The following is a 141,773-nucleotide window of genomic DNA, read 5'->3' on the forward strand; positions in this document are numbered from 1 at the left end:
CAAACAAACAAACAAACAAACAAACAAACAAACAAAAACAAACACTCTTTTGATAAGATATTTAATTATGAACTTCCATGATCTAATTTAAGCTAAATTGCATTCATTAATATATTAAGTTACTGTATATTAATTTCAGACAACAATTCTATTCTAAATGGAATATTAATTCTACAGTAATCCTCATACTACTTCTCAATAGTTATAGTAAGTATATCTAAAATGTATCTTATTCCCTCCTCCTAAACACCCAGGAACGTCCCAAAATTGTCTTAAATTTGCTCTCCTAGGTAGTGGATTTCTGTTTCATGGATTTGTATTTTGCTTTTATTCTTTCAGTGTGAAAGTATTGTTATTTTATTAAGAATAAGAACTATAGGCATTTGAGGAAGACCATTCCAGATTAAAAAGTGTATATACAGTGTGTGGGTCTGTTCAATAATAGTGATATGAGTTTAAACAGTTGATTTCTTTGGAGTTTCTTTCCCATCTTTCAAAATTGATAAGACAAATATATGATCAGGTTTTACTCTCAAACTCAACTTTTATCTCAGGGCTCATTTTTACATCAAGGTTGATTGATTTCTTATCTCGAGGTGACACACAGATGAATGTGGCTATAAAGAATGGAATGTTTGTTGGATGATGACTCCTTCACCCATGCAAATCACTATCCGATGTCATTGGCCTTAAATGTGAGTGAACCAGTTTTCAGTATAAAAGAAAATCTGTTTTTCTTCCAGATAGCACAAAACAGATTTCCAAAGTAAGACATTTTTTATACTTAAATGTAATTGTACTGGTCAATTGTTCTGTCCTGTGATATTCAGGGAATTTTGAACTGATAGTTCAGGCTTACAGTGTTGGTTTGGGAAGCCAAAGTATGGAAAATTTATGGTGAATGTCCTATAATTTCTACAGCATATGATTCCCTGTTAAAAGGGTACCATAATGGTAGAAGGATTGCAAAACACTAAACTCTTCTTTCCTCAAGAATAGGAAAAATTGTAAGATTATATATACCTTGGCAGCTGTGAATTGAATTTTTGAAAATCTGATTTTTTCTGGAATCAGTAAATGATCATGTAACCAAAGATATATATCCACAACTGTTATGATTTGCTGTTCATACAAATATTATGTATAGATGTACTGAACTCTAGATTACTGTTTTTACAGCAGCTGAATGAGTACATATTAGAAGTCAAAAAGTGTGAAGCCTGCAATAAAATATTCTACAAAACATTGTGTTACAGAGTGTACATATTCAGGAAGTCAAATAGTTGGAAGTCTGTTCCAAAATAACTTTTCCCAACCTCTTAATTTTCCATCTTCTCATTTCCTAACTAAACAGCATCCATGTTCACTCAGCATATATGCAAGGTCCTTTTTCTCTCTGGATGTGGGTGCTTATCATGTGTTCTTTTGTGTGTGTACATGTGTGTGTCCTTGCATTTCTGAGAAATCTCTGTGTCCTGAGATTTCAAATACATCTACTTTGTGTCGAATGGTATTGGTTTGACTGTATTTAGTATAGTATAAAGCAGTGTTATTCAAATTTGGCAAACTTAAAATGAATGGACATCAACTTCTACAATTCCTCAGCCAGCATGGGTCATTTTGAATTGCTTTAGCAACTATCCTGCCAGTATCTTCAGATTTGCAATTAGAAGATTCTCCTCTCGTGAAGATGTTCTTTCTCATGAACCAGCTACTATCAAACATTTCAAACATTACAGCTTTTGGTTCTTCAACTGCCAATAAATAAGAGGTGTTTCTGCCCAAATGGATAAAGCACTTCCAAAAGCCAATGTCAACAATAAACAAGAAGTCTTGCATCCTTGGATCAGGGCCAAATTGGCTAAAATGCCAATGTAAGAATAAACTAAAGTGGAGCAAGATGCCAGTGCAAACTTTAGACTTCCTTTTATTGTGCATAATAGATTACACAGCCTCCTGATTTCTCTGCACTTAATATGTCATATGAAGATGCACTGGTAAAATCAGATGAAGCAAGAATTAGATTGTCCCAGAACTCTGAAGCCTTCCCACAGCATTCTAGGATGAAGGGCTTTGTGAAAAGAACTCTGGGTTTCTGCTCCAGTAAACAGAAGCACCATGGCCTGCTGGCTGCTAGTAGCACTTGAATGCAAAAGAAAAAAAAATCCTAAATAAAAAATGCTTCATTTACTTTAAAAGTGCTGGCCGCAAAAAGAAAGAATTAGCTTAACCCACAAGGTTCTGTGATGTAGAGACTAACAAAGTCTTATTGGAATGGAACTGGCGTCACTAGTGTAATTATTATTGAATGTGTTACACATACACGTACATATACTGTACATATATCTTCATATAGAGTAAAGGTAAAGGTTCCCCCGCACATGTGTGCTAATAGTATCCAGCTCTAGGGACGGTGCTCATCTCCGTTTCTAAGCCGAGGAGCCAGTGCTGTCCAAAGACATCTCCATGGTCATATGGTCGTCATGACTAAACACTGAAGGTGCATGGAGCGCTGTTACCTTCCCATCAAAGTGGTCCCTATTTTTCTACTTGCATTTTTTACATGCTTTCGAACTGCTAGGTTGGCAGAAGCTGGGACAAGTAGCGGGAGCTCACTCTGTTACGTGGCACTAGGGATTTGAACCGCTGAACTGCCGACCTTCTATCGACAAGTTCAGCGTCTTGGCCACTGAGCCACTGCGTCCCTCATATATACTTCATTTATTTGTTAAATTTATAAATTGTGTTACTCCAGAGGTTTCAGGCAGTATACAAAATCAAACACAATATAAAATTATATATATATATATATATATATATATATATATATATATATATATATATAGTTGTCTATGTAAGTTTTCACGGGTATATATGTGTGTACAGTTAATATTTCGGGTTTCATCCCGTGTAATTGTGAACATATCCCTAAAAGGGTAGAAGTGACGTTTCGACAGAATCTCATCTGCCATCATCAGGCTTATGTGAGGGGTCTTTTAGGGATATGTTCACAATTACACGGGAAGAAACCCGAAATATTAACTGTGTACACACACACACACACACACACATATTTTATATATATATAAAATCTCAAAACACAATATAAAAGATTAGATCGTAAATAGGAAGCATAATGATACAGATCTTCTAACTAGCCACTTAATCATCAAAGCCAGCTATCAACCATATTTCCTTGGAGAGGTACTAGCCCCCAACCTTTCTGGTGCCAGGGACTACTTTCGGAAGAAAAATTGTCTTCCATGGACATGTGGAGGGAAGGGAGATAGTTTCACATGCAACCAGTGGTGGGTTTCAAATTTTTTTACTACCGGTTCTGTGGGTGTGGCTTGGTGAGCATGGCTTGGTAGGTGTGGCAGGGGAAGGATACTGTAAAAATCTCCATTCCCTCCCCAATCCGGGGAAGGTTACTGCAAAATCCCCATTTTTTCCCAATCAGCTGGGACTCTGGAGGCAGAGAATAGATGGGGGCGGGGCCAGTCAGAATTTTTACTACCGGTTCTCTGAACTACTCAAAATTTCCGCTAGCGGTTCTCCAGAACTGGTCAGAACCTGCTGAAACCCACCTCTGCATGCAACCTAGATCCCATGCATGCTAAGGTGAAGCTTCGCTTGCTCATCTGCCACTTGCAAGGCCCAGTACCTAACAGGCTGAGTGGTACCAGTCCGTGGCCCAGGGGTTTGAGGATCCCTACAGCAAGCTGTTCCAAAGAAGGGTAGAAGCCAAGGAAAATATTGTCTCTGTGTCTTGCTTTTTAAAAAGTCAGTAAATTCACCACTGCCACTCTGAAAGTCATGCTCTTGAGCACGTCCAACATCACACACACACACACACACATCCACACACACACACACATACACACACACACACACACACACACACACAAGCTATCACCAGCTGTAGTGCTGCTCCTGCTGCTTTAACTGCTAAACTGATTGGTGCATCAGGATTTCTATGAAGCCTATAATTATTTTTAATTTTTTAATTACAAAACCCTTTCCCATGTACAAGTTATGCAGGCTCAGAGGCTAAACAATCTAACAATACTGCCCTCCAGGTTGCTGAAAATTCTCCAAGTATTCTGGACCCATTAGGTTCCTGGGATGGGCCACCTTAATCAGCCAAGCCTCCCTCGATTTGCAAGGAGTCAATGTATTTAAGACAAATGATTGATGGAAACTTCCACAGAATCAGATCTGGTTCCATTTGTCCAGAGTTAAAAATCAGAACTAATGTGTTGCTGATAATGTGGGTCAGGCTAATAATGATCTAGGATCAACCTAGGGTTGCCATGGTGGCCATCAGATTGTAGGTCATCTCAGTCCCCAGAGAGAGGAGTTTGACATCTCAGAGCAACTAGCCGGGGTAAATTCACCGCCAGAATCACTGTTATTATTCAGCCTGATCTCAGTTCCCTCGGTGTGAATAGAGAATAGTTACAATAGAGAGAAGGAACATGGACATATGCAAAGAAATACCACAATAAAAATAATAAAATAAAATAATAAAATATAAAATAAAATATAAAGCAAAACAAAACAAAACAAAAGCTACAGGAGAGATAAACCTTCAGGAGAAAAATCCAAAACAGGAAAATACGTTTTGCATGTATTTGGTAGCCATAAAATGCTGACCCAAAGCTGATGGGGCGTTAAACAGAAAAGGAGAGGGTGGTAATAGAAAATGTTCAGCGCTACAATGAGCAGGAAAAAAAATATTTAGAAGGTAACAGATGCAAAGAAACAAAGGACCAAACTGTCCAGTGGAAGACGGACACTTATTCTCCACACAGACAAGGAAGACAAGGTTTGTTTATATTCCTCCAAGGTCCCTTCCAACTCTGTTACTGTTACCACTACTTGACCAGACATTGATGCAAAACTGGAGGGGGGGAGTGTAATTGGGAGAAAGAAAGCTAACTCTCTCTCTCTCTCTTCCTCCCTCCCCACCTCTCTCAAAGTGTTGCAATATGGAGATGTTAAAAGTGTGCTTCTCAGCCAAGCGCTAAGGTCAATTCAGAGCCATTGTTTAAATAGCCCACAGCTGAAAACTGTATTACTTTGTCTGTCTGGTGAATGCTTCTCCTTGTCTTCTCTCTGATCCCGCAGTTTCCTCCTCCTCTTCCCCGCCTCCTCTCTTGCTTGGAAAACTGTGCCAATTGCTCAGAGAGGTGAAAGCAAGGAGGAGATGCGGGTGAAAGCTCCTTACTTCAGCAGTTCTTTCTCTTTGGCACGCAGGATCGTTTTACATGAGCACAAGCCAAGTCAGTATTGATCAATGTCACCCCTCCTTTGAGAAAATCTCCAGAGATTGGAAAGAAGATCTTTTGTCCTTCAAAGTGTTCTGTGAAAGAATTGCTGTAGAGTTGAATTCTTGTTAAAAGATGTGCTCCTTAGCCCATTGTAGAGGGCTCCAAGAACACCAACTAAGGAAATTGCATCAGGTCCCATTTCAAGAGTAATGTGTGCGCACTGTAATAGAGCTGTTGGGAAGGTCGAGTATGAGCTGAGAGCAGCTATTAGTGAATGCTAGCCGACATTCATTGCTTCTGAAGGACAAGGCAGATTTATTAAGAAGCACACAGAACTGGAAAACCACACTGCTTGAAGAAGGGAAGGGGAAGGGTGGGAAGGGAAAGGGAGGGGAGGGGAGGGAAGGGAAGAGGAGGGGAGGGAAGGCAAGAGAAGAGAAGGGGAGGGAAGGGAAGGGAAGAGGAGGGGAGGGAAAGGAAGGGAAAGGGAGGGGAGGGAAGGGGTGGGAAGGGAAAGGGAAAGGGAGGGAGGGAGGGGCAAGAAGAGAATGGGAGGGGAGGGAAGGGAAGAGAAGAGAAGAGGAGGGAAGGAAGGGGAGGGGAGGGGAGGGGAAGGGAAGTGGGATTCCTTTTTTGTCTCTTAAAAAGTGAGACTTTTCAAAAGCCACACATGGGGACACTCTATGAAGGCTCTTTCCTTCAAATCTCTCTTTCTGACTCCCCACCCCCTGGCCACGACTGTGATCAAGCCCCATCGTTTTTGTGTGTGCTGCCAAATAGACATTTGTGGGCAGCATCTAGGTTTTTTTTTTTACCTCACCCCTTCTGACAGTTCTGCTTTCTCCATTTGAGGAGGTGCAATCTCTCCAAAGAAGCCCACGTTAGCTAATTATGATGCTTACTCTTTAATCAGGAAGGTAGGACCACTCCTGTAGGATTCATTCTGGATTTGCTACAGACCTGACAAATGCTAGGCAGGCGGATTCATCTGAGAAGAGTAATAAGTTGGTTTTCATAAGCTATGTTTCTTAGGTGGCATATAAAATGATTAAAGGCCTGGAGACTAAAACATATGAAGAATGGTTGGAGGATTTGGGTTTGGCTAGTCTAGAGAAAAGAAGGACTGGGGGGGGGGGAACTGGACGGGACATGATAGCAATGTTCCAATATTTGAGAGGCTGCCACAAAGACGAGGAGGTCAACTTATTTACCAAAGCACCTGGAGGCAGGACAAGAAACAATGGATGGAAACTAATCAAGGAGAGATTTAACATAGAAATAAGGAGAAATTTCCTAACAGTGAGGGCAATTAACCAATGAAGCTTGCCTTCAGACATTGTGGGTACTTCATCAGTAGAGGCTTTTAAAAAGAGACTAGACAGTCACTTGTCTGAAATGGTATAGGGCCACGATGGTGAACCTATGGCACGCGTGCCACCTGTGGCACGCGGAGCCATATTGGTGGGCATGCAAGCTCAGCTCCAGCGCGCATGCACGCGCTGGCCAGCTGATTTTCAGGTCTTTTGGGCCTACTGGAAGTTGGGAAACAGGCTGTTTCTGGCCTCTGTAGGGCCCCCGGGGGGTGGGGAAGGCCGTTTTCACCTTCCACAGGCTCCTAGAAAGCTTCTGGAGCCTGGGGAGGGCAAAAAACAGGCCTACCGGGCCCACCGTGCCATCATGTGCCAAAAGCGGGGGGAGCACGGGGGGGCACACACAGGGGGGGGGCACATAGAATTATGGGTGTGGGCACGCACACACACGACCTCTCCGCACTCCCCCCACTTTTGGCACGTGATGGCAACAAGGTTAGCCATCACTGGTATAGGTTTCCTACTTGAGCAGGAAGCTGAACTTGAAGATCTCCAAAGTCCCTTCCAGTTCTATTCTATGTCTATTTATATGATAAAATTGAAAAAGATCAATACCAACATTAGAATAAGAATGTCATAATGTACATGAAAGCAGTACATTTGGTGATTGCTCGTTAGCCAGATGTTTTTCCATAACTTTAAAAAAAGGTGGCATTAAGAGCAGCCTAATCCATTTTATTTATTGAAAGTGAAATAGAAGCCCATCTGAAGCACTATATGAGCTAAGTCACCAACAAAACAGGGTCCTTCCGTTAAATTTAATTCCTTCAGCTTGGACAAAGGGCAACTTGGTCTGTAATCAACCTTAAAGCTTAAACAAGAATGTCTTTTCCTCTTCTTTCTCAGTATGATTTGACTGTCAGCAGCTCCCATAGTCCTAGATCCGTCATATGTTCTGAATTAAAAAAAAAGTATTGAGAAGATTGGATGCGATTCAAGTCTGTGTTTTGGGTATTCCCAGTTTGTTCCACAAGTGTCTCCATTTTTCTCACTGACAAATGAAGTTATAACACACATAATGCAGTAAATGCAGAAGACAAAATTGCCCCCAAGTAATGTGAGTAGAAGAATTGTACCTATCCATTTTTACTACTGGTATAATCAAATTTAGTGTAAAGAATGCCCATTCTTTTCAGGAGTACAAAAGATCAGATACAATGCACCTTGTCCATTACAAACAATTGTCCACATTTAGAATTGGTCTGCAGCTGCCAGATCAATTAAAACCCCTGTATAAAAACACTGAAGCCATTTGTCATCAACCATACGAAGTACTGGAACAGGGGGATTGCTAACTTTTCATTTGGTCTTATTAGCTATATCTTAAGAATGTTCTAATATACAGCTATTAGCAGATTTTATTTGACACGTTATCTCACCTTTCATTTAGGAGCGCAAAATGACATCTTACAACTGGGTGTTCTCGTCTTGATCCATTCAATTTTATTTATTTTTTTAAAAAACCAAAATAATTTTTAAATGAGGGGTTATATCGCTATACAGTTCAGTATCAGCTTCCAGTGTCATCTTTATTACCAACAATATTTTATGTTGTTGCACAAAGAAAAATTGAGCAAGAAAATATTTGAGAATGTTTTAATGGTATTTTGAGTAATGCTCAGAATAGGGCTTAGCTTGAAACAATAGTATAAAACTCACAAATTAACTATCTTATACGAGAAACAGAATTCTCTTGCAACAAAGAGTTAATTATTTAAAAAATTAGCAATTGTTGCTGAAGGTCTGTCTAATATCATTCTTGGGGATAGGCGTAAAGAGGCACAGAGCAATTAATACTCCATGAACATATACTATTATACCTACAGTAGTGGCCAAACTTGTGGAAACCTTTTGGGAAAAGTGTATTTTTGAAGTTTGATGGCTAATAACACCACTTTTTTTCGGAGTGTCAAGATAATTCGCTGCTGGAATGGCCTGGGAATAGCCCAGATGTTAACCCAATTGAAAATCTATGGAGCTGACAAGGGATGGGTTCTACTTACCTTTACTACCGGTTCACATCGCGCCCGTGCGCTCTTCTGCACGTGCACAGATAACCTACGATAACATCCGGGTCAGTGGGCAGAGCCTCCCACTGGTTTTACTACCGGTTCTTGCGAACTGGTCCGAACCGGGGGCAACCCACCACTGGAGCCGACTAAAGAAACTTGTCAGTCAGAAGAGACCCAGCAATATAACCCAGTTAATAGAAGCAATCATGCAATCTTGGCTTCACATTATAACAGCTGCAGAACTAAAAGACTTGGCTCACTCCATGGGAAGATGTTGTAAGGGCGTAATTCATGCTAAAGGTTACCCAACGAAGCATGATAATTTTTGTATATCTCATTTTTTCTACGTTTTTCACTTTTCTTATTTATACTGTAACTGCTATTCTAATAGCAAATCCATCATAAAAGTTATTGCATTACATTCTTGATTAAATTATTTTTCCATTGATATATGATTTTATGGTACTACTGCAAAAAAAAGTGGTGTTATTAGCTAGTTTTAGAAAATACACCTTTCCCAAAAGGTTTCCAGAATTTTGGCCACTACAGTATAACTATGCCCACAAAAACTGAATAATTAACAATGGAGGAACTCAACTGCAAAATGCAGCAGAAGACTTTAAATGATAGGAAAAACAATAAAAAAGAATATTTTAATAATAAATGTAGATAAATCTTTTCATCACTTTTACATATCTAGTTAAAGAATGTGTCTGAATATTTTGATAGTTACTCCAACAGGTTACCACCAGATATGTTGGACTAGTTTTCATCAATCCAAACCAAAAGAGCCAATAGCAGGATTTGATTGCTGTTAAGTGGGTACATTGCTGTGCCTTGAAGATGTTGACTAGGATTGGGGAGATCCAGTTTCTAATCCGCCTTCACCCACAGAAGCTCACTTTGACCAGTCACTCTACCTAACCTAACCCAGAACTGTTGTGGTGAAAAGCTGGAGAAGAAAATGTCATATATGTTGTCTTGAAATATTGGAAGAAATCAGTGGTTGGATTCAAGTAATTTAACAACCGGTTCTCTGCCCTAATGATTTCTTCCAACAACCAGTTTGCCAAACTACTCAGAAAGTTAACAACCGGTTCTCCCAAAGTGGTGCGAACTGGCTGAATCCCACCACTGGAAGAAATGCTGGATCGCTCCCTCAGCCTCCCTCTCTCACACACACACACACACACATACTTTCCAAGACTCTGATACTGCTGGTATGTTGCCACAAAAGCAATGCAACACTCTTGCAATGCCTTAACAACAAAATACATTTATTATTACAATAGAACAGTTCATTTTATGCATGGAATAGAGCCCTAAGAAAAGAGTATTAAAGTCGGTAGTTTGAGAGAAAGGAAGCAGGGATACATAGAGAAGTCAGACTTAGCTGTTAAATGTCTACTGAAATAGTTAGAGCACCTCCTGGTGGTTAGAAAATGTCTCTGAAAAACACAATACAGAGGCTGTTGAATGCTTCATTGTTCCATTCTAATGAGTGACTAGGCTTTAATACAAAAAGTTCAGGGAAACCAGTGTATATTTGCAGTGCTTTGAAAGATGAATCTTATATTAAGTCTTAGCAAAATATGCCGAGTGAGAGATTTCAAACCTAATGGAAGCTATTTTTGATTTTGCAAATCAAATGGTTTGAAAGCCAAAGTTCACCTACCTCACCTCTCTTTTTCTTAAAAAACTGCAACATGCTTCAGAATCCATTGCATTGGCTTTAGAAATTATATGAAACTGAACTCATCTAAAACCTCACTTTGCTTTCAGTTTTGGACCGAGTAACTGGATATTGCCAATAAAGGCAAATATTTGTTGCTCAGGGTTAAAATGGAGGGTTCTTGGTGCTCTCTGAGTTGGTTGTTTTCTTGCAGACTTTCATTACCTAGGTAACACAATCAGTGCTAGTAAGGAATGGGGTTTGTGCTACATTAAAGTGGATATTATTGAGTTGGCCTAGAGATGGATAAAAAAATAGTCTTGGCAAAGATTGGATGAGTATGATGAACTAACATAATGTGGTTCTGATTCATAAACTGCATCTTTGCTTGTGATCAATTAATCAGCTATTTTATGATAGAAGAACCGCAATCTGTGAAAGTACAGCCAAATGCAGCACCCTTCCGAGTGTATACAACAGTATACGCTCTTTTTTCTACTAGTTGGTAAATCTCCCATCCGCTGTTTTCTACTTTCACTATTTGGTGCATCTCCCATCCACTGTTTCCATGAATCCAAAAATAATTGCGCTGGGTGTTTCTAGGTAACACTAGCCTGATCACAGCACACATCCAGAAGCCGTGGGCAATCAGTTCATAATCACAATGATGCTGAAAGTCAAACCAAGGTAAGTCACGGCATGAATCCTGTCCTCTCTTACTTGCATTGCAAAATTGCACACAAGGACATGGGCAGCGGGTGGGCAGAGTTTGCATCATGTTATTGCAACACACTTGGCCATTTCCTTCCCTTCTCCACAGATACCTAGACTGGAATGTTTGTTTGTTTGTAACATTTGCATAGCTGCCCATCTTAAAGGCAAACACCAGGTGGCTTACAGTTCTCCTATGCAAATGGAGAAGCCACACTTCCAAGACTTGTTCTGACTATTTCTAATTGCAGGTGACTAGTGGGACTGCTCTACACACACTGAGGAAAGATCTGCCTGATGAGAACTTTCTCTCCAATGCAAAGAAAGGATGAGAAGCGTGAGCATGTTTAACCAGTGGTTGAAGAAGTCTATCATAATCTCAAGAGATACAGGACTTGCTGTTAGAAGCTGAATAACGAGGAGAAATCAATATTACGTATTTACTATAGCTTAAATCTCCACTAAAATACACAAATATACGTAAACAAAATTGTAGGACAGAAGAAATCAATAAAGAAAAAAAATGTAAGGACTTCCTTGCATAAATTCCCATAAAGAAAAAGTAGTATCATTTGAAGCAGAATTTCCTTTATTCCCCAAAATAACAGGAAGTTTTCATAATTTATAATGCAGCTACTATTAGTTTCCATTAATGTTGGCTGTAATATTAGTGGATAATGTGTTAGATTTATTATTAATGGCATCAGTGAATTAAATGACGAACATTTAACACCCCAACTTTCATCAATACGTTTTCTCTCGGATACCCAATACCCTTCAACATCACTTGGGAGTTTTGCTTGATGTTTTATTAATTCCCTTAGTACTATAACTTTTCGGGTGACCCTGAAATGTTTTTTTTTTGTGGATGATGTAGTCAAAGACCTTGTGTAGACAAGGAGCTTTAAGAATGAGACCATCACACTGACACCTCAACTTGTGTCTAAATCAGCAAGAGATGGATGAGTCTTCTACATTAAATTTTACAAAACTATATGAAATATCAGGTTAGATCCTAGACAATACAAGGAAAGCAAAAGCAGATATTGTCATGTACAGTAGCCAAAATTGTGGAAATCTTTTGGGAAAAGTGTATTTTTGAGGTTTGATGGCTAATAACACCACTTTTTTTTTTTTTTTTTTTGGAGTTTCAAGATAATCATATTCCGCTGCTGGAATGGCCTGGGAATAGCCCAAACCTTAACCAAATGAAAATCTATGAAGCCAACTAAAGAAACTTGTTAGTCAGAAGCGACCCAGCAATAAAACCCAGTTAATAGAAGCAATCATTCAATCTTGGTTTCACATTATAACAGCTGCAGAACCAAAAGACTTGGCTCACTCCATGGGAAGACTTTGTAAGGCCGTAATTCATGCTAAAGGTTACCCAACGAAGTATTAACTGCCTTAATAATTTTTGTATATCTCATTTTTTCTATGGTGATAATTTTTGTATATCTCATTTTTTCTATGTATTTCACTTTTCTTCTTTATACTGTAACTTAAAAGATATTGCATTACATTCTTGATTAAATTATCTTTCCATTGATGTATAATTTTATGGTACTACTGCAAAAAAAAAAGTGTTGTTATTAGCTAGTTTTAGAAAATACACTTTTCCCAAAAGGTTTCCACAATTTTGGCTACTACTGTATGATGTTCAATATACAATCAAAACATTTATTACAATTAGGGAGGGGACGTCTCAGAGCATTTTATACATCCTCTGTAAAGCAAAGCATGGCACTAAAAATGGACTGAGGACAGGTATTGGTTGACATTTTATTGGGGGAAAGCAGCAATAATCATACATATTAGTTGAAGTAAATTGCCACATTAATCATTTTAATAGCTTACAAATTTTAGCAGCTAAACTATCCTATTGAACGAAGAATCCAAGCTCCTTCCTGAGCCAAATATAATAAATGTTATTGGTTATCTAATTAAAGTCATAGATTAGTACTCATTATGAAATGGAACTAGACAAAAATATGGTAAAGCCAAACAGAAGTTAAAGAAGGGAGGGGGGCTCCTCCCACTTTTCAAGCATTTTGGAGTTCATTTTACTTGAATACAAAATTGTTGAAATCACACATTTCTATAGGGTGTTAAGAAGAAAACTAAAATAATTTTAAAAACTTTAATGTGCGTCTTCAATAGGGATTCTTCATCTCATAATTCACCAAAATATGCTAATTGAATAATATATGGATTTATATTTTAGGGAACCATCCAAATAAAATAGTGTCTCACTCATTGCTTTTCAATCTGTTCAATCTGCAGACTCAACTACCTTAAGGCTGTAGTTTTATACATCTCCTGTCCTGATCATGGGAAAACACTCTAGTCCACATAAACCTTAGCCCCTGAAAAATGTCCTCTGAAAATCTGAAGCTCATTGTTGGAAAGGTCTTAATATCACAGGATATCTGCAGGAAGGAAGACAAGTGACAAGTGCATACTATGACACAAAATGATGCCAAAATGTGACATCGTAACACAATTTGACATGATGTACGTCCTCTATCAAACACATATGCTTAAACAGACATAAAAAGAGAAACATTTCCAATCTACTACCGGATTTCCCAATACTGCAGAGATTTAGACTAACTCTCAATGAAGAGAAAACCCAGAATGAAGATGGTTTGTTTTTCAGGGCTGTTGCCTGCACCTGGTGAGTTGGAGAGTACTAAGTTTATTTCACTTTGAGCACTCCAATCGCATCATTTTTTTTGCAGAAGCATGCTCTTTTTAGAACCCAATTCAATTTTTAAAAAATCTGTTAGGTTGCTTATTATTTGCAGCATTATTCCCACAACAAAAATAAACCAATTATAAAAGTACCACAATGTATTTTTGAGAAGGTAGCAGGCATTGAAGTTTAAGTTTTAGCAAATTTCTGAACCTCTTCATCCCAGTCAAAGTCTAACAGTGCATCGTCCAGATCAGTTACCGAGAACAATGATTTCCCTGGAATTCTGTGAGCGTTTCCTAATTCAAAGCACTTCCGGGTAGGTTCTGCACAATCTTTCTGAGTCTTCAATGGCTGCCTTTCTCTCACTTTTTCATTAGTGGTGATATTCAAGGAAACTGGAGATTCGTCTGATGGTGTAAAGGCAAATTTTGCTAGCTTTGCTAAAGTGCTGGAGCACACTTTTCTTGAATCTTGGCCATCCAAATTTTCTATTCTTGCCCCTGATGTATTTGTGACAGAAATGGCTGTGGCTTTAGCTGGCTTTGGATTGTCTTCCTCTTTCTTGTTTTTACAGGCTTGCTTCTCCTTGGCCGTATTTCCTGTGTTAAGACTGTAGCTTCCCTGATGTTTATCAGGATCTTCTTCCCTCAGATGTTCTCCTTTCGATGTACTTTGGGTAAAAAGGTCAGGGTTGTAAATAGTCTCCTGTAATGTGCGATGTTCCTCATTTTCAGGAGGCAGAGCAAGCTTAGGCTTTCGTTGAAAGGAAAATTTAGCAAACTTAGAAGGGGCAGCTTCTGAGTTCTCAGGGATGTCAGGTTCATTGCAATTTCTTACTTTGTTGGTCTGGTCTCTATTTCGCTTCCGATTTAAAGTTGTTGATGTCAAATGTCTTGAAGGCACATTGTGACACAGAGAAGCCCCAGTATCTTTTTCAGGACAATCTGGGATAATTGCAGGATGAGAAGATACTGAAGGTTGATGATGCTCAGTTTTGGAATCTGCTGTATTTGTACAAAATCTCCGTATGCTTTCAATATTTCTCTTCTGCCACTTCTTAGAGGCCCTTTGAGTAATGACTGAATTAGGTGTGTTAGGTGTAGCATCTGAACTTTTATGGATGGCCCCTGAAGTGGAATTTATAGGTTTTTGTATCCTCTCAAGGGCAAAAATAGTCTGTATACAAGAGTCCCCTTGGTCTTTTTTTGTCAATGATTCCCTCTTCTTGGTTTGTTCAGCTTCTCTTAAACAGTTGGTCTTTTTAGAAGATCTACTATTCATTGCTTCCAAATCCAGATTGTCCTGAGATGTTACTGCAACTGGAAAATTACAAGTGGCCTTCTCACTTTCCATGTTATCTTCTGCTATACTATCAAACCAGTTCAAGGTGTTATCACTGTTGCTCTCGTTAAGACTCTTCAATTTCTCTCTTACTTGGGCATCATTAGATACTTGTCTGGTTGGAAATCCCAGATCCGTATCAGCATCAGAACTTATTTTGGCTGACAAAGGCTGTAACTGAATATTATTTTCTTCTTTTTCTGAATGTTGGGAATGAATCCTCTGCTCTAATTCCCCGAATGTGTCATGACTTAAAGATACTCCTTTGCACTGCAGTGATGGGCTTAAATTTCCATTTTGTAAAAACCTAAGAAAATTAAAAGGAAAATATTTTTTGCCAAAATAAGTTGCATTTTTAGAAGCTTTGAAATATAGAAGTGATGTTTTTTATGGTTGCAAACATTAGTAAATACATGACTTTAGGAATTTGACTTAAAACAGACTAGAAGATTTGCTTTTTGTGAATACAGGTAGTTCTCAATTTACGACTGTAATTGAGCTCAGATCTATGGTCATAAGTCATTGCATAAGTCACATGACCTGACCCAATTTTTTTTTTGACATTTTTTGTAGTGGTTGTTAAGTGACTGCTGTAATCATTAAGCAAATGCTGCAGTTGTTAAATGAATCGATTTTCCTCAATGGGTATTCACATGACTGCAGAATACTGAAAACAGCCATAAAAATAACCTGGTTGCCAAGTGCCCAAAATGCAATCATGTGACTTTGTGGGTTGGAGTGTGGCCATTGTAACTTTAAATATGGGTCATAAGTAGCTGCGGGGAAATCCATCGTAACTTCAAACAGCTGTTAAGGAACCGGTCATAAGTTGATGACTACCTGTGAATAATATTCAAGCAAACCATTCTTCTTCAGTAGAATTCTGTGTTTATTTACTCAGGAATAAATGGAGTTTTTTCTGTCATATGTTTAGGACTGCAATCCTAGGTAGGTATTGATATTAGTTTTGCATATAAATAAACAAATAACAGAACGATTCTCTCTTATACTGTTAATTATTTTCATCCATATGCCTTCAAGACCCTGGCTTACAAGAAAATATTAATATTCATCACGTCACACATTGTCATAGCAGCAGACGTGTAATCTGATTTAAAGCTGATGTTTTTCCACCCGAATATAAATATTTTGCACCTGCCCAGCCTTCTTAATTCCTCCTGCAGAAGGTGTTGCAACTCCAGCTTCTTCAAGATTAGTTCACACTGCATTCTATATTGTTCCACCGGATTTTCAGGAAATGAAGTGTGGAGTGCATTGGCACCACCAAGAAGTGCACCTCCCTAAAATAAGACAAGAATTGTGATGCAGAAACTGTTTTCTGTGAAAACTTCTTAAATTAAATTTTTGTCTGAAATGGTATAGCGTTTCCTGCCTGAGCAGGGGGTTGGACTAAAATTCTTCCAAGGTGTCTACCAATTCTGTTATTCTGTTAAATTAAACATAGTAAACACTTGGTAAAGTTTGCAAGCATGGAGCAAAATGATGTTTTTCCAAAAAGCCTTAAGAGTTTGCATCCTTGGAACATTACGTAAGGCCTAGAAAATATTCACAACCTTTGGTTTCGATCTTAAATAAAGTAATCAATAAAAAGGAAGGTTTCAAGGAAAAACAATCCAAGAAAGTCCAATTGTCTTTTGAAAAGCATCTTTGGAATAACCATGACCTCCATGATTGAGAATCTCATAGACTTTTAATCAATAAAAAGCTTCCCATCCCATTCTGTTCCCGAGAAGCCTTAGGAAGACATGGGCCACTCCCGAACAAAATGGGATAGTACACAATTGATTATCTTGAGGAAAGAGGGACATTTCCATAAACTGAGGTTCTTAATTCATTAAAAGTTGAGACCTAGAAATCATGTTTAATGGCAGGAGCTGCTAAGAGGAAAGAACAGCTGGTATGTACTAGTTTTTTTTGTACTTGCCCATCCAGATTTGTCCCCATTTCAGAACAATCTAATCATTCTAGGTTTCAGTTTTACAAAACCATAGTTCATCCAAACACTTTTGCCACAAGATGCCTTATCCCATGTTTGAAACAACCTACTTTCCTCATTTTGAACACATATCTACAGATATCTACACATATCCTCGACTTATAATTCATTTAGAGACCGTTCAAAGTTACAACGCCACTGAAAAGTGACTTAAAACTGTTTTTCACACTGACGATCTTTGTAGCATCCCCATGACTATGTGATCAAAATTCAGATGCTTGGCAACTGGTTCATACTTATGACTGCTGCTGTATCCCAAGGTCATGTGATCCCCTTTTGCAACCTTCTGACAAGCAAAATCAATGGGGAAGTCAGATTCATTTAACAACCATGTTACTAACTTATCAACTGCAGTGATTCACTTAACAACAGTGGCAAGAAATGTTGTAAACTGGGGCAAAACTCACTTAACAAATGTCTCGCTTAACAATAGAAATTTTGAGCTTAATTATAAGTCGAGGACTATCTGTAGTTCTTTATAAAAGATGTACACAGGGCAGATTAAGGCCCCATGATCTCTTTTATATAGAAAAACCTCTTGAGCTTTGGATTTATCAACAGTGTCAATTTTATAATATTAAAATGAATCATAATAATTTCTTTTCCAGAGCCACATTAATTGAACTTACTCTTCCATAAGGCTTTTTTTCATACCATTTCTAGAACGTACATGCACACGTAATGCCATACTGTGAGCTCTTTGAGGTAGAGCACGTCAAGAAGCAGACTCCCCAATTCTAGCTGAAACTATGTTGATGTAGGCTATAGAAACAAAATCTTGAAGGTCAGACTCTAATGAATTTGGGAGGAATGAGACTTACCAGCTCACGCTGTATCCTGCCCTTAAATATGCTTTCAACTTTACCTTGCTTCTCCAAGGTCATTGCTTTGGCTCGCCACAAATAGTACTCATATTATATAAATATTACACAGTAATGTCTTGAAAAGTCATTTAAAACAGAACAGTATTGTGTATGCAGAAAAATGTATTGTCAAGGTACATGGATGTGACCCATTCCAATTTCCATAACTGACTATGAACAGGAGTGGACTTTTATGCAAAGTGACAAGACCCTGAAAGTGGAGAACATGGTGTTTGTTTGTTTTTTTTAAAAAAATATGTGCCTACAGTTTGTGGTTCCTTATATTATAGACAATTGTCTCTCTTACCTGTAGTATATATGCAAACTTACCTGCATAGAGGATTCCATCACTGAAACCACAGTTACTGCATCTTCCACAGTTACAATTTCCCTGAACATCAATCGAGCATGTGCTGAAAAACAGGTTTTAAAGAAAATCTATAAAAGTTGATGAGTAAATTGTTACAGAGAATAAACTAAATGCACATACACCTAAGTTTTATTAGGAACACCCTATACCTATTTCCTATTTTATCTAATCTAATCTATCTGGAATGTATTTACTAGCTTAATTTAGTCATAGGTATTCAATACTGCACAGCTGTTTCAGCTGTTTTTTAGACTTAAGTAATCAATGAAAGGACAATTTACTGATGTATTTAAAATCTTGTTCTCCTCTGGAATTGTTCTGTTATCCTGTTTTACTTTGTTTAATTTGTTATTTTCCCTTTTGCTATGCATGTAAGGTTTCAAAATGGGGTATATCATAAATAAGCGTACATATCTAATACAGTTATATATCTGTCACTTTATTTCTCTACCTATTAGAATCATCTTCCTACTTATTATAAGTATCTCTATTTCACATACACATACATCTTTTAATACTTATACCCCAAAACATCCGAGTCCACACTAAATGAAAAAAAGAGCTATGGTGGGGCAGTGGTTAGAATGCAGTATTGCAGGCTAATTTAGTTTACTGTCAGCAGTTCAATTCTCACCGGCTCAAGATTGACTTAGACTTCCAAGGTCGGTAAAATGAGGACCCAGATTGTTGGGGGGATATGCTGTAAACTGCTTAGAGAGGGCTGTAAAGTACTGTGAAGCGGTATATACATCTAAGTGCTATTGCTATATGTTGTCTTTTGATCAGGAGCTCCAGATGGTCTACATAACATTCTCTCCTTCCATTTTCCCAATGAGAACCACCCACCAACCAAGACATGGAGTAACAGATGGAAACTTAACAAAAGAGATGCAACCTAGAATTAAGGAGAAATTTCCTGTCAGTAAGAACAATTAATCAGTGGAAGAGTTTGCCTCAGCAGTTGTGGTGCTCCATCGCTGGAGGTTTTTAAAAGATTGGATAGTCATTTGTCCAGTATGGCATAGGGTCTCCATCTTGAGCAAGGGGTTGGACTAGAAGTCCTCCCAGGTCCCTTCCAACTCTGTTATTTTGTATTTTATAAACTTAAGCAAGTCAAAATTATTAATATCCCTAATTGTTTATAACTTCCAGGAAAAAAAAATCAGCCACAATTTCTAAGCTAGTATTATTTCAGAGTGTATGTATACATGAGTATATATGCACATACCCAGTGCAAAACAAAACAGCTATTTTTTCACTGATAACAATTGAGGATTGACAGTGAGAATTCCTTGGTTATATTCTGGGGTAATGCCATGTAACTCTATTCTGTTCCAAATTGCTGTATGATAACATGGTAACCCATTGCAGAAGCAGCAGAAGATTTTATGTAAGGTCATTGAATATATGTGACCAGATGTCTTTCAATGTAGAACACTGAAAGCTGCTCACAATAATTTCCTTTTTCCTTCTCTTTTTATTTTATTCTACTAATATAACTTTTTCTACTTTTCCTTTTATGCTTCTGTAGTTTTTAATCTTATGTAAAATCTTCTTTTAATAAAAAAATCTTACCCACACACACAGTCACACACATATACTGCTCATAGTGTGCTTCTCAGATAAACGAAGTACAAAGCATAATAAACAAAGTACAAAGTGTAATATCTCCTTATTCTATGTTTCAGCTCACACAATAAGTTGGAGATTTCTGCCTGGATTGAATTTTGCATGCATGAAGAAACTTTACATTTTTAAGCTATTTATATAGGGCAAGAATCCTTTGACATCTTAGCCCATGAAACACAGCGTCAAAACAAAGAAAGCTTTTTTGATGGCCTCTGGGGGTAGACAATAGCATTTGACTTTAGAAGTCAAATCTATCGAACTGGGTAAAATACTGACTGCAACATTTCTTTAATGTGTGTTTGTTAATCAATTCTGTGGAATGCAGCCATTGGAAAAGCAAGTGGGGAAGAAAGAGGTTTCACCTTCAGCGAGACGGATCAAGCTCTCTAATAAGCGGATGGTGGTTCGGGCTGCGTTCCGGCAATCGCTCTGCCGCTGCATCTGATAGTAGCGGACAAGGATCAGATGGCTTTCATCAGTCAGTATCGGCTGGAGATTCTTGATAAGGCAGAAGTAAGTTTTCATTTTTTCCATAGACCAGAGCTTTTCGGATATACTTGGGCAGCCTGAAAAAAAGAATTAAATAATAAAGCAACAATAACAATACTATATGCATAACAGCGTTGAAAAAAAAAAGTGTTCTAGGCTTAGAAGTGGTTTTCTGAGCAATCCAAAACCTAATCAACATTTAGTAATCATATTTCACAAACTTGAATTCCTCTCTTCAATGTAATATGCTTGGGTGGTTAAGTTTATCTCATTGGCTGAACTCTGACCCTTTGCTGGGCCTCCGCCTACTTAATTGTGGTTCACTGTGTGAGCCTCATTGGCTGGGTTCATACCTATCACTAAGACCTATATGTAGCTTATGAAATTACAATTCACATACCAGTGTCAAAACCCTATTATTGGGGGGGGGGGGGAGAACTGCTTAGCATAACAAGTCACCTTGGCTATTGTAATCCATTTTCCAATGGTCCCATGCTTTTTGTATTATTATTGCTCACACAGTCAGCCAAATATTTAGACTGGATTTAGCATTTGTATCCACTTATCGAGTCCTTCCCAAGGACATACGATAGGGAGATATTGTATAATATTATTAAAGGTATCATCACAGGATGCAGTTCCAAGTAAAACTGTCTTTTGCAATGGACTGATTGTGATTTCTGTTAATGCTGATGGTGTTGTAGTGGTGTTCCAGATGTTTTGGGATTGCACCCAAGGTGCCTATTACTATTTATACTATCTTTGTGTTCTTTTCCGCAGCCATTCTTCAATTTGCAGGTTGTTGTATTTTGTGATTTCCTCCCCAGTTCTTTCTTTTCTGTTCTGTTATCTCCAGGTATGTGATGTCTACCATCCAAACTTTTTGTCTTTCTTATCAACAATAGTTAAGGATGGAATGCTATGTGGCAGATGCTTGTCTATTTGAATTCTGAAGTCCCAGAGTATTTTAGCTTCTTTATTTCCTATTACTTGTCCATTTTGTAATTCTACCAGTTCTTGCTTGCAGGCAAATGGTGTTTCTTCCAATACACCATTGTTGCTATTTTTCATTATCTATTTCATTATACTTTATAGTAAGAGTTCAAAAAAATAAACAGAATGTGACAATACAAAACTAAAACGGTGAAAGAAATAATGAAATAGTAAAAACAATTTTTTCACTACAATCCCCCAAACAGAATTTTAAAAAAGGAGGGAAAACAAGAAAACAAGTGAATGTTTAAAAATACTAAACACTAAATACTAATCATCTAAATATATATATATTAAACATATAGATCTCACTAGTTTATGGAAAATATTTTACAGTATAATACCGTAGTATCAAAATAAAAGGAAAAATATTATTAGCGTTCTTTGCTCTGTTGCACACAGTAGCATCACCCTCATTAAAAGCTTGACCTATAACTGATAATCTTTCATCAGCTTGGTGTGACATAGTAAGTCCAAGGTTTAGTGTTGGAGAGGTCTTTCTTTTCATTTTGTGTAAGGGGATTGGGCAAAATGTTGATAGGCATTTTGAACACTGAGTAATAATACATGACCGATATGAAAATAAGTGGAAGGCAGGCTGCACAACTAGAACAACTGCACAACATGACAGTAAATGTGTGAGTGAAGTAGAAAGAAGTTTTGGTAAGGAACTGTTCAAGCAATTTTAGTGAGAAGTCTTGCAAATTTCCAGATGTTGTTGGCACAAATAAGATAACACTGATTTCTTTTTTCTTTTTGCAGAACATGAATTTTTAAACAAATTCACAATACAGTAGTAACTTTATACCAAGTGAATTCACATAAGGCAAGGGAAACCCATATTTGTGCATAAAAGTGTATTATGATCAGTGACAAATTGATTCATATAATTCCATAAAAAGTAATATAAAAAGGCTACCTTTATTTTCCAGTATGAAGGATGAAATTATGTGATCCCATTCTTCATTTTTTGTATCCAACAATACCAAGACAAGATCAAACCTGCTAAGAAGAGGGCTTCCAAGGGCTATGTTGACAGAGATGGATTCATTAGTGTCATATTGGCCCTTTGGATTGGTCGCTGCCAAAATTGTGGTCCTTGTATTTAGTTTGCACACTAAGCTGAAGGAAAAAGAGGGTGGCATTGGTATTAAATAGAACTGAACTCTTTTAGAAATGATTTTTTAAAATATTACTGTTAGAACATCTTTCATTCTAAATCTTCATTATGGGATTCCAAAGATTTCAATTTATTTCATGTGGACTGAAGAATTTGGATGATAGTACAAGTCCCTGGAAAAGGCTTGCGGATTATAACAAAGCACAATTTGCATGGGTATGGCAAGCCAAACCAAACCAAACATGTAGGTGATGGATGACAACAATCCTATTTTGACTAGAAGCAACAACACTACACATTTCAAAATGGTGTTGGGTTATCAAACACTTTCTGATCTGATTAATAAAACAGTTTCTTCAGTGAGAACAAGAATGAACTATTTGGAAAACTAACACTGAATTTGAAAACTCTAAATTTTGTGAGGTTCCAATCACAATTAATTGAATTCTTCTCTTGCTTTGCTTAAATCTATATAGATATTCCCTGACCAGGTAATCTTCCCCAGGAGATCCTCTTTGTTTAATCCAAACCAGATTATCCTGATACTTGAAAAACTCTTACTCACATCCAAACTTTCATTTCTACCCTGATATATGCCACTTATACATAGAGCTACTGCATGCTTATTTGATGCACTGTAAATGCATACGCCTCTTAAATTATTGTGCATATTCCCAAAGAATCAACCTACAGTCTGACTTGTAGTAAGAGTTTCTATGACAGCTCTTGAACACAGTACGGTTTTGCCTTCTTTAATTTGTTTGACCTTGACCCCAGGTTTGATTTCAAAGAACCAGAAGGATATTTTAGTAGTCATAGCATAACCCTTGTTGCAGGCAGCCAGGCAGCTGTTCTAAATCTGAGTTAGGTTTGATCTATTTCTAGTTGGTGCCATCTTAGACCTTACCTCACATATTGAATGGGAACAAATACAGCACCAATCATCTTAGCTTTCATATTTGTAACAGTACGCAACATGGGAAAAGCATTTTGACTTGAAGCCAGTATCAACAGAGATTCAAAAAGGAAATGAGTGTTGACCCCTTTGCATAATGCCATAAGGATTGCTAAATATGGAAGGGAAAATTTGGAACTCCGGAATACATACTTGGAATGGAAAAAAGGTTCTAAAATTCCATCAGCAGCACCAAACAAGTTTCATTGCGCTCCTAACTAAAAATGGATTTTCACTTTTGCTGAAAATAGTATCCAGTAATGGTTATTTCAAGTCCGTGTTTATGATCAGACTTACATTGGTACAAGGGTGACGTAAACATAAAACCAAAGTGCATTATTTTCTCATGCATCCAGTTTTTATACATATCCAGAAAGCTTTGCTGCAAATTTTAACAATTCATTGTGATACTCTCAAACAGGAGATGGGAAAAAATGAGAGCTAATAGCTAATCAAAAGCTGCTGCTTCTTCACCTGGCAATTTCGAAAAATGTTGGAAAGATGTTAAAATACAGTAATATACTCAAGATATCAAGGGGCTGTGAAAGAGCTTTGGAGCTGCGGAGTGCCCATTGTAATCTCTGTGTTATTTTTGAGTGGGCTGGGTTGCAATCTATAACGTCCATATACAACCCATTTAGAATGGTCGTGATTTATAACATACTTATAGAACACACTGTTTTTAAAATTGAAATTAAATTGTGTTGTCTCTGATCTCAGTAATAAAATTGAAATGTTTAATTACTTCACAGGGCGTGTCAAATTTTTCAACTTTCAATTTCCAAACACTAGGGGTGTGCAAAAGTTGTGACATGCCTTGGGGATTGTAAAGACATTTGGGTTACTTTAACATAATTTTGATGTACTTGGAAGTAACAACATAAATATATTTATTTTTTAACAGTTTGTTTGTTTCATTTAGTCTACCATTCCTCCAATGTTTCTTCTTCCATCCTGTCCCTATTTTATCCTTTGTGAGGCTGGTGAGATGGACAGATATAGACTGAAGCTGGTTTATCCAAAAAGCTTCATAATTAAATGGGGAGCTGAGTCTGGACCTTTCAGGCTTATTTTGTACTCTCAAACCACTGCATCACACAGGCAATCCTACAACATTAGCACAAGGATCAATAAGTTAAAAAAAGTACAGCTGTAATCTTAACATTTTAAACATACTTACCCAGCCTTGGCAACACTGATGGTTTGCTGCTCCATGGCCTCATGGATGCTTGTTCTGTCATGTTCCTTGATGCTGTTAAACTCATCTATGCAGCAGAGGCCTCCATCGGCCAGGACCAGTGCACCAGCCTCCAAATTCCATTCTCCAGAGTCTTTCACAGCAGTTACAGTCAAACCTTGAGAACAAAATCTTCCCTGTAAAAGCCTGGTCGTACTATAAGCAGCTGTTTTAAAAATGCACATGAAAGCAGAGTGTCTATGCAGATTCTGTCATCCAGGTCATGGTTGCCCCAAATGACAACATTTTTCAAGAGGCAACTGGACTTTCTTGGATGTATTTTTTTTTAAGACATTTCGCTTCTCATCCAAAAAGCTTCTTCAGCTCTGGCTGGATGGTGGGGAATGGAAGGAATTATACTGATTACAGACAGCTAGTCATTTGAATTTTTAGAGAGTCATTGAGGCCACCTGGAGGTTTATCTGTGTCGTCAGGATCACCTGAGTATCCCTTCCCTTCTGTTGAGAAAGGGCTGTTCAAAAGAGGCCGTCTATGTCAAAATTGAACCGCCCTCTCTCAACGGGGGTGGGGTGGGTGGGGGGTAGGTGGGGGTGGAATATGACATCATCTATCTCTGATCTCCAGCAGTCCTTTCAACATTTCCAAGAAGGCTCCACACGCATTTACACTACTCAGGTGACCCTGATGACACAGATAAACCTCCAGGTAGCCTCAATGACCCTCTAAAAGAATGTAAATGACCAGCTGTCTGCAAGGAATATAACAGGAAGGTATGACAAGGAATCATAGGGAGATGATGGAACTGATGCAGGAGACAGATGTGAGACTAGAAAACCCCCAGCAAATGACAACAAAAGATGAACAAAAAATTCAGAAAATAGAGGAGAAACCAGAAGGAGTTGAAGAAAAAATAGAGGAGATAAATAAAAAAAAATGAGACAAGCAGATAAAGATATGGAAGAGATAGTAATAATTCTTAAAATGGAACAGATAGATTACTCTTTAAGAATTCAAAATATAGAAAAGAATAAAGAGAAAGCTTTCCCAAAAGTGATGAAAAAATTGGTGCTCTAGAGTTCCAACAGCAAGAGATAGGCATTGAGGCAGAAGAAATACTTAGATTAAATAAGTGTGATGTAAGGAGATACAAGATCCAAAGGGAGAAACATGAAAGATTTACCAAAAAGTCAATAAGAGTTGAAATTTTAAAAAGAGTGACTTTCCAAAGCCCATGCTTAAACCATAGGAACATAAAAGCTTTACTAATTCTAGGTGAACACAAATTTGACACTATTGGCATCTGCACTGTTAACCAAGGAACTCTCTCATCGGTCCTCATGAAAATTCTGTATTTTTAAGCAGAATTTTAAAAATTCTGCAAAATTTTTAGCAGAACAACTAAAAAGACTATAATAAAGCTAATCACATATGCAATTTTTTAAAAAAAATGTACGGAATTTGCTTGAAATATACACAAGAGACAAATTAAAGCAAAATTACAGTATTTATTTTGTACATTTACCATTTCAAGTATGAAGCCACTCTACTGGTATTAGAAAGCCCTACTCCTTTTTTAATATATCACTGTTAATTCATCACATGTAAACTATCACCACTTTTACAGTTCATCACATGGAAAATAAGACACTTTCATTTCTTAAAGGGGATTAACATTTGATTTTAACTAGACCAGAAAAACATATTTTCATATTCACACTGCTCTGGCAATTTGTTTTTCAGTCTGCTGATTTAAAAACAGTTTTAGTGCTGTTGTATTTGTTTTGCTGCAGAGGTAAAATTGTATTTTATTTCCAATATAGTACTGTACTGAAGAATACTATTCCCCACTTCAGCATTCCTCCAGATCTGCAGACTTCATCTTCTAGAATTTGAAAACCAGTATGGCTATTTGCTGAGAATTTTGGGAGTTGAAGTCCATATATCATAGCTAGTGTGTTCGCAAGCTGGAAAAGGCTAAAAAACTGAAAATATTAATCTGCTGTAACTTCACTTATGCTTAAATATATACTTATAGATTAACTTTGGGGCAAAAGGAAACTCATACTCAGCCACTCTAGTAAGACCAAGATTCATTCCTAACAATGGAACAAGAAAATTTAAAGCCACAAGCCACAGCATAAAGATTTTCTCCAGAAATGTATGAACCAGAGTGGCTTTTGATCTACACAGTACTAGTGCAATTCAATGGCTAGGACCAATCAATGACAGAACACTAGAATTCTGAAATACTTACAATTTCTGGGAGTTTCTGAAAGGCAGCATCACAATGAAGTTTACTGCAACAGTTTGAAATGTGACCAAGCCATCAATCACATGCATAGGGTTATGAAAGAAAGGCTACAACTAGGAAAACATTCTAAGCTGCAAAAATGCATTCTTGGTTATGATATCACACACACGGACGTCCATTGATCCAGAAGCAGCATTAAAGATGAATTCAAGCCTTAAAAAAATGCAATGCATCTATCAAAGGCTGAAGTCTAATCCCAAACATGTTTCCAATTATGGTACATCTTGCCTGGATTTCAGTTTGCTTTTTTTATCCCCTGGAAGACCTGCCCATGATCAATCAGTGTTTCAGAATTTTGTCTCCCTGTCTAAAAGCTGGTGAGAAAAGAAAATGGAGCCCAGGGTCACTAACATATTGCCAACACTGTATGAGACAGGATGGAATATTGAATATTTTCTCCACTGGCAACTGACAATCCCAGTATATACACATACACCCCCCCCCACACACACTCTCTCTTCAATTTACGACTGCAATTAAGCCAAAAATTTATGCTACTAAGTGAGAGATTTGTTAAGTGAGTTTTTGCCCCATTTTACAACTTTTCTTGTCACATTTGTTAAATGAATCACAGCAATTGTTAAATTAGTAAGATGGGTGTTAAAAGTGAATCCCGTTTCCCCATCGGCTGCTTGTCAGAAGGTTGCAAAAAGTGATCACATGACCCCAAGACACTGCAACAGTGATGAGTCAGTTGTCACTCATTCAAATGTAAATCACCTGACGATGGGGAAATGCTGCAAAGGTGAACGTTAACTGTGAAAAATGACCATAGGTCACTTTAAAAAACTTCCAACGGTCACTAAGTGAATTGTTGTAAATCGAGGGCTACCTTGTATTCTCTTTATTGCAATCCATCACTATCACTATCCCTCTGCTCTAGGATGGGAAACGCTGCTTTACGAACTACCAAGCGAGTCTCTCAATTAATGCCGAGCCACTTTTTACTCAAAATAAAAGAGGCGGCGGAAAGGAGGGCGAGAGTTCTCGTCTTGAGGCGGCAGGAGTCCCCGGCCGGGCCTGCAGCTCACGCCCCCTTCCCTCCCTCCCTCCCTCCCGCGAAGTCCCGCGGGCTCTTCCGCCGCGAAAGCCGGCGCCGAGCCCGGCAGGTGGAGCGCCAGCGAAGCTCCGGCATTCCGCTCCAGCCACGGAGCCCTTCTTGCTCTCTCAGGGAAACCTCGGCAGCGGGAGGAGGGTCACGGCTCCGCCCGTAGCCAATCCGGGCCCGCGCTGCCAGTTAACCGAGGAGAATGGGCTGGAGTTTGGTGGAGTAGCAAAAGCTGCAAAACAGCGCGGAGCGCTCTCGGGGTGGGAAGAAAAAAAGAAAGAAAGAAAGAAGAGGAGGAGGAGAGACAAGCGAGCGCCCGCCCGATGCCTCCGCCAAAGGCAGCGGGAGCAGAAGGGAGGGCCGGCGGCGAAGTTTCCTAACTCGCCTCTCCATCCCTGGCCGGCGTCCGTCTCCCGCGCAAGGAGAGCCGCCTCTGCACTTTCTCGGGCGGCAGGAGGGACGCGCTCCGACTATTGTCCGCGGGTCCTCTTTCCCCGCGCTTCCTTCTCCTCTCCCCCACCCACCCCTTCCCCGCCCAGTATGGCAAAGGTTCAGGTGAACAACGTCGTGGTGCTGGACAACCCTTCGCCTTTCTACAACCCCTTCCAGTTCGAAATCACCTTCGAGTGCATAGAGGACCTCTCCGAAGGTGAGTCCCCGCCGAGCCCCCTTTTTTTCAGGGCTTCCAGGCTTAAACTTTGCAAAAAGGCCTCGGCGACGGGAGCGCCTTTCCACGGGAAGTGGGGAAGGGTTCCGCCGGGCGGCTTGCCTGCCTGGGAGAGGCGAGCCGGAGGCGCTTGGCGTTTTCCCCACCCCAGGCGCGCGCGAGGCTCGGGGGCCAGGCTCGAGCGCCCGCGAGGAAAAGGGAAGCCGCAAGTTGCAGGGAAGTTGCTCGGGTGCTGGGAGCAGCCATGTTGCCGCCGCCGCCGCCGCCGTGGTGTTGAGCGGCTCGTCGGGCGCGTACGCGAGAGGAGGGCTTTGCCCACCTCGCGTGCCCGCCCGAGCAGGACCGCCGAGCCGGGGAAAAGGGGCACCAAGGCTCCGCCAGCGGTGGCCTAGCTTTAGGGCGGGGGGGGCTTGGATGCCCCCGACCGCGGTTTGCTATCCCTCTCCAGAGGACTCGCGATTGCAAAGCGTGGAAAGTACCTGGCGGGAGTAACCGTGGCGCTACTTTGCTTCCGTCAAGCTCCTCTTTCGGAAGAGCGCTTCGGTTATCGGACCTTGCAGGTCCCGGAGTTTAAAAAAAATGCGAGCAATTCCAGTTTTTGCTCCCTTCGGGTAGCGAAATAAAACCACCGAGTCAATTCAAGCCTTGCAAACTGGGACTTAAGCGGCGGCCAAAGAGCCCCTCCCTTTCCTTGTCTTCTCTCTTCCCCGGTTGGGCGGAGGAGATGGCGTTGGGAGAATCGGTGCTGCAATTTGAAATTGAAAATTGAAACTTCAGTTACCCACCCCACCCAACTAATTTTCAGTAAGCGCCACTGACTTCAGCATTTGGTTGTTGGAAGGGCTTGATTTGATCGAAGCTAAGTTTAAGGATAGGATTTCTTATTTTTGTTTTCAAGGGTAGAGTTCAAAGAGATGGTGGTTTGGAAAGGGGTTTTGTTACTGTGGGAGGGAGGGAGGGGGGACTATTAATTTTGAATGTTTTATTTAAAAGTCTTTTTCTCAAATGTAGATTTGGAATGGAAAATCATTTATGTGGGCTCAGCAGAAAGTGAGGAATACGATCAAGTTTTAGATTCAGTTTTAGTAGGCCCTGTTCCTGCAGGAAGACACATGTTTGTATTTCAGGTAAGCCAATTCTTAAATGCCAGCATGATAGTTACTCCTCTAAATTGTTTGGGGGGTAAATAGGAGGCAGGAATATTTCTTAGGTTTACTGAGTTTACACATATATCATGGTAAAAGTATAATAGAAATATTTTTTTCATGATCAAATGTCACCAATTCATTGGTTAAATGTAACTGAAATTCAGAGTTGTCATTTATTTAAAACAGTTTAAGCTAAGGCTAGATAACCATCTTTACCTGACATCTAATTTAAATCATATATATGCCTGTGAACAATAAGTGACCCAGAGGAAAAGTAACTGCTAAGGAACAGAAGAGTCCATAAGTGGAGTAGAATGGATGTTTTCATAAGTCACATTTAAAGAACAAATTCAAACCTGATCCTTGGATGCAGTGGCCTAACCTGTACTGAGTCTTATCAATTACTTTAAGTAACATTCTCAATTATGTTCAAACCTAGAGGAAAGCATTTATTTGAAGACAAGTAACAATAGATGGAAATTAATCAAGGAGAGAATCAATCTGGGGGGGGGGGATTTCCTGACAATTAAAACCTAACAGTGGAATGACTTGTCCCCAGAAATTATGGGGGCACCAAAACTGAAGGTTTTTAAGAAGAGATTGGACAATCATTCGTCTGAAATGGTATAGGATTTCCTGCTTGAGTAGGAGGTAGACTAGAAGACTTCCAAGGTTCCTGCCAACTCTTATTCTGTTAAATATTGTTATTCTGTTAAGATAACCCAGAGGTTGAAGAATGATAAATCTCTCAAGATGGCTTATTCTGTTAAAAATTGTTTTTTCACAACTATGGTAGGGAAAGCTAAGCCTCCCACTTGTTTTACCTTGCTCCAACTCTTAAGGGAGCCACTTTGTTTATTGAACATGAGAGGTAGGAGAAGAGATAGTTGCAAAAGTAGCTAAGATATCAGTGGATCACAAATGAACCAGGGCCACCTAGGTTTTCTACAATTGTCCAGCACCATGGCTAGTGCCAGACAGGAGAAAATTTTACTCATTAAGAGGTGCTGCTCTTAATAGGAACTACTTTGCTGCTGGAAGAGAGAAGCAAGGCTTCTTGGTAGATTTCTAAATTCTGCAGCTTTGCACCACTGGAAATCAACTTTCAGAAAGAGTAAATACAATAATTATTTAAGGCATTAAGTCCCTGAGTTAGTTGATTCCACTTTGGATTAAATTTTTGATTGGCTCTTATTTTTTATCGGTAATTTCTCAGTATTATTGGAAGTTCTCTAGAACCAGAGATGGGGAGCACAATTAGCAAAGGAAGTATGAGCATCTAATTTTATCTTGTAGTGGTTACGTTTGTTGAACAAACCTATTGTTGAACGAATCACATTACTTGTTATCTCCCTAACATATAACTTAAAAAAAAACAAAAAACATTGCAAAATCAGTTAAGTACACATACTGGTATATTTTTAAAAATGAATCCCGAGATGCTTCTACCACCATCCTTCATGTTGCTTTTACTCCGCATTGCCAATAAAAATAATTTTTTTCATGTATGATTTTGGCCAAAACTCTGTGAATGTATATTTCTATCAATTAGCAGAAATTGGAGGCAATTTGAAATGCAGTGTATTTGCTCATGAAGAAATTATTTACATTTTGGAAGCAAAAGGAAACTTCTTTTAAATGTACTTTTATAAAAGAGGTGAATGAGAACGAATTTCCATTTAAAAATGCATGTCATATAGCATCGAAACCTGACATCTTTTTTTGAGTGGGAGAGAACTGGAAGAGTCAGGAATATTTTTAAACTTCAACATAAAGTGATCAGGTTCAATCAAGATAAATACTTAGTGTGAAGTGAAGAGTGCATGATCTTTTAAAATTTACATGGCATTCGTCAGTTTATATTAGCTAGACTTTAAACTTTATAATTTTAAAACTAACACTATAAACCATATTATGATATAGGTTGTTATGGAACCTATTTATAATACTTCAGTTGTATGTCCGAAGCCTGAAAAACTTTTTTGAGATGTATCACTTCAAGTGTGTGTGTGTGTGTGAATATGAAGTTTAATTGGAGGTGTTAATCTAATTTTTAGAAGTTGCCTTTTTAGATAAGGGATTAAGGTAGGTAACTTCTAAAATTGAATGGTTTGGTTAGTGACATATGTATACTTACTTGGTGGTGGTATTCAAAAAATTCTAAGGTAAAAGAAGGCTAGTAATACACTTAAGTCTTCTAAAAATTAACTTGGAATATGATCTGACCTCAGGAAATGAAATGATAGTGTTTGAAATCTAAATTATGTAACTTGATTAATCCTGTTCCCTTTTATTTTTTACTATAGGCAGATGCTCCTAATCCAGGCCTTATTCCTGATGCAGATGCTGTAGGTGTAACGGTTGTCTTAATCACCTGCACTTACAGAGGTCAAGAATTTATCAGAGTTGGGTATTATGTAAACAATGAATATACTGAAACAGAATTGAGGGAAAACCCTCCAGTAAAGCCGGATTTTTCTAAGGTAGGATATTATATACTGTGTAAATCCATCCAAATCGCCGTTTTTAAAACTACACTATAGAATTGGTTGATCAAAATTGTTTAAAAGTAAGCAACAGTTAATAGGTAAAAATTAAGCAGCTTTTAGTCATCTATTAGTGATAATGTTGCATTTTGTACCTCTGGGGTCATTCCTTCCTCCAGGATGGGCTGAGGGTTAGGGTTAGGGTTGAAGCAGATCGAATATCACCAGGCTCAAGGTTGACTCAGCTTTCCACCCTTCCGAGGTCGGTAAAATGTAGACCCAGATTATTGGGGGCAATATGCTGACACTGTAAACCGCTTAGAGGGGGCTGTAAAAGCACTGAAGTGGTATATAAGTCTAAGTGCTATTGCTATTTGCCACAAATCCATCCTTGTTGGTTTAAAGTTCAAGCGCCCATAACAGATAAAGTGCATTGGTGCAGAGTAATTGAAAGGGAACGAAGCTGTTGCACAGCTAGGAGATGAAGAGAGAGGAACAAAGGGCACCAGCCTTGTCTTACCTGCTCTTTAAAACTCTTCCAGATTTATTTTAGGGGAAACCCAAATCAACCTTCGGGTTTCCTGCAAGCAGACCTATGTGGCCCACTGTGTTTGTTCTGTGTGTGGAAGAAAGCGTTTTTATTTTATTTTTTTGCTGTATGCACTTGTACTCTAAACCAACAAGGATGGCAAATGGAGTTTGAATCTTAATTCTATTCATAAATTACAAACTTGAGCATATATGCTCAGCGAAATCTCATTACTTCATCTTTAGTGTATAGGGAGACCTCAACTTAATGACCTTAATAAGTTTAACAATGTCTCAAAGTTATGATGGTTAAATGTGAACTAGACATCAAGCCCTAGAACACTGATGGCGAAACTTTTCGGCATTGAGTGCTCAAACGGAATGGTCAAAGCCACCTGGTCTTTGGGTTTCTGGCGCGTGCATGTGTGCCAGCCAGCTGGTCTTCACACATGCCGGAGCGCTGGAAACCAGAAGAGCAGCTGGATTGATGCTCTTGCCCACAGAGAGGGCTCTGTGTGCCACCTCTGGCATGCCTGCCATAGGTTTGCCATCATGGCCCTAGAACATAAATAAACTTGTAAGCCTAAGAATGCATGTAAATATGCATATGTTCCTTTGTAGAGTAAATATGCCCTTAGTCTAGTGACAGGTGATGCTTATTAACAGTTTATAGCAGAACACATGATAATGGAGTAAGTTCCAAGCCTGGCCATATCATTTCTGGTTAGGCTTAAAGGGGCTTCAATTTGGGAGGATTTTTTTGTTTCTTCACAGCAAGCAGTTCACAAAAAATTCCTCCTTTTACCTAGACTTTGCTGTTAATTTAGTATTTCACTTTGCAAAACAAAAATGTCCCAACTCTATTTATGTTATCTTTATTGAAAGGAAGAATGTATTGGATGCACATTTGGTATTATAAAATATTATATATACAGGTAATCCTCCCTTAACGACTGCTAGTTCAGCAGTTGTTTGAATTTACGGTCGCATCGAACAGATGGTACTTATGACCAGTCCTTGAAGTTCTGGTCATTGCAATGACTTCAAGGTTTTGTGATTCCAAGGTCTCATGATTGCCGTTAGTGGCCTCCTTTGCCAGCTTCCTACAAGCAATGTCAGTGGGGAAACTTGCAAGAGGTCCCGCAAATGGGGATTATGTGACATCTTCACTTAACTATCCATTGTGTTGATAAAGTTCTTCCATCATTAATTGAACTGATAAAGGGAATGAGAATTCCTATTGTGAAAAAAAAATGTTAACCTGTCTTTTTTGGAGATCTGAATCACAAATTTAATCTTCAGTGAAAACATAAGGGACGCAAGGGGGCGGGGCGCAGTTGACATTATCTTTAACGGGGGTTGTTTCTCTGCTGCCCACATTCGCATCTATTGATTGTTATTTTATCAAAGAGCAGAACATATAGGAATAAGCCTGTTTTGAATAGTCTGCCTTTTGATGTTTAAACAGCTATATTATTTTTATCAACCTTTCCCTTTTCTGGTTTATGTTGTACACATCATCTAATACAAAAGAAAGTCTACATCTTCTAAAACATTCATCTCTCTGTTTTCTAGCTCCAGAGGAATATTTTGGCATCTAATCCCAGAGTCACAAGATTCCATATTAATTGGGAGGACAACACTGAAAAACTGACAGATGCCGAGAGCAGTAACCCAAACCTCCAGTCACTCCTTTCTACAGATGCCCTGCCTTCAGCCTCAAAAGGGTGGCCAACATCTGAAAACTCTCTAAATGTCATGTTGGAATCTCATATGGACTGCATGTGACCTTCTGCGCTATGTTATATGTTGAGCTCTAAACACACACAGTACACAGAACACAACCATCACGGAAACATTTTCTTTGGAATTACATATTAAACAAATGTGAAAATTGCTTAAAGAACACACAACCTGTAGAAAGTTTATAAGGAAAAGTATTTGAGTGGATGTATAAATAAAACTATTTTTGAGTAACTTTCTGAGATTTTTTTAAAATCTAATGTTAGAGCTTATTACACATATGTATAAAGATATGCAAACTAGGCATAGGCAGGGATGATAGATGTTTACATGTTTTTAGTTGTAAATTATAGATGGGCTTTAGTGAAGCGTATGCAAGCTTAGCTTGAATGCAATGGTCTTTTATGCTTTATTTATTTATTTTTGCGATTTATATGCCGCCATTCTCCCGAAGGACTCAGGGCGGCTTATAACAATCAATAATACAAATCACAAAATCACAAAATAAGTTAAAAACCCCTTAAAAACCATATTTAAAATTATTACAGCTTGTGCAACCCCTTTAGAAGCTTTGAGTGTGAATTGTGTGCATAGTGGGCAGAGCTGGCCCAAACAAAAGGTGGCAGCTACCTGCAAACTGCAGATGTTACTTTTAAGATTCATGAGATCAGTCTAATGCAACTTAGTATCACTCTTATCAGTGACAACAGTGTTATATGCAGGCTGCCAAAGGGGCATTGGCTGGGCAGGTGCCATTGCATACTCGTCAAATTATGATGGCTACTGCAAATGAAAGAAAAGAATGACCAACTAGTAAAACTTCAAGCCTGTCAAGCTTTAAGCTCCCAAGCAATGTTGGAAAAGGCACAACTGCTACCGGGATTGCATAGTACATCAAACCAGAAATAGAGGATTTTAATACCATTAGCTGGCCAAGGTACTCCAGACTTTTTTCCCTACTGAGGTGGCAAATACTGTTGCAGGAATTTATGGTTTAACACAAGCCCCAAATCTTTATACGTACAGTACAATCATCCACAAGGATGCTGTTCTTTAACTTGTAACTTTTGGCCTTTTCTCATTCTAAGCAGCTAAATAGTGCATTAGAAATTTACTATGACTCCAAATGTCAGGCAGCTTTGTTGGCTCTTGGATGAAAGATTTACTTACAGTTGGTAGAATGTAGGGCTTGCAAAGAGCAAATGTGTGAACATGATCAGTGTGACTCCTCTAGATGATGCCATTCACATTTAAGAGTATATGTGTGTAAATCTATATCAGTATATTATTACATTAGTTGGTTGAAACTATTGGTTAGTAATATGAGGTACACCAAAATTGTCCATGTCTGGCTGTGAGCATGTGTGTGTGTGTGCACGCCTGCCTTTTAAATCCTGGCAACTGCCTGGACATGCCACTACAGATTTTTCAGTAAAGCTTCAAAAATGGCTTACCATTGCCTTAAATCCTCAGGGTTGAAAGTGGCTGGCCCAAAGTCATGTTGGGATTAGAACACCTGGACTTCCAGTTTCCAGCCTGGTACCTTAACAACTACACCAAGCTGCCCCTCTTGGCTAATCTTAGAACATTCCTATTCCTTGAAGTTTCCTTCCCCTCAGATAAAAAAAGTGCTATAAATACTATGGCCTGAAATTCTGCCTTGCGTGGAATCTCTATACAAGGACTGACAGGAGTCTGGAAATGGCCAGATTTCTGGTCTGGGGCTCACTTTCTGTCCTTTGTAGCTTTTTATTGTTATCTAATATTCCAAAAAAGGTTGCAATGCATGTGATAAATTTTCTAGGTGAATACTCTTAGAGGTGACAAGGCCAAAGGAAAGATTCAAAATAGCTACATTTGATATGAATTGTTGTATCTGAAGCTCAGGATTTAGTATGTACCATTGGGTCTGCCATACAACTCATTATTTTCCGTGTAACTTGCTCTACTAATGATTTAAGTAGGAATTTCAAAGGTGTGAAAATAGTATGAATGTGAATGAGCATTTTGAGTACATATATTAATTTCTTCTTATCCATATGCAGATCTGAACATTTTTCCTAAGACTCAAATATGGCTCTTGATCTAAGAACTTGTGCACTTCTGCAATAGAAAACTGACATAAAATAATTCCATTTACAATATATATATATATATCCCTTGAAATTCTCCCTTAATGTCAGTTCTGGTGGCCATTGTTCAAATGTTGCCATTGTTAATGGCTGCTAAATATTATTTCTGTAGAATCTACCAGAAAGATTAGCATCCCCTATAACATCAATAAAAATGTTTAGGAAAAGGGAAGGAATATATCAACTGACCAATTTCTGAACTGATTGTCAAGAATTACTGATTTAGTAATCAGCTCAAGAACTGGTCGGTTGACCTTGTCAACTCTAATAATGAAGTCCAGGCTAACATCAGTTGTACATGCTATTATTCTGCAGGGGCCTTTGGTGCTTATTGAATTAGCTTGTATTCCTAGATAGCCTCATAGGTTTAGTCAATTCTCTATCCTTTTAAATAACTACTGTATCTACTAAGAGGTCTGTTAGTGAGCTTTAGAGGATACATAGGATTTTGCATAATCTACTCTCAACACATTAGCCATTCAGACAATTTCAACAGTTTATCTTTTGGGACATATCCTAAATTATACCGTCCCTTCCTGAGCCTGCTTCACCTCTTCTTCAAGTATCAAGATTTTCCCTTACCAAGGGAGAATCACTTTTAACATAAGTGGGCCTTAGCAACTACTCACCTGACTTTTGATGCATCTGTCCATATCTCTTATGGTTATGGTTTGGGTACAAAGACCCTTGTCTGCTAGGCAACCAACAATTTTTGCATTGGACTTCACTACACCTTCATTCTTTGTTTGACTAAATGAAGACCAAGTCCATTCCTCTAGAGGAAAATGGAGAAAACCGTGGAGCTTGGCAGTTCCTTCTGTTCACATGTCAGCTATTAGAAATTCCCAAGTAAGACTAACTTTCACAAAAATTCTACCATTTATCCCCATTATCCCTACGATCGTCCTTCCTCAACTTGAGTGAACTTCAACTCTCAGTTTTTTAGTGGGAATTCGTAGGAGCAGTCAGTGGAAAAGAAGCTCTGCTATATACATGTAGTTTCCAAAACTCTGACAGATTATTTAATGATGCTTATAAAATCCATTGGGAAGACTAACACCTCCTAAGTAAAACTATTGGTTTATAATGAATCTGGTCAGCACATAGTCTAATTCTTTCTGAGCAGCAGTGCATTTCCAGTGTCTCTTAATTTCTGATGCCTGAATTTTTCTCCCTTTTACTTTGGAGAACTTGCCTTGGATATATCTACCCATTATTCTGCCCCTGAGGGCGGCAGAGGCAGGGTGATGATACCTTGATATGTTTCTCCCATCATTTTTGTATTTGGGGTTTTTTAAATATGTTAAGACATGTGAATACATTTATCAGAGAAAAACTGTGCCATTGTTAACTCAAGGTTGCTGAACTGGAAAATTGAAGGAAGGCACTGCGAAAGAGAGGCTAGAATACATGGGTTGCTATCTCTTGCTTAGAAATGAAAGTTCTCTTCCTGAGCTACCAAACAGTGCTATACTGATTAGCACAGAATCACTCCTTAATTACAAGCTAACTTGAAAATACATTATTGGACTGGGTACATCTGCCATGCATTACAATTCAAATATAATTCAAGGAGCATCCTTTGTCTGTCATCTGCCTCCCTGAACATAAATCACTGAAATAGGAACAGTTTTCTTCTGCATGGGGGAAAAAACTGCCTAGAGCTGCACTTTTGCCTGCCATCAGCACCGGCCTCTTTCTCTATCATAGCATTTGCAGCCAACCGTGGAACAAGAGATGACATATTAGATCACAGGAATATCTGCTGAATGTGGAGGAAGCTAGGCAAGGGTTTTGGAAATTTAGCAACAACATCTGGGTGATGGTAAAAAAGAGGAGAGTTGTGAACCACCGGTGGAGGCACGAACCACAGCAGGAATGTGATCAGGGACAACTGTGGTTGTCAATGGCGAGACAAGCAGATTGCCTGTATTAGTCTGTGTAAAATTTTCAGCAGTCTCTACATATTAGCGGAGAACTTGGGAAATTTGGCTCTTAGCAATAGCGCTTAGACTTATATACTACTTCACAGTATATTTAAAGCCCTTTCTAAGTTTTTTACAGAGTCAGCATATTGTCCCCAACAATCTGGGTCCTCATTTTACCAACCTCCGAAGGATGGAAGACTGAGTCAACCTTGAGCCTGGTGAGATTCAAACTGGCAAATTGCAGTCAGCCGGCAGTCAGCAGAAGTAACCTGCAGTACTTCATTCTAACCACTGCACCACCGAGGCTCTTACCCATTTTCTAAGTTTATATCCATGCAGTGTTATTTACCTGCACTTGTAGATCCAATCCCTGCTGTAAGTACAGATCGTGGAGTAATCTTTGCTGCATATTTCAGAAATTGAGATTTACCAGTACCGGGGTCTCCAACCAATAAAAGATGTGATTCACCTGGAGGTAGAGTAAAGATGCCCAAGTTTTCTACAGACCAAATTTTAGATGAAAATTGTATTGAAGAAATATAAAAAGCAGAAATATAATTCGATATGTAGTCTATAATTCATAGGGAAAGCATGGAAGTTTATTTAAATGAATCACATTTTCTTCTTCATACTCAGATTACTGCCCTTACATGACCTTACTGATCAGTAATACATGCATTTTTAATTTAATTGTAAAATGGGAAAAGGGAAATGTAAAACTGTGATTAAAATGACAGAATTGTCCATCCTTTTGATATTTTGCCAAAACATTTGCTGACAATCAGTTCTAAATGGCAAGGTACAAAAACAAATAAGAGTTGACAAAAACATCTCTTATTCAGAACAGAATAGATTACCTTAATTTCCAAAAAGCCTTTCTAGATATTCTTCGCCGACACAGAAATGATGCCATTATTTCAAAGATAAGTTTTTAAATTTAAATTTATATGTTTATAGGCATATAAACAAAACTCTTTGAGGATCATGCCCACAATCAAGAGGCAGATAATGCACCTTCTTGGAAGCATTAATTCAGGCATTCAATATCAAAGGAAAAAAATAAAATAAAAACTGGTTGAAAGTTTATCATAAACAATTTAAACGAACGCTCTAGTTAGCGATAAAAAAAGCTGCTCCTTTGAATACAGATGAAACTGATTAATATTTTCTCTGTTTGAATATTATTTGAATATATCATTAACTTTAAAGTAGTGATAAAAACGTATAGTCTTACCTTTAACAGCTAAATACTGTAAAAGTTTTTAAACAAATGGGACCTTGTCCTATGGAATAGTATATTTAAAATTCAAACTACCATATTTTCAGAGTATAAGACACACTTCCCCCCCCCTAAAAAAGGGTGAAAATTTGGGTGCGTCTTATACACCAAATGTAGCCCTGCCCACCGCCAGCCCCTACCCTTTGGTGTCTGCCTCCCAGCAATTTATCTCTTTACAGCAAACAGCCTGTTTCATCTTCAGCACAGCCTGATTAGCACAAGCAGTTGATTGTCAGTTGGATTGGCGTCCCGATCCTCAGCTGTTTCAGGCTGCAGGGATTGCCATTGCCTATTGCCGTGCGGGCCTCCGCTGCTTGCTGCAAGGAGGCAAACTGCGAGGAGGCAGATTTTTTTTTCTTGTGCTAATCAGACTGTGCTGAAAATGAAAATGAAACTAAAGCAGGCTGTTTGCTGTTTGCTGCAAGGAGAAAAATTGCTGGGAGGCAGATTTTTTTTTCTTGTTTTTCTCCCCAAAAAAGGTAGGTGCATCTTATAGTCCGGAGTGTCTTATACTCCGAAAAATATGGTATCTTATGTATCTTAAGTATTATGTCCAGAAGAATTCCTTTTGAGCACTTTCTTTGTTTCAGACCTTTCTAACCTCTTGCATTTTTTAAAGATGTATATCACAAAGGACATCATTCTTTTGTCAATTTAAGGGGAGAAATTTATGTATTAAGACATCACAAAGAGGAGTTTTATTTTTTTAAGAGCTAAAGATATTTTGGATTTCATTATAAATGAAATTCAGACTATGACATTAACTATGCCTAAAATATTGTTCATCTTAAACATAGGCATAACAATAACAATTTTTCAACAATATGATATTTATGGCTATTAATTTCAAATGCAAAAATTTGCTTTGGGTAAAGTAAGGTGCAATATTAAATAAGAGATGTAAATTCTGTTAGGACAAAAAAAGGAAGGCAACATATGTATTTTGTATATATATTCATTTTATAATAAAGCATATTTTACTTCTATAAATTAGAAACGATATGTATATTCCATCTTTTTAATCTAGATTCTGCCTGTAAACATTATGTTGACTTGTCCTTTCTATGCCTTGTAAAAACATGAAATAGATTCCTTAACCTGTTTAGTTCCGCAAGAATGTACACAACGAAGAAAACTAGTCTAATTTAAATTTAAAAATATTTTTCAGGCCAATGTCTAACAAGTAGAGAAAGAAAGAAAAGAGTTCTATTACAGTGTGGGAATAAGAAGGAAGAGAATATTGTATACCAACCTCTAACCCGAGTGCCGGTATTATCTGTTCTCTGTACCCCTCCCGCGAGCACCATTGCTACAGCCAATTTCACAAGATATAATCCAAAAATCTGAGGACACAAGCTTGCTAAAATTTCATTCCTCCCTGCGAAGTATGAAAAAGGTAATCAATTAATATACTTTGATCTCTTTCTCTGACATACATACAATTCCACGTATTGCTCTATTTATTATGCTGTCCTTGGTTTAAACTGAAAAATGATCAGTAAAGTCTCTTTTGACTTGATTTCCAGAGATCTTGCTGATTTTTTGAACATTTATATAATTTTCAAGGCAACATTGCCACGGTTTCCTCCTACAACACTTTTTCAGTTTTTCAATCTAGATAATACTGTAATCTGGGGTGTCCTATCCAAGTACTAACCACGCCTAATTCATCTTAGCATTTATATAGATGGTTTAGAAATCACTGATGTTTTCTTAAATTTCATTTTGACTCAGTTATAGTAAAAATAAACCACTAGATCCAATGCTTTTTATTGGATAATTTGACAGAGATAACAGGGTGAAAGTGTTTTTTCTTTAAATTTATTCATTGATTTATTGAATCATTTCCAGATGTTTAGAATGACAACTCCCATCATTCCTAATCATTTTACCTTAACTTGGTCTAATGAACTGGATTCCAGTGAGGTGGGCAGCATAGAAATTTAATAATAATGAATAGTAGTTGAAAACATCTGGCAGATAACACATTGGGTAAAGCTTTAATATTCTAAAAGGGTAGAATTAAAAATTCTAAGAAAGATTCCAGAGATTATTATTGGTCCTTAAGAGTTCTACTCCAGTTGCAGAATTCTTACATCAACAAAAACTTCCTTTCTTCATTTAATTGGAAAAAGGCACAATAATGGAATAGGTGTCTCCAATGAAATGAACTGGAACTTCTACACATAATTTAGGAAAATACATAGAATTCTGCTGTTTGATGTCTCTTTATACATCAACCCAACCATATATAGCATGGTTAAAATTTAAGACGCCATGCTTTAAGCTAGTTACCCACAATTCTTTTTGTTAAAAAAATACTATTCTTATCCCCTTTTTCTCATTTAATTTAATTATTATCTATGAAGCTCCCCATCAGATTTTAGAGAGCATGGAATACAATTTGATTATAAAGGATAAAATTGGTGCATTTTAAGAGCAAGCTGTCCATACCAATTTTTAAAATTTTTTTCCAAACCTGCTAAAGGGTCATTCCTGTGTCTTTCCCAAAAATCTTTAAATTCTTTGCGAACGTCCTCATCAATTGTGATGCCTGTAATTTGCTCATTGTTGACTTGAATATAATTGGCCTTCAAAACAATCTCTACATCACAGCGGGAATCCTGGTGAAAAGGCTTCCATCTTTGCATCACTACTCCATAAACTGTAATGTCATCACCTAAAGGAGATAAAAACAAACAAACATCAAGAACTGTTATAAAAATTCGGCACACATTAGTATAGAAGCTTTGCCTGTTTGTAATGTACATGTCATATTGTTTCATTGCTATTATTATAATTATACTGATGTTACAATGTGAAATGCTGTTGTCTTAAGTAACATCAACTCACATAATTATTGGCATTTGGGAACATAATGATCTCATATGTCATGCTAAGCCCTGTGTTAATTTAGCACATTATTGTTTACTCTAACTGGCTATACTTTTCTAGACAATGTCCATTCCAGGATTCTAAAGGAATTCAAAAACTTTTTGAGTAAAAGTGCTAAGCTGCTCACCATATATGCTATTTCTCACAGACAGGAATCCTTCCACAAGGATTAGAAAAAAGACCAATATAACTCAAATCTTTAAAAGGAAATAGAGAAGGAATCGAGGAAATTACAAAGCAGTTACTTTGAAACCTGTTTTGGATGAACTGAAGGAGTGCCTTCTCTTGCATGTACCTACCCAGACCTTACTATCTTCCAAGGCGTCTCTCCACACCACAGGAGGTGAAGTGGATGTTAACAAGGTGGACAGCCTTTTCTGTGGTAGCACTATTTATGCAACACTTCCCAGGGAGTCTCAATTGATCTCTATGTTAGCATGGTACCATCAGGCTTTTAATTACATTTGGTGATGACCAGCTTCCTTAAGTTGTGTAATGTCTTTTATATTTTATTTTATTGGATATGTTTTAACACAAATTGTAATTTCTCTCTTTGTGTGTGTGTGTGCTTATTATAAATCCAGAAAGCTCTGGCTATTGGACTGTTTAAAAAATTAATTGCAGGAAAATGTTAACAAGAAAGTAAGCACATAGAAGAATCTACAATCCATTCCCCCCACAACCCACATTTGCAGGCAATTAAAATTTTCTTTTAAATCTATATGAAAACATACAGTAGAAAATAAAGACTGTTAACTGGGAACAATATTTTGAACACATCAACTCAAATTCTGTGGAAAGGTGTTAGCATAGAAGAGCATGTATTGCAATGCCTCCGTTATTGAAGAATAGTTTTTTTGAGACTTGGAAACTTTAAACACCAATCATCATATGATTTGAAGTTTTGACCTAAGACAATGGCATTTCATGTTATACAATCAATAAAATTGTAACAAGACATGTACATTACTAGTAGACAAGAGCGCTTTTAAAATGTTAATTTGAATTCTTCTTTAAGTATGAATGCTTAAAAATGAAGTTATTTTCCCAAAGAATCTGTCACAGAACTCACCAGATTTGCAACCGTCAACTAAATCATCTTCAAGGACCACCATCATAGAACGGGGAATATTACCAACAGAAAGCCTTTGAACCTGGACAACATAAAATGTATTTATTTTATTGTAAGGTTAGCAAATACAATTAAATTTATGTAAGTTACCAGATGAAAACCAGTGGCCAACTGTATTGGCCCCGGGTCCAATACAAAAAGTATGATCAACTAGAAATAAATAGTGATCAGCTTGTGGGTATTCAGACAAGCAAATGTTTAGAAATCTGCTTTCATTTGATTTAAATTTCTATTAGAGTCTATCTTATAGAAGTTTCTTCAGAAGCAGATTCCAATGTTGGTCTGTAACTGTAATAAAAATTGAATGATTGATTCAGAAGCAGATTCCCTTGCATTTACACTCCAGTTAGAAGCATGCTTGTCCTCTGAGAGAATAACCAGAATGGAATCCTTTCACCCTATAGTCCCACATATCTGCTTTAAAAGCTTTGGGTCTTCCAAAGTATATTTATGGGATATAAGGATATAGCAGAAGGGGAACAAAAAGAGCCCTTAGATGTGACTCTATACTTCCATCAGCTAAGTTCCCTATGAAACATTTTTCACATAATGGAAAAGGCAATAGTAACATGGAGAAAGGATCTTACATGGCCTCTACCTTTTACCCAGTAAATCCCTCAAGAAATGTATAGCCAACCAAATCTGTGTGAACATATTTTTTTTACAACCTGCTCTTGAATCTTTAACTCTTGATAGTCTTTGCATCTACTGGGAGCACAGGATGTTCCAGAGAGACAAGTGAACTTTGAGGAGGTGCAACCTTCTTTCCCAGGGCAGGTTGATGGACGGCAGAAGGCATAATATTGTTCAAAGTCAGCCTTGACCACAAAGATGTGCTTGCATTTGTTGCAAATGTAATCCCGCTCAAATTCCAGGACTTTCACTAGACTGGTCCGAATAACCGTGCCAGTGACTGACAAGAAATGCCCTACGTCTCTAGTCTTCGGGATGTGTTCTCTCGTTAGTTCTGGGCACACAGGTAAACCTGGTGAAACAACAAACAAACAACAAACAGAGATTATTTCATTGGCAGTTTCCACTAGCTCTTAATTTTGATTTAGCAACTTGGTTCACACTTTTCATTTAAGTGTGGAGGGTCAAATACAGGGGACCAAGTACTTTCTTTGGCTAACATGCTAAAACTTAAACAATCATTTAAAACTAAAGAAGCTGGCTACACATAGCATGCTGAGCTAAAACCAAATGAACAAAATAATGGATTTGTATAATCTGTAAATTCAATGTCTAATCTGATGTTGAAGAAGTTTGCTGATCATTTTTTATGTATCTCTTATTTAAGGATATATTTATCAAAAATTATAGAAACACCACCTAACAATATTTTAGTTTTCCTACCCAAAATTTCAACAACAAACATTAAAGAGACTCAGAATCAGAAAGGAACTTGCTATCATATAAAAACAATAGACACAATATATAATTTTTAGTGGGTTAATTCATCTGAAATTACTTCATAAAACATAATTTTTAAAACAAAAAAAAATATTTCATCAGAACTGCTGCTCCTTTTTGAGGCTACCTTTTATTTCTATAGATTCAGATTATACTATACTCTTATATTAATTTTATAGATTATAAAATTAATAAGGAAGTTTTGTTTTCCCTTATTTTCCTTGTAACGTCCTCTCCCCTCTATTAATTGGCTTAAGCTATGTGACCTATTTTAAAACACAGGTTAATCATGTCAAGACAAAGAGATACAATGTTTCAAAGAACTACCAGCCTCTCTTGTAAAAAAAAAAAGCATCAAACAAGCATTTGGAATCTAGAAATAAAATATAATCAGAGTGGATATATTTTTATATCTATTTGTCTGTCTGTCTGTCTGTCTATCCATCCATCCAATTTGTTTAACAAATTTTAAGAGATATGAAGGCTGACTAGGAGTGTTGACTGTTGTGAAGGAAAGAAATTAAATCACTGAACTGAAACTGGAAAAAGAGCATGCCATCAACGGTACTGTAGATATAAATAAAGATATAGATATATAAATAAAAAGCCTTGGAACTGGGGAGGTATATTGAAAATTACCAGTGAAAGAAGAAAAGGAAGACAGAGTGTGCGCGCATCAGCATAGAATTTCCATAAACCATCCCAAACCTCTTGAGAAAGGACCAAGAAAAAGCGTCTTGATCCCTATTCTCAATAGTCTGGTCAGCAGTTTTGCTCCTGGATTTGAATTCTGTAAATTAGCCTTTTCCAGCTAAAAATCGTTCCAATTATCCTCAGCTACCAATACTAATTGGAAATTATGAAAGTTATTGTTCAAGTTTGGCAGGTGCAGTAAGGCTATCTTAATGAAAAGCACAGTCTTGCTATAAAAGTACATTTACACTTGCTACATAATACAGACTTTTTACAAAGCTAACCAAGATTTGTATGAATCACAAGAAATGCAATTTACCTGATACTCTGGCATGGAGGTTCTGTTTAATGATGAATTCCTGAGCTTGGGAAGCTGACTGACATACTGTCGCAGCTGCTCTACGCAATGCATTATCAAAAATAGGAAGCACTTCATTAGGGAATGCATTAAAATATTCACCAATTTCCATGTTGGTTTCAAAAAGTGTCAATGCATCAACAATAACTGGGTAATGGGCGTCATCATCTTTTTCCCTTAAAATCTGCAAGATGTCATTTTGGTGATATGCCAGAATATATGATTCAAATACTTGTCCAATCAGGTTTATTTGCTCTGTAGTTAAAACCATCGCAAATCCTATAATTAGAAGAGATACAAGACAATATTAAACTAACTTAATTAAATTATGCTTCTAGCGCATTGCATAAAATTAATTTGCTTCATCATTATGTTTCAGTTCTTCCCCTGAATCCTTGCTCTCTATTTTGCTTCCTTTCTTGGATAAAACCTTTTTATTGTCTCCTGGCCAGCACATTTCAATGATAATATTTATGTCCATACCCTGTATGTATATATGTATTTAATCAAATTATATGGCTCACAAATTTGACTCAGAAATGCAAAAGCTGTACAAATCAAATAATAATCAAAGGTAAACATACTATGCAGTAGTAGCTGAGGAATCAACTCATCTTGGGTTCAGTTGGCATATTAGTACTTTCAAACAATGTTTATTCATGTACGGAAGGGCAGAACTTCAATGATCTTCTCAGGGTCACAGTAAAAAAAAAGTGTTCTTCTCTTTGAAAAAGGGTTCTTCCAGATGAATAGCTCCTGATGGTAACCAAGAAAAGGTCTTATAACTTATCCTTCTTGCTGAATTTATTTAGATAAGAGAAATAACAGAATTGGGGGAACTACGAATGAATTATTATTGATAGCTGGATCTCCTGTAAAATTCTGTGATTCTATAAGAGAAATCTAGTTTGGAAGAGCTTCAATTTTTAAAAGTTCTTTTTTATATTTCTGGTTTTTAAAGCGTTGAAGTTTCATAAGAAACAGTATAACAGAGCAGTAACTCCAGAGTAGGAAGAAAACATTTCTTGTTAACAGAAAAAAATATCATAAAATTTGAAACATTCCTAATTTGCAGACAAATAAATATATGTGAAACAGTGAACAGAAAAAAATCCTCTTACTCCTCAGGAATTAGACAGAATTAGGCACTAAAAACTGTTGCTTTTAGTGTGATTTCAATCAGATCTTCATGAAAGGATCCCTGAGCATTCTTGTGAGCATTTAGTAGCTGTAGAGCCATATTAAAGATTGTATCAGGCCTTCCACAATAATCTGGCCAACAGAAGCAAAAAAATAGTTTGTTAGATTAACTGCAATTTCAGACCCAGTTTTTGTTTATCTCTGCTGCTCCCTCTGTTTTCATTTTCATTTCAATTATTGGATTATCAACTTGCAACATTTAGTTTTAATTTTATTAAATGTACTCATTTTAGTGCTTTATAATTACTGGTCTAACCAGCTACTTATATTATGCCAGGCATATTTAAAATCAAATAACGAGGGAAAAAATGGTATTTTCCAGAAAAGGAGATCTACCAAACTGGTAAAAAAATAATTCTGAGTAGTCCTGAATGCAGTATAGTATGGAACAACTAAATATATAAGAATGTGAACTAAACATTTCGAAAAGGTAGGGCAGCATCATATTTCAAAAAGATTTTTGCTCCTCCCCCAGTTTTTAGAGTTCAATCTTCAGGTGAGTGTGGTTTGTTTCTATATGTGTACGTGTGTAGGGGTGTGTGTGTGTGTCCCAAGGCTGCATTTGGCGCAAGTTCCGCTCCAATTTAGCCTTCTGAGCTCAAATACATTTCTCCCCCCAACCCCAACCCCCAGCCTTCCATCCTTCCGAGGTCAGTAAAATAAGGACCCAGATTGTTGGGGGCAATATGCTGACTCTGTAAACCGCTGAGAAAGGTTGTCAAGCACCGTGAAGCGGTCTATATATCTAAGTGCTATTGCTATTGTAGAAAACCCGATTAGAGAATCAGAAGTGATGTGGGCGGGGCTGAAGGAGGGGCGGGAAAGCCCCGAGCGGCTAAATTAAGAGGAAAGGCGAAGTTTGGCCCTCAAGTTTCACGCCGGCGGGTTAATGCGGGTCGGCGAAGGAGAAATAGGGGGCCGCGCTACAAAAGTGGAGCAGCGCGAACTCCCCGGGGCGCGACGCTTCCCTCTCACGCCACGCGACTTACCATCCGCATGGCGAAGCTTAGAGCTGGCGGGAAAACCTTTTACCAATCTGGCGGCAAAAGGGAGCGGCAGGAACCAGCCGGCAGGAGGAGGAGGAGGCGGGACCGGCGAAGATTGGCTCCTCTCCTCCGGCTCCGCCGCTGGATGACAGGCGGGGAAAGGGCGGGCGACTTTCTTTTTCGGACTGCTGGGGCGCCGACGCCGTCGATCTGTCTGTGCTGCCCCTGGGCGCGAGGGTGGGATGGGTGGGGGGCGACGATTGGCCAAGCTGAGTATAAATGAAGCCCTTCGAAGAAAAAGCGCCAGGCTTGCCGGCTCCGTCCTCAGTAGTTCACTTCTTTGACTGCGTTGTAATAAACTGCTAGTCCGTGAATAGGCGTGAGGTGGAGCAGGTGGGCTGCAGTATTGAACTTTAAAATTGGAGACTGGGAATTGAAGCCGTCGTTAGGCAACGGGAAGCCACCGGGATTTTGCCGGGTGGGGTGTGGTGTGGGGGGGGGGAGCAGAGCGCTGTTTCTCTTGCAGACCGGAAAGGAAAAAAAGCAGAAATTAATTATCGCTGTTTCCCCACCTCCCCGCCGCCATCTGTTCTTTATATTATTTTTGGTTCAGTAAAATTCGCTGTAGGGGTTAAGGTACCAGGAGAGACCATAAATTCTCGTCCTGCCTTGAGCTGGTCATTTTCAGAGCACTAGGAAAAAGCAGGAAGGGCAAAGCCGCTAAATCTTGCCAAGAAAACCGCAGGGGCTTGTTCAGGCAGTTGCCAGGAATCGCTGTCTAGAAGGCACAAACACACACCAAAAGTACTATAGTGCGAAGAGAGCTTTGTCGATTAAGGCACAAGGAGGAAAAACGGTGAAACCTCCGGAAGGTTAAGACTTGAATCCTGTTTTGGAAGTACGAGCAATGATCCTCATGTCCCAGGATTTTACTTTTTTGTTATCAACTGTCTTTAGGGTTCCTACTGAGTTGGTATCAGTTAATAAATACACATGCGGCCCTAGAATTAGAAGAGCTGAATATTTTTCTATTGCTGTGTCTCCGATTTTACACTGCTGTTTTTTACTTGATTTAGTTTATAAGAAGTGTTACATGAGTGCATTTTTTTGAAGAGGCAGTACAGTGGAAAAAATACTGCAGGATACAACAAACCTTTCTGGGAATCAGTAGCCAGCATTTCTTCATGGGAAATTATGTCAGTCTGAGTTTATAGGCTCATATGGAAGGGATTGGATGACTGCATGAATAAACAAAAAGCCTTGCAAATATTTTTGGACCTTTTCTGTATCATTAAGTGGTAGTAGTGATGGAAACTTCAGAATAAGTAACAGTAACGGAAGGGACCTTGATGGTCATCTAGACCAACCCCCTGCTCATGCAGGAGACCTGTACTAGAGATTCCAACCGTCAATCTTTCTGATCAACAAGCTCAGTCTTAGCCACTGAGCCACCTAGTCAGTCTGTTGTCCTATAATTGTCCTTGTAAAAACTTCCAGACGTTTCCTGCTTCTAACAGGTTTTTCCATTACAGTTGTATATCATTTAAAAGCCAACAATTACAAACTGAAAATGACATCTGATCCCACTGGAAAATGTCAAGTAGGGCAACTGTACAGTAAGAAATTCTAGAAGAAATATTGGAGTAGGTCCAAGATATAGGAATAGTTTGAGCATTCTAGCTTTGACAGTCAAAATGGCTGGATTTTCAAAGCAAACTTTAAAACTAGCTTTTTTCTTTTAGATGTGATAGCTTTAAGGTTCAGAAGCATTGTTTGTAGAACAATCTTTGCCAAATGTTGTAAATGAAGTAGAGTGCTTGAGTAATAAAACACAGCAATACCTGGAGGCCGTACGGATCTGGATGGGGAGGAACAGACTCAGGCTCAACCCATCCAAGACCGAGTGGCTGTGGTTTCCGACGTCCCGATATAGTCAGTTGGCGCCATCTCTGACTATTGGGGGCGAGTTGTTGGCCCCCACAGATGGGGTTCGCAACTTGGGCGTCCTCCTGGACTCGCGGCTGTCTTTAGAAGAGCATATGGCGGCCGTAGCCAGGAGGACTTTTTATCAGGTTCGCCTGATTCGCCAGTTGCGTCCCTTTCTGGATCGGGACTCGTTACACACGGTCACTCACACCCTTGTCACCTTACGCCTGGATTATTGCAATGCTCTCTACATGGGGCTCCCCTGGAGGAGCACCCGGAGGCTCCAACTGGTCCAGAATGTGGCCGCGCGGGTGGTGACGGGAGCGATGTGACGCTCCCATGTGATCCCCCTCCTGCGCGAGCTGTACTGGCTCCCAGTGGTCTTCCGGGTGCGCTTCAAGGTTTTGGTTACCACCTTTAGAGCGCTCCATGGCTCAGGACCAGGGTACTTACGAGACCGCCTTCTGCCACCAGTAGCCTCTCACCGACCAGTTCGCTCCCATAGAGAGGGGCTCCTCAGGGTGCCGTCGGCCAAACAATGTCGACTGGCGGCCCCCAGGGGGAGAGCCTTCTCTGTGGGGGCACCTGCCATCTGGAACGAGCTGCCCCCGGAGATACGGAGGATCCAAGACTTACGCATCTTCCGCCGCGCCCTAAAAACGTTTTTATTCCAACAGGCTGGTCTGGCCTAACTCCCTTTTAAATTGGCTTTTAAATTGGGTTTTAAATGTTTTTTAGATAAATTGGATACTTTTAATTTTTTGAGCCTAAATTATTTAATCTGTTTTTAATAGTTTTTAACTTTTGTATGTCTCTGTATTTTATTTTGGCTGTTCACCGCCCTGAGTCCTTCGGGAGTAGGGCGGTATACAAATACGATAAATAAATAAATAAATTCCTTCAATAAGACCTTACAAGGAAAGGAGCAAGTAAACTATCTGATAAACTATCGGTTTATGATAGTGTGATATTCCTTGTCGTGTTTTAAAAAGTTTGCAAAGTAAAAAGGTAATACAGGTAAAATAGATTTCTCAATCTACCAGTGTTTGTAGAAATGAAACTAAGAGTACAGTAATAAAACCTATGCTGTTTTCTTATAATAAATCATTTGTATGCTTTTATTATTTATTTTTATTTTATTTCCAATTTATATACCGCCCTTCTCCCTGAGGACTCAGGGCAGTGTACAGCCAGAATTAACATGAAATACAAATATTAAAAAACATTTAAAATATATATAAATTTGGCCCAAGAATTAAAAATCACAAACCAATTTAAAACTTTTAAAAATTTCTTCTTAAGCCAGCCCGGCTTGCTGGAAAAAGTGGGTTTTAAGGGCACGGCAGAAGGCACTGAGGTCTTGGATTCTCCTTATCTCTGGGGGTAACTGATTCCAGAGGGTAGGTGCCCCCACAGAGAAGGCCCTCCCCCTGGGGGTCACCAGCCTACATTGTTTGGCTGATGGCAAACAATTAAATAGATTGTTTTAGAAAGTGACACGTTGATGCCACATAATGTATGTTGTCTTGAAGGTCCTGTATGTGGCTTCAAAATACGACATTTAATACTTAAAAGCTGTGCATTAAATTAAGCTGCTGTTATAAAAGTAAACTTTTAGAATAACCCAGAAGTGCTTCCAAGAATTAAAAGAGTTCTGGAGACTAATAACTTCATTATGCATTTTTTAAATTTAAAAAATTATAAAAGGCAGCATAGCAAGAGCACTAGCATTCCAAGTTGCCATATTGGAGATCACAGTATTAGCAGAATGCTATTTACAGAACAACTTTTACATGTATAGGTTGAATGTTATAAGTTAATGTGAATAAATTGTATCGTTCAAGGATAATCGGAAACTATGAATTTTTATAGTAAATTGTTGAAAAAAATGACTGCAAGGAGAGTACTTCATCTATTTATTTGCCATCTCATATTGAAATGACTAGGCTTTTTAAAGCTCACTCTCAGCTTCCTACAAAATAGGATTTGTGAAATCTTGAAAAAGGTGCCTTGCAAAGTGTGTTGGCATGGTGATACACTCATCCTTGAGGTATTAAAGAGCCTGAGTGGCGCAGCAGACTAATGATACTGTTAAAGATAGTATTTAGCTTCCAGCTGCCTGCAATTACTGCAAGTTCAATTCTCACCAGGCTCAAGGTTGACTCAGCCTTCCATCCTTTCTAAGGTAAGTAAATTGAGGACCCAGTTTGTGGGGGCAAGAAGCTGATTTTGTATAAAATATACAAAAGTATGAAGGCTATTGCTTAATGCCTTGTAAGCTGCCCTGAGTCTCCGGAGAAGGGCGGCATATAAATAAATAAATAAATAATAATAAAAAAAAGTAACTACCTTGGGAAAGCATGTAAATCTGCTTTGAAGGCTGTGTCCCATTGCCTGAGCCATATAGTTACTTTGGTGCTATCACAGTTTGAGATGTCTGTACACATCCTGGAAACAGCTTTTGCAGTAGCCATGCAAACTTTCCAAAGGATGTGACTGTTTAATATATTGTGGAGAAGAGCTTTGCTTGTAGCGATTTGCTTTGCAAAGCTCTTTTGAATGTTTTCCATAGTTTTCATATATAAATGAGAGCAAGTTTCTATGCACTAACAGATTGGATAATACTTTTTGAAGGTTTATTAATTTGAGGACTGTATTTATAATTGGTATGGAGAAATGACTTGTGTTTTGTGATAAAGGAGTTTCTGTCCTGTAGTAAGTTGCAGCATCAGAGTAAAATATTATGCAAATTAACATGTCTTCTTCCATATTTTCAGTATAGAAGACAAGAAGTTGATTTCACTGATATTAACACTAGAAAAAGTAAAAAAAAATTGTGAACAAGAACACTAAAATAATATTATTGTTTTGAAGTTTAACATTTGACTTATATCCCATCTTTCCTTAGGAGCCTAAAATGATATATATAGTATCCTTCCATTTTCGTCCCACAAAACCATATGAAGCTGGGCTCAGAAAAGGCAACTGGATAAAAGTCATCAAATGAGTTATCATGGTTGTGGATCTACTTTAGTTTGGGATTGCCTACCAGTAGTTTTAATTCAACATGTTAGCTACAGGATTCTGGCACCGTCCACCCAATCTTTTGGTATTAAGGTAAACAAAGCATTCAATTTTAAAGAAGAAAAACATAACACAATAGTATTTTGGATCATCATTGCAAAATTATCCAGTATATTTTATTATAGGTAACAGCCAAGAAATCCAACGTTAACTTAATATGGCCTTCTTCTAATGTAAAGGCTATATATACCTTTACACAGACCATAGAATATCTGCTAAATACTGCTTTAGATTAGCAGGAAAGCATTAGAACATTGCTTCCAGTGAAGCATTCAGGATGAGTTTACAGGAGATACAATTTGAAAAGTTTGATTAGGACATTTTATATGAAAACATACAAATTTTTTGTACATATGCTACATATAAAATTCACTATATTATTGGTGGTACCATTGGTTGATTATGCTGTTGCATAATGGGAAGACGCAGTCAGGCTTTAGCAGAAATAATGGAGAGCTATATTTTTGTATCTAAGAATAAAAACTGTTTTTAAAATAACCACACAATCTCCCTATTCCCCCTTTATGCATACAAAGATCAGATCTTAAAAGTACATTCATAAAAGAAAGAAAAATTTCTCCCTGAGATTACCAATGTTACTTTTATTGTGGTAATCTTGGAAATAACAGCAATAGTATCAACAAAATATATAAAAACCAGATTTGCCAGTATATTACATCTTTTCTCTCAGAAAACCTGCACAATTATAAGACAGGTGTAATAGAGTGGAAAATCAGGCTCATTCTCCAGTTGAAAAAGATTACATGATCATGGCTTAAATTTTGTAATGGAAGAGAAAAATGTTAACATTTATGCTGGAACTCCAATGAAAGATTTGCATGCTTTATTATGCATAATTATTTTGTTTAGCACTATTTTTTCATTAATGCCTGAGTTTTTCCCAAAGGATAATATCCTCAAAATGCAGCTTTCCATAAATTTCACTTTATTAATAACAACATTACCTAATGTGGTAACCCCAAATGTTAAATGTTTAAAGAGCATTGTTTCTGCATGTATTTATAAAATATTTATGACAAAAGTTGATGAATTTCAACATTAAAATATCCGGCATTTTTCTTACTATAATCTTATCACCACCTAGCTTTATATATTATTATAATTTAGCAATCTTCCCCACTTTTAGAATCAACCACAATTTTTAAAGTCAGTTTTCTAAGTTAATTAAAAATATATGGATTTAAACATATTTTGCCATTGTCTGATTTTTAAATTAACAATTTATTTTAATATATAATAACCATGCAATTAATTGCATTTGAGAGAGAAATGGGATGCGAAAACCTTCTCTGAAACTAAAGAAAATACATATTTATAGGAAAAGTGGAGGAAAGATTACATTTCTTCTATGAAATTTTATTATGCAGTAATTACAAAGTTTAAATACTTTTCAATTTTAAATAAAAATAAGTGTCATTAAGCACATTTATATAACTATGTCAAGTGATTCCAACAAGTATACATAAAATAGAGTGCATTTTCAAATTAGAGAGACAAATACGTTCTCATTCACAGTGTTTGACATATTACAAGGAAGCTTTTTTCACATAAGGGTTTATTTTAAGGTCATGCTATTATGAACAGTACAGTCCACACCATGCTGTGCCATTCAAAATAATCTTTCAGAATGTGAAGTAACGAGCAAACCATTCCTGACGTTGTGGATCTGGTGAAGCCATTGGGGAAGCTTCAGTCTGAGGAGGGCTAGATTCATAAAAAGAAAAGACAGATTTAACCCACAACCAAGAGTCAAGGTGCAAATTGCCTGGAAAAAGCATACAAAAACAGCACAGAATCAACTTTTATAATTTCAAAGTCACGTTAGTCTGTGAGGTAGTTTAATTCCCCATTTTCAACCTTCGGTCATCCACTCCATTGGAGAGCATCAGCAGCATAGACAAGTCACTAAGCCACACAATAGGTTAGAAAAATAGTGTTTTGGGGGAAAAAAAAATTGGAGTTGCTGCTTTTGTCAAAAAAAAAAAAAAAAAAGCAAGAGCAAGGGAAAGTTTGTTTTTAAAGAGCATCCTCTTTTAGCATCCTTTTCTTCTGGTCAAGTTAGTTGTCAAATATGATGCAAGCATCATATTCTTTAGGACATGCTGAATTATCTGGCACTGAACAATTACATACGTTAAATATTACACACTCAAGAGTAAATTATTGAAATTGCATGCACATGGAATCAGATACAATAGAACAAGGGATTCAGTACAAAGTAAGCTCACTTTTTACCCACAATTATCAAGTAAAACTGTATGATATAATCACTATATATACTTTATTGCTTTAGTATAATTAAATTTTATAGTTAGAACGTTAAAATAATCCCTACCGTTTATAGGACAAATCAGGGAACACAATAATTTGTAAGGAAACTCCGTCATCACAATTCATGAATTCATGCACATGCTTGTTAATGGCGTCTGAGCATACATGCATTTTACATGCAAAGGGAAAATAAGATTACATTTTATGGGATTCCTATTTCAAGTTAAGAAATAAAATATTATAATGCAAACTTCCTATTCTATTTTCTGCCCCAGCTTTGTAAATTGCATTAAAGCAGAACTAAATCAGAATTAATAAACATTTACTTTTCCAGGATATCAAGCATTATATAATGATATTTCAGTTAGATAATAAAACATATTCCAATTGTAATGCAAAGTGGAGCTTGATATTTTAATGCTGAAGCATAGCATTAAATGGTATGTAATACATGCACATACTATATTCACATATACTCAAAGCTTGTTTTTGAAAAATATTTTTTCTGTGGTGAGGAAAATTGATACAAATCTAATATGGTAAATATTTTGTTAGAAGCACTGTTACAAAATACCATTTTGATTTGGGGGATTGTAACATACTCTTGAAGGGCAGGTAGAAATAACAAACATTTAACACAATTGTTCATAAAGGTAAATAACTGAAAGCACACAATGTATTGGTAATAATATAACACTTTGAAATTTTAAGGGAAATAAGACATTGGGGGAATCACATTTCAACAAGCTTTACAATAAAAAGGGATACTATAAAGAGGTTTAAAATAGAGTGCGAAAATTATGATTCTAAAATAATATCCATACTCCAGTATTCTTAAACCAGGTGGTGGGGTCAACTAAAAAGAAATCAATTTTTGTTTTCCAAGTTAGGAAAAAAAAAGAAAACCAAAAACTGGTGAGGCTCTGCTCACCTCAAAACCATCTTGGGCTCTTTGGGTGGTATTGGTTGTGGAAGTGGTCTGCTGCTGTTGAACTCAATATCGTGGATGGATGAATTAGGAATAGGGTCCAGGCGGTTAGCATGTCCATTGCCCACTCCACTAGATTCCAAAGCACTTAGATTGGGGACACTCACAAACCTGTTTGCTGATCTATCATTCTTCTTCTTTTGCTGCATTAAAAATAACACATGTAGGGAAGGGAGTGTACAAATCAGGAAATTACTGAGATGTTTTAAATTATTATTCTTTATTAATGGTTTGGGGATTGCTGCAATACGATGCTTGACTTTTCAATAATTTTAGTAGATTTAGCTTATTTAGCTTCAATTCCTGAAGAACAGTGGAAACTACTTTTCTGTTAAAACTAACACTGTGTTATTATAATTTTGAATCTCCCAACCAAAAAAATGGAAAGTTTTAAGTGTATCAGAAAAACTGATTTCACTTTCTATTATATTTGCAGTCATTTCCTTATATAATCATGGTTCCTGATAGCCATAAAATGAATTACATCCTGCTTCAAAATATTTTCATAGGAAGTGACAAAGTTTTAAAAAAACAAATAACTAACTAGGATTATAATCAAAGTTTGGTCCAGTACATTTCATTTCTCAGGGAAAAAAGAACTTCCAACAAAAATATTTAATTTTCATTTATTTTATTTTTCTGGCTTTAATTGGCGAGAGAATATAGCAGGTGTTGCCATATTGGTACCAAATTCTTATGTTCTGCCAGGTGAGTAAAAATAAGTGAAGAGTTGCATAAAATGCTTCCAACAGCCATACAGCGCCCCCCTTAAGTAAACTATTTTATTAGATACTTCTTCAAAAATTACAAATCTTTTGATTGGATTAAGGGTTTTAATTTTACAACCTTCAGATTTTCACAGAAAAATCATCTCCCTATTTTCAATATCATTCAAATATATCTGTTCTTTGTTACTTTGTTGAAGGTACTGATTCAGAATCAGAATAATCTGAAACATAATTATGGTCTATCAGGTACAACTAATTCATTTTTTATATTCTTGAACATATTCTTGATCAAATAGATGGGAAAACCAATTTATCAATTAACAGCAAGCCATGATAAACAGTTAATATATTGTAAGCGGCCCAGGAAGCACTAAAGATTTTTTTCATCACTCAGCGAGGGTACTATCACTTTTAATTAATTAAAAAAATTAAACTACACAATAGCCAAAGTTCTCTTGATGGCATTTAAGACTTTTTAAGTACTAAAATTACAATTTGAATAAAAATATAAAATAAATTGTAAAATAAAAGCACTATATAAACTTGAGTTGACAGAAACATATTCCAGCAAATAATCTATTGAGTCCATTGACAATTCCTATTTTATTATAGTAGCCTGGATTGTAAACAAAGGTAAAAGGTAAAGGTTCCCTTTCACATATGTGCTAGTTGTTCCCGACTCTAGGGGGCAGTGCTCATCTCCGTTTCAAAGCGGAAGAGCCAGTGCTGTCCGAAGAAGTCTCCATGGTCATGTGGCCAGCATGACTAAACGCCAAAGGCACACAGAATGCTGTTTCCTTCCCACCAAAGGTGATCCCTATTTTTTCTACTTGCATTTTTTATGTGCTTTTGAACTGCTAGATTGGCAGAAGCTGGGACAGGAGCTCACCCCATTAGGTGGCACTAGGGATTCTAACCGCTGAACTGTCGACCTTTCGATCTACAAGCTCAGCGTCTTAGCCATTGAGCCACCGTGTCCCTTTTGGCTTGTAAATAGGACTCCCCTTAATTAGTGTGGGCCAAGTTAAGGATTGGCCCAAGGGATTACTGAATTTCTCTATTTTTTTTCCCTCTCCTATCAAACATCACCTGTTAATTGGAAAATAAAAACCAATCACCATCCCTAACATGATAAGTTTGGACATATGTTTAAAATAGCTGTCAAGCTGCCAGGGTATGTTTAAATCAAGGTTAAGATCAAGCAGAGAAGAGGCCCAACCTCAATTACTCTGGCCAAAAACTATTTAATTCTATTAAAAGAAATAGGGCCTATTTATATACATAATAGATTTTAACTAAATTTTATTAGTTAAACAAAAGTTGTTTAACAAAACAACTTCATATATACTAGCAGGTATAGTATCAACAGTAAAGTGTAACACAAACACAGGATGGATTGTAAAGTTTATATTAAAAAATACAGTACCTCGGTTGCTGCACCAAGAAGGGGGGAGTCAAAAATTGAATACTTATTTATACTATTTAATAGGGGTCCCCCCCCTTTTAGTGTTTATAATAATATAGTGGAGATTTTGGCATTAAGCTCAGTCTCAAGGTTTTTCCATATCAGAAAACAATTCACTGTTATCTTTTATTAACATGATTTATTTATTGGATTTCTATAGCCATGTACTAAGAATTTTATATAACAAGTAATTTTTTGGCATTAATTGATATTACCTCTTTTTAAACACTCTATAATAAAATGTTGTAAGAATTCTTATTTTGGGTAGATAATTAATGCAGTCTAATTTCCTTCATTTTATTTTAGTTTAAATGGAAGAATTTTCCCCCAATTAAATAGTTTTAGTGAAGATCTCTTACTTTTTCAGTTTTAGGTTGCTTCCACACAAAAGCCATGTCACCTTGCAAAGCAATGCTTTGCTATAATTTTACCTGAAAGATTCCTCACAGAACTAAACATATAACACTATTTTAGTTAGCAGCATAATTCTCTAGGGTGCAGCTTCCTGTTTACAATCAAAACGATCCTCCACTGGAGATAGCCTTTTAATTTTAGATTGAAGATCCTGGTAACTGTTTACTGTTGATTCAAGTTGGCACAGTATTTTTAAATTCTTTAAAGCCATTCTTAATTTTACTATGTATGTATGTATGTATGTATATATATATGTATGTATTCTTTCATGGTTTTATAAAAAATAATATTCTGCTATATTAAAAAAACCCAATCATGTCAATGAAAGGAGTTTGGTAATTATATTTTTCCCTCAGAATTGCAGAGACAACAGAAGGAGTTAACCATCTTCCTATTAGAAGTAGAGTGAGAAAAACCTACTAAAAGCAAATTACTAATAAACAAATGAAATCTGAAACACTGCAACAGTGCTTTGCTATTTTCTCTAGTTTCACAGTATTTTATTGTGTGTGTGGGGGGGGAGGTTAATTAACAAAACATAGAAGTATAGTGCAGAAAACATGCTATTGAGTAAGGGATAACGTAGAAAGGATATTTTTTTTTCTATAGTCTGCCATGCATTTCTGATTGTATACACATTTTGTATCAGTCTTCCTCTCTGCTCAGATTTTACTTATAAAACACAAGGCAAATCTTATTAAACCTATCAGAGATTACATTTGAATAATAAACACACAGGATCCAGTTTTAATGCTACAATCCTTACAATACTCCTCAATTTACTTTCTTTTCCTTTTGGTTACATTTTGAAACGTATATTGGAATAGACTCATTCTACAATAATTCAAGAGCAGACCCATTTAATTATTTTTAATTGGGCACAGACCCATTTCAACTGCTTGCTTTCCTTCTCTTTTTGAATCAAAAGTCTAGAAAAGATGGTTTGAAAAATATAATTAAATTAAAGAGAGGATGTAAAGGTATTTTCAGTGCCAAAATTGACAAAAAAATTAAAAAATCAAGAAGTAAGTTTATATTTGAGTATAGAAAAAGATAAACAGGTTTCAAATCAAAATTGTAGTGTTCATATCTTACACAATAAAAATTAAACACATGTATGTAACAATGTTAAAGGGTTCCATTACAGGAAGACAGAATACACTTAAATCAAGTATGAGATTCTAAAAAGATGTTTACTTTCTGCATTATAGCCAGTGCTATGAGAACATCAACTGGAAATAATCACTGCAATCCTCTATAAAATGTAAATGAAAAATAGATGACAATTGTAGAAAATGGGAAGCAATGTGGTGCATCATTAACTCAGCACCATATTAAGAAGTATAAAAAGATAATTCATTTGATGGCACAAATATTTTTTTATAGAAAATGTACTATATAGCAAAATCTTGAATTAGTTTAGCAATAATTATTCATATTTCTGAACATTAAATATCATTTACTTTATGTACTGAAACAGAATATAGCACATGATTTCCATAGTTTTTGATACTTCAAGTCAATCCAATAATTCCAAGTATTCTTCAACTGTGGATTTTGAGTTTTTTCCTCTGGACTAACATGGATTCCATTGCTTTTTCTTCTGGGAGAGGCATTTGGTTCTCTTATAACAATTTACTAAAGAAAATACATTCCACAACACTGGAATGCTAATCTGCAAAGGATTTAAGAGACATAACTGCAAATAAGATAATAGTCTGAGTCCAGAATTGCTGCTATGTAACAAAGTATTTCTTCTTTTCAAGGAAGAGACTTTGTTACAACAGAAGCTCCAGAAGAAGGAAGAGAAGCAATCTTATACTGATACTTTTTACTAAGTTTTCCTGTCTAATTAACTACAGTGTTAGTAAATGCTAAACCAAATAAATATCAAAATTTGATTTTGAAACAGGATATTAGCAATCAAAGTGCAGTTGCGAAAATGGGTATAATGAGCAATGTAGTTTGAGAAAATTGTCAGGAACAAACTTTCTGAGAAATAAAATATAAACTATTCTAAAATACAGTACCCGCATAGATGATAGAACCACCTCAAATGCTAAACAAGCTCAAAATAAATTAGTGCTTGGATGGCTCATCAACAGCCTATAGAGGAGGTCAGGAAGTAAAAAAAATAGCAGCATGAAATAATCTCTATGTATTGCTGCTAAGAGAATTAACGGATGGCAGGAAGTAACCAGGGATTGAGTGTGAGTCTAAGGAAATGTTGCTTTAAAAAGAAAATATATCCTATGTTAAACAAATATACTATACAAGCACACATATATCCTGTTTAAAACCTATTACTCTAAATTATACACATCAGAAAAATCCCCTAACAGCCATAGTTTTACTGTATAAAATCACATAAAAACTTATATTTTTCACTAAAAAAAATTTCCCATATTATGAAAACCTTACTTATTCCCAACCTGTGTTGTTGCCTAGTGTTTGTTAATGGACTTCTGTTATTTGTAATATTAGCAACCCACATTTTCTACTTTTAAGGTAATAATTATGTTCCATACCTTTACTAGAGGATTAATAACGCCAACATTAGGACTTGCATTAAAAACTTTGTTGAAGTTAGTCTCCCTATTGACTAGTTCCAGTTGATAGAATTTTTTGTCATCCTAATAAAGGAAAGAATATGTTCATGTTGTTTTCGATATATTCAGTTGTGATTATTTAGCTAGTATGACCAAACTTTATTCACAGAAAAAATCTTCACTTCAAATATGAAATTGTTCAAGCTGAACTAAGATTGGCAACATTTGTTCCATTTATGTAATAATTTGTGGCATTCCTATAATCCTCTATAGCAGCATTAGTATTCTCACTTTGCATTGAGTTCAAAGACTCTATAAGACAAATTTTTGCTCTCCTGTATTGTGATACAGGAAGCTGCAAATGGTTCATATTAGCAAATTTCTTATCAGCATAATTCAGAAGATACATTAGAAAACATATTAAAATAAATATGGTTTATATAGATGCCAACCAGGAAGGAAAAGGTACCCTCCCCCCCAGTGTTTTAAAATTTCTCAAGCATTGTGATCTATAATACAAAAGATACAATTCTAGTAAGTAACATTTCCAGTACATATCTGTTCTAAACAGAATAGAGAGATTAAAAAGAATTAAATTATTTTAAAGGCTAAATTATGAACAACTGCTTAAGAGTACAAAAAGAGATATGGAATTGTGTGTGCAGTTTAGATAATTGAGATTAAAACTAAAAGTCACTTTCATTTAGATTATTGTCTTTCACATATAATAGATGTTTGGAATATTTGATAAAAAATACTAGCATCTCATATGCTCAAAACAAAGGCCACCAAATTATCTTACAATCAGCTTCTTTATCAGCTGATCCCTCTCAGCAATCAGGTCTTTCAGCTCTGCAATAAGCTGCAGGTCTTCTGGCCTTGGTTCCCTGTTTTGATATTTATCTTCCATTTCTTCTAAACTTTATAGAAGACAAAAGTATCACCAATGCATTAATAATGAGTCAAAGTTAAAAGATAACACTGTAAATCCATATTATTAGATTAATTCAATAAATAAATCTATTATATATAAAAAGAGGTATAGATTTATACCTATAAACATCTTTTTGTTGGTTATGCTAAAGAAAATGTCCTAATTTATAATTAAAACAACATAACCTTAATAATTAAATTATTATAAATCAACTGAGTGAGAAAGTATCATGCTAAGAACTAAAAAAAAAAAACAAGTTAGTATAAGCAGTCAAAACACCACAGAATGAAAGCAGAAATTAAGAAAATTGCAGAAAAGTTCTAAAAAGACAGTGAAGAAGCATTAAAGGAGTGAGTGAAAATAAATTAATTTACAGAAAAATACTGAAAGGCCAAAAAAACAGAGCCTTGAATTTGTAGAAAGGTTAATAATTTTTGAATTAACCTTTCAGATTGCTATCTGGTTTTGGACTTTTATATGGATTCTAACAGACAAGGGTAAACATTGAACAAACTGAAGCTATATGCTGATATGATGGATTCATATGGATTATTAGGTGCGTTGATCTGGATGCAGTTGAAGAACCAGATGGGGTTTCATATATATATAAAGATCAGGTTTTCCCCCAAGTGCTGGGACACACATTAGAACTAATTGGCTGGCATCAAGTTTTTGTTGCTTTTAATGTTTTAATCGGCTGAGTTTTATGGTTTTAAAATGATTTTATATGTCTTTTAATTTTTAATCGGTAGCTGCCCAGAGTTGGTTGAAAGATGGGCAGCCATATAAATGAATAGGGCAAACATTCTGAAAGCTGGATTTTATCCTCTCAAATGACTTTAATAGATGCAGAAGACCTTTTGCCAACTTGCTCTGTGGCCCAATGGAAAGATAGTTTAGAATACAGTATCTGGCTCGATTAGTGTCAATTTATGAATCCGAGTTGATGCAGAGTATGCAAGAGACGTTCAGATTGTATTATGCTAAATATATATTAAATATACCAATTGCCTTTTTCTTACTATACATAATTTGAAATTCTGCTTTGGTTTTAAAAGTCCTTCATAATTTTAAACAGGTTTTCTGTTTACCAGCATTCATAAAAGTTGTTGACACTATCCCCTCAAGCTTAATCCTAGAACATCTTAGGTTCACTATTATTTAGCATATTTTCTATCAGTCAGGCTCATACAGTAACGGAACTCTCTTATTCCCTAATTACAGACAGACTATATTTGGAAAGTTTAAAAATTTTTATGAAATACTTTTATACTTCATTAAAATCTGCAGCTTTTATTTGTGGTCATGGCTCCAAAGCTAGTGCTTTAAGTTTGGGTTATTATGTAGTAAAACTAATTTTGATTTCATTATATTTTATGATAAATATTAATATATTGAACAAAAATCTTCTATCGTCTTTTGAAGAGGCAGTTTAGACCAGATTCCCCAACCCTTGGAACGTGCAAGCGGCAAGCAAGTGTGCGAGTACACGAAGCTCCATTTGCGCAAGTGACAGGCACACGCAGAAAACCATTCCCTCTTCCCTCACCTTTGCTGCTGCCAGTCTGCAGAACTAGAAAGGTTGAGGACCGCTGGTTTAGACTATTCTTCTGACTTACAGAAAGCTCTATGCTTCTTTATTACAAGAAGCAAAACTTAAATAGAAAAAAGTATTATTTCAGGCAGTTTGTCAGTTCAAATTTCATTACAAATGGAATCTTACCATTTTAAAAGAAGCATACCTATATAAACAGCTATTTAACTTTGCTTGTACATTATTCTCTAAGCTTCAGACTCAGATGAATAAGAGCTGGGCAAGAGTTTACAATCTATTATGTCCTTGCACTGTAAAGATATCCAATAATTATTAGTCAGTAACCATAACACTTGAGAATTTAAAAGGCCCTTAGCTGCATTTTTTTCTAAAGACATTATATTTTTCTCCAATAATAAAAGTATCCAAAAAGATATGAGAATGTAGACTATTGTAAGATAAGATAGTGCTTAATAATTGGGAAAGTAAACTGGAAACTTAATTAGAAGACATAGCTTCAGTGTAATGAAATTAACATTACAAAGAGAAACATGAAACACAGAAATATACGGTGGCATAGATGTTTGTGGGAAGACACAGTTAATTAAAACCATTAATATAAACAACATTATGTAATATGGGAGTTATTAGTTTTAAAAATATTGCATCAATTTAACCAGAGGCACAAAAATAAAATAAGAGGCTTACCAAGCATCTTTAGTGTGATGTTCAGTCCTAATGAAAGGATGTATTAAATGGTGGTATTTATTTATTTTTTTAAAAAAATAGCTGCCCAACTCATTCTGTGATTCTGGGCAGTTTACAAGGATGAAATCTTAATACCAAAACAATACTGCTCCCCCCCCTCCCGGCAACAACAATCAGACTAGCCACTTAATTGGCTCCCTATCACTCTGGGGTCCCCAGGCCTGTTGGCAGAACCATGTCTTCAGGGCCTTGTGAAAGACTCTAAAAGTGTGGGTCAATCTTATTTCTGCAGGGATAAGGGAGGGAGCCACCATGGAGAAGGCCCTTCTTGATCCTGCTAGATGGACCTCCTTAGGAGAGGGGACCCATAGCATTTCCTGCCTCCCCATTCTAGTGGATCGAGTAAATATGCCTGGAAAAAGATGTGGTCCCAAGCAATGTAGGATTTTGAAGGTGACAACCAACACCTTGAATTGGACTCAGAAGCAAATCAGCAGCCAATGCTGCTCCTGCAGGAGAGATGACACATGCATGACACATTTGCACACATGCAAATCTAGGCTTGCAAAAAACCATGCTGGCTGCTGCATTTTGGAAACTAATTGAAGTTTCCAAATACTTTTTAAGAGTGTGTAGAGCTGTTTGAAGTGCATCATCTAGCTGACCTAACAACTGATTGACTTTATGAGAATGCCCATTGTCCTTTTATTTTGTATTAGCCTCCAATACTTAATATATTACAAGGGTTAAGTGGAAGTATGATTTGGATGTCTTACTTTTTCCCATGGGTTCAATTCTGCATGTTTGTTGATATGGTTGTCAAAGGTAGAGAATACACTAAGCTTCTCAGTTATATGTACTTTTACAACCCTATGCCTCTCTAGTATCAACTGGAAACAGATAATGGTTATATATTATTCCACTCAAACTCAGCCCGTATATGAAATTGTTCAAGGTAGTAAAACTTACGAAACTTGCAAAGCTGAATTAATTTCCTTGAGCAGCTCTTGGGTCTTATTAAAATCTGCCAGCATACTTTGTTTCTCTCTGATGTGGTCAGCTGTCATGACATCCAGCTCTTTCTCATGTTTCTTGCTTAAATCTTGTTCATGTAGCCTGTTTCATTTTATGTTAAAAACAGTTATTCTTATGTCAGTTGGGTTCATTAATGTTGATATTTGAAAAGGCTTTGTGCACAGTGATACTGATAATTGAAAAATTATTACTATTTTTCCAACCTTTAGCTTATTTTTGTAATTTTTTTCATCTCCTTTAATGCTTTAATAATGAAAAGCAAATAAAATCCGTTTAATTAAATGGTCAAAATAGCTTTTTCCACTTGCTAACGTCTAGATTAATGTGCAATGCCATATGATAGGCAATCCCAGCCTAAATGCATTATTACATTAATCGATATTAGACTTCAATGAATACAGCAGTTTGAATTTGAGTACCTAAAATATTCCATGTAAAGTTAAAAAAAGGTTATCAGCTTTAGGAACTGCATTAATTAGAACTTGTTACCTGACATCAGAAATACTCATACCTAATTTGCTGATTAGATTCACTACGTATTCGTAGAATTTCCTTCCCTTTGAACTCCAGTTCCTTAGTTAATGCACTTATGTTCTCATGCAAAGCAAGTATTTCCTTATCCAATTCTGATATATGGTGGTCTCGATGCCTCAGTTCATCCTGTACATCTGATATTCGGCACATAAATTCTTTGTCCTAATAAGCAGGTATTAATAATCAAAGAAAACTTTGTAATAGTTCTGCATAGTATATTCATTTCTGCAGAAAAAACAAACTCAGTTTTTTCACTAAAATATTTATATTTCCTTATTAGTAGCTTAGATTGTATTTAAAAACAGAATATTTAAATCATTGGTGTTCAACCTTTTGGCTTGCCTGGGTTGCATTGAGTGGAAAGGAATTGTCTTGGGCCACAAAAAACATATATAACGTAGTTAATATATATATGCATCACATAATATGTTAAAAGTTTACATTCTTGTGCGGTTACTTTACTAACTGTCCAGAACCATATGCAGCCTGTGGGCCAAGGGTTGTACACTCTTGATTTAAATGACAATGTATCTTCCTTAAATTAGGGGATTCTTGACTTCTCTTTATTCCTCTTCATCCGTGAAAAATTAAATATAAAGTTAAACGGAATACTGAATAAGAATTATGAGATTGCAATTGAGTTTTAAGACTGAGTTGTACTTGCTTCTTTTCAGCCAACACAAGCTCCCCCCCACTCCCCACTTAAAGAGACTACTAAGACTGATCTCCAATTTGTCCGGTGTTTGGTAGTGTCTACAATTACTATATTATTTTTGTTACTCTGCCTTCACCTTTATTTAGCACCAAAACATATTTCAACTAAGGTGTTTAGATCCAGACTTGTTCTTCTGCAAATAAAATATCTGATTTGAACTAAAATTCTCTTTACTTTAGCAGACTTTTACTGCCACAAGCGGTTCCTAAAACTAATAAATAATACAGTTTTCTCCTGCCACCCACAATCCAGGGGTGAAATGCTCCCGGTTCGGACTGGCTCGGGCGAGTAGGTAGCGATGGCGGCAGGCAGTTCGGAGAACCGGTAGCAAAATTCCCTGCCCCTGCCCCCCATGCCCAACTGAGCCGCGCGATCATCAGAGCCTTTTTTTTCTTTTAAATGGCTGTGACAAGCCAACCTGAGTTGCCTGCTAATCAGGCAACTCAGCTTGGATCAGCAGACCCATTTAAAAGAAAAAAAGTTTTTTCTTTTAAATGGCTCTGATGATCCAAGCTGAGTTGCCTGCTAACCGGTAGCAAAAATCCCTCCAGCTTGCTTACCTTAGCTGCTGGTTGCAACGCCTGCCTTGCTTTGCTTACTGTAATACCTGCAATCCATTGCATCAGCAAGCAACTGAATCTCCCTGCCTGCAATCAAGCTCATCGGTGAGCAGCTCTATCTGCCTGCCTGCCTGCCTGCCTTCATGCCTGCCTTGTACCTTTTATTGCAGGGATCTCCAACCTTGGCAATTTTAAGACTTGTGGACTTCAACTCCCAGCAAAGCTGGCTGAGGAATTCTGGGAGTTGAAGTCTACAAGTCTTAAAGTTGCCAAGGTTGGAGACCCCTGTTCTATTGGGTAAGTTTTTTTCCCCTTTGGGAGCTTTAAAAAAATAGTTAATTGGGGTTTTTTTTAGTTGTTCTTTTTTTAGACCTAGCCATTTAAAGTTTAGGAAATTTTAAATTTAGCTGCTTTTATATAAAAATAAAAATAAAATAATATTTGTTCAGCTTTCTGAGATTTAGTGTGTTTTTGTAGTGTTTCACTCTAACTACACAAACACACAAAATCTCACAAAGCTGTATGTGGAATTTTGTGTGTGTAAAGTATGAAAGTTGGTTTTTTGGGCTTTTTGTGGCTGTGTGAGGTTCCTGCTTGTTGCAGGGGCCATTTTGGGTCTAGCACAGCTTTTACATTGTGGATGAGCCAGTTGTGTTGTGTTGTGTTTTGTTCTGTGTGTGTAAAGTGTGAAAGTTGGTTTTTTGGGCTTTTTGTGGCTGTGTGAGGTTCCTGCTTGTTGCAGCAGCCATTTTAGGTCTAGCACAGCTGCTTTTACATTGTGGGTGAGCCAGTTGTGTTGTGTTGTGTTTTGTAGGTTAAAAAAGGGCAAAGAAGTGATATTGACTTGGCCAAGCCCACGCAGTCATCTTACCACCAAGGCCTGCCCACTAATTAAGCCACGCCCACAGAACCGGTAGCAAAAAATTTCAGATTTCACCCCTGCCCCAATCTCTTTCAGGGAAACAGGAGTAAAGCCGGGGGGGAATCACCTACAGCCCTTCTCCTATAGAAGCATCCTATGAGTGAAATTTCAGTCATAAAGAATCAGGCTTTAAGCCTATAGATATTAGTATAAAATATACAGTGCATTCCGGAAAGTACTAGTGTAAATTATTGTGGACTTGCTGCTGAAAGAGATGGATTATCTCAAAAATTACCATAATAATTAGCTGGTGTTTGAGATGCTTGTTTAATTTAATTCTCTCATAATGCTTAAACAGAACTTCTTTTTTCCCCATTGTCTGCTTATTTTTCCCTTGTGTCATCTTATCCTGTTACTCTCTCACTTTTTTTTCTTTTCTGCTTTATGCAACTATCTTATCTCTTTAATTCATCTACATCCTGTTTCTCTTCTCTCTTCATCTTTATTGCTGAAGAGAGGGAATGGAATGTGAGTGGGTAGAGAGTGAATGGTTGAATGGCAAATGAAATATAAATTAATAGATTAATAGGATTGGTACCCTAGATCAATAAAACAAGGAAGCGGGCAGTGCATAATGGAGATGCAGGTTCTTGATTTGGATGGGTGGGTGGGTGAGTGGGGGGGCGGGTAGACAGATAGATAGCAATAGCAATATCACTTAGACTTATATACTGCTTCATTGTGCTTTAGAGTCCTCTCTAAGCGGTTTACAGAATCAGCATAATGCCCCCAACAATCTGGGTCCTCATTTTACCGACCTTCAGTGATTTGTGAGTTTCAATTTTTATTGGCAAAGTTTGGGAAAATTTTATTGCCAAACTTCTTCATTTTCAAGTTTGATAATTTGCTGCTGTCATTTAATTCTGTTACTTATCTTTGGAATAGCAGTTACAATTACTTCCGTTAAAAAATTATCACTGAGGTGATGGTGTAAGATAAGTTCTGAATCAGACCTGACTAGATTAGTCTGGTTGCAACATGTGGTTACAGCATGTGAACAATTTCATGCTTCATTCAAAAGCAACATAGTAACATGTTTAATGCTAATTTACAATTAGTGTATATTGATATATGGTTGTGAAACCTGGACATTAAATGCGAAAGCAATACAATGAAATTTAAATGGCAATAAGCTGGCTATATTATAACTAGAACAACTAGATCAACAGTGGTGAACATCAATCCTTGCTCGATGCCAATGGACCTTAAAAAAGACCAGAAAATATCCAAAGAAATGCTAGACAGATGATGTTATCAAATGTGTTAACTGGGAAATGACTTAAATACCATATATCAATTTTTGATCAAATAGCTTTTTTGTTACTTTTTGATCAAAAAGATATATTAAAGGTCAAACACTTGTGCTATAGTTTTAAATATGTTAATAATCTTTAGGGCATAGAGTATATGTACCTGATGCCTGCTGAGTTCTATGCTTCTTTCAAGTTCCATTTTAGCTGCTGCTATTTCTTGATGATGATTGTGCCTGAGCTGATCAATTGCTGCAGCATGTTGATGATTCAGTTCAGAGCGCAAAGATGCTGAGAGATACAAATAAAGTATTTTAAAAAAATACTTCGCAAATATTTAATTTTTTTGATGGGTATCCATATAGTTAATGCATCATATAATAAAGTTTTTTTCAAATGGCACAATTTGCCCATTGATTTCCTTACTATTTACCAGCCATTGTTGGGAAACCTTCTATAATAAGTGTACTACTCTGACATTCATCAAGACCACAATTTGTGTCATCCTTATTATAGTGTTTGTAACCTACAGTTTCAATTTATTTTTGTTGTTCAAAATATTTGATGTTACTCAAGCAAGAAAGTCATTTCAAAATGTGAAATTGTTCATATCCAAGTAACAGAACTTCCTATGAAAGAATTGTGTAGAGCACTCATGAATTTGGAAGGAAACCCATAAAGGCAAAATACCAAAATAAAGTATGACATATTTTTAAATTTCTGCTTTATCCTTATTATCTTGCTATTATTAGACCAGAAATATAATTTCTATTTCTGGAAAGAGTGCTCCTTTTTCAGGGAGTCATACTATTTTCCAGGATAGTTAAATAACATGTATATATTTTTTGTATGTATATTTAAAAGTATATTTAAAAATACTCAATATTTTGTACCATGCACATTCAAAGCAGCAAGCAAATATTTTAAAAGGACATCAGTTATATATTCCAAAAAGAGAAACAAAAATAATCCAAAGATAATGATGATGATAATTATAGCCGATGAAGAATATTTCTAGATCAGGGCTGAAATGAGAGGTCTTTGGTGCTCTCTGACCTTAGTTTTCTTGCAGACATTTCATTATCCAAACTAGGTAACATCATCAGTGCTAGTCCTGATGACGTTATCTAGTTTGGGTAATGAAATGTCTGCAACAACCAAGCTCAGAGAGATAATAATAGCAACCAGATACGTGAATCATACAAGGAAAAGTATATTATATAATCTGTGAAAGGCTCAAGGAAACAACTTCATTATCTTTCTGTTAAGCCAATATTCTCTTTTTTTTCTTTCTAATATTCAATTTGATGATGTTGAACAATCACCACTGTACTTCTTTTAGTGATTTGTTTCTCTGAAATTTTAAATACTGCATTGTATTTTTGCAAACTTTGAGTTTCTCCAATGATGTGGATACTTCTCCCTAATTTTTTATGGTCTGATTTTGCTCTATTTTTGTTGAAATGAGGCACTGATATTGATAGTGAAAAAAAGACAGATATAAAGATAACACTAAAGAAACTACTATTATCAAAGATAATGAAAAAGGAGAGACAGGAATATAGCCCAGAATATGAAAACAGAACACATCTATCTAAAACACCTATGGAAAAACTTTATTTAGCCAGGTAGAATCTTATGAAAAATCTCATAGCAGAGTTGTCAACTTGATCTAAGAGATGATAAATCATAACAATTGTAAAGACTGAGTTATAGTATCATTTATATTATAAACTGTGAGGTATTAATTACCCTTCAAGGAATACCCTGAGGAACGCTGCTACTTTTCATCTTAAAAACCTACACGGTTTCAAAGAGAGATCCAACCTAAAACTAAGGATGTATTTTCTGATAGTGAGAATAATTGACCAGTGGAACGGCTTGCCTCCAGAAGTTGTGGGTGCTCCATCATTGGAGATTTTAAATAAGAGATTGGACAGCTAATTATCCAGAATAGTATAGGATCTCCTACTCCAAGGTCCCTTCCCACTCTGTTATTCTGTATTCTGTACTCTGTATGTATGTCTTCCAAACATAGAACAAACAAGTGGCAGATGACCTAGGGAAGGCTGGTGGATTTCAAAAATGTTTTACATTGAAAATCACCAAACCTTAGGACTATAAATTAGCTTGAAAGTCAGAAAAACAGCCCATAAGAAGACAATGGCAAACTATTTCTGTATTGTTAGCAAAACTAAAGCCAAATTCCTACATCGTTGTGTATCAGGCAGCAAATTATATCTGCCCTCTAAATCAAAGCTTACATTTTAAATTGTGACATGAAAGTACAGTACAGTACCAAGCATTGCTTTCCCTTCGTCTTCCAATTCAAAGCGAAGAGTCTGCACTTCCTGTTCCATTTCTATTTTGAAAACATCCATAGCTTGTCTGTGTGCATCTTTCAGTGCCTGAAGTTCTTCTGAATACTTCTGTTGCAAGTGTTCCTCAAGTTCCTATGGGAAGTAAATCAGTATGAGAATATTCTTACAATTAAGCATATAAAATTATGTTTAAGTTTTTATCTTATGGAATCTTATCTGTAGCTTCCCTATCTTATACAGTAAATCACTGTACTCTGGATGCTACTTAGCAAAGTGGTTTGGTTCTGAGACAACTGTAGACGAAAATAGGTGAGGGTCTCTTGGATGTTCAAAATAAAAATTAAGTATTTAATTAAAATAATGTTCATGTTTCTTTTTTTGTGACCTTTCATTTGAAAATGTGTGATATTGCCAATCCCCATTGAACATACCTTTTGCTCTTGTTCTTTTGTTTCTTCCATGCTCTGAAAGGCAAGGATATGTGCTTCTTTCATGGACTTATGTCTCTGCTGATGCTCTTCTTCCAGTTCTTCAATTTCTTGAGTCAGTCTCTGCTGCTCTTGACTAAACTGTGCCTGCAATTGTTGCATTGTGTTCTGAGACTGTGAAAGCTGCATTTCTAGGTTTTGCTTTAGCAGAGTGATCTAATTCACAGAAAAGCAAAATGACACAGAAATATCAGAATGAAATTCAAATTAAATTTATGCATAGATTTTTTAAAACTATGATTAATGTTGGAAAAGTACAGAAATCTATAAACATGTTACTAGTTCACTGAACAATTACAATCTGAGCTGTAGTTTGAGATATGAGAGGAAATGTACAATGTACACAGAAATTTTATATCTTTTTAAACATTGCATCCTTATCTTCTGGCATATTTTGTTCACTAGCACATTTCTTTTAGGAAATGTTCAGGTATCCATTATAACATGAAACAAACATTTATAATACAAAAGATAGCAGAATCACTACAAAGATTGCCATTTTGCATTCTATAAACTGCCTCCCCCCCAATTGTCTGGGACATGCTCAGATATCTAAAAGTCAAGTTCAAAGCTCTCAGACAGTTTCTTTTAATATCTAAAGCTTGTTAGAGTTCTTAAAAGTACAAAAATATTGCTTCATAAAAATAATAGATGAAAAATCTTCAATTCACCTACTTAGGCAGGAATTCTAATGAACTCAATTGGGTTTACAATCTTATTTTTGGATTCTGGAGTAAATTACTAATTTTTAAAGAAATTAAATATCAGACTTTTATATTACCTCTAGAATTGTTTAGGACAATGAAAAAGAATAATCATATATTATATTTTAACATATTGTATTGCTTAGTGTGTTCAACTGTGGACTAAGGACAATCAGCTTCAAATTGCTATTTAGACATGTTGCTCAGTTCATGACTGTACATCTGGTATTATCTGACAATCAAACTCACCTCACAAGCATATCATTACAGTAAAGCAGTAGTACTATGTACGACGTCTTAAACTCTGGAAAGATAATATATAATCCCCCTAATTTGTAATTCCTTATTTCCATATTATGATTTTATGTCTTAACCCACACCTTTCTAGATAATTTCCTAAAACTCAGTTTTAAATTGAGTGATGTGCTAGCCATGCAGAGTAATGTACAGAGCTTACATGCTATTTTCAGGATGGGCAGTTCATGTTAGAGATTGAGATTAGGAGAAAATAATAGTATTGCAGCTGAGATCAGAAGGAAGAGCTATACTGCTTTTATATCCAATTGGCATTCTTTCTATCAAAACCTAAATATACACTACAATAGTGTGTAATGTTCCAATATTACTATAATATTATATTGGTGCTATCGCTACTCTCTGAATAAGTTCACATAAAGTAATTACTAGTAAAGACCACAGGCATTATCACTAGTTGCATTCATAGTATATCACAGGGGTGAAATTCAGCAGGTTCTGGAGAACCGGTAGCAGAAATTTTGAGTAGTTCGGAGATCCAGCAAATACCACCTCTGGCTGGCCCCAGAGTAGGCTGGGAATGGAGATTTTGCAATATCCTTCCCCCAGGAGTGGGGAGAGAATGGGGATTTTGCAGTATCTTTCCCCTAGGAGTGGGGAGAGAATGGGGATTTTGCAGTATCCTTCCCCTGGAGTGGGGAGGGAATGGAGACTTGGTTAGTATCCTTCCCCTGCCATGCCCACAAAACCGGTAGTAAAAAAATTTGAATTTCACCACTGGTATATCAGCTTTCAACTAGCTTAACTGTAGGATTAAACTGATTAAATTTAGTTCATATGATCAGTGCAAACATTAAACTTCATTGGTCTATAAATATTTATTATGAAGATCATAATGCGAAATAATTACAAGAGTATTATTTAACACAGATGAACTCACAAATAATTCAGAAAAGGTACAGATACCCTGTATATAGATGAAAGAATTAATACACAAGTTAATTCAGGTTTAAGATTTCTATTGTGCTTTCATTTACAAGATAACATAAATGCTAAATGTGTTACACAGTGCAAAATTTCTGAAGGCACTTTGTCAAATGCAATAGTGTGAACAAAGAATTCATCACTGAAATGTTGAGGCAGCAGTATTCTCAGGAGGGTGTGGGTATGTCTTCACATGTCTATGCATGCAGAGCTGCTTTACTTTTATCAGTGGTCCCCAAAGAGGTTTTGTCTGGAGATACACATGCATGGACCATCTTCCTGAGAACACAGCTGCTTCAACACAACAGAGGCACATTGCTTAGGGCAATGTGGAATTCAAATTACCCCCTTGACCTATTTGTGCAGTAGAAAAGCATTTGTAACAAATTCAGTACCTTCTGTTAGATGTTGGATAAATGTTTGTGTTTCCTTCCACCATACAATTTTCTTTTATAACAACTTAGAATTATAGGATCCACTATAGCAGGGGTTCTCAACCTTTTCTCGCTCGTGGCTCAATTCTGAGCTTCATTTCTCTCTCTCTCTCTCTCTCTCTCTCTCTCTCTCTCTCTCTCTCATACACACACACACACACACACACACACACACTTACCATTGTAAGATATTTATTGTAAACTGCAGTGATTTTCAATATCTATACTGCTGAAATTAGCACAGAGAATGAGATATATTGATTATGACAAATTGATTATATGCCTGGTTAGATGGCATCCTCAGAAACTTAACATTAGCATTTCAGACAGAAGATCATCCAGCTTCTACAGCTGGAAACAATTTTGAGCTAATGGTTCCTCTGGATTCTTGATTTAAAAAAAAAGCCTGTCAAATAGCTACAATGTATATTATTTAACTAACTGCTGTAGCATTTAGAGCAGTTTATATTGGTAGTCCATCACCATAAGAAAACTGCATGGCAGAACTAGATAGTTTTCCTGAAGCAACGAGGAAGAACAAAATCTATATATCATGAACATTTTCCAAATTCAAAAAGCCTGAGGGTAAAGTGGTATTCTTTCATCAGTCTTGTTTCTCTTTTATTCCCTCTTCTATGCACCCTGCTATAAATCTCACTGTTGAACAAAAATGGAAACAATGGGTTTTAAAAACAAGAGGATTTCTCCAAAATCCTAGATCTCTGCCATGGAGGCCTTTGAGGAAATGGAATCTCTGGAAATTTTAAAATTAATATCCTTTTAGTAAATGAATCAGAGAGGGAAAATGATATTGTCTTGTATCACCAAAGGAGAATATAAATGCGCTTAGAAATCTTTATTGCTGACTATGGTAGTGTTTAAGAATAATAATTTTAGAGTTAATAGAAGAGTACCTAGATTTGTTCAATTAAATAAATCCTAATTCTAAAGGGAAGATTATTAGTTATAATATATTGTTTCATTTAAAATGGAAGTGATCATGGAAAATATGGTCTTGCACCCTTTACTGTCGCGTTGATGCTTGTTAAATGAAACATTTATTTTTCTGGGAAATTGCTTCTAAAATCCAAAAAATACCTTGGGATGCAGAGCTATCATAGAAAATGTGTGGCTTTTTAATAGTGGTACTAACAGCTGTAGTAAAAGTATACCCATGCCTAATCTGATGCACTTTTCCCACTATTTCAATGCTGAATTTCCAAACACAATGGAATACTAAAATTCTTCACATTATTTAACAATGTTCACTACAGGAGTAAATCCGTGCTACATTTGCTGTGTTCTACTCTACCCAATTTAGAATTGAATATGGCTTTAATAGAAGTCTAATTGCACAAATGCCCCATTAGTTTGTTTTTCTTTGCCAATGATCCATATTCACTTGGTCATTCCACAGCACTAATCAGGATTATGCATGAATCATGTTCTTTATAAAATGCCTAATAGCAATGTATTAATAATGAAAATTACATACAGTATTAATGTAACAAGCAACATACCTTATACTTAATTAATGTTTTGGTGTAAACAGAAATCCCCCATTCCCCCACAATATAAATCACATTCGGCCCCTTTAAATGTAAGGATATATTTAATGTGGAATGCGAACATGCATAAAATAAACCATTTAACCAAAGAAACAATTTTATAAATTTATTATTCCCTTTTGAAAAATGAATAGGAACAAGGATAACTAAATTTTGTGAAGCTACATGAAATATTGATGTTTGCCCAGAAATATTCCCAGTGGTACTGTTATATCTGTGAAAAATGCCAATACCTTTAACTCTAATCTTTCTGTAACTTTGTACATCACATCCTAATAAATTTCTCAAGGCCAGTTTTGGGGAAGTATTCAGGTCAAGCAGATTAAACAAATAAGAGAGATTGACAAAAAATAGATAAGAAACATGCAGTCTTTCAAATTAATTTAACTGTGTTAATCGTGTTGATATTTTGAATACAGGTAATCCTTGATTTACCATGACTTTCATTTAGTGACCATTCAAAGTTACAACACTGAAAAAAGTGAGTTATGACTATTTTTCACACTTACAACCACTGAAGCATCTTGATGGTCATGTGATCAGAATTCAGATACTTGGCAACTTACTCATAGTTATGACGGTTGCAGTGTCCCATCATCATGTGATCACCTTTTGCAACCTTCTGACAGGCAAAGTCAATGGGGAAGTCAGATTCATTTAACAATCATGTTACTAACTTAACAACTGCAGGAATTCACTTAACACTGTCCTCATTTAGCAACAGAAATTTTGGGCTTAACTGTGGTTTTAAGTCGAGGATTACCTGTATTGACTTGGGTTAGAAATGCATATTTTAATGTTTAACTTAACACTTTAATTTTTAAGCCAAAAACAGAAATGTAAATGTATTTAGTGGCCAAAATTACAAAACTGTAATATCTTGCCATGCTATTGGAATGTTTGTTCTGATTTTAGAACAGTATGCTGAAAGTGCTATGGCTTTGAAATAGGCCAATTCCGATTTCCATTTCAAGATCAGATTATTTTTAAAAATTACTTAGAAGTTGGAACAATTGTTCCAAAGTTTCAGCCACAATCTTTTTTGTCCCACTGTAGTCATAGACATAAACATTAACATAATGAAATGCTATTTTATTTTTTCCCAACCTGCAACACAAACAGTTATTTGCACCACTAATTGCACAGTTACATGTATTGTAATATTTTTGAAAATTTTTACTGGAATTGAACATTCATATGACCCAATACCTTGCTTAAAATTGAAAGGCTGCCAGAATAAATCTTCTTGATATGTGTATGCTACTTTTAAATTATAAAGTCATTATCTCAAAGTGCAAGCCATGATTATAATCTTGTCAAAAATTACAGCCATGGAGATTGCAATTTTATACCTCCTGATCTCTAATCTCAACTTTCTTATTTCTGAGGAAACATCTATAGGATTGCACCAAACGGAAGAAAATACCAGCAAATCTATGATACTGTAGCTCAAGAGATATTTTGCATTACCAAAAAGTAGCATATTAAAGGAGTTGCCCATAAAATATTTGCTACAATAATTGAATATCAGAAGTCCAAGATTTATAATAGTTCATCCATAACTGAATCACATTACTTCATGCTTTATAAAAAGGCTATGTAATATGCAAATAGAAGCTGCAAGCTTCTTTTCAGTATATAGAATGACTGATATCTGATAGCAAATATAAATACAGACATAGTGAAAGCAGGTCACAGCTATTTATGAAAATATGTAATCTCTTTCTATAAATATTTTAATTATTTCATTTCAAAGGGTTAGATTTTAAAGCAACATTGCCCAGTATGCAAGCTGAAAAGTACAGGCATGCCCTTGCGTACAAACTGTAAGTGCAACTCACTTACATTGCTGATAGATTTATGCAAAGCTTCACCAAGATAGTGCCGCTATGAAGGAAAGATCACAAGAATAAAAGGAATAATTCAGAAATAACTAAGAAGATGGAATAAAAAAGGGGCAGTAAAAGACAGAACATTCATATTGATATGATAAAGGAAATATGTTCAGAAAAACTAATACAGAACAGTTTTGCTATGGTTTTATAAATCTTCTGAATACTTAATAAAATCTACTTAATAAAAATGTTTTGAATCTTTTTAAAAGATAAAAATTGCAAATGTCTAAATTATTTCAGAATTATATACAGTTTCTAAATGAAATTATTTTATCTTTTAGCCCAAATAGTGTTCTGCATAAAATTTAATAAATAAATTCCTGAAAAACTGGCAAATATATTTGTTACCATATCTGTTTAGAAATTTAGAAAAAAAAAGTTCAGCTACATTTTTCAATACTGAACATATACATTTTTTTACTTCTAAAATAATTTTGCATCATACCAATCCCAACTTAATTCATAAATTCTTTCTTTTTTCCTTCTTTAAATATGAACTTTATTATATCTACTCCACAGCAAAATTAATAAATTGAAATTTATTATATACTGCCATTTATTAACAAGCTAAAGATGTACTGTCAGCATGTATAAGTGGTACATCACCATATACATTAAATGCAGTATGGGTATGAGGACCATATTTGTTAAAATTGAATGATGGATAATTTCACTGTTGGATACATGATTCATTCCCAGTCATTTGTTCTTTCAATCAAATTAAGAACCTTAAAATGCTTACTGATCTATGATATACTTCCTAAATTATTAATTAATGTTTTATCAAAATCACAATTTACAAAAAGATCAGTTAACTATTAAAATTATGTACTAATCAAACTATTATTTGTAGCTGCTGAACCAATCTCAGGGGTAGTTAGCTAATAATAAAATTAACTCAGAAAATCTCAGCCACAAAAAAACATTCTAATCCAGAAAAACTATGAGATCTTTGCCAAATGGCAAAACCTGCTTCCTTTACTGAAAATGAAATCATTTATGACACCATAATTAAGAAGAAGAAACCATAACTCCTTGGTTAACTAGGCTGACATATTTCCAGATACATACTTTAAAGACCAAGTTCAAACTTTATTCAGTATGGCTGCTCATTTTATTGGACATTCTACAACGTTATTTTTTCTTAGTGAAGAAAGCATGAATTCTTGCTATTATGCAATGATCTAGCAATAGAATCTTACTTTTGTATTGATGGAAGAATTTCCACTGAATTCAATGGAACAATCCTAGGAATTATTGGGATTGTCCTAAAGGATTTCAGAATTAAAATTATATTTTGCTATTACTTAATTTCTAAAATGTGCAAGTTGAACATGAAATGTACATCCCATATCCTATTTAATCTTAGTGTATATGTGTATTTCTTGGGATTTTAATTTGTGTTCAGCTACCTACTGTTATTGTTTTCAGTATCTAGCTGTGATATGTAATGCTAGTAATGGATGAAGCTAACTTATTTCTTTCAAAAAAAGAAACACAAAAGGCTTCAATTTGAAATTCTTAAAACACACGACAGAATAAAAAAAGATAAATGCTTCCTCCAATGTCTGCTAGCAGAAGAAATGTGTGCATCAGCTAAAAATTATACAGGTAGTCCTCAATTTACAATAATTCATTTAGTGACTATTCGAAGTTCAGCATTGAAAAAAGTGACACAACCATTTTTCACATTTATGACTGTTGCAGCATACCTATGGTCACGTGGTCAAAATTTGGATGTTTGGCAACTGGCATTTATTTATGACAGTTGCAGTATCCCAGGGTCATGTGATCACCTTTTGTGACCTTTTGATAAGGAAAGTGAATGGGGATGCCAGATTCATTGACAACTATGTTATTAACTTAACAACTACAGTGATTCCCTTAACCACTGTGACAAGAAAAATCATAAAATAGGGCAAAACTGAGTTAATAACTGTCTTGCTTAGCAATGGAAATTTTGGGCTCAATTGTGGTTATAAGTCAAGGACTACCTGTAGTGGAATAAGCTTCAATAAATTCCTTGCTGTCCAAGTACTGTGATTTTTGCAACTCTGTAATTGAATATATGGATTTATTTGTCTACAACCTATTTACTATAGATTTTTTTATTAAAAAATTGGAATGTTTCCTGCCTGTTTTTTAAAAGTAACATTATACATTGGGCAAAACTGAATGATGTCATAACCTTTATAGGCAGCATTCTAGTATGCTGGTTGTATGGCACATTCCTATTTTTAATAATTTAAAAATATTGAGTCATATATACATACAGAGAAATCTACACATTTTTATATCAAATTTAACAACTATTCTTATCAAATTTTAAGAGGATTAATTTTGCAACAAAAAACTCATTTCAATAAATCGAAAAGTGAAATTAATTTATCAACTAATTATTCTGGTTACCTGATCCAAAAGATCTTCTACTTTTTTTTGCCAGCTATCTCTGGCGACATTTTTCTCTCTCTCCTTTAGTTGCAAGAGTTGTGTCATTGCTGACTTTTTATCTTCTTCATGCTGAAGTCTCAATTCCTCTCTAAGTTTTGTACATTCCTGCCTAAAAAAAAAGAGTCAAAGCTAAAATGTATTTTACTATTTAAAACATTGTAGAAACCTTGTTGACATGCACAGGCTTGGTCAAAACTTTATTGTTATTAAGCTATATGTTTGTTTGTTTGTTTAAATCAGTTTTTGACTCTTGGTGACTACCTGGACTAGTCCCTATAGTTTTTTTCACAAGATTTTCTAAAGTGGTTTGCCACTACCTTAAGAGATGGTTAAGAGAAGGGGAATGACCCAAAGTCATTCAGCAGGCTTCATGCCTAAAACAGGACTAGAACTCAGGGTCTCCTGGTATTTAGCCAAATGCCTTAACTACTGCACCGAATTGGCTCCTTTTTTATTAAGATACACATTTCTTTAAAAGAGAAAATAAATGGAAACAATACTTGCCGAAGATTTTCTGTCCATTTTATTTCTAGGTCATGAGCCATTCTATCAAGTTTTAATTTTTCCTCTTCCCTCATGGTTACAATCATTGCTTCATGGTGCTGTCTCTCTTGATTTAATTCCCCCTTAAAATAAAATAAAAAATCTATAACAATATTATGCTAAGAAGTAACATTAATGCATTTCAAAATGCAGAATTATTTTCTTTTACATGGAAATGTTTAATGTGGCTTCCCATTTCATACAAAGCAACTCTAGGCAGCATATAACAATTAAATAACACAGCATATAAATAAAATTATGATAAATGATAAAATATAATTGTTAAAATGAGACCATTATAGAAATAAATAAATATACAAATCCCAGAAAAATGAAGAATATCAATCATCTAGGAATGTCTCCAGTTCCCAAAGATCCCCAGGCCTGGTGCCATCCTAGATGGCACCCCATCCCAAATGCCAAAATTGCATAACCCTAGAACAACTAAGACCCCAAAACCATTCAGTCTTGCTGATGTTCAGTTGAAGTCTACCGTGCTCCATTCAGTACTTCACAAACTCTAGACACTAAGATATTCACCATCTCACTTAATTTGCCAAGGGTAGAGATGTATAGTTGGGTATAATCAGCGTGCTGATGATATTCCATCCCATTGTCATGGGTGAGTGAGCTCACCCATCGGCATCATGTAAATAATAGAATCCTGTCTATAACTATAAGAACAGTTTTGCAAAATATTAATATGTATATAAGACAGACCTTTACCCACAGCTTAACCACTATCTGACCTACGTATGAAAGATATAATATTTGCTAAATAAAGCCTAGCTTGACCAATATCTTAGCAAAACCAAAAACAGAACATGAAAGCAACTCTTTCATTTGCTCCTGCCAGCTGGTGCAATGGTATATTTATTATAAACCCTGAGGTTGCCAACAGCTGTATTAGCAAGCATTATTTAATAGAAATATCCAGTAATTTGTCTAACAACTTTTTAAACAAGCTGAAAATCATTGTCATATTCAAGAAATAAAATAAAATATATTACTCCGTATATGGCATGAAAGGGTCATATGACCACCTGAGCTTGCCTAATGGAGTGAATACATATGATAGAATTGTGAATTTACCTCAACATTATACAAGGAGTCTGTGGTTTCTCTCAGTTTTGCCTGTGTTAGTTCTAATTCCTTTTGCAATATTTCTTGGGCTTCCTGGAGGTTAGAAATGTGCCCTTCTGCAGTGCTAAGGCCCTGCTCACTTTTTTTTAAGACTTCCTGTAGATGCTCCACCTATAATACAGAAAGAAAATAATGATTGTTTATTAAAAAAAAGAAATCAGATTTGATGAATGTATATTCAGATCCTCAAAATGTATGCTTTCAGTCTTCATTTATATATCATTTTAATATACTGAACCAAAATTAATTAAAAAATTGTTCTTAAGGCACGTAAAAAAAAAGGGAGACAAAATATATCTCTAACATTCAGTTGTTTTCTTTATCCATTTAGAAAAACTAAATGCATACACATTATGTATATGTTATATGATGCTTGTAATAAATAACATATTTATTACCAGCATCATATGTTCTGATAGAAAATACTAGTGAAAAGTTATATCAAAATCTGAGGGAAGAAATAAGGGAGGGAATAATCCCCTCCAAAGGAAATCCAATAATAGTGCATAGCCAGAAAGTGTATAACGTTGACCACATTTGACAGCAGAAGTTCATCTGTAATCTATACACATGTGCATATATGTATATGACACTCAGAAATCAAATCAGTGGTTAATATTATCACTTGTGATATTGAATTCCATATGTAAAATAGTATTGAATGAGTAGCCTATTAGAATTGTTCTTTTAGCCAGAAAGAAGCAGAACATGCTTCAAGGGGAGCCCCATGCTCTCTACATGGGGCTCCCCTTGAAGAGCACTTGGAGGCTCCAACTGGTCCAGAATGCGGCCGCGCGGGTGATTATGGGAGTGACACGGCGCACGCATGTAACACCTTTCCTGCGCGAGCTGCACTGGCTCCTGGTGGTCTTCTGGGTACAATTCAAGGTGCTGGTTACCATCTTTAAAGCGCTCCATGGCTTAGGACCTGGGTACTTACAAGATCACCTTCTGCCACGGATAGCCTCCCACCAGCCAATACGCTCCCACAGAGAGGGACTCCTCAGGGTGCAGTTGGTCAAACAATGTTGACTGGCGACCCCCAGGGGGAGAGCCTTCTCTGTGGGGGCACCTGCCCTCTGGAATGAATTGCTCCCGGGGATACGTATGATCCCTGACCTACGTACCTTTCGCCCTGCCCTTAAGACTTTACTGTTTCAACAGGCTGGGCTGGCTTAAATAACGAATTTTAATAGGTGTTTTAGTTTTTAATATAAGGGCCAAATTATTTAATATGTTTTAAACTGTTTTTAAACTTTATGGATATATGTGTTTTATTGTGGCTGTGCACCGCCCTGAGTCCCTCGGGAGAAGGACGGTATAAAAATTTAAATAATAAATAAATAAATAAATAAACAGAATGAATCCAAGTCTAAAATACCAATTAAGAAAAAACATTAATAATTAAACATACTTGAATGCACACAGCATTTAGGTAATATGATTATGTTGATTCTTACCTCATGTTTGGAGGAAGTCAATTTGGTTGTCAGTTCTTCCCTTAGGCTCTCCAACTGCTGTCGAAGCTGATTCTTTTCATCTTCAAAACGTTGTTTCTCTTTCTCAAATTGCTGCTCTAGCTCCTTAAAAAACAAAACAAGCCAGAAAAATGTTAAGTCTTCTACTGTTTATTGATTGTATTCTTCAAAAATATTACTTAATAATTTATATTCTGTTTTCCTGCTCAGCCTCCCATATAATCCAGAAATGGGTTTCAGAGGGCAAATGGATCTAAGGCAGTCCTCTCTAGATAACTTTAAAGTCTAGATAGATTTTTATTGGGATAGATAATTCATCAGTCAAGTCCACATTATATCTCTGCTGCATGAAGTGCTTCTAGTTTCTTTCTGGGTGCAATTCAAAGTATTGGTTATCACCTTTAAGACTCTGAATGGCACAAAACCAGGCTATTTGCAGGACTATCTCTCTCCCTGGCGGTGCCTGCCTTTTCTACCAAAAAGGGTAGGTGAGCTTCATATCTCTTCCCCCAAGTGTTGTCATTTGGTGGACTAGAAAGCATAACATCCAACTGGTCCAGAATGCGGCCGCGCGGGTGGTTATGGGCGCAACTCGTTGTGCCCATGTGACACCCCTCCTGCGCGAGCTGCACTGGCTCCCAGTGGTCCTCCGGGTGCGATTCAAGGTGCTGGTTACCACCTTTAAAACGCTCCATGGCATAGGACCCGGGTACCTTCAAGACCGACTTCTGCCACCAATAGCCTCCCACCGGCCAGTTCGCTCCTACAGAGAGGGTCTCCTCAGGGTGTCATCGGCCAAGTTATGTTGGCTGGCGACACCCAGGGGGAGGGCCTTCTCTGTGGGAGCCCCAGCCCTGTGGAATGAACTGCCCCCGGAAATACGTACGATCCCCGACCTCCGGGTATTTCGCTGTGCACTGAAGACCCTGTTGTTCCGCCAGGCCGGGCTATCGACATGATAATTTTAAATTGGGGTATTTTAAATTTCTGGGGTTTTAAATGGAGCCAAATTTATTTAATAATTTTAAATTTTAAATTGATGTTTGTCTTGTGTTTTTAAATAGGCTGTACACCGCCCTGAGTCCTTCGGGAGAAGGGCGGTATAGAAATAAAATTATTATTATTATTATTATTATTATTATTATTATTATTATTATTATTATTATTATTATTATTATTATTATTATCATCTATGTACAAGCTCCTGCCATGTGGAACATTCCTGCCCAATGAACTCTAACAGATCCCTATACTTCTCTTCTTCTAGAAAGCCTTGAAAAGCTGACTCTTCCCTCAAGGGTGATGGTGGAGCCTGGTCAATCTAAATATTGCTATATAGATAGTCTTTCTTTCTTTCTTGGCCAAGTGTGATTGGACACACAAGGAATTTGTCTTTGGTGCTTATGCTCTCAGTGTACATAAAAAGAAAAGATACATTCGTCAAGAATCCTTGATTTATGTCCTTGATTTATGATAACAATTGGGACTGAAATTTCTTAATAAGTCATTGCAGTCATAAGTCAAGTCAGACCCAATTTCATGACAATTTTTATGGCAGTTGTTAAGCAAAACCAGTTTTCTTTTGTTGGAAATTGGCAAAAAAAGATCACAAATCATGATAACGTGACCACAGGACACAACCGGTTGTGAGCTGGTTGCCAAGCATCCCAACTGAAATCATGTGACCACGGAAGATATGAGAGTCATTAGCACATGTACGGGTCATAAGTCATCTTTTTCTGAGGCCACCATAACTTTGAACCATTATTAAGTGAATAAGGTCATCAGTCAAGGGCTACTTGCATGGAAAAGGGCTTGTTTATGGGCTACCAGGAATTTTGGTGCTGCTTTCATTGTCCCTTTATGCTTTCATTGCTCTTTCTATGAGTTGTCAAGGGTTATGGTACACAAGAAGGGTGGCCAAATAAATCATTTAAATAATTAAATAAAATCAAGTTTTATCAAAAATATGGGCAACTACTGCCATGTTCATTCAGTTCAGCAATTTCACATTTGGCACATTAGACCTAATTCTACACGTAGATGAGTTGGCAATTAGGGCAACTACTGCAGCTTAATAAAAGAAACTGCCAAATTCCATGTTTTACTTTATAGTGTTTCAATGTGATGTAGTATGTAGGTAGATCTAGTAGATAGCTTATTCCAAAAAGTTTTTGACAAAATCCCTCACCAAAGTTTCTTCTGTAACCTTAATTGTGAGTTAAGCGTTAAATTAATGAATTACCTATTTTCTCTTTGGATAACAAACATGAAACAGAGCAGGAATAAATGGCAGTTAATATGTTTAGAAGTAGGATCATTCTCATGGTGATGAATTTTTTTGATGCCTTGTTTTCTTTATGTAACTAAAATTGGGACAACTGCTGCAGCAATTTTACAGAAGTATAGAAGACAGAAAAGGAAATATTTCATAAATAAAAGCAGTTTATCTCTGCCAAAGGAAATAAGTGTCCTTCCTAAAGAAAGGAAGCAAATAAGTTATATAAAAGGAAATTCAGAATAACCATCAGTAACTTCGAGGATTTGACCTGATTTCTTCTAGATTATTCTACAATAGGAGTACTATATTAGGATTAGTCATAAGGGAAGTAAACGTAGGATATACATTAATGGGGATTTTAGTCTGTATGACATTTTTTCTGTTGAAAGAAATAATCTAGCTAGAGAGAGAAGATGGATGCAAGAGATAGGACCTTTCGATAGTAATTCCCGAGCTCTAGAATTTCTTGTGTATGAAGCTAAACTCTCAATCCAATCCATTTTAATCATAAAAGCTGATTTATTTTAGATTGATTTCTTTTAATGTTAACTTTTAAATTGTTTGACGTATTTTAATTTTTTCAGTGCTACATTTCAGTGCTACATTTTTATTGTATCTGATTAATATATCTAAATAATATATTGTTGAATAAATATAATAAACTGTAATTTAGCCTATTTTATTGTTTTACTTTTAAATTTGATGTGCAGACCGAATGACAAAATTTATGACCAAGAATCTAATTAATTACTACCAATCTGAAGTCCTTCTAGAATTCATAAACAATCCCAATCCATAGTCATACATGAAACTCCAGTCATCCATAATCATCCATTTATAGGAGAGGTGGAAAATATTGTACAAATTTAATTAATCTTTTTAAATGTCAGCAATAGAAAAAAAGAGTTGCTTGGTTTATTGTTAATATATGATATTAACAGTCTATTCAGTCTATTCCTTCTGACTAAAATAATCTGTGACGCTGGAAATTTTCTTGCTGCAAAACATGTGGAACAATTTAAAATCTGCTATTACAATTAAAAACAACTCAACATATGTTGTTATAGTAAAACAGGAACAATCATAAGAGTTTATATTTATCTTACCATTTGCAGTTTCTTTTTTTCCTTGTTAGCATTGTTATGTGCTGCTTCAAGAGCAGTATTATGTTTCCATGCCAACTCTTCCAAAGCCTTGGAATGAGCTTCTTTTATCTGCGTAGTTTCTCCTTCTAGTTTGACTTGCAATTTCATTAACTCCTTTTCATAGTATTCTCGCTGTGTTTCCCTTGCTTCATTTACTCTCTTTAATTTAAACAATACAACTTAGAATCAAAATCAGATAAATGTATTTTGAAAATTATATAGTCTTGAGTTCATTACACTTAAGTTATCATTGTGGTTTGTCCTACGCGTGCAATATCTAAGCTATATCATAGTTTAGGTATTAATGATGTGGGAATGATAAGGCAATCAAGCCTTCAGATTCTCTCCTTCAGCTGACCTGAACATAGAAGTTCACTTAATATAGCAGATCTAGATATGAATCTTTATTACACATTCAAGCAGCTAAATGCCCTCAGCTTAAATGAGGATGCAGGCCTTTCATATTCTCTAGTATAAATTCGGCACTTTTTCCCTGCCTTTTCCACATATCAATGAAACCTTATTTCTCACACTTAGTGGAAGGTGGTGCTTGTTGGCATATCTAGAATTCTTGTCCTCATTAACTGTAACTCCAAAAATATTTCTAACAGCTTGTAGGTTAATCTGTTATGCAATAACTGTTGTATGTTATACCAGATATTGAAATTAAGAAACTGCTAATGAACACCTTGTACAACTAATGCTTATAATAATGAAATATCTTTAATTGTATAATAAGTTGTACAAGCAGACTTCAAGATACTACCATAGTTCTTATGTACCAAGATGAAAATTGTGTCCTTTCAAGTTATGCAGCTTTTATGCACGTGACACTTTTGAATATTAAGGGTTTTTTTAAAAAAAAAAACCATGGAGGCCATTCAAAAAGAGAACAAATAATTTACATATTTACATAATTTCAGTTTTCATTTGAAACCCACCCATGAATATTTTACCTTCTCCAGCATAAGAAGTTGCTGTCTTTGTCTTTCATCCAAACTTTGTGTTTTACTGTGTAACACATTTCTTTCCTCTTCCAACTGAGACAATTTCTCCTTTAATCTAGATTTTTCTGATTCCAAATCAGATATTGTAACTTCCTGGGTCATTTGAGTAGCTTGAAGCATTCCAACATGACCTGTAAAAATGAAGTATTAAATTTTTCTGGAATATTAATGTTTGTACTTGAATGAACGTTTGTACTTGAATGGCTTCTTGTACTGGCCTGGTTCATATAATGTATCAAGCTATAATATAGCTGATTTTGACTTACCGGGTTGTAAGAGTATAGGCACTGAAATTTGTAAACACAGATGATAACTCCAGGTATTGTATGAATCCAGGCATTATTTTATTCAGAGAACAATGATTATATAGATTTTGGCTTAATCCTATTCATTTTGGGACAAATTTGAAAACAGGAGATATTCTGGAGTGCCCCAATATCAGGCAATGTTAGACTTGGTTCATTGATCAGAAGTACAGCAGAAGCAAGCTGAAATCTGAAGTAAGGTGACTGCTCTTTTCTGTACATATTTTCATGATTTAACTCCTGATCTCCTATTGTGATGTTACTTGTTTCATAATAAGAGAATTAGTGAATAAAGCTTCTCATAAAAACAGATGCTTTTAAAAAGAATTAATTCTAGTTACAATACCATCTTATCTGAACCAAAATTGCTATCAGATAAGTGTAGAAAGAAAAATATTTCAGGAATTCACCTGCCCCCCCCCCCCACCTCCAGGAAGTATTTCTATGATGTTATCACATAAACCTTCCATGATTTAAAGTTGTGAAAATTATACAATATTTTTCTATATACGTTTTCTATATACACTATATATATATTTTGCTATTGCTCGCTAAACCAAATTGTCTTAGCTGTATAGGAGACTGAAATGCTTATCTTTATAACATACTGCTCATTTATTAGGTTTCCCATACAATGCAAACCAAATTCTGCTAAAAAAAATCCCGAAGGTGCTATCAAAGAGACATACGTTTCTGGTTTGTTATATACCACACTTTTAGAAAAATGTCTATGTGTATAATATAATTAGAAACAAATTAAGGCACCAAGAATTTTAGTTTCATTTTTAGAAAAATGTGTCAAAATGACTCTTAAATTCTTTCACTGTTCCTAGGAAATAGTGGTGAGATACTGAAAGACAGATCTATGGACATTTTGCAGACATTATGCATCATCTGAATTCCCCTTGTTTCTTCAATTGGGGTGGAATACAATGTCTATTTCTAATGTCTTCAACTGTCAAAACAAATAAAATAGAGAAACTGCCAATTTAACATATTAAAGATAAAAAGTAAAGGATCCTTTACTTAGTCACTTAAGACAAAGGTTGAAAACCTGTGGTCCTTCACATATTAATAATACCCACAATCTGCCAGATCTAGTTTTGTTAGCTGGAATAGTTGAGAGCAGTATCCAACATCAACAAGTATTAGCTGAGTGATGCACAGAGGTAATAAAGAACAAAACACTACTGTGTTTGACTACAGCAAAATTTACAATGAACATTATAGTCTTTCACATAAAAAGTCAGATGTGGGATAATAGTTAATTAGAATGAAATATGGTATATCATTTCATGTACAAAACAACAGGTATCCGAAATCCAACCAGTTTAAAAAACAGAACTAGGCCATTGTAATAGTCAGATGATAGATACTGAGACATAATTATTTTAGCTGGGATATTTTGTTCAAATGGACTCTTTAAATATTCATTTTTGCATGTTATATACAAATTAACTACATTCTGAATTCTGAGTTCTTAATAATACATTTTATAAGTATCTTGTAAAATTCAAACCGTAACGTATTTCCAGAAAAACATGAAAAATAATTCCATGTGCTTAAATTCATGAGATTTAACTTCCCCAAATTTAATGCTTCCCCAAATTTAATGCTTTAATGCTTTCACAAATTAGTGTTTTTCCAGTTATATTGGAATTATAGATTAATATTACCAACATTTCTGTAAGGAGGATATTGGCTAAGGCTTAGGTCGTAAAGACTGCAATCATCTGCATATTTGCTAGTTGTAAGCCTCACTGAATAACAAACCCTACAGATTGTGCGGGATCTGATATTTTGCCTAAACAATGGAAAGAGACTAAAAAAAAATAAAATCATTGTTTAATAAAAATAAAAAATGAAGATACTTTTGTATGAAAAAGTTAACATTTGTCTTATACATCAAATATTACCCAGGAACAAATATTCTAAGTATAACTTAAAATGGATTATACAAAGTAATAGAAACATACACACATACTAGCTTTTAGCACTAGGTCTGTGGCTTGTTGTTGTAAGCGTTCTCTTGTAGCTGCTAACTCAATTTCAACCTCTTTGTGTTTGCTTAACAATGACATTTCCTCCTCTTTGACATCATCTAGTTGTTTTTGAAGAGCCTAAGAAAACAGATAAAATTATTAAAAATTGTATTGTAAATCTCTTATAATTGAGATTATGTGAATGAAATTTACCAGTGCAGGTCAAAGTTGAACATAGAGGGATATTACCAATATATAAAACAAAGGTTCTCTAACTTTCTTACTTATGTATATTTGTATTCATTTTGTCAGTTCTGAAATTTCCATAAGTGCTAGAATAGAATAGAATAATAGAATTGGAAGGGACCTTGGAGGTATTCCTTCTTTTCATAAGACTAGGCATATCTAGTTCCAGCAACCATTCTTTATATGTTTTATCCTCAAATCCCCTAATCATCTTTGTTGCTCTTCTCTGCATTCTTTCTAAAGTCTCGCTGTATGACTTTTGCATAGAAGTCTGACATATTCTCTTTTGATAACAAAGATATTCTGGTAAATCGCCTCCAGCAGCCCCTCAAGTTTAAGTGAAATTATATGATTTCTTTGAAAATTCCAATTAAATGAATTAATTAATGTTAATCTTCCTCACTAATTAGCACTCCAGTCCTACCACATCGACTGAGTGAAAAGAACTGAGCATGCGCAGAGGGAGGAGACGGAACCAGGCTGCAGAGGGAGAAAAAGTTTGATGAGCACTCAGTAAAATCCAATCAAAGTGAAGATGACCCATAAGTAAAGAATGTCGGAGCAACGATGCATGAAAATGTGCATGACTTACATTATACACAATAGTACCTGTGATTAATTAGTGAAAAAGGTGTGCATATGTACTATATAGTGAATTGGACCCAAGAACTATGATTAAAAGTAAAACATTTAATAGCACTATTTTACATCAAATTGGAAAATATATGAAATGTTATGTCAATTCTAAAGCAGTTGCTATGTTTCACATTAGAGATTGTGCAAGATTTTATTTAAATGCTTATTCAAATAGAAAAAAAACCCGTGTATTTATTTCATTTTTCTAATATTGCCTTTAGAGGAATATTTTCTTCAAATCTTGGCTGTATTTTAGTCATAAAAAACCCTACAAAGGCCATTTAAAAAAATACATTGTGTGGAATCTGATAAATGTCCCTCCAATTGCAAACTAATTTCATATGCCAGGTGGCGCAGTGATTAGAGTGCAGTACTGCAGCTACTTCAGTGACTGCTAGTTCAGCAGATCAGCGGATCAAATCTCACCGGCTCAAGGTTGACTCAACCTTCCATCCTTCCGAGGTGGATAAAATGAGGACCCAGATTGTTGTGGGCAATATGCTATTTAGTATACTGTCTTTGGTGTAAGCCGCCCAGAGTCCTCGGAGAGTGGGCGGCACAGAAATATGAATAATAAAATAAATAAATAAATAAATAAAAAGAAGGAAAAAGTTTTTCAATGATTTTCCACCTTCTTGTGTAGCCCTATTGTAATCCCAGATGCAAAATAATCTCATCCAAAGCAAAACAGATAGATACAAAGGAAGGATAAATTGCTGAAAATACAGCAATTTTATTCTTCTACAGACAAAATAAAAAGCTGGATTACACTTTGTAATTGTAATATTATAAAATATTACTATTTTATAATAATATTATAAAAGAAATACACTGAAAGAGTAAATTATGAAGAGATTAGATAATATCAAAATTCCAAAAGCTATTGAATAAATCAAATAGGTTCATTAAAAGAGAATTCCTTAAAACAGGACCCAGGTCCAACGGGGCCTGGCGACCACGGGGTCCTGGCCCAATGGCAGGGTCCGCAGGGTCCAGATGGCCAGCAGCCTATTGGCCTTATCCAATGCCTATGAAACCCCCTCCCTTGAAGGCTATTTTTAATGAGGACCCAGACCGCCTGGCTCTGTCTTTAAGCCAGGTGATCAGCCACATGGATCGCTACAGCTGTCTGTACCCATCACCGTGGACAATGGTTGTTGCGGTGACAGTGTATTGGAGGGGGAGGCAGCTGAGTGGGTGGCATCTCTGCCTAATGAGCATGCTAGTGAGCTGGCAGACACTGGCCTTTTTCTGGAGGCGCTACGGGCCCGATTCGAAGACCTGTTTGCATACTATTACATGCAGTCATTCTGCATTGTTGGTGGAGACAGCAGCCAGTGTGGTCTTTGGCTCTGTCTTCTACACCTTTTCCTATTGCTGTAAATCGTGTTTCTTTGCTGGCTTTTGGACAAACAAAGATCCCCACTACTCACAGAAGACAGTAAAAGGGGCAGAGACAACTCACAACATCGAAATGGACCAGTCCAGAGTCAGCCAAGTTACGAGGGAGGGAGAAAAACCGTAGTCAAGCAGTCCAAAGCCCAAATAACCAGCACACCAGAGCGCAATCGAAGTAAAGCAATCCAAAGTCAAAAGCCAGCAAAGAAACACAATTTACAGCAATAGGAAAAAGTGTAGAAGACAGAGCCAAAGAACACACTGGCTGCTGTCTCCACACAACGAGAAGGAGCGTCTCAGGTAGGACCAACACCCCTTTTCACTTTTTCAACATTAACATCTATTATTTTCATGAAAATTTTCCACAATTCAAGCCTATTCACTGCATCATATGCTTTCTCTAAATCAACAAATGTACATAAACTTTCTCATATTCATGCATTTCTTAGTATCTTTCTAAAGAGCAAAAATCTAGCCTACACACATTGCCTACACATTACATTACTCTACATATCCTACACAGTGTATTTCACAGCTTTCAATCATAATTCTTCCAGGTATCGTTCCAGGCAGCCTTAATAAAATAACCCCATTATGGTTTTTCATTTATTCTTGATGTTTTCCTTTGTAATAGTCAACTATAAACAACCTTCTTCCAATTGTCAGGTATAGATGCAAACTTTACACCTTTAGTAAAGTCACAAGCATTCCATAAACACAACAGTTCCATATTGTAACTTTTATCTAATTCAGTATTTAATGTTTTTATTTGGTAAGCATTTTTAATCAAGTGACATTTATAGCATTGTATTTCAGTTCCATTCTTCAATGTGCTATTATTATTTCCATAAAAATATTTATTCCAAGAAAAATTGGAAAAAGGTATGGACAATAAAACCTTAATTTTAAACAAATAAAAATATTTTGATCTGTGCACATGTATGTGTGTATATACATACACCAACATTTCAATTTCCATCAGAGAAGATGCCCAATTAAAACGACTTGCGCACATAAGGAAAAAGGTGGAATGTATAGTACATGCAATAAACAACAATAATTACATAAAAGTTTCAGATGTAATGAGGGAAAATTTACTCCTTTACTTAGATTAGAGAAACAAGACTTTCCCTACTTGCTTTCTTCTACTGCGGCCTCTTAAGCCACTCCTTTAGCTCAGTAGATGTTATAAAACAGAACAGAATGTTTAGTGGCTCCTGCAGGGAAGGGAAAGCATATTAGAACCAAAATTGCTTCCACAATGAGCTCTAAAAATCTAAACCATTAATTTTAACAGAACACTAACTATTTCAGTTGCCTTTGGTCTTCACTATTAGAAGAAAAGCTACTGCAGTTTCATATACAAAAGCAAACTTTGTCACAGCTCTAAATAAAATGGGAAGAAATTACTTGGTCTGTCAATCTATTGCAGGTAAATAATCTGATTTTACACTCAGCTGAACAACATGAAACTTCGTCAACATCAATCTAACAACTGTATTTATTTTTTGTTAAAGAAACAGCATAACAATAATTATCTCACCTGTGCACTGTTTTCTGAGGTACTTAGAGCCACTTGAAGCTTCTGGCATTTTTCTCGAAGAGCCCCTGCTTCGTCCTGAGCCATTTGCAACTCAGTTTTAAGCTTCCCCAGATTTTTTCGTATAACTGATTCTTGACTCTGAAATTCCTTTCTTAGCTCTACTTCCTTTTCTTTGCAGGCTTTCAGGCTTTCAGCTGTAAACAATTGTGATCTTTTCATAGTATCAAGTTCATGTTCATAGAAAGATTGAGCTTTGCTGAGTTTACCTTCATAGTCCTCAATAAGCTTTTTTCTTTCTATTCTTACCTCTTCTAGTTTAACATTCAACTGTTCCACATCCTGCCTATGCAATTCTTCCATTTTTTCCTGACCTTTGCTTAAACTAACATTTTGATTTTGATGTGTCTTCATAAGGTCTTGGATCTCTAGTCTATGTGCAGCTTTCAGCTCTTCAAGAGCTGAACGTTTATCCTTCTCAAACTGTAACTGCAGTTGTATAAAACTTCGTAATCTTTCCTCAAATTTCTTTCTAATTTCTTCCACTTCACGTGACATAGTTACAACACGTTGGACATGCTGAGCTTCTGCACAGAGTTGCATATCCTCAACTCTATCCTTATAAGCTTCAAATTCTGTTAAGGCTTGATGCTTCATCTTTTTGTGATCTTCTAAAGACTCTTCTAAAACCTGGATTTTTCTTTTTAGATCCATTTCTTCAGAAACTTTACTCTTATATTGCAAAATCTTTTCTCTGGTTTCTGCAAGAATTTGTTGAATTTCTTCTTCGTGAGCATCCTTGAGAGCTTGCATAGCAGCTTCATGTTCATCATTTTTTGTGTTCAAAGCATATATTACCTGCATATATGAATATATAAAAAGATATTTTCTTATAAATTATTTCAAAATAATACAATATGAGAAACTGGTGCAGTTCAGAATAACACAAAAATATATTAATACACAAAATTAATGGCTATTTTCTAATTAAAATATAATGGGGAGCAAAATTAACTACGTTAAAATGCAATATATTAAATATGTTATATCATTTCCTAAGTCTGTGTACTACAGCTGCTAAATCACACATAAATTGTGGAAGCGCATTTAAGCCTATGTGTGTACTTGAACCAGAAAGCAAATAAACAAAAAAACATTCTCCATAGATCAGATCTGGGACAGACTGGCCAGAAGTCAAGACTGAGACTTCTCTATGATGCAAATCCTATGAACCATCTAAGCAGAAAACTGACAATTGAATTATAATTCAATTATAATAAATTATATATTTATCTTTTTATCTGATTTGCAAATGATTCTGAAGGGCCTAAAACTAAAAACCAATATATAGCAAAAAGCATATAAAAGATACAACAGACTGGAAGAGCAGAGTATCCAAAATCAAATCAAAATAAAACAAACAGGCAAAGCAACAAAAGGGGACTCTACAATCACCTTGTCTTCAACATCTGGGAGAACAAGGTTTTGAATAGTTTCCCTGAACAACATAAGTGTATGTGTGTGTGTGGGGGGGGGGGTGAACCACACAGATCTCTGGGGGAGGGGGGCTGTCATTCTATAGGGCAGGAACTTAACTATGTTGGTGCACATTCAGAATTCCACAAAATGACAGTTTGTGTCATTTAATTGACAGGACACGAAGCGCATCTACCTTGCTAGACTGTACTACTGGGCAGAGACGACAGGAACTGTTTCTCATATAGCCAGGCCCTATACCTTGAAGGGCTTCAAAGATGATAACCACTATCTTGAATTGCACCCAAAAGCCGAAAAATGTAGCCACTGAATCTTGTAAGGATTGATCACAAGTCTGTTCCTGCATTTCTCCTCTGACAATAATCATACCAACCTAAAATATTGGGTTTCTCAGTATTTAGAGGCATCAATTACCATGTTTATTACAACTCATAAGGCATCCGATAATTTAATACTATAACAGATGATATAAGTTAACCTACAGAATACTACAGCAACTTACCTAGTGTACTTCCTGCAGGCCCAAGAGGGCCACTTGCACTTTATTTACATCTCAAACAGCACTGCCCCATGCCTCAAGGCTATGTAAAATTGGTAAATCCATTGCAAGGACTGGTGTTTATTAGCCCTGTTAGTCTCTTATTAGTAATGTTTCTAGTTCTTCATCACATTTTTTAAAATTCTGATTTATATGCCGCCTTTCTCTGGAGACTCAGGGCGGCTTACAATGCATTAAGCAATAGCCTTCATACTTTTTGTATATTTTATACAAAGTCAGCTTATTGCCCCCACAAACCGGATCCTCATTTTACCTACCTTAGAAAGGATGGAAGACTGAGTCAACCTTGAGCCTGGTGAGATTTGAACTCGCAGTAATTGCAGGCAGCTGGAAGCTAAATACTACCTTTAACAGTAGCATTAGTCTGCTGCGCCACTCAGGCTCTTATTTGAATTCATATTAAGAAAATTATGAGCGACAGCGTGAATGAGAGAGTGATTTAAATGGAAAGTAGTGGAGTAAAGGGGTAAGTGCCCAAATACTCATATCTGACATAGTGGTTTATATTTTTTTAAATCAGAAAAATGAATCATATTGTAGATATTCATCAAAATATTCACTCATGAAAATATGTAATGAAAACCTGTTTTAACAAACTGGTAGTCCTCACTTAATAACCCGAATTGGGCCTGGTAAATCCACTAAACAAAGTGGTTGCTGGTTAACCACATGACTATGATTGTGCTGTTTGGTTGGAAAAGAGACAAAACTAGTTAATTTATAATTAAGGTCTGTGAGTCATAGAATCAAGCTTTAATATTGAGGTTCTCTTGTGCAAAAAGATTTTCTCCTTTCTTACCCATTGCAATGATGGTGGAGTTTGCTGCTTATTTATATGCATTAACCTGCCTTGCCAGTTTTGGTGGGGATGTAGTTTCCTCCATGGCGGTTCTTACATTTTTGTTTTCTGCTTGATTGCTTGTCTGGTGCTGATCTCTGCTTATCTGAATGTTAGCTGCTGGAGAGATGTGTACTAGTCTTTTTGTTTCCTTCCTAGATTTTTTTATTGCCCCTTTTGAATAGTGTGTAAATTTAAAGATTTCCCCTATCCAGTCATGTACAATTCTAGGGGGCGGTGCTCATCCCCATTTCTTAACCCAAGGAACCAGTGTGGTCCAAAGACATTTCCCTGGCCATGTGGCCAGCATGACTATACACCAAAGGCACACAGAACGCCAAATTGGTACCTATTTATCTACTCACATTTGTATGCTTTTGAACCGCTAAGTGGACAGGAGCTGGGGCAGGTAACAGGAGCTTACCCCATTGCGGGGCACAGGGGTTTCGAAACCTAATCTTTAACCGTTGAGCCATCATTCCCCCCCACCCCCATCCTCTGTGATGTGAATAGTGTGTAAATGTGGCTTATCTCTGTATGGCTATTAATGGTTGATTTGTCTGAATGCTAAGCTTCTGGGAATTCTCTAGCATCTTTTAGATTTGACTTGATTGAAGATGCTAATAGTTTCCCAAATAAAACTGTAGTAGAATACATTATATTGATTAAGATTCTTATATTGCTCTGTTAGTTTATACTCCTTTATGCTTCTGCTTGCTTGCATACCACAAGAGAATAAAATCCAAAATAAAATGCAGAGTGACTTCATATATTTCTGAAATATCTATATATGTATCCAAATATAGGTAGCCTTTCATTAACAACCATTGGCTTAGTGACTGTTCAAAGTTACAACAGCACTGAAAAAAGTGACATGACCATTGCAGCTTCCCCATGGTTGCATGATCAAATTTCGCAACTAGCATGCATTGATGATGGTTGCTATGTCCCATGGTCACGGGATCACCTTTTGCGACCTTCTGACAAGCAAAGTCAATGGGGAAGCCAGATTAATTTAACAAGCATGTTACTTACTTAACAGCTTAATTGCTTATCAATGCAAATTTTGGGCTCAGTTGTGATCATAAGTCAAGGACTACCTGTATCTATATCTATCTAATAACAAGCAATATATATTTTTCATTTGTTCAAAAATATTTTAGTCCAATAATGTCAAACATTGTGAGGCTGGCAGATGTAAAAAACAAGAACTACATGGATTTTTCTCTTTTTTCCTGGTAGGCAACCTAACAGAATTGTGAAGCCTACAGAAGTAATTCACCCATATAAGATATAAATATATATATAAAGCAGAACTATTCTCAATTTCTTTTTCAAACACCCCCCCCCACCCCCCCCTGGACTCAAGAGGTTCTTCTGTCATGGGCCTATTTCCTCCTTTATCACTGCCAAGTATTCTATCACAAATAAAGGTACATTGGGAAAATATTCTAACTGCATTTTAAAGGCACTTAGAACTATTTCTGTCTCTCAACTTTTAATTGGTGGAGGGTGGAATAAATTCAAAGCTACTGTAAATGAAGGGTTAGAATAGCAATTAAAGTATGCTATGAAAGAGGATATGATGAAAAAAAGGAGGACATTGAGTGATATTTTAAAAAAAATTAAGTGCTAACCCGAACTAAAAATAATTATAACAGCAATGAGTAATGTTAGTATTTCATCAACCAATGTAGACACTCTCTACTCACAAGAACACTTTTCTCTCACATACACACATAGCTGCTAGCCTTTCACAAGGCACTAAAGACTTGACTGTCCCCTCAGGCATTTGGATCTCGAGGTTAAGCAAATTCTGCTGGTTGACTAATTTTATTGGTGTTTTTCTTGTGTTTTTAAACTTTACTTATTTATGGTCAATGACCAGCAAAGTAGTTACAACATTAATAAAACATTTAAAAGCAGGTTCAAATAAAATGAAAAGAATAAAACCCTAAGGACCTGCCAGTTAAAAATTTACATTAAGAAAATAAGTAAAATAAAATGAAACAAAATAGATAGTATCAATACATTTAAAGATTAAAGGAAGATTTTCATTATATCTTTCTAAGATTTAGATATATTAACCCTTCTGAATGCACTAACTTCCAATAAATATTTTATAATTCTATGATAGTGGGGTTCCAATCTGACAGCAGAACTGAATTATCTCTCCCTAATTAAAAACAATCTTTACAAGGAGGAGTTATAGATATCTATCTAGATCCACTCCAGTCCGGCTTCAGGCCTGGGTACAGCACGGAAACGGCATTGGTCACGTTGGTGGATGATCTCTGGAGGGCTCGGGATAGGGGATGCTCCTCTATCCTGGTCCTATTAGATCTCTCAGCGGCTTTTGATACCATCGACCATGGTATCATGTTGCACCGGTTGGAGGGGTTGGGGGTGGGGAACACCGTTTTGCGGTGGTTCTCCTCCTACCTCTCTGACCGGTCGCAATCTGTGTTGGCAGGGGGGCACCTTGTTTGTGGGGTGCCGCAAGGGTCGGTCCTCTCGCCCCTTCTGTTCAACATTTATGTAAAGCCGCTGGGTGAGATTATCCGTGGCTTTGGGGTGGAGTTCCATCAGTACGCTGATGACACTCAGCTGTACATCTCCATCCCAGGCCACTCCAACGATGCCCTTAAAGTGATGTCCTGGTGCCTGGAGGCCGTGCGGGCCTGGATGGGGAGAAATAGGCTCCGACTCAACCCTTCCAAGACCGAGTGGCTGTGGCTTCCGGCGTCCCGATATAGCCAGCTGGTGCCATCGCTGGTTATTGGGGGCAAATCATTGGCCCCCACGGAAAGGGCTCGCAACTTGGGCGTCCTCCTGGATACACAGCTGTCTTTAGAAGAGCATATGACAGCCGGGGCCAGGGGGGCTTTTTATCAGGTCCGCCTGATGCGCCAGTTGCGTCCCTTTCTAGATCGGGATTCCCTACGCATGGTCACTCAGGCACTCGTCACTTCCCGCCTGGACTACTGCAATGCTCTCTACATGGGGCTCCCCTTGAGGTGCACCCGGAGGCTCCAACTGGTGCAGAATGCGGCCGCGCAGGGGATTATGGGAGTGACGGGGCGCTCCCATGTGACACCTCTCCTGCGCGAGCTGCACTGGCTTCTTGTGGTCTTCCAGGTGCGCTTCAAGGTGTTGGTGACCACCTTTAAAGCGCTCCATGGCTTAGGGCCGGGGTATCTACGAGACCGCCTTCTGCCACCAGTAGCCTCCCACCGGCCAGTTTGCTCGCACAGAGAGGGCCTCCTTAGGGTGTCGTCGGCCAGACAATGTTGGCTCTCCCAGGGGGAGAGCCTTCTCTGTGGCGGCACCTGCCCTCTGGAACGACCTACCCCCAGAGATATGCACGATACCAGACATCCGGATTTTTCATCTGGCCCTGAAAACACATCTATTTCATCTAGCTGGGCTGGCTTGACCCCATCCTTGCGGTTTTAAATTTGTAATTGGTTTTAACTGGGTTATTTTAAATTGATGGCCAAAATTATTTAATGTTTTTAAATTGCTTTTAAATTTTATATGTTGTGTTTTTACCGTGGCTGTTCACCGCCCTGAGTCCTGTTGGAGAAGGGTGGTATACAAATTAAATAAATAAATAAATATATTAGTGTATAGCAGGGGTTCTTGAACTACGGCCCGCCGAAGCCATTAATCCAGGCTGCACAGGATGAGGCTGCTCCACCCACATCACCCCACCCACCGGCCCCCACCCTTCATCCGATCGCAGACAGAGAGAGAAAGAGAAAGACAGAGAGAAAGAGAGAGAGAGAGAGAGAGAGAGAGGGAGAGGGAGAGAGGGAGAGAGAGAGCTGTTGATTGTAAGCTCCTTGGGGCTGAGAAGAATTGCTGCAAAACTGAGTTTCCTGAAGTGGACCACTAGACTCCTAAACAACTTAAAAAATGATCTAGTAAAAAGAAAAGTCAACCAAGAGAGCAACATGCAAACAAAAGCAAATAAAACATCCCCAGGAGCAAAACAAATTAATTTAATTTGTGTGTATTGTTTAATGGACTACTAAATTCAGAAGGCTGAATTTATTGTTTAATGGACTACTAAATTTTATTTAGTAGTAGTTTTATTTTATTGTTTAATGGACTACTAAATTCAGAAGGCTCTACTCGGTCGGGCGCACCGACCAAGTAGAGCCTTCTCGGTCGGTGCGCCCACCCTCTAGAATCAACTCCCCTTGGACCTCCGATTAGCTCCTGACCTTCGCACCTTCGCCGGGAATCAAAAACTTGGCTTTTCAAATCCCTTGACCTGGACTGATGATGGGGTTTTAATTGGTTTTAAGGGTTAATTTTAAATTTTTTAGATTTTGGTCTTTATTTTATATTGTGGCTTGTGTTTTATTGTTGTGAGCCGCCCTGAGTCCATTGTGAGATAGGGCGACATATAAGCCGAATAAAATAAATAAATAAAATAAATAAATTCAGCATGCCCACCCAGTCACATGACCACCTAGCCACACCCGCCCAGCCGGTTCAGCCCCCCCCCAACAATCTGAGGGACCGTGAATTGGCCCCGTTTAAAAAATTTGAGGACCCCTGGTGTATAGGTACTCATAAAACGAATGGTGCAATTTAGACATTTAATCATTCATTGTTTACTTCACTGTTCGATTATTGCAATGCTCTCTACATGCTCTCGAAGACCACACAGAAGCTACAGATGGTTCAAAGAGGTGCAAGCAGTAAGGGGGGGCTCTTGGTGTGGGCAGTTATCACTATTTATGTGTGAACTGCATAGTTGCCAGTTGGCGTTTAAGTGCAATTGAAGATGCTGGTTATTACCTATAAAGCCTTGTATGGCATAGGTCCTGCATAATGGGACTTTGCTTGTCTTGCCATCCTAGTACATTCCAGCAGAGTAGATGCCCTTCCATTAAATATTTCCATTTTGTGGGACCTAGGAAGTGTGCCTTATATGTTGCAGCCCCCTCCCTCTGAAATAGCATCCCTTCAGAGAGAAGAATGGTGCTCTATCTCTTAGGGTTCCAAAATGCTTAGAAAATTGGCTTTGGTTCCAGTCCTAGAGTTGAGGTTTGTTATTTGTATAATGGCCCCTATTTGCCTTATGGATTTTGTTATTAGAGCATTTGAGTCTGGGCTGCCTATTGATTTAATATTTTTAGCTTTTATGTGCCTTTTTTAGTTTTGTGTGCCACCCATAGTTGGGTGGCCAATAAATTTAAAGTTTATTATGGCCACATGGCAATTCCTCTCATGAAATGGCTTTTATTTCCCTTTGTAAATTGGGAACATTCTTTTTCAATCTTGGGCATTTGTTATGTAGATAATTATATATCATATTGGTTTGAACTTTTTGTATGCCTCCCAGAGTCATTGCTATGAGATTGACAGCCATTTTCTATAAATCATTCTAATAAAGGAATAAAGGATAAACAAAATTTGATTTCTTTCCCTGCACTCTCAATTAATACATAGGTGGGATGTTTAGGGTTTTTTTTCTAGCAGGAATCAGTTGCCTTATAACACTTTTAAAATTTGCATTGGTACTGCCAAGTAAAGGAAGAAAGCCTTGGAATTTTGCCTTCTTGTTCTGCCTTCTTATTTCCTTCCTGTCCAAGCTATTCTGCTTCAATAATAAGCAGACTTCCTCCTGGACACCAGCCAAGTCAGTGTTATACCTGCACATGATCTTCTGTTTCCAAATCTGATGCCATGAAAAGTCAGGAGAGTAGAGATACCATATCTAGGCTGTAAAAATCCAGACAACCAAAAGATGGCAGCAAAGAGATAAGAAAGTTTCAATTAACAACTGCCATCTAATGGTTACTCAGATTTCTTGCAGTCCAGAAACTGTTACTCTTTTTTGGTGGTGATGCAGGGTGCTTTTGAGTCACTTTATGACTCCTTGTGAATTTCTGGACTAATCTCTGCTGTTGGCAAGACTTTTTGGAAGTGTTTTGCCATTGCACCCTTTCAAGAACTCAGCTAGAATGACTGGCCCAAAGTCACCCAGCTGGCTTTGTGCCTAAGGCAGGACTAGAACTCACAGTCTCCCAGTTTCTAACCTGACATCTTAACTACTATACCAAATGGGCTATATAATATGCTATATAACAAAACACAACAGAAAAGAAGAGTAAATCAAGCGAAGGGTGGAAATAGACAAAAAATTCTGATCGTTCAGCACAGTTCTGGTTATCTGACCATTTTATGAAGGATTCTGGATTTTTTTAATACATTAAGATATGCTACCTAAACTGGATTAAAAATATGTATCATTAGTGAGGTCCTGCAGTTTCTTCTGTTCTCCCATTCCTAGAAGCTTAACCTTATCTCAGGCAATGTAGCATAAAGTAAACCAAATGAGTACCTAAACTGATTCCCTGCAGCATCTGGTGATAGTGTAAAGATAATTAGACATGATTCAATTAGAATATGTGCTGCCTAATGGTGCTAGACACAGTATATACAGGGCTAGCGTAACACAAGCTCCTTTGTAGCTTTTCATCAAATTCAGGAAAATAAATGGAATAAATATGAAGTGCCAGAAACTCAGTTTCCAATAATGGAATGATTTTATTGTATGACCATGCTTTTAAAGGGATTTTTTTAATAAACATAAATTATTTACAGGGAGTGGATAGTTCTTGATTTACAATCATTTGTTTAGTGACAGTTCAAAGTTACAACAGTACTGAAAAAAGTGACTTTTTCTCACTTGCAACTGTTGCAGCATCCCCATGGTCACATGATCAAAAGTTGGGTGCGTGGAACAGCATGTATTTAGAACAATTGTAGTATCTTGGGGTCATGTCATGACTTTTTGCAATCTTCTGACAAGCAAAGTCAATGGGAAAGTCAGATTCATTTAATCATGTTACTAACTTAACTGCAGTGATTCACTTAACAACTGTGGCAAGAAAGGCTGTAAAATGGGACAAAACTGTTCGCATTATTTTGTTGTTGTTGTAAGCCGCCCAGAGTCCCCAGGGAGTTGGGTGGCATAGAAATGCGACAAATAAATAAATAAATAAACAAGCAAACAAACTCATTTAACAACTATCTTGCTTAGAAATGGAAATTTTGGGCTCAATTATGGGTATAAGCCAACTAGTGACCGTTCAAAGTTAGGACCTACTTGAAAAAGGGGACTTGCAATTTGGATGTGAGGTTCTGACAGCTGGATCCCCCCCACAACGATCACATGGCTGCACTTCAGAGAATTGGTAACACAACTGCATTTACAACCATTTGCAGTGTCCTATGCTCACATGACCATGTTTTATAACTGTTTTGCTTAAAAGTGGCACTTACTTTTTGGCAAGTTGTGTCGATAGTGAGCAGCAGATTCATTTAACAGCATGGTGATCACTTAATGACTGTGGCATTTGCACTTTCAATCATGGCATTCACTTATTGACTGCCGCAAAAAAAATCATAAAATCAGGTTGGTCACATGACCAATCAGTTTTATGACTGTTACAACTTTCAGCAGTAATGGCCAGGCTCCATTATGGTCATAACTTCAGATCTACCTGCCTTAGTGGTTTTAAAAAATGATATGGCATATCAATTTCTCCTCATCACACGTTCAATATATTTTGCATTCTAACAACCATTTTAAAAAGTTTCTCAAAAATTTACATATAGAGCTCAAAAAATGAAGTTCATATTCTATAGATGCTATGGTATATTATATCTGAATATAGCAAGAATAACCTCATCCAGTATTAAATATGAAACCAGAGCTGGTCAGCTGCTTTGGAGAAATGTTTATGTAAGATTTAAAAGTATTCCTCATCCACTCTTAGTCCTAGAAGTTGCATTTGGAGCCGTATTATTTTTGAATCTGACATTTCATGTAAGTTTATAAAGGGTTTGTTGACAGCTGCCTCTTTAAAATGTAAAATACAATTGTGAATGGTACTATGCTTGCATTAAGAGTATAAATAAATCCGATGAAATTCAATAGTTAACCAAGAAAGAAAATTCAGAGTAATCATCTGCCCCTCAAATAAACACAGGGCATTTCCTATATCAACAAAAGTTAAAATCATGTTTATAAAACAGATTCAACCATTTAACTTATCATTAACCCTTTCTTCAAATACAGCTGCCCCACAATACCAGTGTCATTCAGACATGCTTCATAAAAACAATGCTGAAATTAACATACCAAGCTTGCCATAAAGTCAGCAATATTTGTATACATCAAGTTTCTGGAATCTACTGCCTCCAGATGTGTTGGGAATTAAACATATGGTTGAATTATCTACTGATTATAGCAGCTGTAGTTGAACACATCTGAAGATTTGGGATTTGGGAATGATATGTACATTAGTTGAGGTTGATTAATATACATTTTAACTTTACCAAGCCTATCAACTATGATTGGATTATAAAAGCAATTTATATTCTTGAAAAATATTCTTGCAAATGGTCAAGGCATGTCCATATACAGTATATGCAGTCTCCTACAATGTGTATAGGAAATAAATACGTAAAATACATTTTGCATTTATAACAAGGAATATGATTGATTGCTGGAATTTATTGCTTGCAATCCTCTGATGACACTTGTTCCAAATTACTTCTAAATGACAAGCTATATGAACCTTTATCAGGGTGAATGCCTTTCTGTAGTAAGTTATGATTATGAAACATTCCCCAAAGAGAACTTTGTAATTCCTTTCTAAAAGGCAAACCTATTTATTTTAATATTTAAAAACTGCCAAGATTTGCATGAATAGTAGTTCTGAAACAAATCAATAGTTGTTAAGCATTATGAGGCTCAACTAGAAAATTTTTGAATTCTTATAAAAACAAGATATGACAGGATAAACAAGTTATTGAAAATGAAAGCATATTTAGATGCCAATATAAAAGCAACAATAAAAATATATGCAATTATGCACCATTGGCTATCAGGCATACAAGCATACTATCCATTCGTACATTTTGTCAAATCTCACTACCTTCAGTGGAGTTTATCATTGTGAATACATCTTAGATTGCAACTTTCATTCCCTCCACCTAATCAAAGGCCATCATATACTGAATTGGGAGAAAGAAATAGAATCGCAGAGAAGAACATGCCTACTATCAGGATCCACCGATAAATAACAGAACAGCCACAGTGCAATAAACCTGTTAAAAAAAATTTTGGGGGGGAAAGATTCAGATGTTCAATCAAATGATAATTATTCTCTTTTAACCTATGCAGTTTGAAATGCAGTTTCAAAATACATACAAAGACAAATGATATGAGTGAGCAAAAGAAACATTGAGGAAGAAAAGCCTTGGGAGGAAGGAGGGGGTGGGCAGGCTCTCCCCTACCTTGGTTAGCTGAGCTATTTTCTTGCTCATTTTGAGATGGAGATCCTGGTTGTATTCCATGCCGAAATGGGAGGACATCACCGAGGAAGAAGAGCTGGGGTTGAATTTCCCAGTGCTGGTCGAAGAACTGCCGCTGTAATAGTGCTGCTGCCAGCTCATCCCTGGTGTCGCCATCTTCCACAGCAAAGAGACCCCGTTAAGAGGCGGGCGGGGGGGGGGTGAGCGAGGATGAAAAGCAAACGTGGGAAAAGGCAGGGAGGATGGAGACCGGGCACTAGCGCTTTGGGCAAGAAAGGGAAGGTGTCAAAAGGAAAGCGGGGCGGTGAAAATACCTCCTCATCCCCTTCCCCGCTTTTAGTGAGGCGCGCGCGCGTTTGCGCGTGCACACACACAACACACAAAACCCCAGCTCCTGGCCCTCAACTGTCTCCTCATTCAGGCCGAAGTGGTCATTTTAGCCTCTTCTGCTCCGTATGTCTTTATTCGGCTGAGAGGAGAGAAGAAAGGGGCCTAACAGCCTCTCCTCCCCCGTTTCACCCTGGTGAGGGAGACAGGTATTTGGAGGGAGAGAGAGAGAGAAACACCACCACCCCAAACCCACCCTGTGAGCTTCCGTTTAACGGATGTAATAAAAACACCCTCCTGCAAGACACCTCCCCCCCCCCGCCCGGGAAGTCCCAGCAGTCCGTATCTTTTCTCCCGTCGAGAGATGGCGGGGCCGGGGGGGGGGGCGGGAGAAGGCGAGGTGGGAGGAGGGGGAGGAAAGGCAGTCCCCGCTCTTCTTTCACAGGAGCATCGCTCCCCGCGGGACCCACTTTGAACTCCCGCGGAAGGAGAAGGACCCTGAGGGGAGCGCCTTCCTTCAGCCGGTCTGCGCTTCCAGGGCTCCTCTTTTCTCGACGCCAAGAAAAGAAAACGGGAGAGGCGGCCGCCGCGGCGACTGTTAAGTCACCTTCCGCGCCTCGCGCTCCAGACCGCCGTCCCGAACCGACGGTTACCAGGGTCCCAGTAAACTGTTTACACCGTACGGGCAACGTCATTTCCGGCTCTGTCGGCCTCCGGTCTCCGCCCCCTTTCAGAACCTCGGAAAGAGGCTTTAAAAAAAAAAAAAAAAGACTCGCCCGCAGGAACGAAGCGCTTCGCGCGCGCGCGCGCCCGCTGAGGATCCATCCGCGCTAAGTGGGGAGTGGGGGTGGGGTGGGGAGGGGTAAGAAAAGTAATCCCTCTGGGACTTCTGTGGATGTCACTCTGGAATCTGCCACTCCCTCCTCCCGGCGTCATGCCTCAGAGAAGCCAGCTTTGTTTCCCGGGCTGCAATTAACAGTGACAGGTGTATAACAATGTTGCTAGGATGAGACTAGGCTGGTCTCCGCGAACAGTAGTCGCCAAGAAAGACAATCTCTCTCTCTCCCACCCCCAGGCTTTCGCGTGACTCTCACTACTTTGGAAGAGAAGAACTGCACATCCTTCTCGGGCATGAGAAGGAACTGCTCTCTGCTCTCTGCTAGGTTGTGCAAAATCCTCTGAAGAGCTAGAGCATGAATGAAGCACCTGGGTTTGGAATAGAAGTTGAACAAAGGGCAACTTTATTTATTATATTCATAAGGCTGTCCAACTCAACACTGTTTTTGGGAAGCATGCTGATTTAAAAAAACAACAACGATGCAATGCCTAAGGAAAAAGACAAATAGTAAACATGAATATGTGAATGACAGTGCACTCCAGATGGGCATGGCCTAACTGGTCTCAGAATTTGGGGAAAATAATAGGTCAGAGATTGTTTAAAAGCTTGCAGGATTGAGGCAGTCTGAATCTCCAGGGGGGATGCTACTCTAAAGGCAGGCACTGCGGCAGAGAAGGTGCACTTCCTAATCCCATCAAATGACATTGCTTAATGGATGGGACACAAGGCAACCTTGCTATGTCAGATCTCATGAGCCAGGCAGAAATGATGTTCCAAGGCACAGAGCTTGTATATCTGAGGAAGGGCTTTATAGTTCATAAACTGCATCTTGAATTGTATGTGGAAGCTCACTGATAACCAGTGCGCTTCACACCGCAGACATGTTACCTGGATGTACTGGGGTGAACTCAAAATTGCTCATACCTTTGCATTCTGGATCAGCTGTAGCTTCCCAGCGGTCTTCAAAAGCAGTTCCAGGTAGAGCACATTAGAAAGTGACCCAGATCTGAGTGATCATGAGACTCCTGGTCCAAGAAAGGACACATTTAGCATGAATCTGTGAGAAAACCCTTACAGCTAAATTGCCACCTGCTCTTCAAGCAAAATGTAATGGATTGTGGCTATGAAGGGGGAAGTGACTACAGTGAAGAGGCAGTTTTCCAGGAAGGAGGGAGCACATTCCAAGGAGGTGGATGAGACGAGACAACACAGTCCAGAGCTGGATTGGAGACAGAGGAAGAGATTTAGGATAGTCACTCCCTAGGGTTTTCCAGGATATGTCTGTCAGGGTTTGACTAGTTTAGATTTAATCTGACAAGATTCTGTCTGTATAATGTAAACAAATAAAGAACTGGGTTGGGCAGACCAAGGAAGACCCCCCCAATTTGTGCACATATTCTGTAAAGAGTTGTGCCACTTCATTCAAAATAATAGACAGGAGAATCTGTAGCACCAGATGAACCAGATGCATCCCTAGTTCTTTAGTCTTGTCAGAGTTAAGTTTAAGCCTGCTTAAGTGTCAAGGCTTGAGAGTGTCAAGCCTTAGCTATTCTGCAAATTAGGGATTTTGGATTGAATTTTTCTCCATCAATCAACACTGATCATAATGTAAAAAGGAGAAAATCCATCACAATACTATGCCTTCTGCTCCAAAACCACATAGCTGGTCCAGAAGGATACCATGATTAAACACCACTTAGAGAACAACAAGAAGAACCAATATTTTTGCCCCAGAAAAGGGGCTTTGTATGTATGCATGCATGTGCACATGGAAACAACTGGGAACAAGTTTAGAAGCAGCATGAGAAAATATGTGGCTGCTTTAATGAGGGGACGGCTGAACCCACAGGAGTAAAAGGTGCTAGGGGATCTTAGAGCCAGAATCTAGGGGATCTTAGAGCCAGAATCTCTACAGCAAATGGCAAACCATGCTGTCATAATGCAAGTTTTGACTTTTTGTATTCACAACCCAACGTTACGCACAAATACAGGAGAATTTCAAACAAAAGTATGTTTTAATTGGAGACCATGGGACAATTACATTGAAGCAGAAATTGAAGGCAAAGACAGCCCTAAAAAAAAGGCAGAGGTTACCTAGTCCTTCTTTATATAAAAACAGTAACAAAACATATTAAAAACATTTAAAGAGCATTAAGCCAGCCCAGCTTGCTGAAAAAGGAAGGTCTTCAGGGCACGGCGGAAGGCACCGAGGTCTTGAATTCTTCGTATCTCTGGGGGCAGTTGATTCCAGAGAGCAGGTGCCCCCACAGAGAAGGCCCTCCCCCTGGGGGCCACCAGTCTACATTGCTTGGCCGATGGCACCCTGAGGAGGCCCTCTCTGTGGGAGCGCACCAGTCGGTGGGAGGTCGTTGGTGGCAACAGACGGTCTCGAAGGTATCCAGGTCCTATGCCATGGAGCGCTTTAAAGGTGATAACCAACACCTTGAAGCGTACCCGGAAGACCACTGGGAGCCAGTGCAGCTCATGCAGGAGGGGTGTTATGTGGGAGCGCCATGCAGCTCCCGTCACTACCCGCGCGGCCGCATTCTGGACCAGCTGTAGTCTCCGGGTGCTCTTCAAGGGGAGCCCCATGTAGAGAGTGTTGCTGTAGTCCAGGCAAGAGGTGACGAGGGCATGAGTGACTGTGCACAGGGAATCCTGATCTAGGTAGGGCCGCAACTGGTGGATCAGGCAAACCTGATAAAAAGTCCCCCTGGCCACAGCTGTCAGATGTTCCTCCAAGGACAGCTGTGTATCCAGGAAGATGCCCAAGTTGTGAGCCCTCTCCGTGGGGGCCAACGACTCGCCTCCAATAGTCAGTGATGGAGTCAACTGACTATATCGGAATGCCGGGAACCACAGCCACTCAGTCTTGGATGGGTTGAGCCTGAGCCTGTTCCTCCCCATCCAGATCCGCATGGCCTCCAGGCACCAGGACATCACTTCAAGGGCATCATTGGGGTGGCCCGGGGTGGAGATGTACAGCTGGGTGTTGTCAGCATACTGGTGGTACTTCACCCCGAAGCCATGGATGATCTCACCCAGCGGCTTCACATAAATGTTGAACAAAAGGGGCGAGAGAACTGACCCCTGAGGCACCCCACATATGAGGTGTCTCGAGGTTGACCTCTGCCTCCCTGCCAACACAAACTGTGACCGGTCCGAGAGAAAGGAGGAGAACCACTGTAATACGGTGCCCCCCCATCCCCAACTCTTCCAACCGGTGCAGTATGATACCATGGTCGATGGTATCAAAAGCCGCTGAGAGGTCTAACAGGACCAGAACAGAGGAGCAACCCCTGTCCCGAGCCCTCCAGAGATCATCTACCAATGCGACCAATGCCGTTTCCGTGCTGTACCCGGGCCTGAAGCCCAACTGGAATGGATCTAGATAAGACATTTCCTCCAGGTATTGTGGAAACTGTCGTGCGACCACACTCTCAACAACCTTCGCAACAAAGTGAAGGTTGGAGACAGGATGATAGTTGGCTAACACTGCTGGGTCCAGGGAATGACAGTTATGCATGATGAAGAGAAAATAGAGCTGAGTTTCTCTTGCACATATTAGCTCTGCTGAGGTGAAATTGTTCAGAGGGAAGCCGCCTGTCCTCCCTTTCTGTCATATTGTAAATAATACTAAACAGCAAATTCCCACAGGTACAATATGATTATCTAGACAAAGACTCTTTTACTACACCTGAAGGCTTCTGTGTGAGTCAAAACATTGGATCTGATAGATCTGTATAGCCTTCCTGTATCTGTAAAGACTCCCAAATGCTGACAGTAAGCAGTGAAGATCACCTCTAACAAGATTTGGAGAGCAGAGGAGATGTTCACTTCTCCTCCTACATTGAATTCAACTGAATAGAAGTCATATTACTAAAATTCAGAGCTGTCCGATGAGGGTGAATGGTGGGAAATTGGAAGAGAAAAAGCAAGGCACTGTATTTCACATTGCATTGTTAGTTACAAAAAAGGTGTTTAACTAAGAATTAAACATAATTAATGAAAGCTATTCATTATTATAGAAAGTTAGCACCCCCCCAGAAGAATAAAATATTTTGAGGTATATTAAAAAAAGGCAGAATATTATATTTCCCTGGATGAGAAAAGGAGAAACATATTTTTAAAGATGAAGAGCAGCTCTCTGCAGCTCCCTGCCCCCAGCAGATATTTGGTGCCCATTGAGAAAGACTGGGCCAGCCTATCTACAAGACAAAAGGCCTCCAGCTCCAGGGTGATGGGATTAAGACATGACCCTCCAGGATATAATAGGATTATCCATCAACAGAGGTCACCACATGGCACAACCAAGCCCCTATATTACATCAGCCCAAGATTCAACCAAACTTGACTTCAAGACAAACATGACCCCACAGGGCCCCATGGGAGTATTACAGCAACCAATAGAATACATTTCTTGCACAGGAACAGGAAGCTCAAGGGCAAGGCCCAAGAGAGGGTAAAAATATCTCTCACTCTCCACTCTATATGTTCAGCTGCCCAGAATCACATGTGCTTGGTGGTTCTGCTTCACCATTAAACCATCTTTCCACTCAGCCTCCATGTTTCCAGTGTCTTTCTCCCCACTTGGAACTGAACACAGATGGACATTTCTTTCAACGTTATGATAACTGTGTTTTTCTTTGCGAATGAAACACAATATATCTCTCAATGTCATATGCTACAGGAAGTCTCTGAGAGTTTGTTACAGAACTGAAATTGTTGTGAGAATAAGATACTGGATTTTATATTTTCTATGTTTTTTATTTGATCCAGTTCTTATATACTTATGGAAGAGTTTAGTCAGAAAGAAATGTTTCATCAATAATTTGAAAAGAAACTGTGAAATTACCTATATCACAATCAGGTATTTTGTTTCTGGCTACATTTTAGGATGAAGAGAAAGTGATTGGAGGGAAAATAATTAGAGTGGTTAACATTTTTTTATGAAAAGTTGTTAACTAAATCTATCCTTTATTCATACTTGTCTTCTTTCAGTTATTGGGCAATATGAATAATTACCAGTCCTTATCAAATGTTTCATATTTTCAGGAAAGTAATTAAAAAATATGATGGAACCATTTTGAAATATAGTAGAATATATGAATTGGAAGGAATAAATTGTGTCCAAAATGAACAATTTTCTTGTAGCAGGTTTTTAAAAGTAGAATGACCAGTCAAAAGGTTCATTGAAAACAAAAAGGAACTGAGAAATAATAATTCTAAATGTCTTCCAAAATCTCAGAAGGGCAAGGGATCATGCATACTTCATTTTTAAAATTTAAACAAGAAATCAAACTGAGTTTTATTAAATAACTTTAAACAGAACAGGCTCACAATATTACAACATAACTATAGACAACCAAGCAGGGTGGAATTGTATAATGGTATCATCAGCATATTGATAGTACCATACCCTTTGTCAGCTCCTGACCTCACCCAGAGTTTTCATGCAAATAATCTTAAAGAAGAGAAGAGAGATACCTAAGCCCTGAGGGATCACACATTGCAGGGACCTAGGGTCTTATCTCTTTTCGCCCACCAACACAAACTAAAACTGGCCACTGAATAAAGGAGAACCACTGTTCTCCTTTTTCACTCCCAGTCCCCAAAGCTGGCTCAGAGGTATTACCTTGATCAATGATATTGAAAGCTGCTGAGAGATCCAGGAGGACCAGGATGGTTGCACTATCCACATCCTGAGCCCCCAAAGGTCATCTGAAAGTGCAACCAATGTGCTCCTGGTACTGAACCCTGGCCTGAACCCAGACTGGAAAGGGTCCACTTCATCCATGACCTGTTAAAAAGGAAAGGTTGGAAACTGGATGAAAATTGTCAAAAGTGTTGAGTCCAAGGAGAGCATCTTGGGTACACCACCAACTTTTTCAAGGTGATCAATATGTGAATTACCAATTTGAGGGAGTAAGTACAAATGTTTCATTTAGCAACATAAATTTTGGGCTCAATTGTGGTCATAAGTCAAAGAGTATCGGTATTGTATAAAGAAAATTAGAATAAAATTATGAATATTTAAATACATGAAAAGACATGCAAATGATCCAGGAGAAGTGATACTGAAATGATAAGAGCATTAAATCTATGAATTCATAGCTGAAACTATTACTAAACAAATACATTTTTACTGTAATATTTCACTGTGTAGTTAAAAAGTATTTTTTAATTTTATTTTTAAACTTGCAAATTATTCTGAATTCAAATGTCCTTTCACATACTTAATCTATTCCCTCTTCTAATCTTTACTTGTCATTTTGAAAGCATATTCTTTCAAAAGTATATTTCTTTCCATATGCAGCGTCTGCATGCAAGGAGATAAAAAAAATGGAATAAGCTATAAGTTGATTTGACGTCTATAACTATTGGAAATAACTGTCAGTTGATACGGTTATAAAAGATTGTATTCATGGACGCAGCTCAAGACTTCATTGGACTAAAACAGAAAACATCATTACTTGTCAAATCAATCAAAGAGAGGCTTTTTTTTAATACTGTAGATCCAACTGACATTTTAATATCTATCAATTATTTTTGTCTCAGTGCTGAAAGATTTGTGAAACACTGCTGGTGGGATCAAAGAGTACTTCTTCATTGCATGAAATGAGCACTATTATTACTGAAAAAAAGGCAACCCATCTCAAGGAATCTTATAGGAACTGCTACCAAAATGAGGTCTTTGCTAGATAAGTGTCTCTAGTGCAGTAACTATTAAATTGGGGCACAACAGACGCCTCTCTCTCTCCTGTTCTGTCTATAATAAAGGCATTTATTTATCCATTTATCCATTGCAAGTCCCTACATTTCTGCTATAAGCTACTTAACAGAATATGTAATAACGTTTCTGGAGAGCTGAGATCTATTGCTGTTCCCTGAAGAATAGTATGATAGCAAGTGTTCTCTTGTGGCAACTCTTGTGGAGTAATAATTTTTAGCCCTCAGCACCATCAGTTTGAATACTAGAAAAGCAATGCGATCAAGTGAAATATTTTATATATGTTCATTTTAAAAAGCATATTGAAACAGGGCAAGATTTAATATGCTATATGAGTTCAGCTGTTCTATAAGTAGCCTGAAAACGTGGTAGGGCAAATCTTTAATGAATTAAGCAAAGAGACCTGGGAGTGATCAGGATTTTTAAGATGTCATTTTTAGGTGTCTTCAATTTTTATCAAAGAAATGTGATTGTGGCATACAGGAATTATTTTATTATATCATTGAGGCTGTAGATCTGTTGAAATCACCATGGATAGTTTATATTTCTGCAAATATCCTGTTTTTTCAACGCTACATTAGCCATTAATTTTGGAAATGTTGTAAAACAAATATTCCTACCAGCAATGAACGGCTGTAGAATTCTGGTAATTTGTGAGTATTTGCTGCCCCCTGCAGATTAAAGTGATTATTAAAACATTAAGCCATTGAAATGCATTTTCCTTATAGCAGCTTTTCAAATGTTTGACAAACCAGCTGGTAAAAAATAAATTGATAGTAGACTTTCAGTTAATCTAACAGCCTAGATGAAAGCCAACCATATCTTGATAAAGTAATGCCAGCCAGGCCATCATGGAACAAAGGAAACTATATAGAATGAAGGAAATTGCATAGGAATATCAGCACAATGAATTTTAAAAAGTGCATAATTCCCAAATAGGCTGTGAGTACTTTCCCTATATTGATACCTATGGATACTGCATCAGGTAATGCAGAAAATGTCAGCCAGCCATGGATTGTTAGTTGCATTCAGTACTAGCTGATACACTAGGCACCCTTGCTGTAACTACCTGGTTGACACTTCTTTTTATCTTTGTGTTCTGTAAGGGCCTAATAAATAGCCTTTACATGTGGAGTGAGAAGACTTAAATTTCTTCATACTACCTGGTTCCCCCATTTCACTCAGTAAAAGGATAAAGGGTATATATAAGAGACTTCTGCTTCTGAAGTAGAACTCAGGAGGGGAAATTCAATCATAGGTTAACCATCACTCCACCAGATGATACATTAATCCATGTTTCAGATAAAATGACAAGCCATAAGTGTTCTCAAAGATTTGGTTTAATCTACCTTGGTCCCCGACATTTTTAAAAAATAGGCCTCTGACTCTCCTCTGAGTGCACTGCTAAATGGTGGGTTTTGGCCATTTTGAGATGAGAAATACAAGGCAGCTAGCTATAAACTTAAGTAAATGAAAGTAACAAAACAGCAACAAAAAACCTTCCACTAAGGAGACATAAAATGATAAGAATTACTGGATCTATCCATGTATACATCCACCCCTCACTACCATACCCTACAACTACTGTAGTGTTTTGTTAGTTAGCAACTCCTGATAGCCCATTTATTTAAGATGGTTGTTTCCATAACATTTGAATCTTACTTATATGCCACAGAAGCATCTCACATTCATTTTGCAGCTCTTGTGAAACTTTAATGAGCCTGAAAATTAGTTTTATTTTACATTCATATTTTAATACGATCACTTTCTGGATTTACAATAAAAGATTCCAAAAGCATCTAAGACTGCAGCGTTCAGTTTGAACAAATTATGGTCAGCTAGTATTTCTTTTTGCATTTTCCACACAGAATTATACATTTACATATCACAATGCGTTCATCAGGCTAACAGTCTGACCAATGGTTAGTTATATTTGAACATACTTCATTCACTGTTTTGATACATAAATCTGTAGTTCTAAGTACAAATTTAGTAAGACTGTTTACAACATTATACTGAGAATAGTAACCATAGTTAACCCTACTGCATACAGACCAAAGGTGTGAATCTCCTATATCTGACTGAGATTTGGAGCACTGCTGTGACAGCTGCTATATGACATTTATTCCTGGGATATCTGAACTCATCATAAAGCTCATATAAAGGCACAGGTTAGGAGTGAGAAGGACATTCTTTAAAGAAAGATTCATCTCTTTGTACTCCAGTAACCTTATGGTTCTATTATGACAGTGAACTGATGAAAGATTAATCCAGTTCCAACCTAAGGGAAAGACAACCTTTTTCGTCATTCTTCCCTTGAAGAATTGTTCTGTTTTTGATATATGACAAGAGTCACACAGTCTGCCAAAAAAAAAGAAAAAAAAGCTTCACAGTAGAGAAAGAGAGACTCTAAAACAGAAAATCTTTTAGAGTTTACCATAGTTTTCACCTCAGATCATCTGGTTCTGCAAAGGGGTTAATTACAGTTTTGAAGAGCCATAATAGCTAACTACCCTGCTTTTCTGTTTAAATGAAAATGCTTAAAATGGGTTAGAACAAGCTGACATGAAACTACTTTGAATAGTAAAATATATCATAAATGCCTCTTTGTACATGCAGAACTTAAATAACTGCCTGCTTGCTTGTTTAGCTACCAGGAATAGATTTCACTGAACTAAGAAAGACTGTTTGCATATAAAGGTATATATTAGGATCATAATAATCTTTGCGCTACACTTGAATTGTAAAATTTCTCATTTGCAAAGCCTATTCTATTCTATTCTGTTCTGTTCTGTTCTGTTCTGTTCCGTTCCGTTCCGTTCAATTCCGTTCCGTTCCGTTCCGTTCCATTCCATTCCACGCCACGCCACGCCATGCCACGCCACACCACTCTATTTATTTCACCTAAGTGATTCTGGGTAGCTCACAACAAATACCACCACCACCACAACAACAATAACATCCCAAACAAAAAGCAATTCAATTAGCACAAGCATACAAGCCATCAGTAAAACAAAAAACCCCTCTCCACATGAAAAACACAAAAATCAGTGGCAGAATCCCATCAATAAATCTTATTCAGTACAGCTATTGAGGAAGGTCTCCATTACCACCAAATCCTCAAGTGCAATGGGAAATCTGAATCTCTGGGGATTTCCTGAAGGCCAGGAGGGTTGGTGCCAATCTAAGCTCCAGAGGAATGATGTTCCAAAATGTGGCACATGCTCAGGTTTTATGAAGAAAGATTTGCGTAATTTTTAGGTTATGGTATTTAGAAGAAAGTTTCCATACTAAATTTCTTTAAGACTACACCTTTAAAAATTATACATGGATGAGGATAGTATAGCTTACATGTAAGAGTACAAGCTGAGAGCTAGTTTATTTAAAAATTGTCTTCAGTTTTTCTAAATTAGGTGACAAATTTGCTCATCCTAGTTCCTTGAGCAAATAAGTAAAACTGGATCTGGTAAGAACTAGGAAGGGAGACCATCAGGGAACACCATGGTTGTAGGCTAGACTGAAAAATTGTAAACATCCCTGTAGTGAAAAGCCACTTCCATGTTTTTGTTATGAAAACTATGCAAATTGATTCAGTCTGAATCCACTCTGATTGTGTTTTTCCCTTTCTCCCTCTTATATCCCAGTGAATCAGGGGGGAGTCTCTTCCTGAATCTCTTCCTAATGCACTACTACCTTCTTATTCAGAGCTCAAGGAATGCTTCTGCCCTTTTGGTGACCGCTTCTGCATGTTTCCCTCAAGGCCATCCCCACGGCACTCTGCAAGAGTCGAGCTCACGATGAAGTTTTCTCTTCAGTTTGAGAAAAGGGTAACTTCAGGCCACTCAATAAACTTCTAATTGGTTAATATCCATGAAAAAAGACACTAACACGTATTGAATATGTGACAAATAAAATTAAAGTGTTTTGAAGTTTTCTACATTTTCCATTGCGGGATCAAAAGTTCTTATTATGCAACAGCATTGCTCTTACTCCTTTTTTCAGAAGACTTTTCATAAGCACTTTTGAATCTCTCTGGCAGGGGCAGGCCCTGTATGCAAATTACCTACTAGTCCTAACACTGTAGTGACATTCGATGTATGAACCTCAGAGATGACTAAGATGTATCCTTTCTTTTTTTGGAAAAACAACATGACTACTGAAAAGAAACACTAGGGCCGTGGTGGCGAACCTATGGCACGCGTGCCAGAGGTGGCATGCAGAGCCCTCTCTGTGGGCACGCACGCCATCACCAGCTGCTCTTCCGGACTCCGTTGCGTGCATGCACGCCGGCCAGCTGCTCTCTTCCGGGTTCTGGCATTCTGGTGCACGCACAGGCATGCACGTACTCCAGTTTCAACACTCTGTGCCGAAAAAGTTAACCATCACTGCAGTAGGGTTTGAATTACTTTATTTTACATTCAGAATAAACTGTAAATGTCAAATTCTTCAGCCCGGCTGAAGAAAAGGCTAAATAAAGCAGCCCATTACCTGAGTTATTGTCCTTTCTCTATGAGAACAGGAAGTTTTGAAGAGCACCACAGGCGTCCTTGCGGCATTTGACCTTTCTAGAAATGTGGTAGATTTATCAACAGGTAAACGAGGGCAACACGATGAAACAACTGAAGACAGGATGAACGCAAGGAAGTCAGACTGCTGCCAAGAGCAAGACAAAACATCAAAACATGATTTCTATAAACAATTCAGTTTGGATAACAAAGACTGGAACAAGTCATCCAGATAGGTGGTCTCAGGTGAAATCTGAATGAGGCATGTATTAACTCCAGAGACCTGGAAGCATAATTTTTAAGTAATTAAAGAAGAAGCCCACTGACACTTCCTTCTGGGAATTGCTGTGGGAGAGAAGGCAGGCAGAATCCTTGCTTCCTAGGGGTTCTGTTTTCGGAATACAGTTTTCTCTACTAATAACAAAGAGAAATAGCAATCCTGGTGAGGATTATTGGAGAAGAGATGCTGTAATTCCCTATTCCATGAGCCCAATCTAGATAACTTTCCTTAAGATTCAGGAGAAAGGACCAGGTTGAAATATCACTTCAACAAGCAATTCAGTAGTAGTCAAATATTAGCAATAGCACTTAGACTTATATATACTGCTTCATAGTGACTTACAGCCCCTCTCCAAGGGGTTAACAGGGACAGCATATTGCCCCCAATAATCTGGGTACTCATTTTACCCACCCTGGAAGGATGGAAGGCTGAGTCAACCTTGAGCCGGTGAGAATTGAACTGCTGGCAATTGGCAGAATTAGCCTGCAATACTGCATTCTAATTACTGCGCCACCATGACTCTTACTAATTTAGTGTTATTACTATTTTTCTGTTGATATTAGAAGATTAAAAACTGTAATTTTCGCTAGAATCTTTGAGGGTCGAAAACAGGAAAGACAAAACCATAATCTTTCAGTGGCCTTGATCAAGAGGTATATTCCTGACAAGGCAGTTGATTGCTAATCCCTCAGACTCACACTGGTGCCATTTTGATGTAGGGAATCAATTCATCCCTACTTTGTGCAAGTAAAACTTAGCACATAGCTACTAGGAAAAGGACTTTTAGATAGTAGCACAGAGTTCATGGAATGCATGTCAGCTTCTAAACGTACCTTCTTTTAGATACCATGAAAAATATATTCCTTTCCAAACAGGACCAATGTTCAATAGTGCTTATTGTTGATTGATAGTGGGAAGAGTTTTGTCATTACAATCTTTGTTGTGGCTGCTTTTATTGTCTATATTTTATCTCCTTCTTAAAGCATATACAAATTTATGCCCTTATAGTTAAAAGAATGTTGACTGTGATGACAATCTAAGCAACAAAACAATTACTTTTACAAATGTAATCTCAAACATTTACTTTTTATTAAAGGAAAAAAAACCCTGCACCCAACAGCAATGGATTCCAATGGAAGCAAATTGCCATTTAGAAGGAAAAACCTGTTTCTGGTTAGACAACAATAAACATTTTCTGTTCCTCTATCATTTGCTTTGTTAAAAAAAAATCATCTGTGCAAAAAGCTTATTTTGAGGTCTAGATTTAGCATACATTTGGGGAAATTATATATATTTTAAAATTGAATATTCAGGGTAATTGCATATTTAAAGAAGTATACGGTATATGCTTTTTTAAAAAAGCTATGTTAGAGAAATTTGCAGCTGAAATTCTGTATATTAAAAAAAGCTACATAACAAACTCTGAATTTTGCAAACAATAGGTAAAGGTAAAGGTTCCCCTCACACATATGTGCTAGTCGTTCCTGACTCTAGGGGGTGGTGCTCATCTCCGTTTCAAAGTTGAAGAGCCAGCACTGTCTGAAGACATCTCCCTGATCATGTGGCTGGCATGACTAAACGCCAAAGCGCATGGAACATTGTTACCTTCTCACCAAAGGTTGTCCCTATTTTTTCTATTTGCATTTTTTACATGCTTTTGAACTGCTAGGTTGGCAGAAGCTGGGACAAGTAATGGGAGCTCACCCCATTACGTGGCACTAGGGAAAATTTTCTAAAAGTTTTCTTTACCAAAAAAGGATGAAGCAGAATAATATTTAAAAATATATGCCACTATGAACTTCTAGTAGATTGATCTTCATACTGTTCCTGTAACACTCCTTGGTGTTACATAGATTTTTTTAGTATCTCTTTCTGATATTCATGCTAACTGCCTTTGGGAACAAAAAAATTGTAAGGAATGGAATGGGCTTTGGAGAGATTCTAACCCAGCTCCCTATTTAGTGCACGAATCCACTACTAATATATCCCTGACAGATGGTCATCCAGCTTCTCTAAATATCTCTAAGAAAAAAGAGTTCTCCACTTCCAGGATGGTATTTGGAATCTAAATTTATTAGAGATAAGTGACCACATAGCATGGCAATTGGATATGATGCAAAGCACTTCTTGATAAACTTTATTTGTACCTAACCAGAGCAAAAAACAAGCAGCAAAAAGCAATATTTGTCAGCCTTACAAGGAGAATCAGATCTGGAAGCTGACTGCACAGGAAGATTAGAGCTGTACTATATTGAGAAAATCTATAGCAGAATCTTATAAACCTGGTTGAGATTTACCTCCCTTTCCTTTCATAGCCAGTGCATCAGCCAGTGCATGCCTGAATCTATTCTGAACATTATCTTGCTTCCTGGGACTTAAGAAATTTTCAATCCTTATATACTGGTTTTTGTCTATTTTCCTTACGTCATCCCCCTGGTTCTCAATATCCTTGCTCCATTGCTTGAAAGTTTTAGAGCTTATTCAGATTGGACAATAGAGGAGAAGGCTTGGCCATGCTATGCTAGAGACAAAGAATTGGAATCGAGCAAACTACAATGTCCATATGCTGCGGGCCAATTTATAGACCTACATAGAACTCTTAAATCGCTTTGGTGTTTTTGATAGCTTCATTGTTCTGCATTTTATGTCTAACAGCTAAATGTTTGAAGAGAAAAAACATCACCTCTAGGAAAGAGGAAATTTCTGTCACTGGATTTCATCTGTATAATTTCATTCATGCATTCTGTGCAAATCTCCACATTATGTTCTAATCAGTCATCAAATGAGATATGTGCAAAGCACTTCCAACGAATGTGCAAAGCACTTCCAACAAACAGCTAAGTACTTGGAGTTAATCCAGTTTAAAATTCATTTACAATGGCGCAGCTCCAAGGGGCTTACTTCATTAAGCGACTTTAAGGAAAGAAAACATTCAGTGGTAAAAATTATCGGTAACAACATCTGGCAAACTGCAAAAATATTATGTTTCTAAGGAGCTGAGTGTTGCTGTGCTCCTGAAACTTTATGTATAGCTAGCAATTTTGTGTGATGGTGGAAGGGGCTGCTGGAGAGATTTTTCTACCAAATTTCAAAGGCATTAAAGTGTTCTTTGCATCCTAAAAAAAAAAATTGTGCAGTACAGTATCTGGAATTTCACAAAAAGATAGTTTATGCAGTTGGTGCTCTGGTATCCAGTGTGTCCTGTAATTTTTATAGCACTGCAGGTTGTCCTCTATTTATAACCATTTGTTTAGTGACCATTTGGAGTTACAGCAGCAGCAACCAAGTCTGAGTGGCATAGGAGGCTAATGCCTCCTAAGGCAGCATTTAACATCCAGCTGCCTGCAATTACTGCGAGTTCGAATGTCACCAGGGTCAAGGTTGACTCAGCCTTCCATCCTTTCTAAGGTGGGTAAATTGAGGACCCAGTTTGTGGGGGCAATAAGCTGACTTTGTATAAATATACAAAAGTATGAAGGCTATTGCTTAACGCATTGTAAGCCGCCCTGAATCTCCGGAGAAGGGCGGCATATAAATCAAATTTAAAAAAATAAAAATAAAATAAAATAAATAAGTGGCTTATGATTATGATTTGTTTTTTAAATGATGGTGGAGAGGAAAGGCTGTAAAATCAGGCACAACTAACAACTGCATGGCTTAATAATGGAAGTTCTAGTCCCAATTGCAGACATATAGTAAGTGGAGGATTACCTGTACTCCTTGATGGGTTTAAATGAAAATAATAATAATAGATCTTTTACCTGATTTTGTCAAATTTACACTTTTACATTCTTCTATGTTAGTGAATGTTTGCCTTTGAATCATATAAAAATGCATAAGGCTAAGTATACTTGTGGATACTCTTGGATAAAATAAGACTTTTCTTTGACAGGATTTTGGGGAGGGGATTTTGGATGGTAGTGATTCAGTATATTTTTGTAGAAGATACTAAGATTTGCTATGATTCTCACAGAGGAAAATTCTTTGGGTTACAGGCATTTCTTTTTTATTGTCATAACCATTTGGTGACAAAATAACAAAAAATATTCTTTTTTTTTTTTCTGTCCTGGTGAATTGTAAAAGAACCTAATTGCTCAGCAAAATTATGTAAAGCGTTCAGGTTAGAACTAAAAAGTGCAGATAAAATTACAGGCTGACAGTCTCTATCTCATGTACCAGAAACGACAAAGGCATTCATGAATTTTCCATCAAATTCCTAACAAGATGAAACAGTTTGAAGATGATACTTACTATATTTAATCGCCACTGCCTCCAGTAATCTCAGATGAAATTGTATTAATCTAGTTGCCAGGGGAAGCAAGATTTTATTTAAGAGGCTGCTTATTAGCCACTAAATGACATTTTTTGAATATGCAAAATAAAATTACCAGTCATTAGTCATCATTTCCTGCTGGTTCTGTCATCTTTTCTGGAGGCAGTCGTTTAACTTTAAAAGCATTGACAAATGGCCTGTTAATAATAGGGAGGTCTCCTTGAATGACTAATTCCTCTCAAGGTGCAGTAAACAGACAAATTATGAGGCTAGAGTTCAAATCTGTTTTCTGTGATGAGAAATTTAAATGATTGCCTCTAAAAATAATTGCTGCCACCATCTGATGCTTCTTTTGCCAAATGTTCTCATACACAAGCTGTATGCTATACATACTGTACATGTTATATTTAATAAATCACATTCTCAGAGAATCTGTATTTCAAAGATAAATTCTAAACAAATATCTGTAATGGAATTTGGTGAGCCACAAACAAGGAGGACGAAAGACAAAGTTATTTATTTCCTTGGCTCTTGTTTTTTGTGGGTTCCAACAAATCTTGTTCTATATCAAAATTGATAATTTCATATTTGAACCCAGTGAAAAATGAATATTTGCTATTCCGCGCAAGCAAGCCAATTTGGTCTAGTGCTTAAGGAATAAGCTGAATCGATGGATCGATCAATCAATCAATCAATGAATTAGGGACTAGGAATGGAATGGGCCTAATCCATTTTAGGCACCGAAAAACAACTGGGTGACCATGAGCCAGTCACTCGCTCTTAGCCCTAGGAAGAAGGCAATAGCAGGCCACTTCTGAAAATCTTGCAAGAAAACTGCAGGGACTACTACTAGCAGTCCCCAGGAATGAACACTGACTTGAAGGCATTCTATATTAATTAAGATTGAGCCTTTGTGGAGAAAGTTGTATCAAAACCAAGTCCACGTTCTACTATATCATATTTTTATAACAATGCAAAGACCATCTTAACACTCCCCATTTTATAAAGTACCCAGAAAATTCCAATTTATGTTATATATAGGTATTATTAGACCAGTGAGACTCCATTTCGATGAATATGGTCAAATGTTGTAAAACCAGACACACTTTGATTGCATCAATGATCAAATCGCTATTGCAGTTATATTTTGTTCCATCCCACTGTTCATTGTTATACTCTGGTCTTAGACTTAGAATAACTTTATTGCAGGGCTAAAATGTAAAATTTGTTACTACCGGTTCTGTGGGCGTGGCTTGGTGGGAGGGGGTTAATGTGACTGGGTGGGCGTGGCCAACTTTTTTTTCCTAAACTTTTCAAAGCATTTTTTTCTGCAACCTCTTGGCCGAAGAGGTGGTAAAAAAAAATGCTTTGAAAAGCCTCTGTCGATCAGGCAACTCAGCTGGGATCGTCAGAGAGGCTTTTTAAAAAATGCCTCTCTGCTGATCAGGCAACTCAGCTGGGATTGTCATAGAGGCTTTTTTAAAAATGCGTCTCTGCCGATCAGGCAACTCAGCTGGGATCGTCAGAGAGGCTTTTTAAAAAATGCTTTGAAAAGCCACTCTGACAATCAGGCAACTCACTGGAATCGTCAGAGACTTTTCAAAGCATTTTTTTTACCATCTCTTCGGCCAAGAGGTTGCAGAAAAAAATGCTTTGAAAAGCCTCTGACGATTCCAGCTGAGTCGCGTGATCATCAGAGGCTTTTTTTTTTTTACTTTTAAAAGCATTTTTTCGTAAGAAGAGATTGTAGAAAAATGCTTTTAAAAGTAAAAAAATAAAGCCTCTGATGATCGTGCGGCTCAGCTGGGCATGGTGGCGGGGGGGGGGCCGCAGGGATTTTTGCTACCGGTTCTCCGAACCACCCACTGCCATCGCTACCGGATCGGGCAATCCGGTCCGAACTGGGAGCATTTCACCCCTGCTTTATTGTCACTTTAAATGTACACTAATTGGCATATGTTAGAATGAAATTTTGTAGCTCTCCAAAGGTCACCACCTCCAATATACACTACATAAACATGACAAATAAATAAATAAAAAGTATGCATATACCCACATACCTACACATATTATTATATGACACAGAGAAACAACACAGTCTAGTTCAGATGTATACACGTACATGGTGAGAAAAATGCATCTGGTAAGCTCGAGAAATGAGTTTACCAGACGGATCGCATAGGTAGGGAACAAAGCTGTAACAGAATCTGGTCAGTTTCTGTGATAAAGGTAAGTTTATAGGACTAAATACAAACAGCAGAGTTCACACAGTTGCAGATTTGCTTTTTAAATACTGACAAACAGCTTTATTCCCTAAGTCAGAAGGGAGTGTTGTTCGGAGTTGAAGGGGGAAATTCATAGGTAATCCTTACAATCATTCAACCATTTAGTGACTGTTTGAAGTTATGGTAGCACTAAATGCAGGGACTTATGTTCCATCCTCAGAGTTATGGCTGTTGCAGCACTCCTGTGATCGTGTGATCAAAATGTGGGCATTTTGGCAGTCCTACTTACAAGCACGTGATTCTTCAAAACCCCCTCCCATTTGCCTATCGCCCTCCCCATCTCTGCCCGTTTGGCCCTCTGCACTCGGCAGCGCCACCAGCCTAGCTGAACTTCATGGTTTTCTTGCTCTTACTGCATGGTTGCCTGACTCTTGGCTGGCCACACAAGCGGTGGTGGGTTCCTCTCGGTTTGGTCCGGTTCGGCCAAGCCAGTAGCGGTGATGATATGATGTCACCGAACCGGTTCTCCACCCCGCCCTCTCACCCCCCACCCCCCACCCCCCCACATTATTCTTACCTTTTATTTGGTCCCACCCCCAATCTATTGCTGCCTCCTGAGTCCCAGCTGATGACTAGAGGGAAAAAAATTGTTTAAACTCTTGCCCCGGGCCTTCGAAGGGCCGTCCTACAGCTGACCAGTGTTAAAAGCAAACAAATGAGTCGGGTCGTAAGTGCGAGGACTGGTCGTAAGTGTGAGGACCTTCCAGAAATGACTCTGACCAGCTAGCCATGCCCACCTAGTCACATGACCTCCAAGCCACACCCACAAAATAAGCCACGCCCACAGAACTGGTAGTAAAATAATTTAGAACCCACCCCTGCACACAAGCCTTTCTTCCCTTGGCTGCACAGAGTAATTTACTCTTTATACCTGGGGAAGATGGCCTCAGGTGGCCAGCAACCATCTCACGAAGGTCCAGGGTGGGCATGCCTTATCAGCAGTGGAAGCTGCTAAAGTCAGTTATGGTGGCAGAATGCAGGGTGGTGAGGCCGACTGCAATTGGAACTGGGCTGGGATGGTTGAGGCTTCTCAGGGTGGCTGCAGCTTTGTATTCTGCTGTGGATCAGAGATTTCCTGCAGCCCCAAAGCCATGGCATGCCAAGAAGCCTCTGACCCGCAGCGTGAGAAGCAGCCCAAGATCTGCACAGTTCTGGGACTGCTTGCTGTCTCACAAGGCATGGTGCAGGGCAGCCAAAATGGCAGAGATGTGGGGGGGAATCCCCTACCTTACTGAGGCTCAGGGCTGGGAGGGACCAAGCCAGATATGACTTGAATTGTGGTCCTTGCCTAATGACCAGTGGAATTTGGTTAATGACAGCATAAGGCTTGACAAGATTTCGTCACTAAGCAATGTGGTTATATGACATCATGCTTTATGATTTAGCAACAGAAATTCCAGTCACAATTGTGGTCATAAGTTAAGGACTTCCTGTAACCCAGATTTGTATCCAGAGTAGTTAAAAAAAGCGCAAGTAGAACACTATGGATAATATTTAGTTGTCTTACTTTTGGCTCTTCACTCTGAGTTTAATTCTTACAAAGAGAGGAAACTGCATTACCGTATACAAGTTCCACCACTGATCTAGCTACCAGCAGCTGAGCACTGCCCATATTATTTGATTGTAGGGTTATAGGTAGGGCCCTACAATAGGCCTTGTGGCAAGGTGTGTAGTAGTGAAATCTACTTACCTTCATTACGGGTTCGCAAATGTGAGCATGCGCCTCCTCCACACATATGCAGAGCCTTCTGAGCATGCGCAGAGAGTAGAAAATGGGACATGATGATGTCTGGACGGGTGGGTGGAGCCTCTTGCTACTGGCACTACCGGTTCGCCCGAGCCGAATAGAACCGGCTGAATTTCACCACTGCTTTTAATATATTTTTACACATTGTATCTCCATCATCAAAACAACTGTTTTGTCTTCAGGTATGTTGGATCTGGTCCCATCAGCTCTAAAATTCCATTTTTTAGGACAATCATCCCTTCCCCATGGGAGGAAGCAAAGATGGATATGAGGTTTCTCTTGTCATTTGCTTCAGATGGGAAAGTCTTGATTTACAGATAGTCTTTGACTTACAACCATTCATTTTGTGACTGTTTGATGTTACAATGGCACTGAAAAAAGGTGTGCTTTTCACACTTACAACCATTGCAGCATCCCCATGGTCATGTGATCAAATTCTGGATGCTTGGTAAGTGGCTCATATTGAAGATGGTTGCAGTGCCTTGGGGTCATTTGATCACCTTTTGTGACCTTTTGACAAGCAAAGTCAATGAGGAAGCCAGATTCACTTAACAACTGTGTTACTAATTTAACAACTGCAGAGATTCACTTAACAATTGTGGCAAGAAAGGTCATCAAATGGGGAAAAACTCAACAACTGTCTTGCTTAGCAAAGAAATGTTGGGCTCCTGGGTGGTTGTAAGTCAAGGACTATCTATATTTCAATTCCTCCCTCTTTCTCTCTCTCACCAACTCTCTATATAGTGCAGCCTGAACCTGTGGTTTTGTAGACAGGCATTTGATCTATCCTTCTTGTGAAGTTGTAAGCCTCTCTTGTTCCATTAACATCAGCAGATCTGAAGCCGCAGCCCACATTATTTAATAAAGAGAAAGCATCTGCTGAGATTCTCAGAACAAGGCTAAAAGGCTGAACCGTTATAACAGACATAAACTCTGGTAACTGTACTTCTCTCCTTTAAAGTATATAATATTCAGCTCAGAAATCAATTTAATATTCTTTTTTCTTTAGACGTTCTAATTTCTTCATTTCTCTAGAATGTTGGTGTGAACTACGCCAGGAAAATGTTACTAAAATCAAAGAACACAATCTGGGCTTGTCTTTTTGCTGCCTGCTTGTAACTTGCTGTAGAACATCAGTGATCATTAATGCTAGAATTCATCTGTTTGGAAACAATGGTAGGCTGTTTCCTATACAATTTACCTCGGATTAAGTTCAGGTGGGCTTATTCCAGCTAAATACTCTAGGTCCTCTCTTTGACAGAGGTGGGCAGTTTAGAAATATGAAATATAAATAAATAGGTATATGATGCAACTTTTACCCCATGGTGCTTGGAGTTGATTTCCCCCTAGAGTTTTCTTAACAGGAACTCTTTCAGCTTCTGTAGATTTTAGTTTACAACATCCTGTTGGCAAATCTTTCATTAGCAGGAGGCTCAAAAGTGTTATTTCCCTCTTTGGTGGTGGGTGGGCACTCAAATAAGAAGAAATTTCCTGTAAGTTGCTATGAACTTTTTGTATTTTTTTGCATACAGATACACACAGTAGGAAAATGGCTTTAAATTAGACAAATCACCCAATCCCCAAATATACTTTCTGAGGGGAAATATACTATTAGCTAACCCAGGGGTGGGCAACTGTGGCCCTTTTACAACCTGTGGACTTCAACTCCCAGAATTCCTGAGCCAGCTTGGCTGTATCAGGAATTCTGGGGGTTGAAGTCCACAGGTTGTAAAAGGGCCACAGTTGCCCATCCCTGAGCTAACACTTCAGACACAAAGGCATGATGATGATTGAGACACTACAGGTTAGTAAAAAATGTGATGCAAGCACGCTAGATAATATCTGGGAGAAAGTAGATAACAAACATTTTAAAAGCACTCAGTAAACATTTTTCTTAAAACATCACTCCAAAAAGCCATTGAATTTGCTCCAGTATTCCGTCTATGTTAACAGATTTACCATCATCCAATCAATGACTTGATATAGTGATTAAATGTATATTGTAACTTGAACATATCTAATAGTGTAGTTGAATCCCTAGCCCTTAGGGTTGCTCTATTGCCTCCGGTATCATAATAAGTAATCTGTGCTTCAGTAGAATTGTGTGCTGGTTTTTGGCTCTCTAAACAAACTCTTGGGAATTTCTCCAATAAGGTACAGCACATGTCAAAAACACAGTATGTTGTACTGATTAAGGTGCTCAGCTGGAAGCAGGGAGACTAGTATACTTTCAGCCACAGAAGCTCACTGGATGAATTTAGGCCAGTCACTTTCACAGTCCAACTGATCCTACAGGGTTGCTCTTATGGAAAAAATAAGAGGAGGGGGCACTACTGTGCATGCCACCTTGAGTTTTTGAACAATTATGGAATGTAAATGTAACAAACAACTCTTTTCCACTCAGTTCCCCAAAACAGCTCACTGCAACGATTTCTGTAAAATGAATCATATTTGCTGGTTCCTTGGATCTTCCTCTTGGATCAAGCCTCAGTTGGCTGGTCCTCACCACACTCTCTTCTGATTGCTAAAGTTTCAGTCTTCCTTCAGCCAATGCACTGGGCAATTTGGAGGTCTTCTAGTCCAGCCCCGTCCTCAAGCAGGAGATCCTATACCCATTTCAGACAAGCGACTGTCCACTCTCTCTCTTTTTGTACCCTGTCCGAACATCCCAACTGATTTTTTGAATTTATGACATCCCACTCTCTAAGATGTTCCTTTCCCCTTGTTAGCTACAAAGACTAGAATGCCAACTGCAAAGAGCTTGAGAGAGAAATGCTTTCTCCCTTTATTTCTTGCTTACTCACAAGTAGTCCTTCAGTGAGTCAGGCTAAGGAGAAGCAAGTCCCTGGTTTACTGGTCTGAACACCCAGTGGTGGGATTCAAATAATTTAACAACCGGTTCTCTGCCCTAATGACTGGCTGGATGAGCATGGTGATGGTAGGCATGGCCAAGGGGTGTGACAGGCAGTACTCGGCCTCCTGCACCCCCCTGAGAGCAAAAATGGGCCATGGGGGGGGGTGCCACTTCCCGCGCCCCATTTGGGGCCTAGTAGGCCTCCCTGCAGCCTTCTGGGAGCAAATATGGGCCGTGGGGGGCCCCACATCCCCTTGTGCCCCATTTTGGGCCTAGTAGGCCTCCCTGCACTTACCTGGGAGCCAAAACGGGATGCATGGAAACTTCTGGAAGGGGAGGGGTGGGGCCAGCCAGCAATTTAACAACCGGTTCGGCTGAAGTGGTACGAACTGGTTGAATCCCATTAATGTCAACACCCCTGTTCGTCCTTTTTTTCCTATCTCTGCTCTTAATTGCTGCATCTAAAATTTGTTTTTCAACAACACTGAGCTGGTTCTCTGCTTAATTCCAGAACCAGCTCCCTCCCCCCCCACCTCTGTTATTTTCTGACATCCCATTCCTGACATTCAGGGGGTGATTAAACTGTAATCTGTGATTGTCACATTCTTTAACAGCAAAGGCAATGTGTTTCTCTTTCCTGTGCCCTGCAATCTTATCAACCTTACGTTTTAAAGATTTCCTAGCATGCACCAACTTTGTTGCAACCACCGGGTTGCACAATAATACTATACACACACCAACATCTTGCTTTCCATTGACAGAGGTAGTTGTGGTGCATCAGATCAGGCTGAAGATTATGACCCACAGTGAGGTATGCTGGGAACTGTAGTTCAACAACAGCTGAAAGGCCACAGCGGCTTATTGCTTCTGCATTGTGCTTTGTTTTAGTTACAGAGCTTGAGGAATGATCCTCTTTAAAGCGTCTTTCAGTTTAGAGTTGAAGAGAATGTTGTATTAACCTGTTGTGGGAACCTGTGGCCTACTTATTAACCCTCCAGCCCTGTGAAGGGAGACCTGTCATTTAACAGTCCCCTCACTATTTCCTTGCACTTCTGCGAGGTTTTTCTCTCCCGCACCAGGCACTTTGGCAAAATGAGTCATTTAATACTTACAGCAATTTTCTGCTGAGAGCTGAATGAGTACAAGAGGGCACATTAGACTTACAAATATCATAAGGCAACATAAGGGCTCCATGAAAACCAGGCAAATTAAAAACAAAGATGAGGATAAAATCAGATCACAACTGAAGAGAGTAAGTAAAATTAGAAAACGAACACATTTTGGATGACTTGCAAGATTCTCTTGATGCCGTTTATAACTGAAATGTGCTTTTAAATGATACTTTATAAAACTGCTCTTAAGGTATGTGTGCTGGTGACATAATGAAACATTCTATTGCTTTGACTCACGCAGCCTGAAATCATTTCCAGACACATTTCCTGCTCCTCTGTAGGAAAGGTCTAACATCCTGAAAGCTCATGAAAAAAAACTCCATTTGGGTTTTGACATCTTCCATTGTTTTTCTGCATAAATATAAATGTGAAATCTGTTTTGTACTACAGTTAATTCTCGATTTACAACAGTTTTAAGTTACGACACTGAAGAAAATAATATATGACCTTTTTCACACTTACGACTATTGTGACATCCTCATGGTCATGTGATCAAAATTCAGATGATTGACAACTGACTCATCTTGATGACTGTCCTGGGACCATGTGATCCCTTTTTGCATCCTTCTAACAAGCAAAATCAATGGGGAAGCCAGATTCACTTAACAACCATGTTACTAACAACTGCAATGATTCACTTAACAACTGTGGCAAGAAAGGTTGTAAAATGGGGCAAAACTCACTTAACAAATGTCTGATTTAGCAACATAAATTTTGGGTTCAGTTGTAGTCATAATTTGAGGACTATCTGTATTAAACAGCCCGCCACATAGTTTCATTAGCTGGATTATGTGCTGCATTTTGGCATTCTACAGTAATACAGATTTGGTCTTGTATATATGATCTGATGAGACCTTCCATTTGTTTTTTCTCCCCTTGATGCCAATTTAAAAAGATCTATGTATAAAGTACAGGGGTCAAGAGCAAACATGCCTGTTTTCTCTGAGATATTATTTGCATGGGGTGATGACCACTCACCTCTAGTGCCAACTCAAGAGTATATGGCACCCCTAGACCATCTTAACTGATGGTGCCACTTCCTGCCAATACAAAGATTTGCATTAATAAAATAGCCTTTGTTTTTGGAAAGCAGGGCAGCATTGGTTCCTCATAAGTTTTGGAATCCTAGGCCTAGTCCAATGCCTACTCAGCCTTAGCCTAAAGCCAGCCCCACTCTCAACAGAGAAAAGAGAATCAGGATCTGTTAAAAAAGTCCCAAGCAAGAATTAATTGTAGTTTCAGTCAGACCTCTAGATCAATGTTCATTCAAACATGACACATTGTTTCAGAGAAACCCCAAGCAACTGATTTCATAAGAATGGACTTTCCCAAATTGAAATGAGTAAGTAGAGATTTATTACGCACATGAATAAAATGACATGATTAGGAAAATAAAATCTAAGTATGAAAATCATTAATCATTTGTATTCAATGGGTCCAAAATAGCAGATGTTGAGAAGGAGGTATGTTGGCATGAGCTAATTCATCATCCAAAAGAAGAAGAAAATCTCCAAAAGAAGATAGTTTTGTAGGCTACAAGACTTATAATCAAATAGACTTCATGACTCTAATATTATTATAATCCTTCCCTCTCACCTGCCTTTTGTATCATCTTGTTTGCTGAGACATCTTAAAATCTTGCACTTTTGATGATCTCTGCAGAGGCTTAATCAAGATGTTCTAACATGGATCTGAAAATATTTTATAGTATTTTATAGAATAAAAGCCTTGAATAATTTTACAAAGTCAGGTGATGGCAGCAAAGAGCTACCCATTTCAATAATTTAGTGAATTCTAAACTACAAGAGCATGTGTGGTTATTCATTTCTCCCCTTTTTCTAATGATGTAGGCATGACTCAAAAGGGAAATGTATCCATTTCAGTTTTTCATTTTTCTTATCTTCAGTTTGACAGTTTCAGTGTCCACATTAATGTGCGGTTTGTGAGAGTGTGTGGAGGTAAATCTATGTGAAAATATGTATACGTGTTCATCTTTTAGTCCATACTTTCCCCAAGCTGCCAGCAACTTTTCCCAATATACTACTCTCATCAATATATACAGTATTGTGAGCCATTTTTTGGGGGAAAACAGCATAATTATATTGGGAGAAGGGTGCATTTAAAAGATAACTCTGTATTGTTTCATTTTTGCTTGGTTTAAAACTACAATTGAGTAGGTTGCAGTAAAAATGCAAACTGAATAAAAAATGCCCCTTATTCTCATCAATGTCCATTTATTTTTATTTCTCAACAGAAGAAATCCTGGTTTTCTGATTTAATTTTGATGATCACATCACTGCCAACTATAATGAAAAGCAGAGGTTTTCCAACTCTATGGTGCCATGACATAGTCTTCTGTTTCTTGTGGGAAATAATGCCTTGTGATGGGATATCAAATATACTCAAGTTGTCTAGAATTGGTAGGCAGGCTCAGCATCAGGATCTGCCATGGTGGCTTCAAGGAAGAAGCCTCATCGAAAAATTTCTTTTCAATTTTTATGGGTACGGTTTGGAACAAGAAAAGCAGTTTTGGTAAGAGGAAGAGAAGCCAAGCCTATTGTCTGATGTTAATTGGAAATATAGACTGCTATTAGAATTGTGGATATTAGAGTTGTGGATGATGAAATTAGATGAAGAGCTATTCTTGAAAGAGGGAGAAAGATGATAGAAGGCAAGAATGATATGATCCTGGCTGGTGCCTTGGGTGACTTTTTACAGTAGACTGAATTGCCTGTATGCATTGTTGATAATGAATACAAACACCATTGAAGGCTTATCCTGGCATCTGAAGCCCTCAAATAGCTTCTGGTGCCATCAGCTCACTGCCTGTGACCAGGCAGAGTGGGAAACAATTCAACCCTCCTCAGATCTGCTCCTGACTCCCTGAGTCAGTTGTGCCTTACATCTGGAAAATTGATGATGCATGGAGTGAGTCACCCTAGTAAAGCTGGACAACTACCTTCCTTCACACCTGGTTCCTTGAAAAGATAAATCTACTACTTTAAATGGTAGTTGGGTGAACAATAATTTCTTATGGCAATGCTTTTGTTAAATGCTTAATTGTACCCAATCCAATAACTCAAGAACTTTACATTATTTCATTTACTTATTTCTTGTGATTATACATATGCCCCCATTGAAGCCTGAACCACACAGTAAACCATACTGTCAGTGGCATCAGTGAGTGCCAGCCAGCTTGTCTGCCTGTATCCCTAGCCCTGATTAAGCTGCTTGGGTGGGGAACCTTGTAGGCTACGCCCACTGCCACATGATCAGATCCTATGTAAAAGAGTTGCCTTACTCTTCTCCCTCAGAAAAAAAAGAGGTTGCAATGAGGAGACAGGCTTTGATCTGCCAGCTGTCTATTCACTTGTATATGCATCTGCATGCATTAAATCTCATTTTCATTATAGAGGGTCATCTCACACAACTATGTCTGACTTTTGTGCATGCTGTACTTCCTGAGAATGCTCAGGAAGATAAATCTATCTCAGCATCTACTTCTGTCCTACTATCGCAGCACCATTGAGAGTGTCCTGACATACGGCATTCTTGCATGGTATGGGAGCAACTCTGTAGCGGACAAAAAAGCTCTACAGAGAATCATTAAAACTGCCCAGAATATCATCGGACTCCAGCTGCCAGCCCTGGACGACATCTTCAAATCTCGCTGTTTGAGAAAGTTGCATAACATTCCCAGAGACTCTTCCCATCCTGCTTACAATCTTTTTGGACTGTTGCCTTCTGGCAGAAGATACAGAACAATTAAAACTCGGACCACACGTTTTCTCAATAGTTTTTATCCCAGAGCTATAATTGCACTCAACAATGAACTAAAGGGCCACCATCAGTGAACTGTTGGACAGTATTACTTGGTCTGTTGTGTTGATGCTTGGGTGGTTTAGGGGTGGGGAATTGTGGTGGGTGGGAGTGTGTTTGGGGATTGTTATGTGTGTTGGACCTGGTCTTTGGGTGTTAAGTAAATTTCGTTGTATGGGTATACTGTGTATACATGTACAATGACAATAAAGTTATTTTATTTATGCTGCTAGCAGAAGCCCCTAACATGGATTGTTTTTAGCCCCAATCAAGGGTTAATCAGATCCCTCCAGGTTTATTTACAATATTTTGCATATCTCCATTCTTTTCAGTGTCCTTTAACATACTGATTTTTAATCACAACATGAATTAAGTCTTATCTAAAGCATTTTGGCTTCTTATAGAAAATTGGTGGGTTTTTTTTTAACCAAATGGGCTAGCCTAGGACTTTGCTGCTACTACAGTAAACTAAATTAGATATTTCTTGAGATAACTCCTTATATCTAAATAAAAGAAACATCATTAAGGCTAATCCAGATCAGTTCTCTTAACCTTCAACATTTTGGAGGAAAATCTACTATTATAATTATAGTGAGGAATATTATTACTACTCCAAAGAAACTGAACTGTTTAAATACTTTTTAGTGTTTGAAACAAAAACTCAATAATTATTTCAGGTTTCAGTTAATTCTCCAAAACTAGATTGGATCAATATTTTCCTGCAGTTGTTGGGAAATCTGCTTCATTGAAAATACTGTTGTTGTTTTTTTAAAAAAAGAAAATCTGGTTAATGGTAAAAGATCTATTCCAGTGGTGGGATTCAATTTTTTTTACTACCGGTTCTGTGGGCGTGGCATAGCTTGGTGGGCATGGTTTGGTGGGTGTGGCAGGGGAAGGATACTGTAAAATCTCCATTCCCTCCCCATTCCAGGGGAAGGTTACTGCAAAATCCCCACTTCGTCCCAATCAGCTGGGACTTGGGAGGCAGAGAATAGATGGGGGCGGGGTCAGCCAGAGGTGGTATTTACCGGTTCTCCGAACTATTCAAAATTTCCACTAATGGTTCTCCAGAACTGGTCAGAACCTGCTGAATACCATCTCTGGTCCAGTCACCATTTTTCATTTTATTCCATTTTACACAGATGATAAAGAGACGAAAGAACCGCTTTGGGAAAAAAAATGTACTAAAGACAGGATTTTTTTTTAATGCTGAAATAACAGCAGCTCGGATGATTGTATCAATCCCACTTTCATCAGTCATTTTGGATATTAATATCCTTTTACTTGTCATTTCCCTGTATTAAATCCCACTCTTTGAAAGTCTTAACCTTTAGACAACTGTTACTGATTTCTAAAAACAACTACAATTCCCATCATTGCTTTCACATCACTGAGCACTCAAAAGCTTAAGTTCTCCCAAGGGGATGTTGACTTGGCGAACTTTGATTTTACATTTCCTGGCCTAGAACTATAAAGGATGAGGTCCCTTTCAGCTATTGCCCAAAAAGGCTGAATTTAATCAAGAATTTGGAACAAATCACAGGATAGACCCAACATTTCAAAATCACATTGCTCAGGGGAGCTGCCAGGAAAAAGAACAAAGCTCTTTTCGGTATTCTCTAAATTCTCTCCCACCAGCTGGTCCTCAAGGTTGCTTTTATATTTCTGTATATGGAATCAACAAAGGTGTCAGGAGGACAGATGCTGACAGGACAGAAGGGAAGAATGGGGCTTTACAAGAATAAGGAATTAATTGGAAAATGTAAATGGAACAAATAGAGGAGCAGATGGGACGGGAGTTGGTGCTCCGTTTGAGGTTATATCCCCAAACATTTAGTTTCAAAGGCAATTTTGTTTATATAACACAAAATTTATGTACTGAGCAATGCTGCGATTAGAGACAATACACGGATAATGCACAATGAGAAGACTTACATTTTTAATATAGCCCTTCCTCTTTTTTTGGTGGAAATTCAGGTTAATCTTAAGAAACAGTGCTGTCTAGTTCAAAGAAACTAAACTAGAAACAAAGAGTTTTTTCAGAACACAATAAACTAGGTCAATTGGGGAGGAAATGAGACCACAAAAAGGTCAATTAATTCAATCATTGTACCCTCAGGAGGTTAGATAAACAAACCAAGCCATGCATAGGGTTAAACTGCTATCCATCAGTCATGAGGGTTCACTAGTTTCCATCTGTCCTGTGATCATGCAAACTGTCTGTGAGAAGACAAACACTGGGAATTAAGAGATGGGTAACATTCCTCTCTGAGAGTTCTCAACTCGGGGCTTCAACTGTATAACCATTGATATTGGGGGAGGGGGGAGGATTGGTGTTTTAACTTAAAAAAAGAAAAAGAAAAAGTGATAGTGTGTCAGTTCCTGCACAATATCTGGAAGAACTAAAACAATTACAGCCCAGGCCCTATCAATCCTAGTAGTGTGCTTCAACACTTCGCAAAAATGAACGTCTGACCAGAAGAGGGGGTTATTGAATTTTGTGGGGATGGAGTTTTTCTGGAAGAAGAATGCAAGGGGATGTTGATGTGGTGCTTCATATTAACACAATGAAGTATTGTTTATGGATTCTCCTACATCTGATCAGCCAGCTGGTTTATAGCAATTATTTGGATAAAGGAGAAAATGGAAATATTTTTTCCCAACCTGATACAGAATAACCACCTTAGTTTTATCAATAGACATAGATTTTAAATTGTTTTTTTCTACTGCTAATCTTAATTTTGCTGCAGTTGTGGTAGAAGAAATAACTATGAAGATCAGGCCCCAAGACACAGTTAAAACAATTATTTTCCCTTTCCCGTTATCTTCTGATATATGAAGAAATTCATCTTTCTTTTTATACTTATTTCAGGTAAAATATTGTATCATTTTAATATACCAGGATATAAATAAGCATGTTCCCAAATAAACAGCTTTTTTGAAAATGTAGAGATTAATGTGTTTATTGAGAAATTAAGAAACTATAGGTAGCAACCTAGGAAGAAGGCTAGATATTAAACACAATCATTATCTAATCAGTTTGTGCATATTAGTTTATTAAATTAAGATAAGCTTGATTGGACAGAGCCAATATCATGCTTAATCCTTGATATTTTTAATACCACTGGGTGATGCATAAGGGTGACATTTCTCCAAAGGTTTTTATATGGTATAAAGTAGGGCTACAAATTTGAGCTTCAAACATCTGGATGACTCATTAAGTGTCAGCAAAGAAATACAAGAACTTTTGAGAGATTTTTGCAGCCCAGATGTAAAAGGTAAGGAAAAAATTGACCTGGATATCTGAGCTAGAATATTAGCCCAAAAAAGTTAGATATAAAATAAAGCAATGAACAATTTGTGCAGAAATCTAAGCTTTTCTCCATGTGCTAAATTATTAATAATTTGGCTATTTTTACTGCTTTGGTTTCTCATCTGTCAGTGTGACATTTCTTGTCAGACCCAGAGTCAATGGGCCTAACGTCTTCACACACAAATGAACAAATCTCATACCTTAACTTAATTTTTCTCATATAGTAAAACTTCCTCTTTAGAAGACCAGCCATTGCTATATAGCTAGACTATTGACTAAAATAAAATTGCTATTTTCCTTTTAGAAGAATAGAGGCCACTGTTTTCCCCTACATCCAACCAATTCCATGGGTCCTGAACAAGCCTTGAAGATTTATATCTGCATCACAGTTTGTAAAGGGCTCTTTTTATTTGAAGTTAATCTTATTGCTTTTGAATCTAATAAGCAGTTCTCTACTGAAGCAAGCCTGTTGAAATAGCTAGCAGGCTTGTAAATAGCAATCTCATATTTGTAATGATTTTATGGGTCAGAGAAAATGTTGACTGATTTATGTTAATTAGTAACCTAGCTTATGACTTAACTCGGTGATTTGGGAGAGCAGTTGTCTTGGCTGGAATATTTGAGTGCTGCATTTATCAAACAGGCAGAATTTAATTGTTTCATTTTACTAATTATGATAATGATCATTTTTCCCCCAGCTTCTTTGGAAGGTAGATCTATTGGCTGATATCATTTAACACAGAAATGCAAAATGTAAGGCTGCAAGGCCACATATTGCCCCCACCCTCACATTACATTTTTAAAAAATTGAATAGCAGGGGACAATTATTAAACATGTATAACTAGTCATATTAATTGTGTTTAATTGCAATTACATTTCATTTAAATGAAATGAGACAAAATTGAGTTTTGATTCCACCCCTTCCCCCCCCTCCATTTACAGCTTCCCTGTATGCCACAGGCCAAGCTTCACCATTAATGAGGGAGAAATTGCACATTTCTATTAACCCATCTGCAAGACGGGCAGGAAAGTTGTGGATGTTGTTATATGTTGGAGATTCACAACCTTTCTTATCTTAAGTTCCACTAATCACTATGTTAAAGAATCAGGGTCTCAACATGCTAGAAACAAAATTCTACTTTTCCCAAGGATTTTAATATTGAAGTATTGTATTCATCATTTATAATGAAGACATAAACTTTCAGTGATTGATTTTATCTACTTAGATAGGTTACTACTCAGTTCCATCCATGAGTATATGACCTGTAAAAATAGTGTGACATTGTCCCATTCTTCCCAAAAATTCCTACTGTAATCTCTGCTTAAGATCTTAGGCAATACACTTTTCAGCATAGGACTTGCTGATGAGTCAAGACCTTCAAATATCTGGGGATTGTCTTCCAAGCTACAAGTAAATGCAAATATGTTGACTGCCTTATTCTAAATGCAAAGTGTTGTCCTTACAATCTTTTTACTTCTCCAAAGGAGCTCAGCATATACCTGCAGCAATTAAAGTCTTCTCAGCTAAAACTCGAGTCCAGCTCCTTTTTGAAGTTCAGTTGGGTCCCTACAGGTCATTCTTTCTTTTGGAAAGGCTTCAGTCCAAATTTCTGAGAACTAGCTTTCAACCACATCCCTGTGTTTTGAGCACAGACCTTCGCTATGAAGTTGGCCTTCTCAAAATTGAAATGTCTGCCTGGATTCACATCTTCTCCCACTGGCTTAACATCCTTTTCTTTCCAGTTGGTCTGACCTTTCTAATGATGACTGACAACTTCCAGTGCTCCTGGAGCCAGGCAATACAATTTAAACTGCAACTCTATGGCTATTCATAGTCAACCATCACCTTGATGGGCTACGAACATGCTCTAACTAATTTCAGAAGTGGGCCACTGATTTAGAGCTGCAAGTTGACTTTTTAGTCTTCCTAGAAATACCTTCTTGAGCCACTCCTCACATTCTTTCCAACCAGCCAGATATCTCAGTTGCATAATGATCCCAAAATTCAGAAGCGCCCTTTCTTTAGCCAGATTCAATGCCCTTCCAACAGCTATTACCAAAGGAAGATACAAAACAACAACAACAAAAAAAAACCCTCCGAAAAAGACTGTGCCTGTACAATGGGAAAATTATTGAACCAATGGAGCATGTTATGCTTTATTGTCCCTTCCACATAGGAGTACACCTGGGGTTATTATTTCCACTTTTTATTAAATATCCTGGTCATTCCAATTTGTTTTATTAAAATGCTATTATCAGATCAATCTAACTCCATCTTTCTGTAGTACTG

The 141,773-nt window shown here is 37.5% G+C and overlaps 3 protein-coding genes across 8 annotated transcripts; 1 reads left to right on the plus strand and 2 right to left on the minus strand.

The window, feature by feature from the left end:
• Positions 1-11,609: 11,609 nt before the first annotated feature.
• MCM9 (minichromosome maintenance 9 homologous recombination repair factor) lies at positions 11,610-49,131 on the minus strand. Of its 2 annotated transcripts, XM_034418695.3 has the most exons (14): positions 48,662-49,131; positions 47,057-47,228; positions 46,434-46,751; positions 44,677-44,993; positions 43,949-44,030; positions 42,461-42,661; positions 41,234-41,359; positions 39,052-39,171; positions 24,694-24,868; positions 22,358-22,560; positions 20,319-20,522; positions 18,288-18,370; positions 16,233-16,378; positions 11,610-15,384 (listed from the first exon to the last, which is right to left on the minus strand). In XM_034418695.3, the coding sequence occupies exons 3-14, from the start codon at positions 46,741-46,743 to the stop codon at positions 13,923-13,925; spliced, it is 3,429 nt and encodes a 1,142-aa protein (XP_034274586.2). In that variant the 5' UTR covers positions 46,744-46,751; positions 47,057-47,228; positions 48,662-49,131; the 3' UTR covers positions 11,610-13,922. The 2 variants fall into 2 exon arrangements, with proteins under 2 accessions (XP_034274586.2, XP_034274585.2); XM_034418694.3 differs by lacking the exon at positions 47,057-47,228 and having other exon boundaries at positions 48,662-48,994.
• On the plus strand, positions 28,108-34,876 carry ASF1A (anti-silencing function 1A histone chaperone). The gene is made up of 4 exons (XM_034418698.3): positions 28,108-28,719; positions 29,749-29,864; positions 32,192-32,368; positions 34,475-34,876. Exons 1-4 carry the CDS (start codon positions 28,611-28,613, stop codon positions 34,685-34,687), a joined length of 615 nt encoding a protein of 204 aa, XP_034274589.1. The 5' UTR covers positions 28,108-28,610; the 3' UTR covers positions 34,688-34,876.
• Positions 49,132-53,747: 4,616 nt separating the features above from the next.
• On the minus strand, positions 53,748-108,464 carry FAM184A (family with sequence similarity 184 member A). 5 transcript variants are annotated; one of them, XR_015731408.1, is made up of 20 exons: positions 108,137-108,464; positions 107,322-107,495; positions 95,104-95,958; positions 91,283-91,418; positions 88,943-89,124; positions 87,948-88,145; positions 84,543-84,665; positions 83,032-83,193; positions 81,897-82,022; positions 81,355-81,501; positions 73,049-73,261; positions 72,596-72,749; positions 70,460-70,587; positions 66,827-67,011; positions 66,250-66,396; positions 62,907-63,024; positions 62,084-62,188; positions 56,892-57,091; positions 56,025-56,115; positions 55,228-55,393 (listed from the first exon to the last, which is right to left on the minus strand). XR_015731408.1 is itself a non-coding variant. In XM_060692191.2 (19 exons), the coding sequence occupies exons 1-19, from the start codon at positions 108,359-108,361 to the stop codon at positions 55,312-55,314; spliced, it is 3,660 nt and encodes a 1,219-aa protein (XP_060548174.2). In that variant the 5' UTR covers positions 108,362-108,464; the 3' UTR covers positions 53,748-55,311. The 5 variants fall into 5 exon arrangements, 3 of the variants coding, with proteins under 3 accessions (XP_060548174.2, XP_060548176.2, XP_060548177.2); XM_060692191.2 differs by lacking the exon at positions 56,025-56,115 and having other exon boundaries at positions 53,748-55,393; XR_009622705.2 differs by lacking the exon at positions 56,025-56,115 and having other exon boundaries at positions 54,251-55,393; positions 62,907-63,019.
• Between the last annotated feature and the right edge of the window lie 33,309 nt (positions 108,465-141,773).

The sequence above is a fragment of the Pantherophis guttatus genome, chromosome 1, assembly GCF_059756535.1.
Source record: "Pantherophis guttatus breed Tessera chromosome 1, ASM5975653v1, whole genome shotgun sequence".
NCBI lineage: Eukaryota > Metazoa > Chordata > Lepidosauria > Squamata > Colubridae > Pantherophis > Pantherophis guttatus.

Coding starts and splice junctions, on each gene's coding strand:
- MCM9 (XM_034418695.3), bottom strand. CDS start 46,743: ATGGTTTTAACTACAGAGCAAATAAACCTGATTGGACAAGTATTTGAA. Junction 24,869..39,051: donor GATTGGATCTACAAGTGCAG/GTAAATAACACT, acceptor TTTGTTCTCAAG/GTTTGACTGTAACTGCTGTG. Junction 15,385..16,232: donor GAATTAAGAAGGCTGGGCAG/GTGCAAAATATT, acceptor TAATTTTCTTAG/GTTTTTACAAAATGGAAATT.
- FAM184A (XM_060692191.2), bottom strand. CDS start 108,361: ATGACGTTGCCCGTACGGTGTAAACAGTTTACTGGGACCCTGGTAACC. Junction 84,666..87,947: donor AAAAAAAGAAACTGCAAATG/GTAAGATAAATA, acceptor TTGTTTTTTAAG/GAGCTAGAGCAGCAATTTGA. Junction 55,394..56,891: donor GAGCCCAAGATGGTTTTGAG/GTGAGCAGAGCC, acceptor TTATGAATCTAG/CCCTCCTCAGACTGAAGCTT.
- ASF1A (XM_034418698.3), top strand. CDS start 28,611: ATGGCAAAGGTTCAGGTGAACAACGTCGTGGTGCTGGACAACCCTTCG. Junction 29,865..32,191: donor GACACATGTTTGTATTTCAG/GTAAGCCAATTC, acceptor TTTTTACTATAG/GCAGATGCTCCTAATCCAGG. Junction 32,369..34,474: donor TAAAGCCGGATTTTTCTAAG/GTAGGATATTAT, acceptor TCTGTTTTCTAG/CTCCAGAGGAATATTTTGGC.